Source organism: Aegilops tauschii, chromosome 6 (assembly GCF_002575655.3).
Source record: "Aegilops tauschii subsp. strangulata cultivar AL8/78 chromosome 6, Aet v6.0, whole genome shotgun sequence".
NCBI classification, from domain to species: domain Eukaryota; kingdom Viridiplantae; phylum Streptophyta; class Magnoliopsida; order Poales; family Poaceae; genus Aegilops; species Aegilops tauschii.
In genome coordinates, this window is record NC_053040.3 from 410,491,424 (window position 1) to 410,635,602 (window position 144,179).

Genomic DNA, 144,179 nt, shown 5'->3' on the forward strand with positions numbered 1-144,179 from the left:
AGGGGTATACATCCTTAAATAACTGGGGGCTTCCTTCAATAGAAGCTTATTATTATTTCGAGCATAAAGTTCACCATATATATGTGTATTGTTTGCTCACATACGTCCTGTCTTCGCCATCATACTATGACTTAAGTTTTTGCCAAGCTAGGTTGCCTGGCTCCTGTGCTTATGCCCTACGTTCCCGCTTGTTCGGCTAGGGCATAAAGGGAGCACCTCTGTGATTGTTACAACTGGATCAGCCGGACATGTACCTCAGACGGGTGAAGCCAAAAGCTAGCATTCTTAAGGGAATAATTGGTCGGCGGACAAATGACGAACTGCCATCGTTGCAATATAAACTATCAAAATACAAAGACTCCTGTGATTCTTTCACATCACGGTTTAGGCACGCATAAATAATGCATTCTAGCCCAGGGAGAGGAACCTTTAACGGAACTATTCTCTCTAGAAGATGTTTCTTACATTTAAAAGGTAATATAACATAGCTCCCCGAATATAGTTTGTCTATTCATGCACTATGGCCGGATTGCCTGGTTACCGAACATACTTGGTGTTTTCCACATGTATAGTATTTAGAAACAGACCAAACCCTTGGGTTTTGGAGGTCGAAGCGGAGGGTCTATTATGATAATCTTTTACAGTTCGGCAGGAGATAAGTTTGATGATAAAGTGTATTGTTACATAAAATCACACGCCTACTCTTTATCTATGCCATCTATCAGGCTGTCTAGTTTACAGTCCTGTTGTGAGAACTTCGCGGCTATCTTTACTTGATCGTACACCAAGCTAACCAGAATTTCTTGTATGTCCGGTCCCCGGGGTCCGACCCGGGCCATATGATTCGGATCAAGTCCGGTATATCGCGTTTTCACCATAGCCCAGGCCTCTCGTGCACCCTCTCAACATGCTGATGCCTTCCACAGCTCAAAACAAAGACGAGCTCCTTTGAATAGCTCCACGAGCTCCCCCATCAGTCCTGGAGGAGATTTGGATGGCCATAAAGCCTTAGCCATGTTCCACATTGCTTTCCGAGCTCGCTCGTGCACTTTGGACAACTCTTGCAACAAGTTGCCTGGAAATCCGTACACTTCTCCTTCAGGCCACCCAGTTAACAATGCTACAGGAACAAATCTCGTAAAAATTCTCCATCAAGGGATCTTATGAAAGTTAGGTTCAGGGACATACTAAATATGCCGCCTTTCAGCTTTCGGTTCTCCTTCAAGGCGTCCGACAGTTGGGTTCTTACGTCCTTTAGCTCCTCGGCTTGCTTGATGTTGGTATCCTGCAGTTTGTTCTTCTCATGAATGGTCCGTGTTAATACACGTTGACTAGAAGCTTCTTGCCCTTTGGCATGTTGCTTGTCCGCCTGAGCGACCTTTAGCTTCTCCTCCAACTGATCTGCCGATCCTGCTGCCGTAAACAAAACAATGAGTATTCAAAAATCATTGTCAGCATAGAATCGTATTTTCTGGACACTGTTGTGCTTACCATCCGGAGCCTTCCTGGACTTCTTCAAATTTTCCAGTTCGGCGGTGGCAACAGTTACCTTGGTCCGACATTCTACAAGCTCCTGGGACAACGTGTTATTTTTCGCCGTGAGTACCTGATAACATTAAACGACCCTTAAATCAGTTGGGTCAACTGCTTCAAGTCTCGGGGGCTACTCGCATATGATTATTTAATCCACACTAAGTTCTTACCCGCATATCTTTTGAAAGTTGATGGGTGGCTCCGGCAAGTCCATCCCGGGCAGCTCGAATATATGCATCCGATGAGCTGAGGGCATTGAACGCCTCTTCGGTGAAACTTGGGTCGCGCATGGCCTCTTTCCGCTGCCGATGATTCATCACGCTCTCCCCTTCGGAATTGGTGACGGATACATTATCCGAATCCTCTTGGAGATGACAATCCGGCATTTTACCCGTAACAACCCTGGTCCTTATTATGGCAGGGTCCGGGGCCGGATTGGTCGATGCACGGCCGACGAGGTCCCCGGATATAGTCTGGCGTATGCTTTTCCTACAGAATGTCCCAACGGAAAATGTCACAATGCGGTCGGCCCACCGGGTGTGTGTTAAGAACTATACCTCTTTGGTGAAGGCGGGGGCTCGGTAGTATCACCGTTGGCCTTTCTTTTCAAAGACTCGCCCTGCGCAGGTGTCGCCTTCTTAGAAGACACCTTTGATAAAGCTCGGTGAGACGAGCGCCGCCCCTTCGGAGCATGAGACAATGCGGTGGGTGAGGCGCAATGGGAAAACTCTTTTGGAGGAGACGTCTCCTGGGTACTTACATGGGAGGAGGGGAGAAGGCCGGGGTAGTCAGCTATAATGGCCACTTCCGTGCCGTCGTAGCTCGCCTGATAAAAAACTCCCTCCTTAAGCTCTATAAATATGTCCGGATCTTCTTCATATCCGGTATCCAGGTCCCGAATATGGTCCTCTAGCTGCGGAGCGGGGCTGTAGATCCCCTCGATGATCTTTCTCCATTCCTATTAAAAAGCAGCCAGATTAAATTCGACTAGCATAAACTCGAGAAAAAGGTTTAGTCAGGCCAATAACCGAAAAACTCACTGAGGGTATGGGGTTGTACATGGAAAAGCCTTCCCGACATGTCAAACGAGCGAAGTCTTCCTTCTCCCCTTTGAAAAGATTAGCTAAGATGGTGGCCAGGGCGGCAAAATTGTCCGGTCCCTTGCGTAAACAACGGGATGCATCGTCCTCCCCGTTGTAATGCCACATGGGAAAACCCTAGATTGGAGCGGCTGAACACATCAGGTTATTGAAATTGCCATTACCTTCATTATAGATAGCCCAGAGTTGGCAAGTACTCTAATCTTGCTTCCCAGTCTCGAAACCTCCGCACTATCTTCTTCTTCGAGGCTACGGGGATGCCAGATGGCGCGCTTCTTTAAAGGAGTGCTGGAGAATTCGGGAAGACCATGCCGGATTTGGTCTAGAAGAATGACGTCTTCAATGTAAAACCACTCTGAGGGCCACTCTTCGAATGCCTTCTTCGGAGTGCCGAACGGGTAACCAGTCCCGGCTATGCGCCATACTTCGGCGCCGCCCACCTCGAATATAGATCCCTTTTGGGAGCGGGGGACGAGGCAGAAAAATTTCCGCCATAGCTCAAAATGAGCCTCGCAGCCTAGAAACAGCTCGCAAAGAGCAAAGAAGCCCACGATATGCAGGATGGAGCCCGACGTCAGATTGTGTAGTTGAAGGCCGTAATACTCCGGTAGACCTCTGACGAAAGGATGAATAGGAAATCATATTCCTCTCAATAGGAAGGAAACGAAGCACACCCGCTCCTCTTTAGATGGATTGGGGAAATTCTCCCCCAGGGCTTCGCCGTCGATGGAAGTTAATCCAGCCCGAATGGAGATTAGATCCGCGGGAGGAAGGTATCCCTACGTCTGAAGTTTGCTCAGATGGGCGTGGGATACCGAACAACTTTCCCAGTCGCCTTTTTGAGGGCCGTTGGGGCGTGAGGAAGAGCTTGGAGCACTAGCCATGATTGAGCGATTTCCTATGGCGAGTTCTAAGGATTTCCGCGGGGTGTGGAATGGTCTCTGAGATATAATCTCTTTAAATAGGCGCCTTTCCCGCACGGTCAAGGGGTTATTTGTAAAAAAACACCTAGACTGCTCACATTCATCTGACACGTGGAAGCCGAGGCGACGGCAGCGAAGAATCGATAGAAAATGGTGTTTAATGTGCAACCGAACTATCGTCAATCCGTAGTACCATGGAGAACCCACCTTGCAAAGCCGAAGACATAAAGCCGGATAGTACATCGTCATTGAAGGCAAGTTAGGGGGCTACCGCGGGAGTCCTAGATTAAGGGGTCCTTAGATAGTCGGGCTATGTGACATGGGCCGGACTAATGGGCTGTGAAGATACAAGGTAGAAGGCCTTCCCGCGTGTCCGGATGGGACTCTCCTTTGCGTGGATGGCAAGCTTGGCGTTCGGATGTGAAGATTCCTTTCTCTGTAAACCGGCTCTGTACAGCCCTAGGCCCCTCCGTGTCTATATAAACTGGAGGTTTTAGTTCGTAGAGGCAATCACAATCAAATAGGCTAGATATCTAGGGTTTAGCCATTACGATCTCGATGTAGATCAACTCTTGTAACCCTTATACTCATCAAAGTCAATCAAGCTGGAAGTAGGGTATTACCTCCATTAAGGGGGCCCGAACCTGGGTAAACATCGTGTCCCCCGCCTCCTATTACCTTCGATCCACAGACGCACATTTCGGGACCCCCTACCCAAGATCGGCCGGTTTTGACACCGACAGTCGCTTTATTGTGTGAAATGCAAACGCCATATAATTGCTTTACTTTATCACTATGCATTAGCGATAGTTGTAGAAGCAATAGTTGGCGACACGACCACGACGCTACGATGGAGATCAAGGTGTCAAGCCAGTGATGATGGAGATCATGACGGTGCTTTGGAGATGGAGATCAAAGGCACAAGATGATGATGGCAATATCATGTCACATATTTTGATTGCATGTCATGTTTATCTTTTATGCATCTTATTTTGCTTAGTACGGCGGTAGCATTATAAGATGACCCTTACTAAAAATTTCAAGGTATAAGTGTTCTCCCTGAGTATGCACCGTTGCGACAGTTCATCGTGCTGAGACACCACGTGATGATCGGGTGTGATAGGCTCTACGTTCACATACAACGGGTGCAAGACATTTTTGCACATGCGGAATACTTGGGTTAACCTTGACGAGCCTAGCATGTACAGACATGGCCTCGGAACACTAGAGACCGAAAGGTCGAACGTGAATCGTATAGTAGATATGATCAACATAGAGATGTTCACCATTGATGACTACTCCATCTCACGTGATGATCGGCCATGGTTTAGTTGATTTGGATCACGTATCATTTAGATGACTTGAGGGATGTCAATCTAAGTGGGAGTTCTTAAGTAATATGATTAATTGAACTTAATTTATCATGAACTCAGTCCTGATAGTTTTTGCATATCTATGTTGTAGATCAATGGCCCGTGCTACCGTTCCCTTGAATTTTAATGCGTTCGTAGAGAAAGCTAAGTTGAAAGATGCTGGTAGAACCTACACAGACTGGGTTCGTAACTTGAGGATCATCCTCATTGCTGCACAGAAGAATTATGTCCTTGATGCACCGCTAGGTGAAAGGCCTGCTGCAGGAGCAGATGCTGATGTTATGAATGTCTGACAAGCTCGATCTAATGACTACTCGGTAGTTCAGTGTGCCATGCTATACGGCTTAGAATCGGGACTTCAAAGACGTTTTGAACGTCATGGACCATATGAGATGTTCCAGGAATTGAAGTTAATATTTGATAAGTATATTTCACATATATAATTTTGGTACTCAAATATAGCATCTATCGTGATATATTCGTCCATTCTTGCCATGATTGATTGAATATTGCTTGATAGTCATAAAAAAGGATCATTTACTAGTCTTTGGTCTATCTTGCAGAAATGTGCGCAAAGGCACCAATAATCGTCAAAATTCTGTCTAGGTGGTTATCGAGAAGAGTGAAGAAAAGAAGAGAAGGAAGAAGAGCCTTGTGTGAGATGAAAAGAAGTAACCAGGGGGCTAGCTAAAGAAGTGGGAAGACCTTCTTGTGAAGAAAGAAGAGAAGGAGGAGGGCTAATGTGTATAGTTTGCAGATCAGGGAGGGGATCAAAATCCCTAGATCTCCTCCATTCCCCATCGGGCCTGGCTACGGGGCTGTTTGGTTGACACCCTGACACAAGTTGCCTGGCCTAAGCACCTGCCTGAGGTCTGTTTGGTTGCCTACCTGAGATATTTGACCTGACGAACCTGCCTGTCGACCCGTGGCTGACTCAAGCCTAGAAAATCGGAGGCCTGAGAATCGCTGCAATCCCACGCACCACGCCTGAGTAAAATTACCCCTTCTCTCTCACTTCTCCACTCTCCGTCTCACTTTTACCCTTTCCTTAGGGTTCCTATGGAGGAGAGAAATCGAAAAAATCAATACATCAAGGTGGGGACTACCTGCGGGAAACTAGTCCCACGTGTAGATCCGGTGGAGAGCTGCTCCAAGATGTTCTGGATCTGACAATGTTGCCCTTCTGTGATATTTTAATCATTTCAGCATGTTTGTTCTTTCATACTTCTATATTATTGATGTATTGAAGCAAAATATATAATTTTGTCTGTCATTATTTTCTGCATCATAATACCTTTTACAGAGGACACAATGGATATTGGAGAAAGCAAAAAGAATGGCAAGGGAAGCACTAGAGCTGGGACATCAGGACCTAGGGCACCAAAGATACATTGGCCTCAAGCTTTATCAGAGTTCGTACTTGATTGGTACATTGAGAAGAAGATGGAGCTGCCACCAAAGGTGGTGTTTAAGAAGCTGCATCACAATGCATGTACAAAAGTAGTAAATGAGAAGTATGGCAGTACCTACACTGTTGAACAAGTTCATCGTCACTTTAGACGTCATAAAGAGACTTGGGCACTTGTAGCTCGCCATATGAATGCTAGTGGTAATGGCTGGGATGATCTGACCAAAATGGTTACTCTCTCCAAAACTTCTTTGGATGAACGGTCGGTAATGACCTTTATCACTTGAAAAATATTTTTTGTGTATGATTTATTGGATTCTTATGAACTTCTACTTGTTGGTAAATGACCGTGGAATTCTTACAAAGCCAATCCAGTTTTTTGACAAGTTACAGGAAATGTTTAGTGGTTCCTCTGCTGATGGAGCATTTATGCATGATGCTTCCGCCGCTGCTGATTCTGATAATGAAGATGGTGAACAACAAAATATGTATGATATGTCTGGCTACGATGATACAAAGGATCCTCAAGGCGAAGACTCTGATAAACTCGAGTCGGATAGTGATGGTTGTTAGGTTGTGGCAGCAGTCGCCACAGCTTCAAGATCTAATGTTAGTGGTCTGAAGCCTAACAAGAAGATACTCAAGAAGGCTGGGAATAAAAAGACAGTGCCTCCATCACAGTCAAACAAGTCAAAGACTAAAAAGTCAGCGGCCACGGCGCGTGATGACAATGATATTGATGCCGTAATGACTAGTACTCTAGTGGGAATCAAGGAAAGCCTTACACAGCCAATACAAATTGTAGCCCCACCAGATCCAAATGTTCCTCTTTGGAACATGCTAAATAATATTGCATTAACACCTCAAGATAGGATGGCAGTAGGGATCACTACAAAAAAATACACTTCCGTGATGATATGTGTTTGTCACAGTAGGTCACGTTTTTTGTCATGCATGTACATCCATGACAATTTTATGGCAGAATCAAGATAGTCATACCTTTGCTGTCGTAGAAGTGTTCCATGACATTACCAAAATTGTCATCACGGAAGTGTCCACTTCCATGACGATAAATCGCGTGTCACAGAAGTGCTTTCGTCAAGGGTGACCGACACGTGGCATCCACCGTAATGGAACGCCATTAAGCTATTGGGTCCGGTTTTGGATCTGATAACCCATTAACAGCCCCGGCCAATGGGGATTTTCCACGTGTAAAATCATCATTGACAGGAGGAAACACGTGTTGGCTCACCGTTGGGACAGATGTCATCCACTCATTGGACCCAAAGCGCCTATGATACGTCGACACGTGGCACGACCCAACAGAGGCCCATTCCTGTGAAAAGACCGGCCCGTTTGACTTGGTCAAAAGGTGGCGGGCCGGCCCACGGCAAGCCTGTTAACGGCATGTTCGCATATAGCCCATTTACAGCCCGCTATCCCAGGGCCCGTTTACGGCCTATCCCAATTAGGCCCAGTAGCATCATCTGGGCCGTCCAATATAATTCCAGCCCGTTTTAACTTCCGGCCCATGTATGGCCCATGACGTCTTTCAGCCCATATGAGGCCCTTAGTAACCCTCGGCCCCTTAACGGTTCGTGGTAAAACTGGCCCGTAATGAACAGTGTATCACTTTATACCCATTAACGGCCCATTATTCCGTTGGGCCGTTTCCAACCCATGTTATCTTTCGGCCTTCTCAGGGCCCATTTATTCTTGGGCTCATTTCCAGCATTCGGTTACTTACGACCCATTACTGTCATTTTCTGGTTGTGGGCCAAATTCAGTCTGTGGTTACAGTCGGCCCGTTTGCAGGCAAAGACCGCTTTTGTTAGGATAAGCTGTACTAGCTGTTCCCTTTCAAATTGGCCGTTGTTGGCTCCCTTCCCGCTCAATATTTGGGGAGAGGACCAGGGCCTATATAAGTAGAACTAGCCACCACAGTAGAGGGCAAGCAAACCTGATCTAGAGCCTGCCCTTAGCCACACACCAAGCACAAGAACACCACAACCTCAGGAGGTTGTTCTTCCACTTGTACTGTTCTTCATCAGCCCAAGAGGCAATCCACCACCACCACACTGGAGTAGGGTATTACACCACGACGGTGGCTCGAACCAGTATAAATCTTGTGTCTTTGTGTTGCAAGTTCGTCGAGTTCGTCCGCGAGATCTTAGAGAGCTAGGGCGTGGATCGGTAGGGAGGAAATCTTCGCGCGTACCCCAGTGTTCGAACCCTAAGGGTTTTGCCGGAACCCGTGATCCGACATTTGGCGTGCAAGGTAGGGGTGCGCCGAAACTTCCTTCCGTCGCTCCGCGCCCCGTTGCTCCGTCGTCTCCATGGCGGACGCTTGCCGTGCTCGTGCTGAGCGCCGGGCTGCCCTCGCCGCCCGCGTCGCTTAGACGGCTCCCGTCGGCGGGCCATCACGTCGTTCCCCGCCGCCTGCCGCCACCGGCCCGGCGGGGAACGAGCAGCAAGCATCCTCGCTGCACCCCTCGGTACGGTGGGACGGCTGCATCGCCACTCCATCGCTGACCCCGGCCGGTTCTTCGTCCCATGCACGTCGCACTCCCATGCACGCGCGGGCCGCGCTCCTCATGGCGCACGAGCTTCTGCGATACTTCCCGGTCGACGACCTCTACGAGGACTGGCTCGCCTGCATGGCCGAGCTTGTCCGCGCTGCAGGGGGCTCCCCTGCGCCGTCCCTCTCTCCGCCTCGCCCTCCGCCGGCTACGGGCGACGTAGCTCACGGAGCGCCTCCACCACCTCTACCCCAAGAAGGCGCCCTGGCGCCAAGGCGCGCGGCTCCACGATGCGACCCACCGCGTCCGGCGCCTGCGCGAGAAGAAAGAAGCTGCCAAGAAGTCCCTCCGCCGCAAGAAAATGCTCTGCCGCTCCTCGCACCACCGCGCCAGGACCGGCTGCTGCGGCAAGACCGCGCGCCACCTATAGCAGCAGGGCGCGGACCCCATCAAGACCAAGCTCCACCTCTAAGGCGGGCCTCGGTGATCACATCCGGCTGCTGCGCTTTCACCTCCGAGCTGCGTAGCGTCGCCTGGCCGGGCAAGTTCAAGCCAGGTCTGCCACCTCGCTACGACGGCACCCCCGACCCCGCAGAGTTCTTGCAGCTCTACGAGCTGAGCATTGAGGCAGCCAACGGCGACGAGAAAGTCATGGAGAATTGGTTTCCCATGGCTCTCAAGGACGGAGCCCGGTCCTGGCTCCTGAACCTGCCACCGGGCTCGATCTCCACCTGGGACGAGATGCGCAACTGCTTCGTCGCCAACTTCCAGGGCACTCGCGACCGCCCGCCGGCCACGGGTGACCTGTGCCGCGTCAGGCAGCAACCGGGCGAGACCCTCCAGAAGTACATCCAGAGCTTCAACAACGTCCGCCTCAAGATCCCCAAGGTGACGGACGAGGCCATCATCTCTGCGTTCTCTGATGGCGTCCGCGACGTCAAGATGAAGGATGAGCTTGCTATCCACGAGGAGCTATGCACGTCCCTGGAGTTGTTCAACCTGGCGACCAAGTGCGTAAGAGCTGAGGAAGGGCGCCTCTCCCTCCTCGAGCTCCCAACCGCAGACCTGGAGGAGAAGAAAGCCAAGGCCAAGGACGTGAAGCGCAATGGAGCAGCCATGCTCGCAGCGGAACCAGACACCAAGCGTGGCAGAGACCAACCAGAGTCATCCAAGAGCACCCGACCGTTCTGCGCCTTCCATAACCTGAATACCCACAACACCAGCGACTGCCAAGAGCTCAGAGCCATTCATGAAGGACGCTTCGGTCGACGCCCCGAGCGTGGCGACCGGGGCTACGACCGAGGAGGAGGACGTGGTGGCGGACGCTGGGACGACCGTGGCCCGCGCCAGGAGTGGCGCGACCGGCCTCGTGAGGATCGCTGGCAGGATCAGCCTCGCGAGGGCACCTGGAGGGATCAGCCTCGCGAGGATCGTCCTCAAGGCAACGCTGGGCTCCCTCCGCCACCGCCACCGCCAAGAAGGAACGAAGACCACCACCAAGACGAGGGGGCTGGGGGCTTCCAGGAGCCGCGTACTATCGCCTGCATCTTGGGCGGAGCTCAGGCCCCAGCCTCGCAGCGCATCTTCAAACAGTTTGCTCGTGAAGTGAATGCAGTCCTCCCCAAGCTCGAGGCCACATGCCCGCTCAGATGGTCCCAGTGCCCCATCACGTTCAACTCGGTAGATCAGCTCAAGTGCGTAGCTACCGCTGGCGCCCTCCCGATGCTTTGCTCCCCAGTCATCAACAACGTGCAAGTTACCAAGACCCTCATCGATGGCGGCGCGGGGCTCAACGTCCTGTCCGTCGACACATTCGACAACCTCCAAGTGCCATATGACCAACTTCAGCCTACCACGCCTTTCTCAGGAGTGACCGACGGGTCTACCACGCCGATAGGGTAGGTCCGCCTCTCTGTCACCTTTGGAGAACGCAAGAACTACCACACCGAGCTCATCGACTTCGACATCGCGCACATCCGTCTGCCGTACAATGTCATCCTCGGGTATCCAGCCCTGGTCAAGTTCATGGCGGTGACCCATCACGGCTACAATGTCCTCAAGATGCCGGGAAGCGGGGGAATCATCACAGTCCCGTGCGAAGAAAGAGATGTGGTGTGCTCCCTCGAGCGCGCCTTCCAAGCTGCAGCAATCGACGACACCGACATTAAGGGCGAGGGCCCTCCTGAGGTCATCCCCAAGAAGAAGCAGTTGTGCCGTGCAGGACCTCAGGAGGGTGGCGTCACCGCTGGAACCTCGTCAGGATCAGCGCCCGCTCCAGGGGGGCCTACCTCCATCGCATAGGAAGGCGCGCCCGGCGCCCTCCTCGGCCAGGGCTCGGGGGCTCTCTTCTGGAGGGCCCCATTTTGCATCATGCTTTTATATCGATATTTATTGCATTATGGGCTGTTATTACACATTATGTCACAATACTTATGCCAATTCTCTCTTATTTTACAAGGTTTACATAAGGAGGGAGAATGCCGGCAGCTGGAATTCTGGGCTGGAAAAGGAGCAAATATTAGAGACCTATTCTGCACAACTCCAAAAGTCCTGAAACTCCACGGAAGTTATTTTTGGAAATAATAAAAAATACTGGGCGAAGAAAATACTAGAGGGGACCCACACCCTGGGCACGAGGGTGGCGCCCTACCCCCTGGGCACGCCCCCTGCCTCATGGGCCCCCTGGTGGCCCTCAGGTGGCCATCTTCTGCTGTATGAAGTCTTTCGTCCGAAGAAAAATCATAAGCAAGCTTTCGAGATGAGACTCCGCCGCCACGTGGCGGAACCTTGGCGGAACCAATCTAGGGCTCCGGCGGAGCTGTTCTGCCGAGGAAACTTCCCTCCAGGAGGGGGAAATCATCGCCATCGTCATGACCAACGCTCCTCCCATCGGGAGAGGGCTAATCTCCATCAACATCATTACCAGCACCATCTCATCTAAAACCCTAGTTCATCTCTTGTATCCAATTCTTGTCTCCAAGTCTGGGATTGGTACTTGTAGGTTGCTAGTAGTGTTGATTACTCCTTGTAGTTGATGCTAGTTGGTTTATTTGGTGGAAGATCATATGTTTAGATCCTTTATGCATATTAATAGCCCTCGGATTATGAACATGAATATGCTTTGTGAGTAGTTACGTTAGTTCCTGAGGACATAGGAGAAGTCTCGCTATTAGTAGTCATATGAATTTGGTATTCGTTCGATATTTCGATGAGATGTATGTTGTCTCTCCTCTAGTGGTGTTATGTGAACGTCGACTACATGACACTTCACCATTATTTGGGCCTAGAGGAAGGCATTGGGAAGTAATAAGTAGATGATGGGATTGCTACAGTGACAGAAGCTTAAACCCTAGTTTATGCGTTGCTTCGTAAGGGGCTGATTTGGATCCATATGTTTCATGCTATGGTTAGGTTTGCCTTAATACTTCTTTTGTAGTCGTGGATGCTTGCAACAGGGGTTAATCATAAGTGGGATGATTGTCCAAGTAAGGACAACACCCAAGCACCGGTCCACCCACATATCAAATTATCAAAGTACCGAACGCGAATCATATGAACGTGATGAAAACTAGCTTGACTATAATTCCCATGTGTCCTCGGGAGCGCTTTCCTCCATATAAGAAATTGTCCAGGCTTGTCCTTTGCTATGAAAAGGATTGGGCCACCTTGCTGCAATTTATTTACTTTTGTTACTTGTTGCTCGTTACAAATTATCTTACCACATAACTATCTGTTACCTATAATTTCAGTGCTTGCAGAGAATACCTTGCTGAAAACCGCTTATCATTTCCTTCTGCTCCTCGTTGGGTTCAACACTCTTACTTATCGAAAGGACTATGATAGATCCCCTATACTTGTGGGTCATCAAGACTCTTTTCAAGCACCATTTCCGGGGAGTGAAGCGCCTTTGGTAGGTGGAATTTGGTAAGGAAAAATTTATATAGTGTGCTGAAATTTACTGTCACTTGTTGAAGTAATCCTCTGAGGGGCTTGTTCGGGGTATCTTCACCCCGACTAGTAAAGCAAAGAGTTGCTCCTCAACCAACTGAACCTACTGAAAATGAAAATGTCTACATTGAAATTCCTTCAGGTATGGTAGAAAAACTCCTAGCTAATCCTTTTGCAGGAGACGGAACATTACATCCTGATGAGCACCTAATCTATGTGGATGAAGTTTGTGGATTATTTAAGCTTGCAGGTATGCCCGATGATGTTATCAAGAAGAAAGTCTTCCCTTTATCTTTGAAGGGAGATGCATTGGCATGGTATAGGCTATGTGATGATATGAGATCATGGAACTACAAACGATTGAAATTGGAATTTCATCAGAACTTTTATCATATGCATCTTGTTCATCGTGATCGTAATTATATATATAATTTTTGGCCTGACGAAGGAGAAAGCATCGCTCATGCTTGGGGGAGGCTTAAGTCAATGTTATATTCATGCCCCAATCATGAGCTCTCATGAGAAATGATTATTCAAAAAATTTATGCTCGGCTTTCTGACAACAATCGCACCATGCTCGATACTTCTTGTACTGGTTATTTTATGATGAAGACTATTGAATTGAAATGGAATTTATTGGAAAGAATTAAACGCAACTCTGAAGATTCGGACCTCGATGAAGGTAAGGAGTCAGGTATAACACCTAAGTTTGATTGTGTTAAATCTTTTATGGATACTGATGTTTTCCGTAAATTTAGCACTAAATATGGACTTGACTCTGAGATAGTAGCTTCTTTCTGTGAATCTTTTGCTGCTCACGTTGGTCTCCCTAAGGAGAAGTGGTTTAAATATCATCCTCCCATAGAAATAAAAGTAGTTGCACCTATTGAAGTTGAAGAAAAGACCATCACTTATAATGATCCTATTGTTCCTACTGCTTATCTTGAGAAACCACCTTTCCCTGTTAGAATAAAGGATCATGCTAAAGCTTCAACTGTGGTTCGTAAAAGCAATATTAGAACTTATACACCTCCTGAGCAAGTTAAAGTTGAACCTAATATTGCTATTGTTAAAGATCTATTGGCTGATAATATTGATGGGCATGTTATTTATTTCTGTGATGAGACTGCTAGAATTGCTAAACCTTGTGCTAAAGATAAACATAGACCTGTGGTAGGCATGCCTGTTATTTATGTTAAAATAGGAGATCAATGTTATCATGGCTTATGTGACATGGGTGCTAGTGCTAGTGCAATACCTATTGACTTATACAAAGAAATTATGCATGATATTGCACCCGCTGAGTTAGAGGAAATTGATGTTACAATTAAGCTTGCCAATAGAGATACTATTTCACCAATGGGAATTGTTAGAGATGTTGAAGTCTTGTGTGGGAAAACTAAATATCCTGTTGATTTTCTTGTTCTTGTTTCCCCACAAGATAGCTTTTGTCCCATTATATTTGGTAGACCCTTCTTAAACACTGTTAATGCTAAGATAGACTACGAAAAGGATGTTGTTACCATTGGTCTAGGTGATATGTCTCATGGGTTTCACTTTTCTAAATTTTGTAGACAACACCGTGAAGGGGAATTGCCTAGTGAAGATGAAATTATTGGTCTTGCTTCTATTGCCGTACCTCCTAGTGATCCTTTAGAACAATATTTGCTAGACCATGAAAATAATATGTTTATGAATGAAAGAAGGGGAATAGATGAAGTGTTCTTCAAACAAGGACCTATTCTGAAACACAACTTGCCTGTTGAAATCTTAGGGGATCCTCCTCCACCCAAGGGTGATCCCGTGTTTGAGCTTAAACCATTGCCTGATACTCTTAAATATGCTTATCTTGATGAAAAGAAGATATATCCTGTTATTAACAGTGCTAACCTTTCAGAGAAGGAGGAAGAAAAATTATTGAAAACTCTGAAGAAGCACCGTGCTGCTATTGCATATACTCTTGATGATCTTAAGGGCATAAGTCCCACTCTATGTCACCATAAAATAAATTTGAAGAAAGATGCCAAACCAGTTATTGATCATCAACGACGGCTGAATCCTAAGATGAAAGAAGTAGTAAGAAAAGAAATACTAAAGCTCCTTGAGGCAGCTATAATTTATCCCGTTGCTGATAGTCAGTGGGTAAGTCCTGTCCATTGTGTCCCTAAGAAGGGAGGTATTACTATCATTCCTAATGATAAAGATGAATTGATTCCGCAAAGAATTATTACAGGTTATAGGATGGTAATTGATTTCCGCAAATTAAATAAAGCAACTTAAAAAGATCATTACCCATTACCTTTTATTGATCAAATGCTAGAAAGATTATATAACATACACATTTTTTGCTTTCTAGATGGTTATTCCGGATTCTCTCAAATACCTGTGTCAGCTGATGATCAAGCTAAGACCACTTTTACTTGCCCTTTCGGTACTTTTGCTTATAGACGTATGCCTTTTGGTTTATGTAATGCACCTGCTACCTTTCGAAGATGCATGATTGCTATATTATCTGACTTTTGTGAAAAGATTTGTGAGGTTTTCATGGGTGATTTCTCCGTTTATGGATCCTCTTTTGATGATTGCTTAAGCAACCTTGATCGAGTTTTGCAAAGATGTGAAGAAACTAATCTTGTCTTGAATTGGGAAAAGTGCCACTTTATGGTTAATGAAGGTATTGTCTTGGGGCATAAAATTTATGAAAGAGGTATTGAAGTTGATAATGCTAAAGTTGATGCTATTGGAAAGATGCCATGTCCCAAGGACATTAAAGGTATAAGAAGTTTCCTTGGTCATGCCGGTTTTTATAGGAGGTTCATTTAGAACTTTTCAAAAATTTCTCGGCCTCTCACTAATCTATTACAAAAAGATATACCATTTGTCTTTGATGATGATTGTGTAGAAGCATTTGAAATACTTAAGAAAGCATTGATTTCTGCACCTATTGTTCAGCCACCTGATTGGAATTTACCCTTTGAAATTATGTGTGATGCTAGTGATTATGATGTACGTGCTGTTCTAGGGCAAAGAGTTGACAAGAAATTAAATGTTATTCAATATGCTAGTAAAACTCTAGACAATGCCCAGAGAAATTATGCCACTACTAAAAAAGAATTTTTAGCAGTTGTTTTTGCTTGTGATAAGTTCAGACCTTATATTGTTGAGTCTAAAGTTACTATTCACATGGATCATGCTGCTATTAAATATCTTATGGAAAAGAAAGAGGCTAAACCTAGACTTATTAGATGGGTTCTCTTGCTACAAGAATTTGATTTGCATATTATTAATAGAAAGGGAGGTGAGAACCCCGTTGCAGACAACTTGTGTAGGTTAGAAAATGTTCTTGATGACCCACTACCTATTGATGATAGCTTTCCCGATGAACAATTAAGTGTCATAAATGCTTCTCATACTGCTCCATGGTATGCTGATTATGCTAATTACATTGTTGCTAAATTTATACCACCTAGTTTCACATACCAGCAAAAGAAAAAAAATTCTATGATTTGAGACATTACTTTTGGGATGACCCACATCTTTATAAAGAAGGAGTAGATCGTGTTATTAGACGTTGTGTACCTGAGCATGAACAGGAACAGATCCTACGCAAGTGTCACTCTGAGGCTTATGGAGGACACCACGCTGGGGATAGAACTGCACATAAGGTATTGCAATCCGGTTTTTATTGGCCTACTCTTTTCAAGGATGCCCGTAAGTTCTCTTATTTTGTGATGAATGTCAAAGAATTGGTAATATTAGTAGACGTCAAGAAATGCCTATGAATTATTCACTTGTTATTGAACCATTTGATGTTTGGGGCTTTGATTATATGGGACCGTTTCCTGCCGCTAATGGATATACACATATTCTAGTTGCTGTTGATTACGTTACTAAGTGGGTAGAAGCTATTCCAACTAGTAGTGCTGATCATAACACCTCTATTAAGATGCTTAAAGACGTCATTTTTCCGAGGTTTGGAGTCCCTAGATATTTAATGACTGATGGTGGTTCACATTTTATTCATGGTGGCTTTCGTAAAATGCTTGCTAAGTATGATGTTAATCATAGAATTGCATCTCCATATCACCCACAGTCTAGTGGTCAAGTAGAATTGAGTAACAGAGAACTCAAATTAATTTTGCAAAAGACTGTTAATAGATCTAGAAAGAATTGGTCTAAGAAACTTGATGATGCATTATGGGCTTATAGAACTACATTTAAAAATCCTATGGTAATGTCTCCGTATAAAATGGTTTATGGAAAAGCATGTCACTTGCCTCTCGAACTAGAACATAAGGCTTATTGGGCTATTAAAGAGCTCAATTATGATTTAAAACTTGCCGGTGAGAAGAGGTTATTTGACATTAGCTCACTTGATGAATGGAGAAACCAAGCCTATGAAAATGCCAAGTTGTTTAAAGAAAAAGTTAAAAGATAGCATGACCAAAGGATACAAAAGCGTGAGTTTAATGTAGGTGATTATGTATTGCTATACAACTCTCATTTAAGATTTTTTGCAGGAAAACTTCTCTCTAAATGGGAAGGTCCTTACGTTATCGAGGAGGTCTATCTTTCTGGTGCCATAAAGATCAACAACTTCAAAGGCACAAATCCGAAGGTGGTGATCGGTCAAAGAATCAAACATTATATCTCAGGTAATCCTATAAATGTTGAAACTAATGTTATTGAAACCGTAACCTCGGAGGAATACATAAGGGACACTTTCCAGAATGTTTCAGACTCTGAAAAGGAATAGGTATGTGGTACGGTAAGCAAACCGACTCCAAAACAGTTCTAATGGCATTTTTTCTCCGTTTTGGATTATTTCGAAAAATAGAAAAATAATAAGCAGTTCGGGAAGGACACGAGGTCTCCACGAGGGTGGAGGGCGCGCCCTACCCCCCGGGCATGCCCCCTGCCTCGTGGGCACCTCGTGCGGTCTCCGAACTCCGTTTTCTTGCACGTTACGTATTTTGGTCGGTAAAAATTCATTATATAATCTCCCGAAGGTTTTGACTCCTGTATCACGCAAATATCCTCTGTTTTTGTTTCGACCTGTTTCTGACCTCAGGACTCCGACGGAGAGAGCTATGTCTCACACCTCATTGCTGACCCAAACACCTATGGGGATCTATCTCTGTGTGGTCGAACTACAGATGAGGAGGAGGATGCTCATTGGATGAGGATCAATGATTCAAGTTCGGAGGAGGATGATGTCCCTCTACCTCAACCTCGGGATATGCACGTGAAGTTCAAGAAATCTAGTCTCCCTAAGAGGGCTAAACTATCTAACAACCCATCTATTCCTTCTCGTTTTCGGCAGAAAAGCAAAGGAGATTTATGTGACAAGATCTTGAAGCTGGAATCGGAGGTCGATGATTTAAACGAGGAAATTGCTCTTCTCAATTACAGTATGAAGAAGCTAAAGACACAACTGTCATCATCAACAACTCCATCATCACCTCCTCCTAAAAAGGAAAACTAAGTACCTGGTATGGGCACTCCCCTTGGCAACTGCCAAGCTTGGGGGAGGTGCCCCGGTATCGTATCACCATCACATCTCTATCTTTACCGTTTTTCTTAGTTCGATCCTTTTAGTAATATCTTGATCTAGTAGAATAAAGTTTTTAGTATGATCTAGTTTTGAGTTTTGCTTTGTGATCCCTCTATGTAATCAAGTCCGTGAGCTATATAATAAAGATTAGTGTTGAGTCAAGGGCTTGATTATTTTGCAATGATCTTGAGGGAATGAAAGAAAAAGAAAGAATAAAAAGAAACAAAGATATTATATTGATCTTATGGAGAGTAATGACTTCACATAGAAAGAGTATGATGATTAAAAATTGTTGAGAGTTGACAAACATAGCTTTGGTCATCATTGCAATTAATAGGAAGTAATAAAGAAAGAGAGGTTTCACGTATAAATATACTATCTTGGACATCTTTTATGATTTTTGCACTCATTAAAATATGACATGCTAAAGAGTTGATGTTGGACAAGGAAGACAACGTAATGGGTTATGTTTTCTTATATCTGAAATAAAGTATATTGTCATGGATCATCCAACATGTTGAGCTTGCCTTTCAACCTCATGCTAGCCAAATTCATTGCACCAAGTAGATACTACTTGTGCTTCAAAATATCCTTAAACCCAGTTTTGCCATGAGAGTCCACCATATCTACCTATGGATTGAGTAAGATCCTTCAAGTAAGTTGTCATCGGTGCAAGCAATAAAAATTGCTCTCTAAATATGTATGATTGATTAGTGTGGAGGAAATAAGCTCTATACGATCTTGTGATGTGGAAGAAATAAAAGCGACGGACTGCATAATAAAGGTTCGTATCACAAGTGGCAATATAAAGTGACGTTCTTTCGCATTGAGATTTTGTGCATCCAACCATAAAAGCGCATGACAACCTCTGCTTCCCTCTGCGAAGGGCCTATCTTTTACTTTTATCTCTTACCCTTATGCAAGAGTCGTGGTGATTTTCACCTTTCCTTTTTAAAATTTATCCTTTGGCAAGCACAGTGTGTTGGAAAGATCCTGATATATATATATATATCTAATTGGATGTAATTTAGCATGAACTATTATTGTTGACATTACCCTTGAGGTAAAAGGTTGGGAGGCGAAACTATAAGCCCCTATCTTTCTCTGTGTCCGATTAAAACTCCGTAACCACAAGTATTGCGTGAGTGTTAGCAATTGTGAAAGACTAAATGATAGTTGAGTATGTGGACTTGCTGAAAAGCTCTGACATAGACTCTTTCCGATGTTATGATAAATTGCAATTGCTTCAATGACTGATATTATAGTTTGTTAGTTCTCAATAAAGTTTCTGATTCATACTTGACATTGTGAATAGATAATTACTTGAGCATAAGAAATCATATGACAATATCCATATATGTTGCTGTTATAAGAATGATCATGATGCCCTCATGTCCGTATTTTATTTTATCGACACCTCTACCTCTAAACATGTGGACATATTGATCGTTATCGGCTTCCGCTCGAGGACAAGCAAGGTCTAAGCTTGGGGGAGTTGATACGTCCATTTTGCATCATGCTTTTATATCGATATTTATTGCATTATGGGCTGTTATTACACATTATGTCACAATACTTATGCCTATTCTCTCTTATTTTACAAGGTTTACATAAGGAGGGAGAATGCCGGCAGCTGGAATTCTGGGCTGGAAAAGGAGCAAATATTAGAGACCTATTCTGCACAACTACAAAAGTCCTGAAACTCCACGGAAGTTATTTTTGGAAATAATAAAAAATACTGAGTGAAGAAAATACCAGAGGGGACCCACAGCCTGGGCACGAGGGTGGGTGGCGCGCCCTACCCCCCTGGGCCCGCCCCCTGCCTCGTGGGCCCCCTGGTGGCCCTCCAGTGGCCATCTTCTGCTATATGAAGTCTTTCGTCCGAAGAAAAATCATAAGCAAGATTTCGGGACGAGACTCCGCCGCCACGAGGCTGAACCTTGGCGGAACCAATCTAGGGCTCCGGCGGAGCTGTTCTGCCGAGGAAACTTCCCTCCAGGAGGGGGAAATCATCGCCATCGTCATCACTAAGGCTCCTCTCATCGGGAGGGGGCCAATCGCCATCAACATCTTCACTAGCACCATCTCATCTAAAACCCTAGTTCATCTCTTGTATCCAATTCTTGTCTCCAAGTCTGGGATTGGTACCTGTAGTTTGTTAGTAGTGTTGACTACTCCTTGTAGTTGATGCTTGTTGGTTTATTTGGTGGAAGATCATATGTTCAGATCCTTTATGCGTATTAGTACCCCTCTAATTATGAACATGAATATGCTTAGTGAGTAGTTACGTTTGTTCCCGAGGACATGGGAGAAGTCTCGCTATTAGTAGTCATGTGAATTTGGTATTCGTTCGATATTTTGATGAGACGTATGTTGTCTCTCCTCTAGTGGTGTTATGTGAATGTCGACTACATGACACTTCACCATTATTTGGGCCTAGAGGAAGGCATTGGGAAGTAATAAGTAGATGATGGGTTGCTAGAGTGACAGAAGCTTAAACCCTAGTTTATGCGTTGCTCCGTAAGGGGCTGATTTGGATCCATATGTTTCATGCTATGGTTAGGTTTACCTTAATACTTCTTTTGTAGTTGCGGATGCTTGCAATAGGGGTTAATCATAAGTGGGATGCTTGTCCAAGTAAGGACAGCACCCAAGCACCGGTCCACCCACATATCAAATTATCAAAGTACCGAACGCGAATCATATGAACGTGATGAAAACTAGCTTGACGATAATTCCCATATGTCCTCGGGAGCGCTTTCCTCCATATAAGAAATTGTCCAGGCTTGTCCTTTGCTATGAAAAGGATTGGGCCACCTTGCTGCACTTTATTTAATTTTGTTACTTGTTGCTCATTACAAATTATCTTATCACTATCTGTTACCTATAATTCAGTGCTTGCAGAGAATACCTTGCTGAAAATCGCTTATCATTTCCTTCTGCTCCTCGTTGGGTTCAACACTCTTACTTATCGAAAGAACTACGATAGATCCCCTATACTTGTGGGTCATAACGCGTCTGCATCGACGTCCCAGGGCTCAACAGGGCCGCTTCTCAGGAGCTTTTCTGGCCTTCGCGCGTCGGACGCTGCGAGGGCCCACCGCACAGCTACGTTTGCATGCCCTATGGCCTGCCGAGCGTGTCGTCCGCCTACCAGCGCAACTCGCGGTGCCTCCTAGCGGCTCAGGAGGCCAGACACCACGCCGTCCTGACGGAGATGGAGACGGTCCTCAAGGAACCACCTGAGCCCCTAGAGCCTCCTAAGGCTCAGGGCCCCGGTGGCTCGTGAGGAGCCATCCTTTCGCCGCGCACCTTCAGCTGCCCCAACTCTCCTTCGTCGATAGAACCAGGTGACATTTTACAAGTTCATTTAGCTGGGAGAACCCCTCGGGCTGCATCATTACCAGGCCGCGTGGGTCCGTCCCTGCGTCATGTATCCCTTTTATGTCTTTAGCTTACCTTATTGGGAGCGCCCCACGGGCTGCATCATCCCCAAGCCGCTTGGGCCTGACCTAGTGGCATGCATCTTCCTTGCACTTAATTAAGCCTGCTGCTTTCCATGCTTAACCTACCTATGATTACTACCTGCTCGATCGCCACCCACCACGGGGGCTCTCCTTACGCCGGCACGGCGCTGGTGCACGGGTCCGTCCCTGCCACGTCGATAAACCTGAGCGGTCGAGCTCTGGCTCGCGGCACGCCCCGCGCACGTCACGTCGCCAGGCCCTCAGTGCCTTCACTCCCTCGCGGAGCAACCAATGGCAGGCTGGCAATCTTAACGGCAGACCGTGTTCTTCCTTGTGCTGGCTCGCAGGAATCTCACGAGGATAACACCAGGCGGCACCGCAAGCTCCCACCTCTTTCAAGTAATCCACTTGCACGTGAAAAGGGGGGCTCTTAAGTATCGCGACTCAGGAGCTCTTACTGGCTCTCTAGCCCTCACCCCCTGGCCTTGACCATGGCATGCGACCTGGCATACCAGCGGCGGCTGAGCTCGCTCGAGGGCCGGGACCTGAGGATGTAGAGCGCAAAGGAGAGCATGGGAAGGGCGAAGACTCGCATGGGCCCGATCTAGCTACGCTGCGGATGTTTGCGCACAGGCCCGACACATCACAAGGAATCGACCCCGGACCGCCAAGATAAGTCTCGCGCTCAGATCAATTAACCATTGGAACCTAGGGGTCACTCTCTCCGCAGCCCTGTTGCGGCAACGGCACCACCCTTTCTTATCTTACCACGACTGCTTGAGCGCTAAAGGGGACCCCCGGAGCATCGCGCCTCAGGAGCTCTTACTGGACCTCGGGCCGCTCACCTTCTGGCCTTGACCACGGCACGTGACCTGGCATACCAGCGATGGCTGAAGCCTGCCTGAGGACCGGGACCTGTCAGCGTAGAGCAACAAGCTGTCGCGAGGTTGGAAAGGGGAGACCGAGCCTCAACAGGACATGCGCTCACAGGTTTCCACAACCAAGATAATATGAACAAAAGACATTACAGACTCTTTACACACCCCCGCGGGGCACTTCTTGATTCCTCGCAGGGAACAAAAGACGAGAACTTAGTAGAATCCTATCTACACACCCCCGCCGCCGACGCCATCATCAACAGTGGGCCACGGGAGGCCGTCGCCAACCCCATCCAGATCAGCGACGGCAGCGGCCGGACTTCGCGGCCCTGCTCCAGGCGCGGCGAGAGCTCAGGGGCACGTAGCTATCATCGCTCATCTCCGGAGTCTCGTAGAACTCAGGAGAGCTGCTGGACTCCCAAGAGTCGCTACTGCTGGAGTAGCCGCGAGCGGGGCGCGCCTCATCCTGGCGCTCTCCTCCGGGGCAACACTCCAAGCGGCATCCCTCCGCGTCGAAGACCTTGAAGAACAGCGTGGAGGCGCCATCATACTCGAAGTGGATCGCGAGGGCACCCTCCTCACGGCAAACCCGCGCGACCTCGCCCCAGCCGTGTGTCATGAAGATCTAACCGGTGGAGACTGCTTCAACCTCCGCCCCGGTCGCCGGAGTGTCGCAGTCGGCATGCTGCAACCAGAGCTCGAGAGGCCCCCTCGGCAGCATCACGTCGGAGAAGAAGCGCGGGAACTGGATCCAGGAGCTTGGGGGCATTGCCGCCCACAGCACAAGCTCGCGTGAGGATTCGATGGCGTGGTCTCCAGGGGCGATAGCGCTCACTGCCGCGCCGCGTCGAGCATGGCCGCGGTGCGCGCACCGACTCCGTCCTCACGAGCCCCCGGCTTGGGCGTACAAGGGCAATGGATACCCAGGAGGAGGCCGCTCACACCAAGGCCTCGTCACCACCCGCATCGCTGCAGCGTCGCGGCGGCGGGCCGGCCTCTACTTCGGCGGAAGCAGCGCCAGTGTGTCAAGGGGAACCTTTCCCTTCTCGTCAGCCGAGAACCTTTGGATCAGCACCATTGAAGTTGCTGCTAGAAGTGGAACAGAGGAGGAAGAAGCAGGCAGAACGGGAAGAAGTGGGGGACGGGGGCTCCGCCCCCTCCCTCATTTATTGCAGGAGAAGGCCAATCAGCGCCCCCCACGATCACAGGTAATGATGGTTTTCCTTGCATGTCGCAGGGACTTGTCAAGTCGAGCAGTTGCCGAGGCAGCGTGGGGAAGCGGAGACACCCACGTCCAATCAACCGCCACGCGTCAACCGAGGCCGCAGGCTTTTGGGGCCCGCGGTGCTCCGCGCTTGACCATTGGCTTTGCCTCGAAGCCAAGCCCGAGCGCACCTTGGGCCCGGGGGCTACTGTCGGCGTTCTGGGAACGAGGGTCCCCAGACTTGCCTGCCTGCGGCCCTCGTCGTGGCTATGCTAGCAGGCCTGTACGGCCCATCTTCATCAGCAAGGCATCCAAGACCCTCGCGGGGGGCCAAGCCTCGCGAGGCGGACGACGCGAGACCTCCTCAGGAGTGGCCGCGCCAGGCAGGCTCACGAGGGGCGGAGAGATCAAGGCAAGGCAAACCTCACGAGGCTATCGTGACGTGAGCCATGACGATCGAGACCAGGCGGGCGCCAGCGCGTGCAGCGTCCTTGTTTCCTCTTTGGTGCTAAGGGGGCAAGCGCAGGCATGGAGTACCGAGGCATCAAGCAAAGGTTCCCACATCGGTGCAATGAGACCAAGACCCGAAGGACGGCGAGACGAAGGTCACCATGGAGCCCAAGGCGGCGTCACCACCAGAGCCTTTTGCAGGCGAAGACCGCTTTTGTCAGGATAAGCTGTACTAGCTGTCCCCTTTCAAATTGGCCGTTGTTGGCTCCCTTCCCGCTCAATATATGGGGAGAGGACCAGGGCCTATATAAGTAGAACTAGCCACCACAGTAGTGGGAAAGCGAACCTGATCTAGAGCCTGCCCTTAGCCACACACCAAGCACAAGAACACCTCAACCTCAGGAGGCTGTTCTTCCACTTGTACTGTTCTTCATCAGCCCAAGAGGCAATCCACCACCACCACACTGGAGTAGGGTATTACACCACGACGGTGGCCCGAACCAGTATAAATCTTGTGTCTTTGTGTTGCGAGTTCGTCGAGTTCGTCCGTGAGATCTTAGAGAGGTAGGACGTGGATCGGTAGGGAGGAAATCTTCGCGCGCACCCCAGTGTTCGAACCTTAAGGGTTTTGCCGGAACCTGTGATCTGACAACTACGACTAGCTGGTTGTGCTTCCTCCACAGGAATAGGTGTACTAACCGGTGGAGTTGGGGTTCGCCATGGTAGTACTGGCCCTTTGGGCACTGGAGCTGCCTTACTAACTGCTCTTGTTTGGGAGCTCTGTGGTGGAGATGGTGTTGTGTCAACAGGAACTGGGTTACTATCTGCTGGGGTTGGGGTTAGATTGGGTGAAGCTGGTTCTCTGTCCATCGCAGTAGGGGTACAATCTGCGAGAGTTTGGGTTGTGTGTGGTAGGGCTGGTTCTCGTGCATGTACAACCGGGGTGCTATCTCCACCAAGAGGTAGCACCGTTTTATTTGAAGATCGTGTTTTTAGTCCGCTAGATGCTGGCATCACCCGCTCCAATTCAAATGGCTGATAACACTAGTAGAAAACGGGTCAAATGTGAAGCACATTAGTGCCGATTTGATTTTGAGCCGGCACTAATGTGTCCATTAGTGCTGGTTCCAACGGCTAGGCGGGCGGAGATCATTAGTACCGGTTCGTGAGCAACCTTTAGTACCGGTTCGTGTCACGAACCAGTACTAATGAGGTTGCGTCAGGCTATGGTCAGGCTGGGGCCCCACGGGCACCTTTAGTACCGGTTCGTGCCATGAACCGGTACTATAGTTTCTTAGTAAGCTGTTTTTAGTCCCACCTCGCGAAGAGAGAGGCACTAGGAACGGTTTATAAGCCCTGAGTGCAGAGACGATGAAGGAGAGGCGCAATGCTCATCTGGACGTTGCTTAGCTTTAAGCCTTGAGGAATAGTGTAAACTACACGGAGCTATGTGCAGTGCAGTTTGCACTATTCCGAAAGGCTTGAAGCTAATTAACAAGCATTGTGCCTCTTTTTTATCTTTAATAACTTATTACAACACTGGACTTCTTGTGTTACGGCAAAAACTGGACGCACTTCGTGTACAAACTGGACAATCTCTTTCGAAGTATCAGGGTTTCTGACGAGAACTCATCTGTTACATGGGCACTTCATTTTTTAAAACTTATTACAACTCCAGACTTTTTTGCGTTCCGTACACACCATTCAAAGCGACGTCATCAATTTTCAAAACTTTCTGACATCATTTGCTATTTTTTAGTCATATACCGATTTGTTTAGAGAGCTAAATGACCGTGAAATCGAAAATCACTACAAAATGAACTCTGAAAATGTCGAAACTTGGCATGGTATCATCATTTCACCCACATAGTATGTGCAAAAGAGTAGAGAGGGTTACGGCAAAAACTGGACGCACTTCATGTACAAACTGGACAATCTCTTTCGGAGTATCAGGGTTTCGGACGAGAACTCATAGGTTACACTGGCACTTCATTTTTTAAACTTCTTACAACTCCAGACTTTTTTGCGTTCCGTACGCACCATTCAAAGCGACGTCATCAATTTTCAACACTTTCTGACATCATTTGCTATTTTTCAGTCATTTATCGATTAGTCTAGAGAGCTAAATGACCGTGAAATTGAAAATTACTACAAAATGAACTCTGAAAATGACGGAACTTGGCATGGTATCATCATTTCACCCACGTAGCATGTGCAAAAGAGTAGAGAGGGTTACGGCAAAAACTAGACGCACTTCGTGTACAAACTGGACAATCTCTTTCGGAGTATCAGGGGTTCGGACGAGAACTCATCTGTTACACTGGCACTTCATTTTTTTAAACGTATTACAACTCCAGACTTTTTTTGCGTTCCGTACGAACCATTCAAAGCGACGTCATCAATTTTCAAAACTTTCTGCCATCATTTGCTATTTTTCAGTCATTTACCGATGTTTTTAGAGCGCTAAATGACCGTGAAATTGAAAATCACTACAAAATGAACTCTGAAAATGTCGAAACTTCGCATGGTATCATCATTTCACCCACATAGCATGTGCAAAAGAGTAGAAAGGGTTACGGCAAAAACTGGACGCACTTCGTGTACAAACTGGACAATCTCTTTCGGAGTATCAGGGTTTCGGACGAGAACTCATCTGTTACACTGGCACTTCATTTTTTAAACTTATTACAACTCCAGACTTTTTTTGCATTCCGTACACACCATTCAAAGCGACGTCATCAATTTTCAACACTTTCTGACATCATTTGGTATTTTTTAGTCATTTACCGATTTGTTTAGAGAGCTAAATGACCGTTAAATTGAAAATAACTACAAAATGAACTGAAAATGTCGAAACTTGGCATAGTATCATCATTTCACCCACATAGCATGTGCAAAAGAGTAGAGAGGGTTACGGCAAAAACTGGACGCACTTCGTGTACAAACTGGACAATCTCTTTCGAAGTATCAGGGTTTCTGACGAGAACTCATCTGTTACATGGGCACTTCATTTTTTTAAACTTATTACAACTCCAGACTTTTTTGCGTCCCGTACACACCATTGCAAGCGAAGTCATCAATTTTCAAACCTTTCTGACATCATTTGCTATATTTTAGTCATTTACCGATTTGTTTAGAGAGCTAAATGACCGTGAAATTGAAAATCACTACAAAATGAACTCCGAAAATGTCGAAACTTGGCATGGTATCATCATTTCACCAACATAGAATGTGCAAAAGAGTAGAGAGGGTTACGGCAAAAACTGGACGCACTTCGTGTACAAACTGGACAATCTCTTTAGGAGTATTAGGGGTTCGGACGAGAACTCATCTGTAACACTGGCACTTCATTTTTTAAACTTATTACAACTCCAGACTTTTTTTGCGTTCCATACGGACCATTCAAAGCGACGTCATCAATTTTCAACACTTTCTGACATCATTTGCTATTTTTCAGTCATTTACCGATTTGTTTAGAGAGCTAAATGACAGTGAAATTGAAAATAACTACAAAATGAACTGAAAATGTCGAAACTTGGCATGGTATCATCATTTCACCCACATAGCATGTGCAAAAGAGTAGAGAGGGTTACGGCAAAAACTGGACGCTCTTCGTGTACAAACTGGACAATCTCTTTCGAAGTATCAGGGTTTATGACGAGAACTCATCTGTTACATGGGCACTTCATTTTTTTAAACTTATTACAACTCCAGACTTTTTAGCGTCCCGTACACACCATTCCAAGCGACGTCATCAATTTTCAAACCTTTCTGACATCATTTGCTATATTTTAGTCATTTACCGATTTGTTTAGAGAGCTAAATGACCGTGAAATTTTAAATCACTACAAAATGAACTCTGAAAATGTTGAAACTTGGCATGGTATCATCATTTCACCCACGTAGCATGTGCAAAAGAGTAGAGAGGGTTACGGCAAAAACTGGACGCACTTCGTGTACAAACTGGACAATCTCTTTCGGAGTATCAAGGGTTCGGACGAGAACTCATCTGTTACACTGGCACTTCATTTTTTTAAACGTATTACAACTGCAGACTTTTTTGCGTTCCGTACGAACCATTCAAAGCGACGTCATCAATTTTCAAAACTTTCTGCCATCATTTGCTATTTTTCAGTCATTTACCGATTTTTTTAGAGCGCTAAATGACCGTGAAATTGAAAATCACTACAAAATGAACTCTGAAAATGTCGAAACTTCGCATGGTATCATCATTTCACCCACATAGCATGTGCAAAAGAGTAGAAAGGGTTACGGCAAAAACTGGACGCACTTCGTGTACAAACTGGACAATCTCTTTCGGAGTATCAGGGGTTCGGACGAGAACTCATCTGTTACACTGGCACTTCATTTTTTTAAACGTATTACAACTCCAGACTTTTTTTGCGTTCCGTACGAACCATTCAAAGCGACGTCATCAATTTTCAAAACTTTCTGCCATCATTTGCTATTTTTCAGTCATTTACCGATGTTTTTAGAGCGCTAAATGACCGTGAAATTGAAAATCACTACAAAATGAACTCTGAAAATGTCGAAACTTCGCATGGTATCATCATTTCACCCACATAGCATGTGCAAAAGAGTAGAAAGGGTTACGGCAAAAACTGGACGCACTTCGTGTACAAACTGGACAATCTCTTTCGGAGTATCAGGGTTTCGGACGAGAACTCATCTGTTACACTGGCACTTCATTTTTTAAACTTATTACAACTCCAGACTTTTTTTGCATTCCGTACACACCATTCAAAGCGACGTCATCAATTTTCAACACTTTCTGACATCATTTGGTATTTTTTAGTCATTTACCGATTTGTTTAGAGAGCTAAATGACCGTTAAATTGAAAATAACTACAAAATGAACTGAAAATGTCGAAACTTGGCATAGTATCATCATTTCACCCACATAGCATGTGCAAAAGAGTAGAGAGGGTTACGGCAAAAACTGGACGCACTTCGTGTACAAACTGGACAATCTCTTTCGAAGTATCAGGGTTTCTGACGAGAACTCATCTGTTACATGGGCACTTCATTTTTTTAAACTTATTACAACTCCAGACTTTTTTGCGTCCCGTACACACCATTCCAAGCGAAGTCATCAATTTTCAAACCTTTCTGACATCATTTGCTATATTTTAGTCATTTACCGATTTGTTTAGAGAGCTAAATGACCGTGAAATTGAAAATCACTACAAAATGAACTCCGAAAATGTCGAAACTTGGCATGGTATCATCATTTCACCAACATAGAATGTGCAAAAGAGTAGAGAGGGTTACGGCAAAAACTGGACGCACTTCGTGTACAAACTGGACAATCTCTTTAGGAGTATTAGGGGTTCGGACGAGAACTCATCTGTTACACTGGCACTTCATTTTTTAAACTTATTACAACTCCAGACTTTTTTTGCATTCCATACGCACCATTCAAAGCGACGTCATCAATTTTCAACACTTTCTGACATCATTTGCTATTTTTCAGTCATTTACCGATTTGTTTAGAGAGCTAAATGACAGTGAAATTGAAAATAACTACAAAATGAACTGAAAATGTCGAAACTTGGCATGGTATCATCATTTCACCCACATAGCATGTGCAAAAGAGTAGAGAGGGTTACGGCAAAAACTGGACGCTCTTCGTGTACAAACTGGACAATCTCTTTCGAAGTATCAGGGTTTTTGACGAGAACTCATCTGTTACATGGGCACTTCATTTTTTTAAACTTATTACAACTCCAGACTTTTTAGCGTCCCGTACACACCATTCCAAGCGACGTCATCAATTTTCAAACCTTTCTGACATCATTTGCTATATTTTAGTCATTTACCGATTTGTTTAGAGAGCTAAATGACCGTGAAATTTTAAATCACTACAAAATGAACTCTGAAAATGTTGAAACTTGGCATGGTATCATCATTTCACCCACGTAGCATGTGCAAAAGAGTAGAGAGGGTTACGGCAAAAACTGGACGCACTTCGTGTACAAACTGGACAATCTCTTTCGGAGTATCAAGGGTTCGGACGAGAACTCATCTGTTACACTGGCACTTCATTTTTTTAAACGTATTACAACTGCAGACTTTTTTGCGTTCCGTACGAACCATTCAAAGCGACGTCATCAATTTTCAAAACTTTCTGCCATCATTTGCTATTTTTCAGTCATTTACCGATTTTTTTAGAGCGCTAAATGACCGTGAAATTGAAAATCACTACAAAATGAACTCTGAAAATGTCGAAACTTCGCATGGTATCATCATTTCACCCACATAGCATGTGCAAAAGAGTAGAAAGGGTTACGGCAAAAACTGGACGCACTTCGTGTACAAACTGGACAATCTCTTTCGGAGTATCAGGGTTTCGGACGAGAACTCATCTGTTACACTGGCACTTCATTTTTTAAACTTATTACAACTCCAGACTTTTTATGCCTTCCGTACGCACCATTCAAAGCGACGTCATCAATTTTCAACACTTTCTGACATCATTTGGTATTTTTCAGTCATTTACCGATTTGTTTAGAGAGCTAAATGACCGTGAAATTGAAAATCACTACAAAATGAACTCCGAAAATGTCGAAACTTGGCATGGCATCATCATTTCACCCACATAGAATGTGCAGAAGAGTAGAGAGGGTTACGGCAAAAACTGGACGCACTTCGTGTACAAACTGGACAATCTCTTTCGGAGTATGAGGGGTTCGGACGAGAACTCATCTATTACACTGGCACTTCATTTTTTAAACTTATTACAACTCCAGACTTTTTTTGCGTTCCATACGCACCATTCAAAGCGACGTCATCAATTTTCAACACTTTCTGACATCATTTGCTATTTTTCAGTCATTTACCGATTTGTTTAGAGAGCTAAATGACCGTGAAATTGAAAATAACTACAAAATGAACTGAAAATGTCGAAACTTGGCATGGTATCATCATTTCACCCACATAGCATGTGCAAAAGAGTAGAGAGGGTTACGGCAAAAACTGGACAATCTCTTTCGAAGTATCAGGGTTTCTGACGAGAACTCATCTGTTACATGGGCACTTCATTTTTTTAAACTTATTACAACTCCAGACTTTTTAGCGTCCCGTACACACCATTCCAAGCGACGTCATCAATTTTCAAACCTTTCTGACATCATTTGCTATATTTTAGTCATTTACCGATTTGTTTAGAGAGCTAAATGACCGTGAAATTTAAAATCACTACAAAATGAACTCTGAAAATGTCGAAACTTGGCATGGTATCATCATTTCACCCACGTAGCATGTGCAAAAGAGTAGAGAGGGTTACGGCAAAAACTAGACGCACTTCGTGTACAAACTGGACAATCTCTTTCGGAGTATCAGGGGTTCGGACGAGAACTCATCTGTTACACTGGCACTTCATTTTTTTAAACGTATTACAACTCCAGACTTTTTTTGCGTTCCGTACGAACCATTCAAAGCGACGTCATCAATTTTCAAAACTTTCTGCCATCATTTGCTATTTTTCAGTCATTTACCGATGTTTTTAGAGCGCTAAATGACCGTGAAATTGAAAATCACTACAAAATGAACTCTGAAAATGTCGAAACTTCGCATGGCATCATCATTTCACCCACATAGCATGTGCAAAAGAGTAGAAAGGGTTACGGCAAAAACTGGACGCACTTCGTGTACAAACTTGACAATCTCTTTCGGAGTATCAGGGTTTCGGACGAGAACTCATTTGTTACACTGGCACTTCATTTTTTAAACTTATTACAACTCGAGACTTTTTTTGCCTTCCGTACGCACCATTCAAAGCGACGTCATCAATTTTCAACACTTTCTGACATCATTTGGTATTTTTCAGTCATTTACCGATTTGTTTAGAGAGCTAAATGACCGTGAAATTGAAAATAACTACAAAATGAACTGAAAATGTCGAAACTTGGCATGGTATCATCATTTCACCCACATAGCATGTGCAAAAGAGTAGAGAGGGTTACGGCAAAAACTGGACGCACTTCGTGTACAAACTGGACAATCTCTTTCGAAGTATCAGGGTTTCTGACGAGAACTCATCTGTTACATGGGCACTCCATTTTTTTAAACTTATTATAACTCCAGACTTTTTAGCGTCCCGTACACACCATTCCAAGCGACGTCATCAATTTTCAAACCTTTCTGACATCATTTGCTATATTTTAGTCATTTACCGATTTGTTTAGAGAGCTAAATGACTGTGAAATTGAAAATCACTACAAAATGAACTCTGAAAATGTCGAAACTTCGCATGGTATCATCATTTCACCCACATAGCATGTGCAAAAGAGTAGAGAGGGTTACGGCAAAAAACTGGACGCACTTCGTGTACAAACTGGACAATCTCTTTCGGAGTATCAGGGTTTCGGACGAGAACTCATCTGTTACACTGGCACTTCATTTTTTAAACTTATTACAACTCCAGACTTTTTTTTGCATTCCGTACACACCATTCAAAGCGACGTCATCAATTTTCAAAACTTTCTGCCATCATTTGCTATTTTTCAGTCATTTACCGATTTTTTTAGAGCGCTAAATGACCGTGAAATTGAAAATCACTACAAAATGAACTCTGAAAATGTCGAAACTTCGCATGGTATCATCATTTCACCCACATAGCATGTGCAAAAGAGTAGAGAGGGTTACGGCAAAAAACTGGACGCACTTCGTGTACAAACTGGACAATCTCTTTCGGAGTATCAGGGTTTCGGACGAGAACTCATCTGTTACACTGGCACTTCATTTTTTAAACTTATTACAACTCCAGACTTTTTTTTGCATTCCGTACACACCATTCAAAGCGACGTCATCAATTTTCAAAACTTTCTGCCATCATTTGCTATTTTTCAGTCATTTACCGATTTTTTTAGAGCGCTAAATGACCGTGAAATTGAAAATCACTACAAAATGAACTCTGAAAATGTCGAAACTTCGCATGGTATCATCATTTCACCCACATAGCATGTGCAAAAGAGTAGAGAGGGTTACGGCAAAAACTGGACGCACTTCGTGTACAAACTGGACAATCTCTTTCGAAGTATCAGGGTTTCTGACGAGAACTCATCTGTTACATGGGCACTTCATTTTTTTAAACTTATTACAACTCCAGACTTTTTAGCGTCCCGTACACACCATTCCAAGCGACGTCATCAATTTTCAAACCTTTCTGACATCATTTGCTATATTTTAGTCATTTACCGATTTGTTTAGAGAGCTAAATGACCGTGAAATTTTAAATCACTACAAAATGAACTCTGAAAATGTTGAAACTTGGCATGGTATCATCATTTCACCCACGTAGCATGTGCAAAAGAGTGGAGAGGGTTACGGCAAAAACTGGACGAACTTCGTGTACAAACTGGACAATCTCTTTCGGAGTATCAGGGGTTCGGACGAGAACTCATCTGTTACACTGGCACTTCATTTTTTTAAACGTATTACAACTCCAGACTTTTTTGCGTTCTGTACGAACCATTCAAAGCGACGTCATCAATTTTCAAAACCTTTCTGCCATCATTTGCTATTTTTCAGTCATTTACCGATTTTTTTAGAGCGCTAAATGACCGTGAAATTGAAAATCACTACAAAATGAACTCTGAAAATGTCGAAACTTCGCATGGTATCATCATTTCACCCACATAGCATGTGCAAAAGAGTAGAAAGGGTTACGGCAAAAACTGGACGCACTTCGTGTACAAACTGGATAATCTCTTTCGGAGTATCAGGGTTTCGGATGAGAACTCATCTGTTACACTGGCACTTCATTTTTTAAACTTATTACAACTCCAGACTTTTTTTGCCTTCCGTACGCACCATTCAAAGCGACGTCATCAATTTTCAACACTTTCTGACATCATTTGGTATTTTTCAGTCATTTACCGATTTGTTTAGAGAGCTAAATGACCGTGAAATTGAAAATCACTACAAAATGAACTCCGAAAATGTCGAAACTTGGCATGGCATCATCATTTCACCCACATAGAATGTGCAGAAGAGTAGACAGGGTTACGGCAAAAACTGGACGCACTTCGTGTACAAACTGGACAATCTCTTTCGCAGTATGAGGGGTTCGGACGAGAACTCATCTATTACACTGGCACTTCATTTTTTAAACTTATTACAACTCCAGACTTTTTTTGCGTTCCATACGCACCATTCAAAGCGACGTCATCAATTTTCAACACTTCCTGACATCATTTGCTATTTTACAGTCATTTACCGATTTGTTTAGAGAGCTAAATGACCGTGAAATTGAAAATAACTACAAAATGAACTGAAAATGTCGAAACTTGGCATGGTATCATCATTTCACCCACATAGCATGTGCAAAAGAGTAGAGAGGGTTACGGCAAAAACTGGACAATCTCTTTCGAAGTATCAGGGTTTCTGACGAGAACTCATCTGTTACATGGGCACTTCATTTTTTTAAACTTATTACAACTCCAGACTTTTTAGCGTCCCGTACACACCATTCCAAGCGACGTCATCAATTTTCAAACCTTTCTGACATCATTTGCTATATTTTAGTCATTTACCGATTTGTTTAGAGAGCTAAATGACCGTGAAATTTAAAATCACTACAAAATGAACTCTGAAAATGTCGAAACTTGGCATGGTATCATCATTTCACCCACGTAGCATGTGCAAAAGAGTAGAGAGGGTTACGGCAAAAACTAGACGCACTTCGTGTACAAACTGGACAATCTCTTTCGGAGTATCAGGGGTCCGGACGAGAACTCATCTGTTACACTGGCACTTCATTTTTTTAAACGTATTACAACTCCAGACTTTTTTTGCGTTCCGTACGAACCATTCAAAGCGACGTCATCAATTTTCAAAACTTTCTGCCATCATTTGCTATTTTTCAGTCATTTACCGATGTTTTTAGAGCGCTAAATGACCGTGAAATTGAAAATCACTACAAAATGAACTCTGAAAATGTCGAAACTTCGCATGGTATCATCATTTCACCCACATAGCATGTGCAAAAGAGTAGAAAGGGTTACGGCAAAAACTGGACGCACTTCGTGTACAAACTGGACAATCTCTTTCGGAGTATCAGGGTTTCGGACGAGAACTCATCTGTTACACTGGCACTTCATTTTTTAAACTTATTACAACTCCAGACTTTTTTTGCATTCCGTACACACCATTCAAAGCGACGTCATCAATTTTCAACACTTTCTGACATCATTTGGTATTTTTCAGTCATTTACCGATTTGTTTAGAGAGCTAAATGACCGTTAAATTGAAAATAACTACAAAATGAACTGAAAATGTCGAAACTTGGCATAGTATCATCATTTCACCCACATAGCATGTGCAAAAGAGTAGAGAGGGTTACGGCAAAAACTGGACGCACTTCGTGTACAAACTGGACAATCTCTTTCGAAGTATCAGGGTTTCTGACGAGAACTCATCTGTTACATGGGCACTTCATTTTTTTAAACTTATTACAACTCCAGACTTTTTTGCGTCCCGTACACACCATTCCAAGCGAAGTCATCAATTTTCAAACCTTTCTGACATCATTTGCTATATTTTAGTCATTTACCGATTTGTTTAGAGAGCTAAATGACCGTGAAATTGAAAATCACTACAAAATGAACTCCGAAAATGTCGAAACTTGGCATGGTATCATCATTTCACCAACATAGAATGTGCAAAAGAGTAGAGAGGGTTACGTCAAAAACTGGACGCACTTCGTGTACAAACTGGACAATCTCTTTAGGAGTATTAGGGGTTCGGACGAGAACTCATCTGTTACACTGGCACTTCATTTTTTAAACTTATTACAACTCCAGACTTTTTTTGCGTTCCATACGCACCATTCAAAGCGACGTCATCAATTTTCAACACTTTCTGACATCATTTGCTATTTTTCAGTCATTTACCGATTTGTTTAGAGAGCTAAATGACAGTGAAATTGAAAATAACTACAAAATGAACTGAAAATGTCGAAACTTGGCATGGTATCATCATTTCACCCACATAGCATGTGCAAAAGAGTAGAGAGGGTTACGGCAAAAACTGGACGCTCTTCGTGTACAAACTGGACAATCTCTTTCGAAGTATCAGGGTTTATGACGAGAACTCATCTGTTACATGGGCACTTCATTTTTTTAAACTTATTACAACTCCAGACTTTTTAGCGTCCCGTACACACCATTCCAAGCGACGTCATCAATTTTCAAACCTTTCTGACATCATTTGCTATATTTTAGTCATTTACCGATTTGTTTAGAGAGCTAAATGACCGTGAAATTTTAAATCACTACAAAATGAACTCTGAAAATGTTGAAACTTGGCATGGTATCATCATTTCACCCACGTAGCATGTGCAAAAGAGTAGAGAGGGTTACGGCAAAAACTGGACGCACTTCGTGTACAAACTGGACAATCTCTTTCGGAGTATCAGGGGTTCGGACGAGAACTCATCTGTTACACTGGCACTTCATTTTTTTAAACGTATTACAACTGCAGACTTTTTTGCGTTCCGTACGAACCATTCAAAGCGACGTCATCAATTTTCAAAACTTTCTGCCATCATTTGCTATTTTTCAGTCATTTACCGATTTTTTTAGAGCGCTAAATGACCGTGAAATTGAAAATCACTACAAAATGAACTCTGAAAATGTCGAAACTTCGCATGGTATCATCATTTCACCCACATAGCATGTGCAAAAGAGTAGAAAGGGTTACGGCAAAAACTGGACGCACTTCGTGTACAAACTGGACAATCTCTTTCGGAGTATCAGGGTTTCGGACGAGAACTCATCTGTTACACTGGCACTTCATTTTTTAAACTTATTACAACTCCAGACTTTTTTTGCCTTCCGTACGCACCATTCAAAGCGACGTCATCAATTTTCAACACTTTCTGACATCATTTGGTATTTTTCAGTCATTTACCGATTTGTTTAGAGAGCTAAATGACCGTGAAATTGAAAATCACTACAAAATAAACTCCGAAAATGTCGAAACTTGGCATGGCATCATCATTTCACCCACATAGAATGTGCAGAAGAGTAGAGAGGGTTACGGCAAAAACTGGACGCACTTCGTGTACAAACTGGACAATCTCTTTCGGAGTATGAGGGGTTCGGACGAGAACTCATCTATTACACTGGCACTTCATTTTTTAAACTTATTACAACTCCAGACTTTTTTTGCGTTCCATACGCACCATTCAAAGCGACGTCATCAATTTTCAACACTTCCTGACATCATTTGCTATTTTACAGTCATTTACCGATTTGTTTAGAGAGCTAAATGACCGTGAAATTGAAAATAACTACAAAATGAACTGAAAATGTCGAAACTTGGCATGGTATCATCATTTCACCCACATAGCATGTGCAAAAGAGTAGAGAGGGTTACGGCAAAAACTGGACAATCTCTTTCGAAGTATCAGGGTTTCTGACGAGAACTCATCTGTTACATGGGCACTTCATTTTTTTAAACTTATTACAACTCCAGACTTTTTAGCGTCCCGTACACACCATTCCAAGCGACGTCATCAATTTTCAAACCTTTCTGACATCATTTGCTATATTTTAGTCATTTACCGATTTGTTTAGAGAGCTAAATGACCGTGAAATTTAAAATCACTACAAAATGAACTCTGAAAATGTCGAAACTTGGCATGGTATCATCATTTCACCCACGTAGCATGTGCAAAAGAGTAGAGAGGGTTACGGCAAAAACTAGACGCACTTCGTGTACAAACTGGACAATCTCTTTCGGAGTATCAGGGGTCCGGACGAGAACTCATCTGTTACACTGGCACTTCATTTTTTTAAACGTATTACAACTCCAGACTTTTTTTGCGTTCCGTACGAACCATTCAAAGCGACGTCATCAATTTTCAAAACTTTCTGCCATCATTTGCTATTTTTCAGTCATTTACCGATGTTTTTAGAGCGCTAAATGACCGTGAAATTGAAAATCACTACAAAATGAACTCTGAAAATGTCGAAACTTCGCATGGTATCATCATTTCACCCACATAGCATGTGCAAAAGAGTAGAAAGGGTTACGGCAAAAACTGGACGCACTTCGTGTACAAACTGGACAATCTCTTTCGGAGTATCAGGGTTTCGGACGAGAACTCATCTGTTACACTGGCACTTCATTTTTTAAACTTATTACAACTCCAGACTTTTTTTGCATTCCGTACACACCATTCAAAGCGACGTCATCAATTTTCAACACTTTCTGACATCATTTGGTATTTTTCAGTCATTTACCGATTTGTTTAGAGAGCTAAATGACCGTTAAATTGAAAATAACTACAAAATGAACTGAAAATGTCGAAACTTGGCATAGTATCATCATTTCACCCACATAGCATGTGCAAAAGAGTAGAGAGGGTTACGGCAAAAACTGGACGCACTTCGTGTACAAACTGGACAATCTCTTTCGAAGTATCAGGGTTTCTGACGAGAACTCATCTGTTACATGGGCACTTCATTTTTTTAAACTTATTACAACTCCAGACTTTTTTGCGTCCCGTACACACCATTCCAAGCGAAGTCATCAATTTTCAAACCTTTCTGACATCATTTGCTATATTTTAGTCATTTACCGATTTGTTTAGAGAGCTAAATGACCGTGAAATTGAAAATCACTACAAAATGAACTCCGAAAATGTCGAAACTTGGCATGGTATCATCATTTCACCAACATAGAATGTGCAAAAGAGTAGAGAGGGTTACGGCAAAAACTGGACGCACTTCGTGTACAAACTGGACAATCTCTTTAGGAGTATTAGGGGTTCGGACGAGAACTCATCTGTTACACTGGCACTTCATTTTTTAAACTTATTACAACTCCAGACTTTTTTTGCGTTCCATACGCACCATTCAAAGCGACGTCATCAATTTTCAACACTTTCTGACATCATTTGCTATTTTTCAGTCATTTACCGATTTGTTTAGAGAGCTAAATGACAGTGAAATTGAAAATAACTACAAAATGAACTGAAAATGTCGAAACTTGGCATGGTATCATCATTTCACCCACATAGCATGTGCAAAAGAGTAGAGAGGGTTACGGCAAAAACTGGACGCTCTTCGTGTACAAACTGGACAATCTCTTTCGAAGTATCAGGGTTTATGACGAGAACTCATCTGTTACATGGGCACTTCATTTTTTTAAACTTATTACAACTCCAGACTTTTTAGCGTCCCGTACACACCATTCCAAGCGACGTCATCAATTTTCAAACCTTTCTGACATCATTTGCTATATTTTAGTCATTTACCGATTTGTTTAGAGAGCTAAATGACCGTGAAATTTTAAATCACTACAAAATGAACTCTGAAAATGTTGAAACTTGGCATGGTATCATCATTTCACCCACGTAGCATGTGCAAAAGAGTAGAGAGGGTTACGGCAAAAACTGGACGCACTTCGTGTACAAACTGGACAATCTCTTTCGGAGTATCAGGGGTTCGGACGAGAACTCATCTGTTACACTGGCACTTCATTTTTTTAAACGTATTACAACTGCAGACTTTTTTGCGTTCCGTACGAACCATTCAAAGCGACGTCATCAATTTTCAAAACTTTCTGCCATCATTTGCTATTTTTCAGTCATTTACCGATTTTTTTAGAGCGCTAAATGACCGTGAAATTGAAAATCACTACAAAATGAACTCTGAAAATGTCGAAACTTCGCATGGTATCATCATTTCACCCACATAGCATGTGCAAAAGAGTAGAAAGGGTTACGGCAAAAACTGGACGCACTTCGTGTACAAACTGGACAATCTCTTTCGGAGTATCAGGGTTTCGGACGAGAACTCATCTGTTACACTGGCACTTCATTTTTTAAACTTATTACAACTCCAGACTTTTTTTGCCTTCCGTACGCACCATTCAAAGCGACGTCATCAATTTTCAACACTTTCTGACATCATTTGGTATTTTTCAGTCATTTACCGATTTGTTTAGAGAGCTAAATGACCGTGAAATTGAAAATCACTACAAAATAAACTCCGAAAATGTCGAAACTTGGCATGGCATCATCATTTCACCCACATAGAATGTGCAGAAGAGTAGAGAGGGTTACGGCAAAAACTGGACGCACTTCGTGTACAAACTGGACAATCTCTTTCGGAGTATGAGGGGTTCGGACGAGAACTCATCTATTACACTGGCACTTCATTTTTTAAACTTATTACAACTCCAGACTTTTTTTGCGTTCCATACGCACCATTCAAAGCGACGTCATCAATTTTCAACACTTTCTGACATCATTTGGTATTTTTCAGTCATTTACCGATTTGTTTAGAGAGCTAAATGACCGTGAAATTGAAAATAACTACAAAATGAACTGAAAATGTCGAAACTTGGCATGGTATCATCATTTCACCCACATAGCATGTGCAAAAGAGTAGAGAGGGTTACGGCAAAAACTGGACAATCTCTTTCGAAGTATCAGGGTTTCTGACGAGAACTCATCTGTTAGATGGGCACTTCATTTTTTTAAACTTATTACAACTCCAGACTTTTTAGCGTCCCGTACACACCATTCCAAGCGACGTCATCAATTTTCAAACCTTTCTGACATCATTTCCTATATTTTAGTCATTTACCGATTTGTTTAGAGAGCTAAATGACCGTGAAATTTAAAATCACTACAAAATGAACTCTGAAAATGTCGAAACTTGGCATGGTATCATCATTTCACCCACGTAGCATGTGCAAAAGAGTAGAGAGGGTTACGGAAAAAACTAGACGCACTTCGTGTACAAACTGGACAATCTCTTTCGGAGTATCAGGGGTTCGGACGAGAACTTATCTGTTACACTGGCACTTCATTTTTTTAAACGTATTACAACTCCAGACTTTTTTTGCGTTCCGTACGAACCATTCAAAGCGACGTCATCAATTTTCAAAACTTTCTGCCATCATTTGCTATTTTTCAGTCATTTACCGATGTTTTTAGAGCGCTAAATGACCGTGAAATTGAAAATCACTACAAAATGAACTCTGAAAATGTCGAAACTTCGCATGGCATCATCATTTCACCCACATAGCATGTGCAAAAGAGTAGAAAGGGTTACGGCAAAAACTGGACGCACTTCATGTACAAACTGGACAATCTCTTTCGGAGTATCAGGGTTTCGGACGAGAACTCATTTGTTACACTGGCACTTCATTTTTTAAACTTATTACAACTCGAGACTTTTTTTGCCTTCCGTACGCACCATTCAAAGCGACGTCATCAATTTTCAACACTTTCTGACATCATTTGGTATTTTTCAGTCATTTACCGATTTGTTTAGAGAGCTAAATGACCGTGAAATTGAAAATAACTACAAAATGAACTGAAAATGTCGAAACTTGGCATGGTATCATCATTTCACCCACATAGCATGTGCAAAAGAGTAGAGAGGGTTACGGCAAAAACTGGACGCACTTCGTGTACAAACTGGACAATCTCTTTCGAAGTATCAGGGTTTCTGACGAGAACTCATCTGTTACATGGGCACTCCATTTTTTTAAACTTATTATAACTCCAGACTTTTTAGCGTCCCGTACACACCATTCCAAGCGACGTCATCAATTTTCAAACCTTTCTGACATCATTTGCTATATTTTAGTCATTTACCGATTTGTTTAGAGAGCTAAATGACTGTGAAATTGAAAATCACTACAAAATGAACTCTGAAAATGTCGAAACTTCGCATGGTATCATCATTTCACCCACATAGCATGTGCAAAAGAGTAGAGAGGGTTACGGCAAAAAACTGGACGCACTTCGTGTACAAACTGGACAATCTCTTTCGGAGTATCAGGGTTTCGGACGAGAACTCATCTGTTACACTGGCACTTCATTTTTTAAACTTATTACAACTCCAGACTTTTTTTTGCATTCCGTACACACCATTCAAAGCGACGTCATCAATTTTCAAAACTTTCTGCCATCATTTGCTATTTTTCAGTCATTTACCGATTTTTTTAGAGCGCTAAATGACCGTGAAATTGAAAATCACTACAAAATGAACTCTGAAAATGTCGAAACTTCGCATGGTATCATCATTTCACCCACATAGCATGTGCAAAAGAGTAGAAAGGGTTACGGCAAAAACTGGACGCACTTCGTGTACAAACTGGACAATCTCTTTCGGAGTATCAGGGTTTCGGACGAGAACTCATCTGTTACACTGGCACTTCATTTTTTAAACTTATTACAACTCCAGACTTTTTTTGCCTTCCGTACGCACCATTCAAAGCGACGTCATCAATTTTCAACACTTTCTGACATCATTTGGTATTTTTCAGTCATTTACCGATTTGTTTAGAGAGCTAAATGACCGTGAAATTGAAAATCACTACAAAATGAACTCCGAAAATGTCGAAACTTGGCATGGCATCATCATTTCACCCACATAGAATGTGCAGAAGAGTAGACAGGGTTACGGCAAAAACTGGACGCACTTCGTGTACAAACTGGACAATCTCTTTCGCAGTATGAGGGGTTCGGACGAGAACTCATCTATTACACTGGCACTTCATTTTTTAAACTTATTACAACTCCAGACTTTTTTTGCGTTCCATACGCACCATTCAAAGCGACGTCATCAATTTTCAACACTTTCTGACATCATTTGCTATTTTTCAGTCATTTACCGATTTGTTTAGAGAGCTAAATGACCGTGAAATTGAAAATAACTACAAAATGAACTGAAAATGTCGAAACTTGGCATGGTATCATCATTTCACCCACATAGCATGTGCAAAAGAGTAGAGAGGCTTACGGCAAAAACTGGACAATCTCTTTCGAAGTATCAGGGTTTCTGACGAGAACTCATCTGTTACATGGGCACTTCATTTTTTTAAACTTATTACAACTCCAGACTTTTTAGCGTCCCGTACACACCATTCCAAGCGACGTCATCAATTTTCAAACCTTTCTGACATCATTTGCTATATTTTAGTCATTTACCGATTTGTTTAGAGAGCTAAATGACCGTGAAATTTAAAATCACTACAAAATGAACTCTGAAAATGTCGAAACTTGGCATGGTATCATCATTTCACCCACGTAGCATGTGCAAAAGAGTAGAGAGGGTTACGGCAAAAACTAGACGCACTTCGTGTACAAACTGGACAATCTCTTTCGGAGTATCAGGGGTCCGGACGAGAACTCATCTGTTACACTGGCACTTCATTTTTTTAAACGTATTACAACTCCAGACTTTTTTTGCGTTCCGTACGAACCATTCAAAGCGACGTCATCAATTTTCAAAACTTTCTGCCATCATTTGCTATTTTTCAGTCATTTACCGATGTTTTTAGAGCGCTAAATGACCGTGAAATTGAAAATCACTACAAAATGAACTCTGAAAATGTCGAAACTTCGCATGGTATCATCATTTCACCCACATAGCATGTGCAAAAGAGTAGAAAGGGTTACGGCAAAAACTGGACGCACTTCGTGTACAAACTGGACAATCTCTTTCGGAGTATCAGGGTTTCGGACGAGAACTCATCTGTTACACTGGCACTTCATTTTTTAAACTTATTACAACTCCAGACTTTTTTTGCATTCCGTACACACCATTCAAAGCGACGTCATCAATTTTCAACACTTTCTGACATCATTTGGTATTTTTCAGTCATTTACCGATTTGTTTAGAGAGCTAAATGACCGTTAAATTGAAAATAACTACAAAATGAACTGAAAATGTCGAAACTTGGCATAGTATCATCATTTCACCCACATAGCATGTGCAAAAGAGTAGAGAGGGTTACGGCAAAAACTGGACGCACTTCGTGTACAAACTGGACAATCTCTTTCGAAGTATCAGGGTTTCTGACGAGAACTCATCTGTTACATGGGCACTTCATTTTTTTAAACTTATTACAACTCCAGACTTTTTTGCGTCCCGTACACACCATTCCAAGCGAAGTCATCAATTTTCAAACCTTTCTGACATCATTTGCTATATTTTAGTCATTTACCGATTTGTTTAGAGAGCTAAATGACCGTGAAATTGAAAATCACTACAAAATGAACTCCGAAAATGTCGAAACTTGGCATGGTATCATCATTTCACCAACATAGAATGTGCAAAAGAGTAGAGAGGGTTACGGCAAAAACTGGACGCACTTCGTGTACAAACTGGACAATCTCTTTAGGAGTATTAGGGGTTCGGACGAGAACTCATCTGTTACACTGGCACTTCATTTTTTAAACTTATTACAACTCCAGACTTTTTTTGCGTTCCATACGCACCATTCAAAGCGACGTCATCAATTTTCAACACTTTCTGACATCATTTGCTATTTTTCAGTCATTTACCGATTTGTTTAGAGAGCTAAATGACAGTGAAATTGAAAATAACTACAAAATGAACTGAAAATGTCGAAACTTGGCATGGTATCATCATTTCACCCACATAGCATGTGCAAAAGAGTAGAGAGGGTTACGGCAAAAACTGGACGCTCTTCGTGTACAAACTGGACAATCTCTTTCGAAGTATCAGGGTTTATGACGAGAACTCATCTGTTACATGGGCACTTCATTTTTTTAAACTTATTACAACTCCAGACTTTTTAGCGTCCCGTACACACCATTCCAAGCGACGTCATCAATTTTCAAACCTTTCTGACATCATTTGCTATATTTTAGTCATTTACCGATTTGTTTAGAGAGCTAAATGACCGTGAAATTTTAAATCACTACAAAATGAACTCTGAAAATGTTGAAACTTGGCATGGTATCATCATTTCACCCACGTAGGATGTGCAAAAGAGTAGAGAGGGTTACGGCAAAAACTGGACGCACTTCGTGTACAAACTGGACAATCTCTTTCGGAGTATCAGGGGTTCGGACGAGAACTCATCTGTTACACTGGCACTTCATTTTTTTAAACGTATTACAACTGCAGACTTTTTTGCGTTCCGTACGAACCATTCAAAGCGACGTCATCAATTTTCAAAACTTTCTGCCATCATTTGCTATTTTTCAGTCATTTACCGATTTTTTTAGAGCGCTAAATGACCGTGAAATTGAAAATCACTACAAAATGAACTCTGAAAATGTCGAAACTTCGCATGGTATCATCATTTCACCCACATAGCATGTGCAAAAGAGTAGAAAGGGTTACGGCAAAAACTGGACGCACTTCGTGTACAAACTGGACAATCTCTTTCGGAGTATCAGGGTTTCGGACGAGAACTCATCTGTTACACTGGCACTTCATTTTTTAAACTTATAACAACTCCAGACTTTTTTTGCCTTCCGTACGCACCATTCAAAGCGACGTCATCAATTTTCAACACTTTCTGACATCATTTGGTATTTTTCAGTCATTTACCGTTTTGTTTAGAGAGCTAAATGACCGTGAAATTGAAAATCACTACAAAATGAACTCCGAAAATGTCGAAACTTGGCATGGCATCATCATTTCACCCACATAGAATGTGCAGAAGAGTAGAGAGGGTTACGGCAAAAACTGGACGCACTTCGTGTACAAACTGGACAATCTCTTTCGGAGTATGAGGGGTTCGGACGAGAACTCATCTATTACACTGGCACTTCATTTTTTAAACTTATTACAACTCCAGACTTTTTTTGCGTTCCATACGCACCATTCAAAGCGACGTCATCAATTTTCAACACTTTCTGACATCATTTGCTATTTTTCAGTCATTTACCGATTTGTTTAGAGAGCTAAATGACCGTGAAATTGAAAATAACTACAAAATGAACTGAAAATGTCGAAACTTGGCATGGTATCATCATTTCACCCACATAGCATGTGCAAAAGAGTAGAGAGGGTTACGGCAAAAATTGGACAATCTCTTTCGAAGTATCAGGGTTTCTGACGAGAACTCATCTGTTACATGGGCACTTCATTTTTTTAAACTTATTACAACTCCAGACTTTTTAGCATCCCGTACACACCATTCCAAGCGACGTCATCAATTTTCAAACCTTTCTGACATCATTTGCTATATTTTAGTCATTTACCGATTTGTTTAGAGAGCTAAATGACCGTGAAATTTAAAATCACTACAAAATGAACTCTGAAAATGTCGAAACTTGGCATGGTATCATCATTTCACCCACGTAGCATGTGCAAAAGAGTAGAGAGGGTTACGGCAAAAACTAGACGCACTTCGTGTACAAACTGGACAATCTCTTTCGGAGTATCAGGGGTTCGGACGAGAACTCATCTGTTACACTGGCACTTCATTTTTTCAAACGTATTACAACTCCAGACTTTTTTTGCGTTCCGTACGAACCATTCAAAGCGACGTCATCAATTTTCAAAACTTTCTGCCATCATTTGCTATTTTTCAGTCATTTACCGATGTTTTTAGAGCGCTAAATGACCGTGAAATTGAAAATCACTACAAAATGAACTCTGAAAATGTCGAAACTTCGCATGGCATCATCATTTCACCCACATAGCATGTGCAAAAGAGTAGAAAGGGTTACGGCAAAAACTGGACGCACTTCGTGTACAAACTGGACAATCTCTTTCGGAGTATCAGGGTTTCGGACGAGAACTCATTTGTTACACTGGCACTTCATTTTTTAAACTTATTACAACTCCAGACTTTTTTTGCCTTCCGTACGCACCATTCAAAGCGACGCCATCAATTTTCAACACTTTCTGACATCATTTGGTATTTTTCAGTCATTTACCGATTTGTTTAGAGAGCTAAATGACCGTGAAATTGAAAATAACTACAAAATGAACTGAAAATGTCGAAACTTGGCATGGTATCATCATTTCACCCACATAGCATGTGCAAAAGAGTAGAGAGGGTTACGGCAAAAACTGGACGCACTTCGTGTACAAACTGGACAATCTCTTTCGAAGTATCAGGGTTTCTGACGAGAACTCATCTGTTACATGGGCACTCCATTTTTTTAAACTTATTATAACTCCAGACTTTTTAGCGTCCCGTACACACCTTTCCAAGCGACGTCATCAATTTTCAAACCTTTCTGACATCATTTGCTATATTTTAGTCATTTACCGATTTGTTTAGAGAGCTAAATGACTGTGAAATTGAAAATCACTACAAAATGAACTCTGAAAATGTCGAAACTTCGCATGGTATCATCATTTCACCCACATAGCATGTGCAAAAGAGTAGAGAGGGTTACGGCAAAAAACTGGACGCACTTCGTGTACAAACTGGACAATCTCTTTCGGAGTATCAGGGTTTCGGACGAGAACTCATCTGTTACACTGGCACTTCATTTTTTAAACTTATTACAACTCCAGACTTTTTTTTGCATTCCGTACACACCATTCAAAGCGACGTCATCAATTTTCCAAACTTTCTGCCATCATTTGCTATTTTTCAGTCATTTACCGATTTTTTTAGAGCGCTAAATGACCGTGAAATTGAAAATCACTACAAAATGAACTCTGAAAATGTCGAAACTTCGCATGGTATCATCATTTCACCCACATAGCATGTGCAAAAGAGTAGAGAGGGTTACGGCAAAAACTGGACGCACTTCGTGTACAAACTGGACAATCTCTTTCGAAGTATCAGGGTTTCTGACGAGAACTCATCTGTTACATGGGCACTTCATTTTTTTAAACTTATTACAACTCCAGACTTTTTAGCGTCCCGTACACACCATTCCAAGCGACGTCATCAATTTTCAAACCTTTCTGACATCATTTGCTATATTTTAGTCATTTACCGATTTGTTTAGAGAGCTAAATGACCGTGAAATTTTAAATCACTACAAAATGAACTCTGAAAATGTTGAAACTTGGCATGGTATCATCATTTCACCCACGTAGCATGTGCAAAAGAGTGGAGAGGGTTATGGCAAAAACTGGACGAACTTCGTGTACAAACTGGACAATCTCTTTCGGAGTATCAGGGGTTCGGACGAGAACTCATCTGTTACACTGGCACTTCATTTTTTTAAACGTATTACAACTCCAGACTTTTTTGCGTTCCGTACGAACCATTCAAAGCGACGTCATCAATTTTCAAAACTTTCTGCCATCATTTGCTATTTTTCAGTCATTTACCGATTTTTTTAGAGCGCTAAATGACCGTGAAATTGAAAATCACTACAAAATGAACTCTGAAAATGTCGAAACTTCGCATGGTATCATCATTTCACCCACATAGCATGTGCAAAAGAGTAGAAAGGGTTACGGCAAAAACTGGACGCACTTCGTGTACAAACTGGACAATCTCTTTCGGAGTATCAGGGTTTCGGACGAGAACTCATCTGTTACACTGGCACTTCATTTTTTAAACTTATTACAACTCCAGACTTTTTTTGCCTTCCGTACGCACCATTCAAAGCGACGTCATCAATTTTCAACACTTTCTGACATCATTTGGTATTTTTCAGTCATTTACCGATTTGTTTAGAGAGCTAAATGACCGTGAAATTGAAAATCACTACAAAATGAACTCCGAAAATGTCGAAACTTGGCATGGCATCATCATTTCACCCACATAGAATGTGCAGAAGAGTAGACAGGGTTACGGCAAAAACTGGACGCACTTCGTGTACAAACTCGACAATCTCTTTCGCAGTATGAGGGGTTCGGACGAGAACTCATCTATTACACTGGCACTTCATTTTTTAAACTTATTACAACTCCAGACTTTTTTTGCGTTCCATACGCACCATTCAAAGCGACGTCATCAATTTTCAACACTTTCTGACATCATTTGCTATTTTTCAGTCATTTACCGATTTGTTTAGAGAGCTAAATGACCGTGAAATTGAAAATAACTACAAAATGAACTGAAAATGTCGAAACTTGGCATGGTATCATCATTTCACCCACATAGCATGTGCAAAAGAGTAGAGAGGGTTACGGCAAAAACTGGACAATCTCTTTCGAAGTATCAGGGTTTCTGACGAGAACTCATCTGTTACATGGGCACTTCATTTTTTTAAACTTATTACAACTCCAGACTTTTTAGCGTCCCGTACACACCATTCCAAGCGACGTCATCAATTTTCAAACCTTTCTGACATCATTTGCTATATTTTAGTCATTTACCGATTTGTTTAGAGAGCTAAATGACCGTGAAATTTAAAATCACTACAAAATGAACTCTGAAAATGTCGAAACTTGGCATGGTATCATCATTTCACCCACGTAGCATGTGCAAAAGAGTAGAGAGGGTTACGGCAAAAACTAGACGCACTTCGTGTACAAACTGGACAATCTCTTTCGGAGTATCAGGGGTTCGGACGAGAACTCATCTGTTACACTGGCACTTCATTTTTTTAAACGTATTACAACTCCAGACTTTTTTTGCGTTCCGTACGAACCATTCAAAGCGACGTCATCAATTTTCATAACTTTCTGCCATCATTTGCTATTTTTCAGTCATTTACCGATGTTTTTAGAGCGCTAAATGACCGTGAAATTGAAAATCACTACAAAATGAACTCTGAAAATGTCGAAACTTCGCATGGCATCATCATTTCACCCACATAGCATGTGCAAAAGAGTAGAAAGGGTTACGGCAAAAACTGGACGCACTTCGTGTACAAACTGGACAATCTCTTTCGGAGTATCAGGGTTTCGGACGAGAACTCATCTGTTACACTGGCACTTCATTTTTTAAACTTATTACAACTCCAGACTTTTTAGCGTCCCGTACACACCATTCCAAGCGACGTCATCAATTTTCAAACCTTTCTGACATCATTTGCTATATTTTAGTCATTACCGATTTGTTTAGAGAGCTAAATGACCGTGAAATTTTAAATCACTACAAAATGAACTCTGAAAATGTTGAAACTTGGCATGGTATCATCATTTCACCCACGTAGCATGTGCAAAAGAGTGGAGAGGGTTATGGCAAAAACTGGACGAACTTCGTGTACAAACTGGACAATCTCTTTCGGAGTATCAGGGGTTCGGACGAGAACTCATCTGTTACACTGGCACTTCATTTTTTTAAACGTATTACAACTCCAGACTTTTTTGCGTTCCGTACGAACCATTCAAAGCGACGTCATCAATTTTCAAAACTTTCTGCCATCATTTGCTATTTTTCAGTCATTTACCGATTTTTTTAGAGCGCTAAATGACCGTGAAATTGAAAATCACTACAAAATGAACTCTGAAAATGTCGAAACTTCGCATGGTATCATCATTTCACCCACATAGCATGTGCAAAAGAGTAGAAAGGGTTACGGCAAAAACTGGACGCACTTCGTGTACAAACTGGACAATCTCTTTCGGAGTATCAGGGTTTCGGACGAGAACTCATCTGTTACACTGGCACTTCATTTTTTAAACTTATTACAACTCCAGACTTTTTTTGCCTTCCGTACGCACCATTCAAAGCGACGTCATCAATTTTCAACACTTTCTGACATCATTTGGTATTTTTCAGTCATTTACCGATTTGTTTAGAGAGCTAAATGACCGTGAAATTGAAAATCACTACAAAATGAACTCCGAAAATGTCGAAACTTGGCATGGCATCATCATTTCACCCACATAGAATGTGCAGAAGAGTAGACAGGGTTACGGCAAAAACTGGACGCACTTCGTGTACAAACTCGACAATCTCTTTCGCAGTATGAGGGGTTCGGACGAGAACTCATCTATTACACTGGCACTTCATTTTTTAAACTTATTACAACTCCAGACTTTTTTTGCGTTCCATACGCACCATTCAAAGCGACGTCATCAATTTTCAACACTTTCTGACATCATTTGCTATTTTTCAGTCATTTACCGATTTGTTTAGAGAGCTAAATGACCGTGAAATTGAAAATAACTACAAAATGAACTGAAAATGTCGAAACTTGGCATGGTATCATCATTTCACCCACATAGCATGTGCAAAAGAGTAGAGAGGGTTACGGCAAAAACTGGACAATCTCTTTCGAAGTATCAGGGTTTCTGACGAGAACTCATCTGTTACATGGGCACTTCATTTTTTTAAACTTATTACAACTCCAGACTTTTTAGCGTCCCGTACACACCATTCCAAGCGACGTCATCAATTTTCAAACCTTTCTGACATCATTTGCTATATTTTAGTCATTTACCGATTTGTTTAGAGAGCTAAATGACCGTGAAATTTAAAATCACTACAAAATGAACTCTGAAAATGTCGAAACTTGGCATGGTATCATCATTTCACCCACGTAGCATGTGCAAAAGAGTAGAGAGGGTTACGGCAAAAACTAGACGCACTTCGTGTACAAACTGGACAATCTCTTTCGGAGTATCAGGGGTTCGGACGAGAACTCATCTGTTACACTGGCACTTCATTTTTTTAAACGTATTACAACTCCAGACTTTTTTTGCGTTCCGTACGAACCATTCAAAGCGACGTCATCAATTTTCAAAACTTTCTGCCATCATTTGCTATTTTTCAGTCATTTACCGATGTTTTTAGAGCGCTAAATGACCGTGAAATTGAAAATCACTACAAAATGAACTCTGAAAATGTCGAAACTTCGCATGGTATCATCATTTCACCCACATAGCATGTGCAAAAGAGTAGAAAGGGTTACGGCAAAAACTGGACGCACTTCGTGTACAAACTGGACAATCTCTTTCGGAGTATCAGGGTTTCGGACGAGAACTCATCTGTTACACTGGCCCTTCATTTTTTAATCTTATTACAACTCGAGACTTTTTTTGCCTTCCGTACGCACCATTCAAAGCGACGTCATCAATTTTCAACACTTTCTGACATCATTTGGTATTTTTCAGTCATTTACCGATTTGTTTAGAGAGCTAAATGACCGTGAAATTGAAAATAACTACAAAATGAACTGAAAATGTCGAAACTTGGCATGGTATCATCATTTCACCCACATAGCATGTGCAAAAGAGTAGAGAGGGTTACGGCAAAAACTGGACGCACTTCGTGTACAAACTGGACAATCTCTTTCGGAGTATCAAGGGTTTCTGACGAGAACTCATCTGTTACACTGGCACTTCATTTTTTTAAACGCATTACAACTCCAGATTTTTTTGCGTTCCGTACGAACCATTCAAAGCGACGTCATCAATTTTCAAAACTTTCTGCCATCATTTGCTATTTTTCAGTCATTTACCGATTTGTTTAGAGAGCTAAATGACTGTGAAATTGAAAATCACTACAAAATGAACTCTGAAAATGTCGAAACTTCGCATGGTATCATCATTTCACCCACATAGCATGTGCAAAAGAGTAGAGAGGGTTACGGCAAAAGACTGGACGCACTTCGTGTACAAACTGGACAATCTCTTTCGGAGTATCAGGGTTTCGGACGAGAACTCATCTGTTACACTGGCACTTCATTTTTTAAACTTATTACAACTCCAGACTTTTTTTTGCATTCCGTACACACCATTCAAAGCGACGTCATCAATTTTCAAAACTTTCTGCCATCATTTGCTATTTTTCAGTCATTTACCGATTTTTTTAGAGCGCTAAATGACCGTGAAATTGAAAATCACTACAAAATGAACTCTGAAAATGTCGAAACTTCGCATGGTATCATCATTTCACCCACATAGCATGTGCAAAAGAGTAGAGAGGGTTACGGCAAAAACTGGACGCACTTCGTGTACAAACTGGACAATCTCTTTCGAAGTATCAGGGTTTCTGACGAGAACTCATCTGTTACATGGGCACTTCATTTTTTTAAACTTATTACAACTCCAGACTTTTTTGCGTCCCGTACACACCATTCCAAGCGAAGTCATCAATTTTCAAACCTTTCTGACATCATTTGCTATATTTTAGTCATTTACCGATTTGTTTAGAGAGCTAAATGACCGTGAAATTTAAAATCACTACAAAATGAACTCTGAAAATGTTGAAACTTGGCATGGCATCATCATTTCACCCACGTAGCATGTGCAAAAGAGTAGAGAGGGTTACGGCAAAAACTGGACGCACTTCGTGTACAAACTGGACAATCTCTTTCGAAGTATCAGGGTTTCTGACGAGAACTCATCTGTTACACTGGCACTTCATTTTTTAAACTTATTACAACTCCAGACTTTTTTTGCGTTCCATACGCACCATTCAAAGCGACGTCATCAATTTTCAACACTTTCTGACATCATTTGCTATTTTTCAGTCATTTACCGATTTGTTTAGAGAGCTAAATGACCGTGAAATTGAAAATAACTACAAAATGAACTGAAAATGTCGAAACTTGGCATGGTATCATCATTTCACCCACATAGCATGTGCAAAAGAGTAGAGAGGGTTACGGCAAAAACTGGACAATCTCTTTCGAAGTATCAGGGTTTCTGACGAGAACTCATCTGTTACATGGGCACTTCATTTTTTTAAACTTATTACAACTCCAGACTTTTTTTTGCATTCCGTACACACCATTCAAAGCGACGTCATCAATTTTCAAAACTTTCTGCCATCATTTGCTATTTTTCAGTCATTTACCGATTTTTTTAGAGCGCTAAATGACCGTGAAATTGAAAATCACTACAAAATGAACTCTGAAAATGTCGAAACTTCGCATGGTATCATCATTTCACCCACATAGCATGTGCAAAAGAGTAGAGAGGGTTACGGCAAAAACTGGACGCACTTCGTGTACAAACTGGACAATCTCTTTCGAAGTATCAGGGTTTCTGACGAGAACTCATCTGTTACATGGGCACTTCATTTTTTTAAACTTATTACAACTCCAGACTTTTTTGCGTCCCGTACACACCATTCCAAGCGAAGTCATCAATTTTCAAACCTTTCTGACATCATTTGCTATATTTTAGTCATTTACCGATTTGTTTAGAGAGCTAAATGACCGTGAAATTTAAAATCACTACAAAATGAACTCTGAAAATGTTGAAACTTGGCATGGCATCATCATTTCACCCACGTAGCATGTGCAAAAGAGTAGAGAGGGTTACGGCAAAAACTGGACGCACTTCGTGTACAAACTGGACAATCTCTTTCGAAGTATCAGGGTTTCTGACGAGAACTCATCTGTTACACTGGCACTTCATTTTTTAAACTTATTACAACTCCAGACTTTTTTTGCGTTCCATACGCACCATTCAAAGCGACGTCATCAATTTTCAACACTTTCTGACATCATTTGCTATTTTTCAGTCATTTACCGATTTGTTTAGAGAGCTAAATGACCGTGAAATTGAAAATAACTACAAAATGAACTGAAAATGTCGAAACTTGGCATGGTATCATCATTTCACCCACATAGCATGTGCAAAAGAGTAGAGAGGGTTACGGCAAAAACTGGACAATCTCTTTCGAAGTATCAGGGTTTCTGACGAGAACTCATCTGTTACATGGGCACTTCATTTTTTTAAACTTATTACAACTCCAGACTTTTTAGCGTCCCGTACACACCATTCCAAGCGACGTCATCAATTTTCAAACCTTTCTGACATCATTTGCTATATTTTAGTCATTTACCGATTTGTTTAGAGAGCTAAATGACCGTGAAATTTAAAATCACTACAAAATGAACTCTGAAAATGTCGAAACTTGGCATGGTATCATCATTTCACCCACGTAGCATGTGCAAAAGAGTAGAGAGGGTTACGGCAAAAACTAGACGCACTTCGTGTACAAACTGGACAATCTCTTTCGGAGTATCAGGGGTTCGGACGAGAACTCATCTGTTACACTGGCACTTCATTTTTTTAAACGTATTACAACTCCAGACTTTTTTTGCGTTCCGTACGAACCATTCAAAGCGACGTCATCAATTTTCAAAACTTTCTGCCATCATTTGCTATTTTTCAGTCATTTACCGATGTTTTTAGAGCGCTAAATGACCGTGAAATTGAAAATCACTACAAAATGAACTCTGAAAATGTCGAAACTTCGCATGGTATCATCATTTCACCCACATAGCATGTGCAAAAGAGTAGAAAGGGTTACGGCAAAAACTGGACGCACTTCGTGTACAAACTGGACAATCTCTTTCGGAGTATCAGGGTTTCGGACGAGAACTCATCTGTTACACTGGCCCTTCATTTTTTAATCTTATTACAACTCGAGACTTTTTTTGCCTTCCGTACGCACCATTCAAAGCGACGTCATCAATTTTCAACACTTTCTGACATCATTTGGTATTTTTCAGTCATTTACCGATTTGTTTAGAGAGCTAAATGACCGTGAAATTGAAAATAACTACAAAATGAACTGAAAATGTCGAAACTTGGCATGGTATCATCATTTCACCCACATAGCATGTGCAAAAGAGTAGAGAGGGTTACGGCAAAAACTGGACGCACTTCGTGTACAAACTGGACAATCTCTTTCGAAGTATCAGGGTTTCTGACGAGAACTCATCTGTTACATGGGCACTTCATTTTTTTAAACTTATTACAACTCCAGACTTTTTAGCGTCCCGTACACACCATTCCAAGCGACGTCATCAATTTTCAAACCTTTCTGACATCATTTGCTATATTTTAGTCATTTACCGATTTGTTTAGAGAGCTAAATGACCGTGAAATTGAAAATCACTACAAAATGAACTCTGAAAATGTCGAAACTTCGCATGGTATCATCATTTCACCCACATAGCATGTGCAAAAGAGTAGAGAGGGTTACGGCAAAAGACTGGACGCACTTCGTGTACAAACTGGACAATCTCTTTCGGAGTATCAGGGTTTCGGACGAGAACTCATCTGTTACACTGGCACTTCATTTTTTAAACTTATTACAACTCCAGACTTTTTTTTGCATTCCGTACACACCATTCAAAGCGACGTCATCAATTTTCAAAACTTTCTGCCATCATTTGCTATTTTTCAGTCATTTACCGATTTTTTTAGAGCGCTAAATGACCGTGAAATTGAAAATCACTACAAAATGAACTCTGAAAATGTCGAAACTTCGCATGGTATCATCATTTCACCCACATAGCATGTGCAAAAGAGTAGAGAGGGTTACGGCAAAAACTGGACGCACTTCGTGTACAAACTGGACAATCTCTTTCGAAGTATCAGGGTTTCTGACGAGAACTCATCTGTTACATGGGCACTTCATTTTTTTAAACTTATTACAACTCCAGACTTTTTTGCGTCCCGTACACACCATTCCAAGCGAAGTCATCAATTTTCAAACCTTTCTGACATCATTTGCTATATTTTAGTCATTTACCGATTTGTTTAGAGAGCTAAATGACCGTGAAATTTAAAATCACTACAAAATGAACTCTGAAAATGTTGAAACTTGGCATGGTATCATCATTTCACCCACGTAGCATGTGCAAAAGAGTAGAGAGGGTTACGGCAAAAACTGGACGCACTTCGTGTACAAACTGGACAATCTCTTTCGAAGTATCAGGGTTTCTGACGAGAACTCATCTGTTACATGGGCACTTCATTTTTTTAAACTTATTACAACTCCAGACTTTTTAGCGTCCCGTACACACCATTCCAAGCGATGTCATCAATTTTCAAACCTTTCTGACATCATTTGTTATATTTTAGTCATTTACCGATTTGTTTAGAGAGCTAAATGACCGTGAAATTGAAAATCACTACAAAATGAACTCTGAAAATGTCGAAACTTCGCATGGTATCATCATTTCACCCACATAGCATGTGCAAAAGAGTAGAGAGGGTTACGGCAAAAACTGGACGGACTTCGTGTACAAACTGGACAATCTCTTTCGAAGTATCAGGGTTTCTGACGAGAACTCATCTGTTACATGGGCACTTCATTTTTTTAAACTTATTACAACTCCAGACTTTTTTGCGTCCCGTACACACCATTCCAAGCGAAGTCATCAATTTTCAAACCTTTCTGACATCATTTGCTATATTTTAGTCATTTACCGATTTGTTTAGAGAGCTAAATGACCGTGAAATTGAAAATCACTACAAAATGAACTCCGAAAATGTCGAAACTTGGCATGGTATCATCATTTCACCCACATAGAATGTGCAAAAGAGTAGAGAGGGTTACGGCAAAAACTGGACGCACTTCGTGTACAAACTGGACAATCTCTTTTGGAGTATTAGGGGTTCGGACGAGAACTCATCTGTTACACTGGCACTTCATTTTTTAAACTTATTACAACTCCAGACTTTTTTTGCGTTCCATACGCACCATTCAAAGCGACGTCATCAATTTTCAACACTTTCTGACATCATTTGCTATTTTTCAGTCATTTACCGATTTGTTTAGAGAGCTAAATGACCGTGAAATTGAAAATAACTACAAAATGAACTGAAAATGTCGAAACTTGGCATGGTATCATCATTTCACCCACATAGCATGTGCAAAAGAGTAGAGAGGGTTACGGCAAAAACTGGACGCACTTCGTGTACAAACTGGACAATCTCTTTCGAAGTATCAGGGTTTCTGACGAGAACTCATCTGTTACATGGGCACTTCATTTTTTTAAACTTATTACAACTCCAGACTTTTTAGCGTCCCGTACACACCATTCCAAGCGACGTCATCAATTTTCAAACCTTTCTGACATCATTTGCTATATTTTAGTCATTTACCGATTTGTTTAGAGAGCTAAATGACCGTGAAATTTAAAATCACTACAAAATGAACTCTGAAAATGTCGAAACTTGGCATGGTATCATCATTTCACCCACGTAGCATGTGCAAAAGAGTAGAGAGGGTTACGGCAAAAACTGGACGCACTTCGTGTACAAACTGGACAATCTCTTTCGGAGTATTAGGGGTTCGGACGAGAACTCATATGTTACACTGGCACTTCATTTTTTTAAACGTATTACAACTCCAGACTTTTTTTGCGTTCCGTACGAACCATTCAAAGCGACGTCATCAATTTTCAAAACTTTCTGCCATCATTTGCTATTTTTCAGTCATTTACCGATTTTTTTAGAGCGCTAAATGACCGTGAAATTGAAAATCACTACAAAATGAACTCTGAAAATGTCGAAACTTCGCATGGTATCATCATTTCACCCACATAGCATGTGCAAAAGAGTAGAAAGTGTTACGGCAAAAACTGGACGCACTTCGTGTACAAACTGGACAATCTCTTTCGGAGTATCAGGGTTTCGGACGAGAACTCATCTATTACACTGGCACTTCATTTTTTAAACTTATTACAACTCGAGACTTTTTTTGCCTTCCGTACGCACCATTCAAAGCGACGTCATCAATTTTCAACACTTTCTGACATCATTTGGTATTTTTCAGTCATTTACCGATTTGTTTAGAGAGCTAAATGACCGTGAAATTGAAAATAACTACAAAATGAACTGAAAATGTCGAAACTTGGCATGGTATCATCATTTCACCCACATAGCATGTGCAAAAGAGTAGAGAGGGTTACGGCAAAAACTGGACGCACTTCGTGTACAAACTGGACAATCTCTTTCGAAGTGTCAGGGTTTCTGACGAGAACTCATCTGTTACACAAGCACTTCATTTTTTTAAACTTATTACAACTCCAGACTTTTTTGCGTCCCGTACACACCATTCCAAGCGACGTCATCAATTTTCAAACCTTTCTGACATCATTTGCTATATTTTAGTCATTTACCGATTTGTTTAGAGAGCTAAATGACCGTGAAATTGAAAATCACTACAAAATTAACTCCGAAAATGTCGAAACTTGGCATGGTATCATCATTTCACCCACATAGCATGTGCAAAAGAGTAGAGAGGGTTACGGCAAAAACTGGACGCACTTCGTGTACAAACTGGACAATCTCTTTCGGAGTATCAGGGGTTCGGACGAGAACTCATCTGTTACACTGGCACTTCATTTTTTAAACTTATTACAACTCCAGACTTTTTTTGCGTTCCGTACGCACCATTCAAAGCGACGTCATCAATTTTGAACACTTTCTAACATCATTTGCTATGTTTCAGTCATTTACCGATTTGTTCAGAGAGCTAAATCACCGTGAAATTGAAAATAACTACAAAATGAACTGAAAATGTCGAAACTTGGCATGGTATCGTCATTTCACCCACATAGCATGCGCAAAAGAGTAGAGAGGGTTACGGCAAAAACTGGACGCACTTCGTGTACAAACTGGATAATCTCTTTCGAAGTATCAGGGTTTCTGACGAGAACTCATCTGTTACATGGGCACTTCATTTTTTTAAACTTATTACAACTCCAGACTTTTTAGCGTCCCGTACACACCATTCCAAGCGACGTCATTAATTTTGAAACCTTTCTGACATCATTTGCTATATTTTAGTCATTTACCGATTTGTTTACAGAGCTAAATGACCGTGAAATTGAAAATCACTACAAAATGAACTCTGAAAATGTCGAAACTTGGCATGGTATCATCATTTCACCCACGTAGCATGTGCAAAAGAGTAGAGAGGGTTACGGCAAAAACTGGACGCACTTCGTGTACAAACTGGACAATCTCTTTCGGAGTATCAGGGGTTCGGATGAGAACTCATCTGTTACACTGGCACTTCATTTTTTTTAAACGTATTACAACTCCAGACTTTTTTTGCGTTCCGTATGAACCATTCAAAGCGACGTCATCAATTTTCAAACCTTTCTGACATCATTTGCTATATTTTAGTCATTTACCGATTTCTTTAGAGAGCTAAATGACCGTGAAATTGAAAATCACTACAAAATGAACTCCGAAAATGTCGAAACTTGGCATGGTATCATCATTCCACCCACATAGCATGTGCAAAAGAGTAGAGAGGGTTACGGCAAAAACTGGACGCACTTCGTGTACAAACTGGACAATCTCTTTCGGAGTATCAGGGGTTCGGACGAGAACTCATCTGTTACACTGGCACTTCATTTTTTAAACTTATTACAACTCCAGACTTTTTTTGCGTTCCGTACGCACCATTCAAAGCGACGTCATCCATTTTCAACACATTCTGACATCATTTGCTATTTTTCAGTCATTTACCGATTTGTTCAGAGAGCTAAATTACCGTGAAATTGAAAATAACTACAAAATGAACTGAAAATGTCGAAACTTGGCATGGTATCATCATTTCACCCACGTAGCATGTGCAAAAGAGTAGAGAGGGTTACGGCAAAAACTGGACGCACTTCGTGTACAAACTGGACAATCTCTTTCGGAGTATCAGGGGTTCGGACGAGAACTCATCTGTTACACTGGCACTTCATTTTTTTAAACGTATTACAACTCCAGACTTTTTTTGCGTTCCGTACGAACCATTCAAAGCGACGTCATCAATTTTCAAAACTTTCTGACATCATTTGCTATTTTTTCAGTCATTTACCGATTTGTTTAGAGAGCTAAATGACCGTGAAATTGAAAATCACTACAAAATGAACTCTGAAAATGTCGAAACTTGGCATGGTATCATCATTTCACTCACATAGCATGTGCAAAAGAGTAGAGAGGGTTACGGCAAAAACTGGACGCACTTCGTGTACAAACTGGACAATCTCTTTCGGAGTATCAAGGGTTCGGGCGAGAACTCATCTGTTACACTGGCACTTCATTTTTTTAAACGTATTACAACTCCAGATTTTTTTGCGTTCCGTACGAACCATTCAAAGCGACGTCATCAATTTTCAAAACTTTCTGCCATCATTTGCTATTTTTCAGTCATTTACCGATTTTTTAGAGCGCTAAATGACCGTGAAATTGAAAATCACTACAAAATGAACTCTGAAAATGTCGAAACTTCGCATGGTATCATCATTTCACCCACATAGCATGTGCAAAAGAGTAGAAAGGGTTACGGCAAAAACTGGACGCACTTCGTGTACAAACTGGACAATCTCTTTCGGAGTATCAGGGTTTCGGACGAGAACTCATCTGTTACACTGGCACTTCATTTTTTAAACTTATTACAACTCCAGACTTTTTTTGCCTTCCGTACGCACCATTCAAATCGACGTCATCAATTTTCAACACTTTCTGACATCATTTGGTATTTTTCAGTCATTTACCGATTTGTTTAGAGAGCTAAATGACCGTGAAATTGAAAATAACTACAAAATGAACTGAAAATGTCGAAACTTGGCATGGTATCATCATTTCACCCACATAGCATGTGCAAAAGAGTAGAGAGGGTTACGGCAAAAACTGGACGCACTTCGTGTACAAACTGGACAATCTCTTTCGAAGTATCAGGGTTTCTGACGAGAACTCATCTGTTACACAGGCACTTCATTTTTTTAAACTTATTACAACTCCAGACTTTTTTGCGTCCCGTACACACCATTCCAAGCGACGTCATCAATTTTCAAACCTTTCTGACATCATTTGCTATATTTTAGTCATTTACCGATTTGTTTAGAGAGCTAAATGACCGTGAAATTGAAAATCACTACAAAATGAACTCCGAAAATGTCGAAACTTGGCATGGTATCATCATTTCACCCACATAGCATGTGCAAAAGAGTAGAGAGGGTTACGGCAAAAACTGGACGCACTTCCTGTACAAACTGCACAATCTCTTTCGGAGTATCAGGGGTTCGGACGAGAACTCATCTGTTACACTGGCACTTCATTTTTTAAACTTATTACAACTCCAGACTTTTTTTGCGTTCCGTACGCACCATTCAAAGCGACGTCATCCATTTTCAACACTTTCTAACATCATTTGCTATGTTTCAGTCAATTACCGATTTGTTCGGAGAGCTAAATGACCGTGAAATTGAAAATAACTACAAAATGAACTAAAAATGTCGAAACTTGGCACGGTATCGTCATTTCACCCACATAGCATGCGCAAAAGAGTAGAGAGGGTTACGGCAAAAACTGGACGCACTTCGTGTACAAACTGGACAATCTCTTTCGAAGTATCAGGGTTTCTGACGAGAACTCATCTGTTACATGGGCACTTCATTTTTTAAAACTTATTACAACTCCAGACTTTTTAGCGTGCCGTACACACCATTCCAAGCGACGTCATCAATTTTCAAACCTTTCTGACATCATTTGCTATATTTTAGTCATTTACCGATTTGTTTAGAGAGCTAAATGACCGTGAAATTGAAAATCACTACAAAATGAACTCTGAAAATGTCGAAACTTGGCATGGTATCATCATTTCACCCACGTAGCATGTGCAAAAGAGTAGAGAGGGTTACGGCAAAAACTGGACGCACTTCGTGTACAAACTGGACAATCTCTTTCGGAGTATCAGGGGTTCGGACGAGAACTCATCTGTTACACTGGCACTTCATTTTTTTAAACGTATTACAACTCCAGAATTTTTTTGCGTTCTGTACGAACCATTCAAAGCGACGTCATCAATTTTCAAAACTTTCTGACATCATTTGCTATTTTTCAGTCATTTACCGATTTGTTTAGAGAGCTAAATGACCGTGAAATTGAAAATCACTACAAAATGAACTCTGAAAATGTCGAAACTTCACATGGTATCATCATTTCACCCACATAGCATGTGCAAAAGAGTAGAGAGGGTTACGGCAAAAACTGGACGCACTTCATGTACAAACTGGACAATCTCTTTCGGAGTATCAGGGTTTCGGACGAGAACTCATCTGTTACATTGGCACTTCATTTTTTAAACTTATTACAACTCCAGACTTTTTTTGCATTCCGTACGCACCATTCAAAGCGACATCATCAATTTTCAACACTTTCTGACATCATTTGCTATTTTTCAGTCATTTACCGATTTGTTCAGCGAGCTAAATGACCGTGAAATTGAAAATAACTACAAAATGAACTGAAAATGTTGAAACTTGGCATGGTATCATCATTTCACCCATGTAGCATGTGCAAAAGAGTAGAGAGGGTTACGGCAAAAACTGGACGCACTTCGTGTACAAACTGGACAATCTCTTTCGGAGTATCAGGGGTTCGGACGAGAACTCATCTGTTACACTGGCACTTCATTTTTTTAAACGTATTACAACTCCAGACTTTTTTTGCGTTCCGTACGAACCATTCAAAGCGACGTCATCAATTTTCAAAACATTCTGACATCATTTGCTATTTTTCAGTCATTTACCGATTTGTTTAGAGAGCTAAATGACCGTGAAATTGAAAATCACTACAAAATGAACTCTGAAAATGTCGAAACTTGGCATGGTATCATCATTTCACTCACATAGCATGTGCAAAAGAGTAGAGAGGGTTACGGCAAAAACTGGACGCACTTCGTGTACAAACTGGACAATCTCTTTCGGAGTATCAGGGGTTCGGACGAGAACTCATCTGTTACACTGGCACTTCATTTTTTTAAACGTATTACAACTCCAGACTTTTTTTGCGTTCCGTACGAACCATTCAAAGCGACGTCATCAATTTTCAAAACTTTCTGCCATCATTTGCTATTTTTCAGTCATTTACCGATTTTTTTAGAGCGCTAAATGACCGTGAAATTGAAAATCACTACAAAATGAACTCTGAAAATGTCGAAACTTGGCATGGTATCATCATTTCACTCACATAGCATGTGCAAAAGAGTAGAGAGGGTTACGGCAAAAACTGGACGCACTTCGTGTACAAACTGGACAATCTCTTTCGAAGTATCAGGGTTACTGACGAGAACTCATCTGTTACATGGGCACTTCATTTTTTTAAACTTATTACAACTCCAGACTTTTTTGCGTTCCGTACATACCATTCAAAGAGACGTCATCAATTTTCAACACTTTCTGACAGCATTTGCTATTTTTCAGTCATTTACTGATTTGGGGAAAAGAAAAAACTATATAAAAAACTAATAAGAAATAAATAGAAGAAAATAAAGAAAGAAGAAAAGAAAAAACTATATAAAAATTTTGAACACTTTCTGACAGCATTTGCTATTTTTCAGTCATTTACCAATTTGGGGAAAAGAAAAAAATATATAAAAAAACTAATCAGAAATAAATAGAAGAAAATAAAAAAAGCAGAAAAGAAAAAACTATATAAAAAACTACTCAGAAATAAATAGAAGAAAATAAATAAAGAAGAAAAAAAACTATATAAAAAATTATTGGGGCGCTATCCAGTGGGCCTGCTAGACCACGGGCGTGGAAATTCACGCCCACGAGGACCAGCAGGCTCCCAGGGCAGCGTGCCATATTTAGGCCCAGAAGCCTGCTTTACAAGGGAGTTCAAAGTAGCAGTCGCGGCTGGGTTTATAAAGCAGTGCGGCTGCCCTTCGCCCGGCGAGGTGGGACTAAACTTTCTACACCGCGGGTGGCAGCGCACCCCCTTTAGTACCGGTTGGTAGCCCAACCCGGTACAAAAGGTGGGTCTTTAGTACCGGTTGGAGCCACCAACCGGTACTAAAGGCCTGCTCTTCCCGCCTCTTGGCCTGGCCAAAATAGGCCTTTAGTACCGGTTGGTGGATCAAGCCGGTACTAGTGGCCACCTCTATATAAGCACCACTTACGAATATTTTCAGTTTGTTTCAGTTTGTTCTTCGCCCCCGTCGCCGCCCCTGTCGCGCCCCAGCCCGTCCCAATCGCTGTCATCGTCGCCGCCCCCGTCGCCGCCCCAGCCGGCCCCCGTCGTCGCGCGACCCGCCGCGCCGTCGTCGCCGTCTCGCGCCGTCGCCCCCGGCCCGCCGCCCGTCTTCGCCGTCCCCGTCGCCCCCGGCCCGCCGCCCCGTACGTGTCGCCGTCTCGCGCCGCAGCCCCGGCCCGCCGCCCGTCGCGCCGTCCCCGCTGCCCGTACGCCACCGCCCCGCTCGTACACACACATACACACACATACACACACACATACACACACAGAGACACACACGCACACACACATTTTTTTTACTTATTTTCGGTTTTCTGTTGTTTAGATTAATGCATGTCAATTTTTTTGTTGAATTAATATAGCTAGTTTATTTTTAGTAAATGCTTAGTTGAACTAGTTGAATTAATAGAACTAGTTTATTTTTAGTAAGAAAATTTAGGTATATGAGATTTGATGATCTAATTAAAATATTACTATATATAGCTACTTTATATATTTTAGTAAGAAAATTAATATAACTAGTTCATTTTTAGTAAATTCTTAGTTGAATTTGTTGAATGAATAGAACTAGTTTATTTTTAGTAAGAAAAATTAGGTATTTGAGATTTGATGATCTAATTAAAATATTACTATATATATAGAACTAGCTACTTTATTTTAGTAAGAAAATTAATAGAACTAGTTTATTTTTAGTAAATGCTTAGTTGAATTAGTTGAATTAATAGAACTAGTTGAATTGATAGAACTAGTTGAATTAATAGAAGTAGTTGAATTAATAGAACTAGTAAGTGTTTAATGTTTCACCTATATGAACATAGGAAATGTCGTCTGACGACGAAAAAGATTTCATTAAGTGTGAATACTGTGAAGACCAGCGCGGCCTGTGCGATAGAAATTTCCTTGTTGATGATAGGCGCTTCAGCATCAAGTTGGATGAGACCTTCGAAGTGGATACACTAAGTCACAACGACAAGTCTTTTTTCGTAATTAAGCATGACTTATGCTTCAACTTATAATTTTTAATTTTCACTATTGTACTAGAGCATCCCCTGCCATGCAAGAATTTTTTTCTTGGATAAGATAGGTTTCAGTGCTATGGAAACTATGGAGGTAAAGAGAGTTTACCTGAAGACCGAGCATGGTTATACTTTCAACGTCAAATTATACAATGCAGACACAAACACCTATTTTGAATGCAAAACTTGGCAAGCACTATGCAAGACTTATGCATTTGAGCCTGATATGGTTATCACCTTTGATATTCGTCCGGAAGATGATATTGAAGGTAATAGAGACATCTGGGTCGATGTGCAGACGCCTCCAGTTCTACCATTATGTGAGTTTCTCAACCATATTTATGTCTTCGATATTGTTTATTCAAAAATAGTTGACAAATAATTTCTATTGAGAGCTTATTTTGATTCAAGCAAACATGTTCGGCGCTTAGTAGACAGGACCATCCACTGTCCCCGGGCTGAACTAAACTGCGAGGAGATAAGTCATTATGTTTCATGGCTTGAGGATCTTGATGCTGTCAAGAGAAATCATTTTCCTGAATTTGAAAATCTTAGTACTCAAAATGTGCGACCAATAGTGATCGTATTGAACTACGGTCACATGTATTTAGGAAAGATGGTAAGATTTTTACTATTAGTCCTCAGTGCATCTTTTGCATACATTATTTTTCAAGCTAAAGTTTCATTGCTAAGTATATTAATTACAATACGATGTTCTTCAACAGGGACTCCCGATGACAGTTGTGCCTCAGTGGATCGAGACTAAAGGTCGCATGTCAATTGTTAGCTTACGGCCAAGATATCCTACAGTGCACATGAGTGCATTCAGGATTTCTGAAAGCGATGAATGCTTAATAGTGAAAGATTGGAGCAAAATTGTTAACGATCGCAGAGAAGTACTAGGGGGCAGCAATCAGAAGCGCATCCCACGATTAGGAGACAGGTTCATCTGCATGCTCCAATATGATGAATCAGGAGAGCTATACATGTTCTATGCTATTTTACCTAAGAGGGAGCAGCAGGAGTGATTTAGCTAGTTATCATGCTCTTAGTACTTGTTGTCCTCTCATGCGTGTCCGTGTTCTTCGTCCTGAACTTAATCTCAAAGAGTGATTTGCTTTTGTGGTGTTATGAACGCTTATAATATCATGACCATGTTGAACTCGATGATATCTTTGCTAGCTAGTATATACTGTTGTTGGTGATGATATGATGCAAGAGTTTTTATATTAATATGATGATGATGATGAGTTATTATATCATTTATGAATGAAACCGCATATTAGTTTCAACTGGATGGATCCTAGCTAGGATCCACATGCATCCAGTCGAAACTAATCTGCGGTACTTTCACCTAATGATTTAACAACTCATTATAATGTAAAAAAATCACTAAATTAAATTGAAAACACAAAACTAAAGGAAAAATAAAAATTAAAACCAAAACACACCCAAACATTTAGTACCGGTTGGTGTTACCAACCGGTACTAATGTCCTACACGCACCCGGGCCTGGCTCATGCCACGTTGTGGCACGTTAGCGCCGATTCGTGCCGAACCGGTACTAAAGGGGGGGACCTTTAGTCCCCACTCTTTAGTGCCGGTTTGCAGAAGCGGCACTAAAGGCCCTTACGAACCGGTGATAAAACTCCGTTTTCTACTAGTGTAAACAGGAAACATAGTTGAATGTACAGACATTGTATGAGAGACAGATGCAATAGATAGTGTGGAAAAAAGAGGGCATGAAATAGTTGACATGTATATTGTTTAACTAAAATGGATAGCATGATATAATTTCACATATATGATGTCTATCTAAACTGGATAGCATAACATAATTCAAAGATAAGATGAATAACTAAACATGATCGCATGACATAATTCACCTACATGTTATCTAAGTAATCAGGATCACATCATTTAATTCACATATGTGATTTATATGCTAAACAGAGGGTATTAGATATGATGTCTGAACTAAGAACATGGTGTTGAATATTGTGTATATGATGTCTAAACTATGCAATGCAAGACACCATTTGCATGATATGAGCAGTATAACCGTGCCAAGTTAGAGCATACACCTCGGTGGGGGAATAGGACTGGTCATCTGTCTCTGAATCCATCTCTAAGGAGCTATCGGGACCCAACAAGAGATCTGCTTCGATAGGTAGCACTGTCTGCTCTGAAGGCCTTGTTTTCACTCCAGATTTTTCAATCTCCCACCCAAATGGCCGATTCACACGAAGAGTAGTTTAATGTACAAACATTGTCGACAAATGGAAATGTAATGAAGAAAAGGATGGGCAAGATATCATTCAAATATATGATGCCTGGTTAAACGGGATGGCATTGCACATTTCACGTATATTATGGTTGGCTAAAAGACATGAGATTTCATAATTCCCATATATGATATAGAAACTAAATAGGTAGCATTACAGAACATGTCTAAACTAAGCAGATGACATATATGCTGTCAAAAGTAGGCACTTCAAGGCAACATATGCATGATATGACTAACATCATCATGCCAAGGTAGAGTAAACACCTTGGGGGGTAAATAGGAGTGGTCAGCGGCGTCTGAATCCGCCTCAGAACAGATATCTTCCTCTGGATTACAATCTGGATAGGGGTGGGGAGGGTTTGCCATTGAACCCACCATGGAGTGATGTCTGCATGACATTGTATTGCCGCGCAAAACTCTTCTCTTTTTCTCTACATGTTCAGCATGACTGTGTACAATATCTGACATGCATACGAAAAAATATGGTCAGATTATGTAAGAGAGCATGCAGAAATTTAGAGTGATGGTAACAACCAGTGGATGGATCAAAAAATAATGATAGTAGGCTGATGATTGCTTTAATTTAATAAAAAGACAGATCATGATTGCTTTACTATTTGTTTCCCACCCAAGATGAACAACATAGGCATACCCTAGGTGAACCAATATTAGACAGAGATACTATTCATTGCTTCCTCGATATGTGCCCCACAACTAATTTAGAACTCAAGTTTGAACATTAATTTGGACCTGACTTAGAGTCCAAGAGGTGAACAGGACGATAAAGTAGCAGGTAATTTTAAGCAATGCATAACATAAGCAGAAACAAAAGAGTGCAACCTCTCTTGTGGGCCCGTATACTCCTCAGGTTCATCTGCTGAGTCGATGATGGTGATACCGTTGCGGTGGGTGCCGGCGGCAGGGAAGGAGATCTGAGGCGGCGAAAGACGGTCAGGAGTCGTGATGTCTGGTTTGGTGGATGTTTCTGTCGATGGAGCAGCTCAGTTGAGGTGGACGACGTCGCGGCAGGAGCAGGACAAACCACACAAAGTTCCCTTCGACACCTACCTGTAACTGAAGTAATTCTGTAAGGGCTCATTTGGCTTGCATGATTCTAAAAACGCAGGGATAGGAAAAACACCGGAATTGGATCGGAATGCACATGGTAAACAGAGCATTTGTAAACACAGGATTTCTGTCAACTTGAGTGTTTGGTTTACAGGAATTGGAAGAGTAGAGGAATGCAAAGAAACATGGCCAAAATAAAGTGAAACCATATGAAAGTGTGTACAGCTAGAATGTTATTCTGCCACTAATGCACTTGGTCTTGTTTTCATGCATAGGATTTTGAAAAGTAGGTCCAGGTGGATGTTTTGCTTCATTCCTTTCAACAAAATGCATGAATAGTTGAATAGTAGAGTGCCATTGGAAAATTCCCTATTGCTATGTTTTTCCGTCGAACCAAAATAGCCCTAATGGATCGACATGAATGTATAGTAATAAGTGATGCAACAAGTGTACAACCTCTTTGTCGTAGCCATGTCGACCTCAGCATCATTGGGTTGGTCGCTGAAGCAGTTGAGGCAGAGGTGGTTGTCGGAGGTGTGGAGGAAGATCTGAGGAATCTGTAGACGGCGTCCAGGGCACTGCTCTGTTGTGATGGATTGTTTTGTCGTTGGAGCATCCCCGATGAGCCGTAAGACGTCAAGGCTGAAGCAGCACAAGACAGACATCGTCAATCTTAAGTGGGACTCTAATAGCATCTCCAATAGATGATGTAAAATAGATGTAAAATTTACATCACCAAAAACCACCTGACTACAACAGATGAGGTAAAAACTGTTGCCTCTGAACTTAACTATCGAAACTGAAATTTACTGTGGAATATGAATGTTCATGTCGAAACTGAACGCAGTGGCAGCAGAGAGGCACTTGACATGTAGTTTAGGGAGGGCCTGCTGTTCTTCTTCAACCTGCACCCCCTAAGCCGCCAGCCACCACCGGCCGAACCGCCGGCCCCAGCGCCGCCTCGCCGCCCCGAAACAACTCCCCACCGCCGGTCCGCCGCCGCCCCGGCCAGCCCTATAGGCCCCCCGCCCCTACCCTGAACCCTAAGATAGATAGTGGGGTACCTCTCCGCTGAGCCCCCGTCCCCGCTGCGGGTGGTTCTTCCTTAACTCCGGCGAGCCCCCCCACCCCCCGAAAATCGATTGACCCAAAAGTCGATTCAGTCGACTGAAGTGTAGCTAAATCGGAGCAGAGCAGCAGCACGAGCGAGGGGGGAGCAGCAGCAACAACGCGAGCGAGTGATCGAGCGAGAGCCGGAGCAGCAGCAGCAGATCTGGCTGGTATGGACGCCGCCGCCGAAGGGGCCTCGCACTGGGGGAGAGCCGCCGTGGAGATGTCGCCCGCAGCGCCGGCTTCAAGGTAGCCGCTCCATGGGGGTGCGGGATGGAGCACCGTCGGCGCTGGTAGGTCGAGCTAAGGAGAAGGTGCGATGCGATGAGGGTACAACCTCTTTGGTGGCGCCGAGTAGGCCTCGGCTTCGTCCGACGAGTCGGTGAGGATGCTGCGGTTCCAGTGGAGCAGGTTAAGGCAGCGCTGTGGGGATGGAGCAGCCACGATAGGCGAGGCGATAGTCGGAGCAGCTCCTTGGAGGTGGAGTACGGGGCGGCTGAACCGGCGGGACGACGAGCTGGATGACGGATCCTCATCCGGGGAGGTGGATGAGGGACGTCGAGCTGTTGCGGTGGACGACGTCGTCGGGGAAGAGGCTCTTGCTGGGCAGCGGTGAGGTGGCGGCCAGAGGAGGGTGGGGTTTCGCGGCTGGAGCGGAGAGGTTATAGCGGCCTGGGATTTTGAATGGCAAAAAGGAGGCGATGGGAGGGGGTGAACCATGACTTAGGGACGCCCTTGTCCAAAATGTAGGGTGTGTTACAAAAGTACCCCCCACCAATTTGAACTTGCGGCCCTTTCGACTCAGGGTTAGAAGGGGGATTTCGCGTGTCGGGATTTGGCACCCAGAGGGAGTTTCGCGCGTTGTAATTTTGGGATAGCATGGCGCGGGTTGTGAAGGCACCAGTTTTGGGAGCACGATATCTGAATTTTTGGAATATAACAAGGCGCGGGTTGAATTTTAGGGACAAGCCTAACGTGTAATATTGTACTTGTACGTAACAAATCAATTCGCACTTCCCTCAACCAAAAAGAAAACGAAAAAAATAAAAATATTCACACCACACAAAGAGAGAGTCTTGCCCCGTTTTACTATAAAAATGCTATTCAAAGCTACTCCCTCCTTCCATCTATATAGGGCCTAATGCGCTTTTCGATGCTAACTTTCACCAAATATTAGAGCAATAATATATGACATGCAACTTACACAAAGCACACCGTTAAATTCGTGTGTGAAAGGTTCTTTCAATGATATAATTTTCACATTGTGCTTGTCATGTACTATTAATCTTGTCAATAGTCAAAGGCGGTCTTAAAAAACGCATTACGCCCTATATAGATGGAAGGAGGGAATATGAATCCATGTTATGTCCAATTAAATTTTTTCGCTTGCTGTATAATGCATGTAACCTACGCATACCAACATTTTAGTGCATTCCAAATGTCTATACTACCGCTGCAATTCGAACTGAATTTGAATTCGTTTCTCTATTTCAATAAGAATCTACAATCACGATTGTTGCCAACTTCAACCATCATTCGTGTATTACCTTAATAACTCACCACATGATTACTATAGAGATAGATATGAACTATGTGTACTACATGAACTCGAATTCTATTTTTTGAATACACTTGATGTTGATTCCAAATAATCGTACATTTGATGTACTAACTATATATTCATAATCTAAACCATGCTCCATACATGTACACCGTGCTTATCACACATAGTATAGTGCCCCGCGCCTACATTATGACAAGTATTTAGACCTGAGCTGCAAAAGCCACACATTAGCCCAAATTGTGATCAATGTTCTATATATTATACGTAGTACTAGCAAGATGCCCATGCGTTCCACAGAACATCAACATGATCAAGGGGAGGCCTAATTTGCAAATATGGAGAGGGGTGTGGGTATCTTTTTTCAAAATTGCCATAGTTTCCTTCCTATCCGTCAGATATAAATCGGACGGCCTATATTGTAGGATGGCAGGCACACCATCATCAACAACTCCGTTTTTATAAGAGTAGAGATAAAATATATTATATGTAGTATAACATGTTCATAACCACACCATGTGTATCACCGTTATATATATTCACACATGCGTCGGTTTAAAACACTATGATAAATTCTTCAAATATCTAAATTTGCTTTTTATAATGAAGTATGATCTCTATTCGTCTTTTACACCCACACAATCCTCTTATCTTTGTAGCTAGCTAGCGCTAACTTTCTCTCGTGCATGCACACGCCTGCATCCCTCTCACCCTCCCTCAGCATTCTCTAGCTCCATCGCGCAAATTCATCTTTTCACTTTAGGTCGTTCACCCATGATGTGTGTAGGCCCCCCAGCTCCTTCTTTATGGCACACATCGATCGATATGCCTCTCTAGCCAGGTGTGCCTAGCACAAACACAAGCTTCCCCTCTTCTCTTATCACCGTCCATGCCTCACTCCCACCACTCTTTTCATCGATCTCGTACTCGCACACTCCTTCCCCCTCGATATAGTATGACTCTCGCACCACCTCCTAGATGCATCCCTCTCTCTCTATCCTTCTCCCCGTGCCTCATTTGCTTCTAACACACACATGCATATATACCGATCGATCTCCCAACATATACCTAGGTCGACTTTAACTATTCCCCCCCATCGACCGATGTACCTCACAAGTTATGTCTCTCCTTTCTCTGACAAAGGACGATTGATCTTCCTATGTAGTTCTGTCGGCTTACCCCAACCATATCGTCCCCCCTCATCATTCGTGCATGCCTCCTGACCTGTCTCTCACACGCACGTGCACAGGCAGGCAGCCATCCCCTCTCTTATTGATATTGCAGGCGTGCCCTCTGGTTGTCTAGAAAGCCTATCCCACCATTTGTTAGAAGCAACTCCACTACCACCCCCTCCAACACTCTAGCTCTGTCTCTCTCCCAACCTTATTCCTCTCCTACACATATGCATGGATGCGATCGATCTCCCTTAATACATGAGGTAGATCGATCTCCCTTAATACATGAGGTAGGCCTCTCTCCTCCTCCACACATAAACTAGCCATTGTACCTCTATAGTTAATTAGGCCTCCCTCCCCCCCCCCCCCACCACACACCGATAGTCGAGCACTGTAGGTAGGTATCCATGCCACAGAGACAAACTGCACCTGTCCCCTCTCACGTTCCAGTAGGCCAGCCACTCTATATCTTTGACGTGGGCACACACAAATTCGATGCAACTCTTTATCGACCGCGCGCGCGCACACACACACATCATCCCTCTCTGCGATTCTATGGACACGACAAGCCGATGATACCTCCATTCTCTTCTCGTGGATCGCCCCCTCTATATATATGATATACCCAGGACTCTATTTCACACACATTGCATATGTTACATTTTTTGATTGACCCCTGTCGGTGTCAAAACCGGCGGATCTCGGGTAGGGGGTCCCGAACTGTGCGCCTAGGATCGATGGTTGCAGGAGACGGGGGACACGATGTTTACCCAGGTTCGGACCCTCTCTATGGAGGTAATACCCTACTTCCTGCTTGATTGATCTTGATGAATATGAGTATTACAAGAGTTGATCTACCACGAGATCGTAATGGCTAAACCCTAGAAGTCTATCCTGTATGACTATGGTAATGAGTATCCCCTATCCGGACTACGCCCTCCGGTTTATATAGACACCAGAGGGATCTAGGGTTACATAGAGTCGGTTACATAAGAAGGAATCTTCATAGTTGGTCGCCAAGCTTGCCCTCCACGCCAAGGAGAGTCCAATCCGGACACGGGTACAGTCTTTGGCCTTCATGTCTTCACAGCCCACCAGTCCGGCCCATGGATAATAGGCCGGACGCCCAAGGACCCCTTAGTCCAGGACTCCCTCAGTAGCCCTGAACCTGGCTTCAATGACGAGGAGTCCGGCGTGCATATTGTCTTCGGCATTGCAAGGCGGGTTCCCTTCTTTCTGAACTCCAAGATAGTCTTCGGACGCAATGATAGTATCCGGACCTGTTGCACAAACCATACACAACCGTAGAGAGAATATAATTTTACACGAGTTCCATCCGCTGACTACTTTTTGTAGAATGACATTACGTCTGACTGGTCATAATTCCAAACCATTTTTGTGTTTGACACCCCACGTCCCGAGACGTGGTTGCCATTGACACGTCTTGTCAAAGCAGAGATCGTGTCCCCTTATCGCGGGATTCTCATCAATGTGGGCATGGGTAACCCAACCGTGCCATTTATACAACCCTTGGGAATAGGCGAATTCTAAGGCGAGTGGGGAGGCGTTCGATATTCACTGCCTTTATAAAGGGATAAGGATTCCCTCTTTCACACGCCTTCTCTTTGTCTCCGCCCTTCCATTCTCGAGCTCCAGCGCCCAAGTTCTCATCTCCCTTCTACTCAAGCTAGCACTTAACCATGTCCGGATCCGGAGCTTAGGGCAAGTGGACGGTCTCCTCCAGCAGGGAGGAGGACATTACTAAGCTTCGGGAGGCCGGATACCTGGCGAAGGATATCGCCCAGCGTCTGCCGGCCAAGGGACAAATCGTCCCCACGCCGAAGCCCAACGAGAGGGTGGTATTCATCCCTCATTTCTTCTGCGGGCTAGGGTTCTCACTCCACCCTTTCGTCCGCTGGCTGATGTATTATTACGGGGTAGATTTCCACGATCTATCCCCGAACTCCTTCCTCAACATCTTGGCGTTTATTGTCGTGTGTGAGGCCTTCCTCCGTATCCCACTGCACTTTGGGTTGTGGCTCAAAGTCTTCAACGTGAAGCCGAAGGTGGTGGATGGCCAGCACGCAGAGTGCGGAGGAGCCATGGTGAGTAAGATGTCCAACGTTTCCTGTCCCAAAGGCACTTTTGTGGATACATTAAAGGAGTGGCAAAAACAGTGGTTCTATATCAAAGAGCCCCGCGGCACCACCTGGGCCGCAGGCACTGAATTTCGCTCCGGCGCTCCCATGCGACTCACCTCCTGGGTCGAGAAGAGTCCGAACTGGTGTTCGTCCGATGAGATGATAGTGTTGTAGACGCGTGATATGACTCTGCCGTATCTATAATTTTTTATTTTTCCATGCCAATATTCTACAACCTTGACATACTTTGGCAACTTTTTATACTATTTTTTGGGACTAACATATTGATCCAGTGCCCAGTGCCAGTTCTTATTTGTTGCATGTTTTTTGTTTCGCAGAAAATCCATATCAAACAAAGTCCAAATGGGATAAAAACCAACGGAGAATTTTTTGGAATATATGTGATTTTTGGGAAGAATAATCAACGCGATACGATGCCCGAGGGGGCCACGAGGCAGGGGGCGCGCCCCAGGGGGTCAGGCGCGCCCTGGGCCCTCGTGGCCACCCGGTAAGGCGGTTGGTGCCCTTCTTTCGCCGCAAGAAAGCTAATATCCGGATAGAGATTGTGTCAAAATTCAGCCCAATCGGAGTTACAGATCTCTGGGAATTTAAGAAACGGTGAAAGGGCAGAATCAGGGAGCGCAGAAACAGAGAGAGACAGAGAGACAGATCCAATCTCGGAGGGGCTCTCGCCCCTCCCACCCCATGGAGACCGTGGACCAGAGGGGAAACCCTTCTCCCATATAGGGAGAAGGTCAAGGAAGAATAAGAAGGAGGGGGGCTCTCTCCCCCTCGCTTCCGGTGGCACCGGAGTGCCGCCGGGGCCATCATCGCCACCGCAATCTACACCAACAACTTCACCGCCATCATCACTAACTCTTCCCCCCCTCTATGCAGCGGTGTAACCCCTATTTTACCTGTTGTAATCTCTACTTAAACATGGTGCTCAACGCTATATATTATTTCCCAATGATGTATGGCTATCCTATAATGTTTGAGTAGATCCGTTTTGTCCGATGGGTTAATTGATGATCGTGATTGGTTTGAGTTGCATGTTTTATTATTGGTGCTGTCCTATGGTGCTCTCCGTGTCGCGCAAGCATGAGGGATCCCCGCTGTAGGGTTTGCAATATGTTCATGATTTGCTTATGGTGGGTGGCGTGAGTGACAGAAGCACAGACCCGAGTAAGTAGGTTGTTTGCGTATGGGAGTAAAGAGGACTTGATGCCTTATAATGCTATGGTTGGGTTTTAACTTAATGATCTTTAGTAGTTGCGGATGCTTGCTAGAGTTCCAATCATAAGTGCATATGATCAAAGAAGAGAAAGTATGTTAGCTTATGCCTCTCCCTCAAATAAAATTGCAATAATGATTACCGGTACTTGTTATCGATTGCCTAGGGACAAATAACTTTCTCATGAAAAAAACTCTTTACTAAAACTAATTTAGTTGTGTCTTTATCTAAACAGCCCCTACTGTTTATTTATGTGCTCTTTATTATCTTGCAAACCTATCCAAAAAAACCTACAAAGTACTTCTAGTTTCATACTTGTTCTAGGTAAAGCGAACGTTAAGCGTGCGTAGAGTTGTATCGGTGGTCGATAGAACTTGAGGGAATATTTGTTCTACCATTAGCTCCTCATTGGGTTCCACACTCTTACAAATCGAAAGAGGCTACAATTGATCCCCTATACTTGTGGGTTATCAAGACCTATTTCTGGCGCCGTTGCCGGGGAGCCATAGTGTGGGGTGAATATTCTCGTGTGTGCTTATTTGCTTTATCACTAAGTAATTTGTATTTGTTGTTCTTGTTCTTTATCTTTAGTTATGTATATGGAACACGAAATACCAAAAACAATTAGGTGTACTTGCTACTCATGGAGATGGGGAACCTCCTAAAACCCTCGATGATCATTATGTGAAAAATATTTTGTACCACTTTGATAATCCTGAGAAAACCTCATTCAATTATGTAATGGGAGACACGTTGGACCAACGTGAATACTTTAGGGATTATCGCTTGACTCAGAAAGGGAAACTATTATGGTATCAAATTTATATGTTGAAGTGGTATGCTCAGCAACTATGCTCGAGATATGATTATACTTGTTGCTCTAGGATGAAGGCTCCACACCTTCCCTTTTCATGCAAATTTAATGATGATAAAACCTTAGCTTCTTATGCTAATGGTATATATAATTACTATGATGTGGAAAAAATAGAAGAATTCGTTGCTTTTATTGGTGCTTATGAAATTGAATCTTTGTTTAAAGAGTGAAAATTTTGATGATTCAGTTTATAGACATGAAAATTTAGCTATCCTTAAATATTGCTATGAAAATTATGAATTCAATTCCGATATTGATGATTTTATTGAGTCTCCGCTGTCCAAGAGGAGACTAATATTTTGCAGGAGTCTATGGAAGAAGAAATTGATGACACTGTGAGCTCATTGGATGAAAAAGATGATGAGGATAGCGAAGAACAAAAGGAGGAAGAGCAGCTACCCGTGCCCACCTTCTAATGAGAGTAACTCTTCAACTCATACATTGTTTAATTTCCCTTCGTGCTTACCGAAGGATGAATGCTATGATGATTGTTATGATCCCGTTGATTCTTTTGAAATATCCCTTTTTGATGATGCTTGCTATGCTTGTGGCCAAGATGCCAATATGAATTATGCTCATGGGAATGAACTTGCTATAGTTCCTTATGTTAAACATGAAATTGTTGCTATTTCACCCACACATGATAGTCCTATTATCTTTTTGAATTCTCCCGACTACTCTATATCGGAGAAGTTTGCACTTATTAAGGATTATATTGATGGGTTGCCTTTTACCGTTGCACATGATGATTTTGATGAATATAATATGCATGTGCTTGCTGCTCCTACTTGCAATTATTATGAGAGAGCAACTATATCTCCACTCTCTATGTTTCCAACACGATAAAATCGCAAGAAACTGTTTATACTATGCATTGGCCTTTACTATGTGTGCATGAATTGTTCTTTTATGACATGCCGATGCATAGGAAGAGAGTTAGACTTCGTTGTTGCATGATATATGTTACTTTGTGCTCAATACTAAATCACAAATCATTGTGAATTAAAATTGGCTTTGATATACCTTCGGATCCGGGTGGATCCATTACTTGAGCACTATATGCCTAGCTTAAAGGCTTTAAAGAAAGCGCTGCCAGGGAGACAACCCGGAAGTTTTAGGGAGTCATTTATTTCTGTTGTTTTCTTTTATAAAGTTCAAAAACAAAAAAAAGAAACAGGGGAACCTAAAACTTTTTTCAAAAAGAAAAGCGAAAGTGAGAAAGACGAGCATTGTTAAAGTGGGAGCTAGCCTTGAACTTTGTTCATCCTCACGGAAACTTTGTGAATCTTGATTACAGCAACTTTTCAACAAAAATAATTATCCCCTTGTACAATTCCAATGTATAATAAAAATAATGTGCCAAGGTTTTCCTTTAGGATGTTTACAATGCTTGTTGGTTTTTGTGGTGCAGGACAGAAACTTTGGCTGTAGTGCGCGATTTTACATTTTTTACCGGAATGTCAAATGGTTCTGAAACTTTTTGCAATGTCTTTCTATACAAATTGTTTATGTTTCCTAATTTTGGAAGAATTTTTGGAGTAACAGAGAGATGGTGAATGTTCAGATTACTACAGACTGTCCTGTTTAAGACAGATTCTGTTTGATGCATAGTTTGCTTGTTTTGATGAAACTATCAATTTCTATCAGTGGATTAAGCCATGGAAAAGTTATATTACAGTATCTACAATGCAAAAACAAAATATGAATTGGTTTGCAACAGTACTTAGAGTAGTGATTTGCTTTATTATACTAACGGATCTTACCGAGTTTCTGTTGAGTTTTGTGTGAATGAACTGTTCGAAGATCGAGCTCAAGCTTGGGGATGCCCATGGCACCCCAAGTAAATATTCAAGGAGACTCAAGCGTCTAAGCTTGGGGATGCCCCGGAAGGCATCCCATCTTTCTTCAACAAGTATCGGTATGTTTTCGGATTCGTTTCGTTCATGCGATATGTGCAAATCTTGGAGCGTCTTTTGCAATTAGTTTTCACTTTTATTTTATGCACCATGTTGGTATGAGATAGACCTTGGTTGATTTATAGAATGCTCTTTGCACTTCACTTATATCTTTTGAGTGTGGCTTTATAGAATGCTTCATGTGCTTCACTTATATCATTTGAAGTTTGGATTGCCTGTTTCTCTTCACATAGAAAACCGCCATTTGTAGAATGCTCTTTTGCTTCACTAATATTTGTTAGAGCGTGGGCATATCTTTTGTAAAAAATAATTGAACTCTCTTGCTTCACTTATATCTATTTAGAGAGATGACAGGAACTGGTCATTCACATGGTTAGTCATAAAATCCTACATAAAACTTGTAGATCACCGAATATGATATGTTTGATTCCTTGCAATAGTTTTGCGATATAAATGATATTAGAGTCATGCTAGTGGATAGTTGTGGATTGTAGAAATACTTGTGTTGAAGTTTGTGACTCACGTAGCATGCACGTATGGTGAACCGTTATGTAACGAAGTTGGAGCCTGAGGTATTTATTGATTGTCTTCCTTATGAGTGGCGGTCGGGGATGAGCGATGGTCTTTTCCTACCAATCTATCCCCCTAGGAGCATGCGCGTAGTACTTTCTTTCGATGACTAATATATTTTTGCAATAAGTATGTGAGTTCTTTATGACTAATGTTGAGTCCATGGATTATACGCACTCTCACCCTTCCATCATTGCTACCCTCTTCGGTATCGTGCATTGCCCTTTCTCACCTCGAGAGTTGGTGCAAACTTCGCCGGTGCATCCAAACCCCATGATACGATACGCTCTATCACACATAAGCCTCCTTATATCTTCCTCAAAACAGCCACCATACCTACCTATCATGGCATTTCCATAGCCATTCCGAGATATATTGCCATGCAACTTCCATCATCATCATATACATGACTTGAGAATTTATTGTCATATTGCTTTGCATGATCGTAAGATAGCTAGCATGATGTTTTCATGGCTTGTCCGTTTTTTATGTCATTGCTACGCTAGATCATTGCACATCCCGGTACACCGCCGGAGGCATTCAAATAGAGTCATATCTTTGTTCTAGATATCGAGTTGTAATATTGAGTTGTAAGTAAATAAAAGTGTGATGATCATCATTATTAGAACATTGTCCCATGTGAGGTTGTCAAAATAAAAGTGGGCAAAGAAGCCCCCAAAAAAATAGAGAGGCCAAAGAAGCCTAAAAAGAAAAAAAGAAAAAAATGAGAGAAAAAGAGAGAAGGGACAATGTTACTATCCTTTCACCACACTTGTGCTTCAGAGTAGCACCATGTTCTTCATATAGTGAGTCTCTTGAGTTATCACTTTCATATACTAGTGGGAATTTTCATTATAGAACTTGGCTTGTATATTCCAACGATGGGCTTCCTCAAATGCCCGAGGTCTTCATGAGCATGCAAGTTGGATGCACACCCACTTAGTTTCCAGTTTGAGCTTTCATACACTTATGCTCTTAGTGTATCCGTTGCATGGCAATCCCTACTCCTCACATTGAGATCAATTGATGGGCATCTCCATAGCCCGTTGATTAGCCACGTCAATGTGAGACTTTCTCCTTTTTTGTCTTCTCCATACAACCTCCATCATCATTTTCTATTCCACCTATAGTGCTATATCCATGGCTCACGCTCATGTATTGCGTGAAAGTTGAAAAGGTTTGAGAACATCAAAAGTATGAAACAATTGCTTGGCTTGTCATCGGGGTTGTGCATGATGTGAATATTTCATGTGGTGAAGATGGAGCATAGCCAGACTATATGATTTTGTAGGGATAACTTTCTTTGGCCATGTTATTTTGCAAAGACATGATTGCTTTATTATTATGCTTGAAGTATTATTGTCTTAATGACAAATGATAGACTATTTCTTTGAATCACTCGTGTCTTAACATTCATGCCATGATTAGATACGTGATCAAGATTATGCTAGGTAGCATTCCACATCAAAAATTATCTTTTTTATCATTTACCTACTCGAGGACGAGCAGGAATTAAGCTAGGGGATGCTGATACGTCTCTGTCGTATCTATAATTTTTGATTGTTCCATGCCAATATTCTACAACCTTTACATACTTTGGCAACTTTTTATACTATTTTTTGGGACTAACATATTGATCCAGTGCCCAGTGCCAATTCTTGTTTGTTGCATGTTTTTTGTTTCGCAGAAAATCCATATCAAATGGAGTCCAAATGGGATAAAAACCAACGGAGAATTGTTTTGGAATATATGTGATTTTTGGGAAGAAGAATCAACGTGATACGATGCCCAAGTGGGCCACCAGGCAGGGGGGCGCACCCCAGGGGGTCAGGCGCGCCCTGGGCCATCGTGGCCACCCGGTAAGGCGGTTGGTGCCCTTCTTTCGCCGCAAGAAAGAAAATATCCGGATAGATATCGTGTCCAAAATTCAGCCCAATCGGAGTTACTGATCTCCGGGAATTTAAGAAACGGTGAAAGGGCAGAATCTGGGAGCGCAGAAACAGAGAGAGACAGAGAGACAGATCCAATCTCGGAGGGGCTCTCACCCCTCCTACGCCATGGAGACCATGGACCAGAGGGGAAACCCTTCTCCAATCTAGGGAGAAGGTCAAGGACGAATAAGAAGGAGGGGGGCTCTCTCCCCCTCGCTTCCGGTGGCACCGGAGTGCCGGCGGGGCCATCATCGTCACCGCAATCTACACCAACAACTTCACCGCCGTCATCACCAACTCTTCCCCCCCTCTATGCAGCGGTGTAACTCCTCTTTTACCCATTGTAATCTCTACTTAAACATGGTGCTCAACTCTATATATTATTTCCCAATGATGTATGGCTATCCTATGATGTTTGAGTAGATCCGTTTTGTCCTATGGGTTAATTGATGATCGTGATTGGTTTGAGTTGCATGTTTTATTATTGGTGCTGTCCTATGGTGCTCTCCGTGTCACGCAAGCGTGAGGGATCCCCTCTGTAGGGTTTGCAATATGTTCATGACTTGCTTATGGTGGGTGGCGTGAGTGATAGAAGCACAGACCGGAGTAAGTAGGTTGTTTGCGTATGGGAGTAAAGAGGACTTGATGCCTTATAATGCTATGGTTGGGTTTTACCTTAATGATCTTTAGTATTTGCGGATGCTTGCTAGAGTTCCAATCATAAGTGCATATGATGAAAGAAGAGAAAGTATGTTAGCTTATGCCTCTCCCTCAAATAAAATTGCAGTAATGATTACTGGTACTTGTTATCGATTGCCTAGGGACAAATAACTTTCTCGTGACAAAAAGCTCTTTACTAAAACTAATTTAGTTGTGTCTTTATCTAAACAGCCCCTACTTTTTATTTATGCGCTCTTTATTATCTTGCAAAGCTATACAAACAAACCTACAAAGTACTTCTAGTTTCATACTTGTTCTAGGTAAAGTGAACGTTAAGCGTGCGTAGAGTTGTATCGGTGGTCGATAGAACTTGAGGGAATATTTGTTCTACCTTTAGCTCCTCGTTGGGTTCGACACTCTTACTTATCGAAAGCGGCTACAATTGATCCCCTATACTTGTGTTATCAACGCGCGTCCAAAGCATGATAGCCAAGGACGTCAAGCTTGTCGATGTAATCCAGGTGATGCTAGTTCGCCGGATTCTTCCATGCCAGCGCAGAAGTCGCCTTCTGTGGGATTTTAATCCGAAGAAGCATCAAACCCTGGTGAGGCTTTTCGAAACCACCCACGAAGATGCCTGGAGGTTGCTCTTTAAGGGCAATGAGAAACCGCCGGTCACAGATTCAGACCGTGGGCACGACGCTAAACACCCCGCTAGCGAGGTATGTCATTCTTAACGTACTCACCATCTGTTTGTTTTGAGGATTATGTCTGAGCTTTTATCATTGCTCTTTCAGGACTGAATGGAGAGGGCAAAGCGGATCCAGTGTCCAGCTCCGCTGCGTGAAGAACCAGTCATCCCGCGTCTGGCGAAGATGCTGGTGCCGGCGCCATACAAGGCGCCGGAAAAGAAGGCCAAGGGGGCCAAAAGTGGCCCCCGTCGCAAGGGCACTTCGGACGTGATGTCCGAAGAAGAGGAAGCCCATTCCTCCGTTCCTGAGGACGACGACGAGAAAGAGGAGGAGGAGGTGGAGAAGAACCCTCCTCCTAAGGAGAAGAAGAGGGGGGCCTCCACAAATCTGGAGGCGGGAACGCCCAAGAAGGGGAAGGGCGCCCCTGCGGTTAACACCGCTTGGGACATCGACAGCACTACGGAGCGACGCCTCCGCACTAAGCCTCAGGCCGCATCGTAAGTCCTATGACTCTCGTGCATAAGTGTACCCGGCCTCTCCTTTGTATTGTTTTGACGTGGCTAATTGTGCCATTGCAGTCCGGCCCATGGCAGCATCCAGCGATCCTCATCTGGAGGTTCGTTGGATCCGGCGGAAATGGCCAGTATGTCGCCGCCGCCTGCTTATTCCCCTCACGCCAAGGACGACACCGAAGTGTTGTCCCGGAGGACTGCTCCGGGCCGGGGAGGGGCCCAGGACACTGTCCAGGAGGCGCCGCAAGGCGAGACCTCCGCTACCGGACACATGTGGGAGCAGATCCCCATGGAGACTGGCGAAGAGGGACGTATTCAGTTCGGCCCTTCGCCGAATATGATTCCGGGGACCGATACGGCTCCGGAATCCGGTGCACGCCTTCCTTCAAAGGAGGGGGGTGTGCCAATTCCGCCGATGGCCCCTGTCCAACCAGGGACGCCGGATAACCTGATGGAGGCACTACGAGGTGCCTCCATTGTAGACGAGCACCGTATCCTTATGGGTATGGTGATCGAGAAGGTTCAGTCCGCCAAGAGCGGGCTAAACGAGGCCTGCAACAACCTGTTGACAGGTTTCGAGGTAAGTTACGTAGAAAGAGAACACCCTGTGCTAACAGTAGCTCCTGAGACACTGTCCGGTATTCGGGAAGAAGGACCGGACAGAGGATCAACCCTTTTGTAGGAGATTAATTTGATATTTATAAATAAGCAGGCGTCGCTGTTGGCCACGACCTCGCATGCTGCCGAAGTCTCTGAACTGAAGCAGTGGTTGGAGCGGGCCGAGAACGAGCTCGGCGAGGTGAAGATTCAGCTCCAGGAGAAGCAAAGGTGAGTGACGACTTGCTATGTATTCGGAAAGAATAAGCGGTAAGTATTGACCGGAGTGTCATAATATATGTAGGGGCGGCGACCGAGGTCAAGGCCCTAAAGAATCCCCTTGCCAAAGCCGAGGGGAAGGCTGTCCAGCAGCAAGCCGCCCGTAAGAAGCTCAAGGCCTGGGTCGGCGAGGTCCAGCAGGAGCTCCAAGACGCGGTGAAGAAGTGCGAAGCCTTGGAGCGCAAGGCGTCGGTTCGAGAGACCGAACTTACCAAGGCTCATCAGAGCGCGGAGACTGCACGGAAGGAGGCCCAGGATACTATCCAAGAGATGCAGGAGGCCAAGAAGGTTGCAGCGGGTAAGGCTTTTAACATGCAAAGCAAGTATACGGAGAGGAAGTACCTTTTACTAACCCGGATTCGGAGTTGCCCAGGGGCTTTTGCGGATCTACCACGCAGCGTGTCCGATGCTGCGGAGTTCTTCCGAGCCAAAGAAGGGGATTCCACGGAGAAGCTGTTCTGGTCGCAGTATGCTGTGCCAGAACATCCGTTGCCCTTTGCCGGTCAACTGAAACAGTTGGTCGAACTGCACAGGGTGGCCGAACTTGCCATGAAGGATTTAATAATCCGGAAGTGGCCAGCTGAAGCTATACCTGGTAGCTATTTTGGCCTCGTGAAGCAGGTGATGGAGGCTTGTCCGCGGCTTGACGCCGTCAAACGATCAGTCTGCATCGAAGGTGCCCGCATGGCCTTCGCTCGCTGCAAGATGTGGTGGGCGAAGATGGACGCCGTCGAGGTGGCCAAGGGGCCGCCGGAGGGCAAGGAGCACCGCACATCCGAGCGATATTTTGCGGATGTCCTGGAGGGATCTCGACTTGTAGCAGCGCAGTGCGGGCAAGACATTGTTTTCGAATGAATGTATTCGTTTTTTGTCTTTGCCTTGTATGATGAAAACAAATCCGGTTTGTAATATAATGTTTGTTATGTTTTGATTGTTTCCTCCTGTGCGGCCGTGTTGTATGAAATCTGAGGGTTGGCCAGTCGTCGGCTTCTGCCCTCACGTAGGTAGTACGGAGTTGTTCGGGATGGAATCTAAACAATCTTGACCCAATTATACGGTCCTTGAAGGAGTTGTTTAGCGCAACGAACCAGGCAATCAGACTATGCGGCTTAAACGCCCTCACTTAGCCATAGGAGTTTTATAATAAAACATAGGCGCAGCCCCTGCTATACAAACCAGAGTGCTATCAGTGTCTGATCGGGGAAGTATCGATCCTTCGCAGAATGCGGAAAAAATCTCCAACGCTTTGAGACCTCCGAACAGTTGATCGGCTCTCGCCGCATCATAACAGTCAGTTTTTGGCTTTCTCTACTGAGGTGCTCATCTGGTCTAGGCTAGGGCACAATCGCAGTAGTTCTCCCTTTACTACCCTAGCCGATGTAGCGGAACGTAGGGTAGCAAGCACAAGAGCCGGGCAACCAAACTATTGACCAAAGACATGATTCGGAGCCAATGCATATAATGCTAAATGCGGGGTGCCGAACTTATCTTTAAGGAGTGTTCACACTTTGTTGCCATATTATGGGGCAATGAGAAGCCCCTGGCGAATATGAAACGTACCAAAATGCACTGGTACGAGGATATAAGTAGTTAATAGCAACGGGAAACAGAAAAAGAGCAGAGGTAGTATCTGGGGCCCCTTGACTTGGGCCGTAAACTGTTTCCATTATAGTTGGGTTAATGCGTCAAAGCGCATTTATAAAAATAATGCGATAAGCGACCGGCTATTTAACATGCCAGAACCAAAGGAGAGCTGGATTTGGGTACTGAAAACAGGTAGAGTAGTCGTTGGATTGTCCTCTAGGGCTTCCCCTGTATTCCTGTGCTCTGCGCCAATCTGGTGTACTTGTCCTTTGACAGTACCGGTAATCAGGCCATCGGAGGAGGCATGTATAAAAGATACCTAAAAAAGGAAAAAGGAGAAAAAGGAAATAGTAAAGATACCAGTGAATCCGGGATCGGTGTAGCCGAACTATAAGCTAGCTGTGCCTCCGTCGATGCCCATGGGATTTTGAGTGCGTAATTATGTACGTGTGGTGCGGATGCGGTTACCTCATCAGGACCGGGACGGAGGCCGAATTGCTAGTCGAGCTCTTGATGAGCCGAACCGTCTTGTTGCAGTGTGGTCCGGACTCTCTTAGTGATGTCCAGGGGTTCGGCAGCCGGATTACGGTTCTGCTTGAGAAGTCCGCTCTGTACCTCTGCTGCTAGGGCGGCTGTGTGCTCCTCTGTTCGGAGGGAGCGTTCAGTGTTGCCATTGACTGTTATGACGCCGCGTGGACCGGGCATCTTGAGCTTGAGATAAGCATAGTGTGGTACTGCGTTGAATCTGGCAAACGCGGTTCATCCGAGCAGTGCGTGGTAGCCGCTGCGGAAAGGGACGATATCGAAGATTAACTCTTCGCTTCGGAAGTTATCCGGAGAACCGAAGACCACCTCCAGCGTGATTGAGCCCGTGCACCGGGCCTCTACGCCTGGTATGACTCCTTTAAAGGTAGTCTTTGTGGGTTTGATTCGTGAGGGATTAATGCCCATCTTCGGCACTATATCCTGATAGAGCAGGTTGAGGCTGCTACCACCGTCCATTAGGACTCGTGTTAGGTGAAATCCGTCGATGATTGGGTCGAGGACCAGTGCGCCGAACCGCCATGGTGGATACTAGTTGGGTGATCTCAACGATCGAAGGTGATCGGGAATGACGACCATGGATTGAATTTTGCGGCGACTGGCTCTACTGCGTAGACGTCCCTGAGTGCTTGCTTGCGCTCCCTTTTGGGGATGTGTGTAGCGTATATCATGTTCACCGTTTTGACTTGAGGGGGAAATTTCTTCTGCCCCCCAGTGTTCGGCTGCCGGGGCTCTTTGTCCTCGTCCTCACTTTGTGATCCCTTTTCTTTGTTCTCAGCATTTAACTTGCCAGCCTGTTTGAAAACCCAACAATCTCAGTTGGTATGATTGGCTTGTTTGTCTGGGGTGCCATGTATCTGGCACGGACGATCTAGTATGCGGTACAGGCTCGATGGTCCTTCACTATTTCTTTTGTAGGGCTTCTTCCTTTGGCCGGACATGGAGCCGCTGAATCCGGCATTAACTGTGGTGTCATCGGTGTTATCGCCATTGCTTCGGCGTTTGTGCCTATTGCGCCGGAGCTTGCTGGTGCTGTTCTTGGCCTCAGAGGGGCCTGCCTCGTTGGCGGTGTTTTTGCTACGAGCCAGCCAGCTGTCCTGACCCGCGCAAAAGCGGGTCATGAGTGCTGTGAGGGTTTCCATGGATTTCGGCTTTTCTTGGCCGAGGTGGCGGGCGAGCCATTCGTCACGGATGCTGTGTTTGAAGGCTACTAGGGCTTCGGCATCCGGACAGTCAACGATCTGGTTCTTTTTGGTTAGGAACCTAGTCCAGAATTTTCTGGCAGATTCTCTGAGTTGTTGGACTATATGACTTAAGTCATCGACCTCTGATGGCCGGACATAAGTACCTTGGAAGTTGTCAAGAAAAGCTTCTTCCAAGTCCTCCCAGCTGCCAATAGAATTTTTAGGCAGGCTATTTAGCGAGTGTGTAGCTGGCCCTTTTAATTTTAGTGGGAGGTATTTGATGGCGTGGAGATCGTCTCCTCGGGCCATATGGATGTGGAGAATAAAATCTTCGATCCACACTGCGGGATCGGTTGTTCCGTCGTATGATTCAATATTGACGGGCCTGAACCCCTCGGGGAATTCGTGATCCAGTACCTCATCTGTGAAGAAGAGAGGGTGTGCGGCGCCTCTATATCGGGCCGCGTCACGGCGCACCTCCAATGAAGTCCGTCTGCGGTTATCGGCCCGGTCGTGACTAGGTTTGTCACGTCCGAATAGGTAGCCGTCCTCCCGAATCGGGAAGTGTCCTCGCGATCCATAAATTGATCTGGTGTGTCCTACTCTACTGTCCAGATCCTGCCGAAGGTCGTATATATGGTCCCGAGCTGTCTTGTCTCTATTTTTACGAGGGGGTGGGGCGGGTTGTTGTTCGGCCTGAGCTGCCGTTTTATACCGACCGCGGGGTGGTCGATCCGCCGCACTATCTCGACCACGTGGTGGTCGTTCTGCATTGCGCGAGGGAGGTATGGGATCTGGTGCCTCCTCATCGAATAGAGGTAGCAGTCTGCGCTTCGGGTAACACTTGGATGGGCGCTTGAGGCCGTATTCTTTGGCTGCCAGGACATCAGTCCATCTGTCAATGAGTAGGTCCTGGTCGGCTTGGAGCTGCTGCTGTTTTTTCTTCAGGGTTCTTGCAGTAGCTATTAGCTGGCGCTTGAAGCGCTCCTGCTCGAGGGGTGCCTCGGGCACGATGAAATCCTCGCTGCTGAGGCTCTCCTCATCTTCGAAGACAGGACGATAACTATCGTCATCCGGGTCGTTGGGCATGGCCTGTTTATCAGGGTTAACTTGCCTGTTGTCTTGTTCCTCCTGTTCGGATGCTGCTCCAACAGGGTCTTCATTGTTTTCGGCGTCGCCCGGAGTACTATTTTCTCCGGTTCCAGTGTGGCCATCTTTTGAGCGACGAGGCTTAGAACGGCGTTTAGGGCACCGGCGCTTGGACTGTGTCTCAGAAGGTTTATTCGCAACTGCATCTTCTTTGTCATCGTCGCTAGCCTTTTTAGGTGTGTCAACCATGTACACATCGTATGAAGAGGTGGCCGTCCAACATCCGGTGAATGGCAGGTGTTGGCCTTGCTCATTGTCGGCATCATCGTCCATACCGTCGATGTCTTCGGAGCCATAATCAAGCACGTCGGTTAAGTCATCGACGGGGCTATGAAGTGGGTGGCGGGTGGGAAGCAAAATTCCCCATCATCAGCCTCTAGCTTGAACCAAGCATAGTTTGGCTGTGAGTCCTCCTCCAAGGACAAATTCTTTAAAGAGTTTAGCACGTCACCCAAAGGTGAGTGCTGGAAGATGTCTGCGGTGCTGAATTCGAAAATCGATAACCGATCCAACTCTGTGTCCGCAGGCGTGCATGGTCCGGAACTTATAGCCGGAGACGAATCCGGAGTTCTGTTGACGCAAATATTGCAAGGTGTCGAGTCTGTGTGCGGCTCCAATGCCGCGGACCCTGTGGCCTCAGATGGCATGATCTGCTCTGGTTCTAAGGCCGTTGCAGCAATAGGAACCATCTCCTGCATGGGATCCGATGACAGATTTAAGTCATGTTCATCGGGGCGAGGGGGAGCGATCATCGCAGTCTCCAATCCATTGAAGATCAAGTCTCCACGGATATCCGCAACGTAGCTCAGGCTTCCAAATCTGACCTGGTGGCCAGGGGCATAGCTCTCGATCTGCTCCAGATGGCCAAGCGAGTTGGCCCGCAGTATGAAGCCGCCGAATACGAAAATCTATCCGGGGAGGAAGGTTTCTCCTTGGACAGCGTCACTATAGACGATTGAAGGGGCCATCGAACCTTTCGTCGACGGCACATTGGAACTCTCAATGAAAGCACCAATGTCGTTGTCAAAACCGGCGGATCTCGGGTAGGGGGTCCCGAACTGTGCGCCGAGGATCGATGGTTGCAGGAGACGGGGGACACGATGTTTACCCAGGTTCGGGCCCTCTCTATGGAGGTAATACCCTACTTCCTGCTAAACCCTAGAAGTCTAGCCTATATGACTATGGTAATGAGTATCTCCTATCCGGACTACGCCCTCCGGTTTATATAGACACCGGAGGGATCTAGGGTTACATAGAGTCGGTTACATAAGAAGGAATCTTCATAGTTGGTCGCCAAGCTTGCCGTCCATGCCAAGGAGAGTCCAATCCGGACACGGGTATAGTCTTCGGCCTTCATGTCTTCACAGCCCACCAGTTTGGCCCATGGATAATAGGCCGAACGCCCAAGGACCCCTTAGTCCAGGACTCCCTCAACCCCACCCCACCCCCAAAAGAAATCTCACGAACCCACACACTATACTATCTCTCTACGTTTGTATCTCTCGCACACAACCCCACTTAGGTGGTGTATGTATACAAGAAGAGAATAGGTGCACCATGCACGTACTCACGCTTCGTGCCCAGCCACACCTGCGCGGGTACATGGTGGAGCTCATTTCTGTACGAAATGGCAGCCCACGTGCTAATTTGAACGCGTGTAGCGGTTGTTTACCTACGGAGGTCGTGTACCACGCGTGCACGAAACAAAGTTTGACTTGATGCGTTGGTGCGTTATTTTTAAATAAAGTTATATCGCTCAATGGCACGTACACAGAATATAAAACGATTTTTATGGAGAAAAAGGTAGTCTGCTCCACTATATACAATGGAGCCTCCCTGCCTGGTTTGTCTCTCTTCAGAGTATCTCACACAAGGCTGCGGTGGCCTCTCTCTCTCACCGTTGGTCACTGATCCGGCCGCATCTCGTCCGCCGGCGGAAAGGCAGGACGTGCATCGTTTCTCCGTTCGACGGCGCTGAGGCAGCACGTCCTGATCTGCGGTACACGCCGTTCTCTCTGACCAAGCTCCGGCGTGGTAGGGCCTACGCCACCTGCTCGCTGCCGCAGTATGGGCAGATTCCACCCACCGCCGCTCACCTAGTTACATCCCGACGACCTCCAGGTATCCCCTCCGGCCTTACTCCACTCCCCGTCTTCCCACGTCGCTGTATGTGGATCTTCCATAGTTCTTTGCCCAAAACGTAGCTCGTCCGGCGTACTTTCCATATTGCAATCTCGTCCTCACACCGTTTTAGACAAACACAACTGTGTTGTTATCTTCCCTTAGGACAAGGAATATGCTTCTTTCTTTTCACCGCATGTGTCATCAACTGTTATTGGCCAGTAATTGTTTCCTTTCTACCTCTTTTTTGCAAACAGGGCTATCCATTTCCCCTCGTTGCTATTGCAACCTTTTGGTGAACTGCACAAATCACTTTTTTCTGAAGAGTGTTTTGTGCAGTTCTACCAAAATGTCACACGTGCAACGTCTCTACATTTCAGTGTGACTGCACAAAGGGAGATTGGTTTTTCTCTATCCTCCTCGTCCAACTCCGAGCCTAATCTTCTCCAACTAGTTAGTCTTAAGAGAGACTGCAAAGGTGACCGGCTTCTATTTGTGTGTTTATTGTTTCATCAGCAGTCCTCTATTATCGTAATCACACTTAATATCTTTGGAACAGGGACGCTCAGCTCTATTTTAGTGGAACTGCACAAAATGATCGGAATGTTGCATGCTCCAGACAGCTACTTTTTTTCCCAACATGCCTTGTTGATTTAGACAGAGCTGGGGGGACGTTGCTACCAATGAAAGCATGGATCAATTTTCATTTAACACCTTCTCACAACTTTGTCTTCTGTTGTGATGCAAATATTAGCTCTGATTAGCAAGGAAGTTAGTTTTTTATTGTTTCCGAAAGAGCACCGATGGCAAGACACACGAAACAAAAGCTGAAAGCTCAGACCATTGTACAATTTCATATCGCTGGAAAATTATTTGTATAGTACGTCAATTATGTAAACAAATGCTGGAAGCTTGATAGCATTGCCAGAAGCCTCTTCGGCATCCGGGTCCATGTGCCATGCACAAAATTATACTCCTTCGTGCCTAAATATTTGTCTTTTTACAAATATCAAATGGGCATATTTTAGAGTGTAGATTCACTCATTTTGCTTCGTATGTGTACTCCCTCCGTTCCTAAATATTTCTCTTTCTAGAGATTTCAACAAGTGACTACATACGGAGCAAAATGAGTGAATCTACACTCTAAAATATGTCTATATACATCCGTATGTAGTAGTCCATTTGAATCTCTAAAAAGACAAATATTTGAGTAGTCACTCGTTGAAATCTCTAGAAAGACAAGTACTCCGGAGTATATTTAAGAACTGAGGGGGTAGTGCACAGCCACATGGGAGACTCAGAACGGTCGTTGCGCCGCATTAATAGTGAGTAATGAGCAGCCAAATCATAAGCCCCACCTTTCCCACTGTAAGTTGCTCGGAAGAAGCAACCATCAATACGCTCTTGTTTGAATCCGCTCATACTACTCCATCCGTCACTGTTTAAAGAGCGCGCTTCAGAAAAAGAGAAAATCTCTGGGACCAAGGCGACTAGCGATCGGCCTGAAAAATAACATTGGTAGTTATAGCACGGCGTCTATTACTAGAGCAAATAATGCGTACACACATGCATGCAGTGCTTCCACCCCGGGTACACACATGCATGCACTTTTACTCCACTCCATAGTACGACATCAAGAGAAAATTGCGGTTACCATGCCCTAATTAATTGAGCATTAAACCAAATGCGTCTAAAGTCTCTCTAGTGGTGGAAATGCATTGAGAGAAATGCATCATAATGAAGCGCGCCCTGTAAACTGTGACGGAGGGAGGAGTAGTATGAAGGTGCAAAACCAAGTACGCATATGGCCAGTCGGTCAACGCACCTCCTCTTGGCATATCACTGACATGTGGGACCGGAGTGTGAGCAAACCGATCTCAATTGACGGCAAAATGGCCAACCAGCCGTTCCTTGAGAGAAACGAGGAGCGAGAACACACAGACGGGCTCGCATGGAGGCCAAGATATATTCGAGCATGGTTGATCGATATCTTCATTACATGTTGGGCTGCCGTTTTCCGCCCTTCTCCCGAATAAATGTGTACTTTATCAGAGATTAAAAAAAATAAGAGTACAAAGGCTCCACCATGCGGTTCTAGTAGTAGTACTACTCGTACTACTAAACCTTGCGCTTGGCTCTTCGCCTCTTCGTGAAGTCGAACAATGATGGTACTCCGCATGTTCGGTACTACAGTGTATGCCTCTGGCAATCTGACACCGAATGAACTGATGCATGTCCACCACCTGGGCGAGGGTATGTTGCATTAGTCAAAAGGCGTAAGCGAGCTTCACCTTGTCCTGCAAGCTTCTCCTCGTTCTGCGAGTTGACGGGACACACCAACAAGTAGTGCTAGTCCATACTCCCTCCTTTCCGGTTAATATGGCTTAATTTTTTTGCGGGTAAATGAGAGAGCTTTATTCATATATAAGCATTCTTAGGACGATCAGCCAAGACACTGGTCACTAGGAAGCGAGGTACCCCGCAAAAAAAGAAGTAGGAAGCGAGGTGTTTCATCAAGCCAGCTCTCGGCCACATTCAAAGTGCAGCAAGCACGATTCGCACAAAGATGCGCCACAAGGTTTGCTGACCTGTTTACATGCTGAATAACAAAAAAAGAGGAAATATTACCGAGCGCTCCTATTTGTAACAGGATATGAGTCAGAATTAAGCGAGAATTGTGGCGAGTGTTCCATGCAATCAACTTCCATTATCACATGTGAGAACCCTCGAAGAGAACCAAATGTGTTGAAGATTGCTTTATCAAATTTTAAAAATATAATAAGAGTGCAGACGCTCCTCCATCTGGTTCCTAGTACTAGTATAGTACATACCTCTATAGAGTATAGTAGTAGTACTAGTACTAGTAAACTTTGCGCTTGGCTGTTCGCCTCTTCCACTACTAGGAAAAGGGCTATAGTTGGAATGGCCACTAATGGCGCACCAGACATGTGGTGCGCCACTACTATATAGCAGTGGCGCACCATCTGCTGGTGCGCCATTAGTGTGAAAGACACTAATGGCGCACCAGACACACGGTGCGCCACTAGTAACAATTTTTTTTATTTTTCCAAACATACTAATGGCGCACCAGCCACATAGTGCGCCACTACTATATTTTTTTAATTTTTAATTTTTTTTGCAAAACTACTAATGGCGCACGAGGGAACAGTGCGCCATTAATAGTTTAAACTAGTAATGGCGCACTGTTCCCTGGTGCGCCATTAGTGTTTTTTTTGCAAAACTACTAATGGCGCACCACCAGCAGGTGCGCCATTAGTAACCAGGGTTACTAATGGCGCATTTGTTGGTGGTGCGCCATTAGTAACCTGGGACGAGCTAGATATTTTGGACAGCCACACCTACCCACTCACTTTCCCCACTTCATTTTCTCCACCTCCTCCTCCAAGCTTGTCTCGGCTGCCTCCTCCTCCTCACCTCATTTGCACCATAAATTCATCCAAATTAAGTGGTTAAATTACCTTTTTTGATAGGTAAGTAAGGGGGAAGCTATCTTTATGTTGTTCTCCCTCCAACAACGTGCACATGCACTTTTTATGGCCTAGCTAGATCTATGTATGTTTGTGGTGTTGCATATGTTTGTGGTGTTGCATATATGTTTGTGTTTGTAGGTACCGGTATTTGAAATGCGATAGTTGCCAATATTTTGCCGAAATGTTGACTCATTTCCGTTTCGGCGAGAATTTTGGCACTATGCATTATTTTTTGTCCTATTTTTAGGGAAAGTCATGCCAAAAAATTTCTTTGTTCTAAATATCGTTTTGCTCTACCCCGCAGGCGACCATGGTCCGCACGATGACCGAAGGCATCGTGAATAGGTTTTTGAGCTCCGCGAAGGCCGAGATGCTTGAAAAGAACGAGACGGAGATAAGATGTCCGTGTCGAAGATGCAAGCTAAAGAGCCTTATTGCGAACCCGGATTCCGGGCAAGTGCGGTACCACCTGCTCTTGCGTGGTTTCATGGATGGCTATCGGTGGCAAGGTGATGAAGATGACTATGAAGTCGTCCATGGGGGCCAGGCAAGAAATGAGGAAGGGCAGCAAGACAACCACCGCGTCTCGGGCGGGCGAGAAGATGAAGAATCTCCAGGACATGATCACGACGGTGATGCTGTACACAGTCATCATGTAGAAGATGCAAGACATGATGATGAGGAAGATGCGGGAGCAGACGAAGGGCATGATCATGAAGATGAAGATGCGGGCGGAGCAGACGACGATGGACCATCGACGGGCTGGGTGCAGGACCCTCATATTCAAGAGCTGCTTCTCAAGCAGACGGATAACGCAAGAGCTGCTGCCCGAGAGAAAGCCAAGCTGGATCAACTGGAGATAGACGTGGTTACTCCATTGTATGAAGGATGCAGGCCCGAGGATAACCGCCTGAAAGTAACGCTCATGGCTCTGGAGATGAAGGTAAAACACAAAATGACCGACGCATGCTTCGACGAGAACATGTCATTCTGGCACGAACGTCTTCCCAAGGGGAACAAGTGCCCGACCAGTTTCGAGGTGGCGAAGAAAATCGTGTGTCCTCTGGATTTACCGCACGTGAAATACCATGTGTGCATGAACAATTGCATCATTTATCGGGACGAGCACGCGGAGTCTACCATATGTCCGGTGTGCGGCGTCACTCGATAAAAGAAGAGGAAGAAAGCTCCTCGAAAAGTGGTGTGGTACTTTCCGATCACTCCTCGTCTGCAGCGGTATTTCGCGGACCCTAAGGTAGCAAAGCTTCTGCGTTGGCACGCGGATAGGGAGGAGAAGAAGCGAGAAGATGACGCAAATGATCCGGAGATAAATAAAAAAGACAAGATGCTGAGTCACCCTAAGGATGGGAGCCAGTGGCAAGCGTTGAACTTCGAACACCGAGAATTTGGGAAGGATCCAAGGAACATCGTGCTGGGCGTGAGCACCGATGGATTCAACCCGTTTGGTAGCCAGAGAAGCACACATAGCACCTGGCCTGTGTTTGTGTGGATGTACAACCTTCCCCCCTGGTTGTGCATGAAGAGGAAGTACATTCACATGAGTATGCAGTTGAAGAGCCGAAACAACCAGGGAATGACATCAATCTGTATCTGGGGCTGCTGAAAGAGGAGCTAGACACACTGTGGAAAACGCCAGCCAATACGTGGGACGCCGCAGAGAAAGAATATTTCCCTATGAGAGCCGCACTGCTCACGACGGTGCACAACTATCTCGGTTACAGATATCTCGCGGGGCAGGTGGTCCACGGATTTTCTGGATGCGCCAGGTGCATGGATGACACAACGTATCGCCAGCTAGATAGAGATCCCGGGTCTTCGAAAACCGTGTTCATGGGACATCGAAGGTGGCTTCGCGACGATGACTCGTGGAGGAAACGCAAGGATCTGTTCAATGGTGAAACCGAACCCCGAAGACGCCCGCGTACGAGGAGCGGCGAGGAAATAGACGAGCTGTTGAAAAATTGGAAAGATTGCCCACTGCCGGGAAAGAAGCAAAAGGCGCCAGAGCAGGGAAAGAAGCGAAAGGCGCCAGAGCCGCTGCTGAAGGTATGGAAAACGAGGTCTGTTTTCTGGGACTTGCCGTACTGGAAGATCCACCGTGTGCCTCACAGCCTTGATGTCATGCATATCACAAAGAACGTGTGCGAGAGTCTGCTTGGTACCCTGCTCAACATGCCATAGAGGACCAAAGATGTCCGAAAGCAAGGGCAGACTTGAAATCAATGGGCATCAGGGAGGAGCTTCACGCTAATGATGATGATGATGATGACGAGGCGAAGCAGGACACGGAAAGTCGTCGCAAAGGCAAAAAGGCCAAGAAGACCGGAAATGACTTCCCTCCCGCGTGCTTCACTCTAAGTCAGGAGGAGATCGATCAATTTTTCACCTGCCTCGTAGGAGTAAAACTTCCTTAGGGTTACGCGGGGAAGATAAGCAGATACCTAGACTCAGCGAAGCAGAGGTTCAGCGGGATGAAGTCTCACGACTGTCACGCGCTGATGACGCAGATACTTCCAGTTGCAATCCGTGGGATCATGGACACGCACGTCCGTGAAACGCTATTTGGCCTATGCAACTTTTTTGACATCATCTCTCGGAAGTCGGTTGGCGTGAGGCAACTCAGAAGGCTACAGGAAGGGATCATGGTGATATTATGCGAGCTTGAGATGTACTTCCCGCCCGCATTCTTTGACGTTATGGTGCATCTGGTGGTCCATATTGTGGAGGATATCATCCAACTCGGGCCGACGTTCCTGCACAGGATGATGCCGTTCGAAAGGATGAATGGTGTCATCAAAGGATACGTTCGCAACATGTCACGTCCAGAGGGAAGCATAGCCAGGGGCTTTCTGACCGAAGAGTGCATCTCCTACTGCACAAATTATCTAGGCATCGAGAACCTCGTTGGTCTGCCCGTCAACAGGCACCTCGGTAGGCTCGCTGGATGGGGTCACCGTGAGGGTCGCCGCGAAATGCATGTCGACTTCGATGGTCGACTCGCCGACTTTGAAAGAGCAAACCTAGTCGCGCTACAACACATAGATGTGGTCGATCCTTGGGTGGTAGAGCACAAAACCTTTATTGAGAAGACGTACAATGACCGAGGCCAACGGAGGACGGACGGAGATATAAACAAAGAGCACAACTCATGTTTCACGCGTTGGTTCAAGCAGAAGCTTCTGTCGTACCCTTTACATGAGGATTCTTCCGCGGAAGAACAACTCATATTCGCCTTGTCACAGGGCGCCGAGCACAACCTGATGACGTATGAGGCGTACGATATCAATGGCTACACATTCTACACCGAGGACAAGGACATGAAGAGTGATGGTTATCAGAACTCCGGGGTAACGATGGAATCCTACACTGGTAACGACAAGGACAGATACTACGGAAGGATCGAGGAGATCTGGGAGCTGAGCTACGCTGGAGAGAAGGTCCCGATGTTCCGTGTCAGATGGGCCAAGAGCGTCATAAAAGAAGACCGGTATTTCACCACCATGGTTATACCCGAAGCCAAATCCAAGACCGCAGGCGCGAACGTCACCGCAAAAAATGAGCCATGGGTACTGGCTTCCCAAGTGGACCAATGCTTCTTCATTACCGACCCGTCAAAGCCCAGTCGTGTTGTCGTGAGGAGAGGCAAAAGGAAGATCATCGGAATGGATGGAGTCGCCAATGAGCAAGACTTCGACAAGTACGGTGACCCGAAGATGGAACATGACGACGACGATGAAGTATCAGCATACACCACAAGAAGAAGCAGGACCACCCTACCTAAAGGACGTCCGTTCAAGAGAAGAACTCCATTTACGAAAAATAAGGGCAAGAAGATTGTGAACAGATAGCTAGCTAAGATCGATTGTATTTAAATTGTAGCCTTCATTTCTTGATTGTATTTCATGGGCACGTTTTGAACTCATGAATATTTTTAAATTTCATGGACACTCGATCTCGATCCCCCTCCATCTCGATCGCTATCCCACCTCGCCAGATCCGGTCCCCCTCGCCGCTGAGCACCCCCCGCACCCTCTACCCCGCTCCACCGGCCGCCGTCGCCGACCCCCCGCACCCTCCCCCGCTCCACCGCCGCCGACGACCCACCACATCCTCCCCTGCTCCACCGCCGCCGACGACCCACCGCACCCTCCCCAGCCCGCTCCACCGCCGCTGCCGACCCCCCGCACCCTCTCCTGCACCCTCCCCGGCCCGCTCCACCGTCACAAATGAATGCAACTAAAATTGCAAAAAAAACAAATTTGATTATATTTTCAAATAATAAATTTGATGATTTTTTTTCATATTCATAAATATTTTCAAATAACAAATTTGATTATATTTTAAAAAAAATTATTACTGTTTCATATTCATATTCATTTTCTAAAAAATTATTAGATGCAACAAAAAAAAGATTACTAATGGCGCACCTCTGGCTGGTGCGCCATTGCTATATAAAAAAAAGTTTACTAATGGCGCACCGATCGTGGGTGCGCCATTGCTATATAAAAAAACATTCTAATGGCGCACCGCTTCGGGGTGTGCGATTAGTAAGTTTCCCCCTATAGCTAATTCCTCCCTCTCCCTCGCCAATTCCCCTTCGTCCCTCTCCCTCGCGCCAGTTCCTCTCCGTCCGCTCCCAATCCGCGCCCCCGCCGCCTCCCTCTCCCCATCCTCCCCTTCCTCCCCTCCGACCCCACCCCACTCTCGCCGGAGCAGCGCCGCAGGGCCGACACCAACCTCGCCCTCGCCCGCGCGCGCCGCAACCTCCGCCTCGCCGAGTCCGGAGCTGCTCGTCGAGGAGACGTGGCTAGAGGCGCTCTCCGGAGAGGTGCCCGTCTACCCGCCGCCCTCGAGCGCCAGTTCGTCGCCCTCGAGCGCCTGCACACCAAGGTGCCCGTCTACCCGCCGCCCCACCTCGTCTTCCACACACTCCACTAGGCTGTTAGGGTTAAGATTTTTTTAGTCCCCGCCCCCGTCTCTGCTGCTGAAATTACCGTTGAAATTACCGTAAAATCACTGTTGAACTGGGTGTAAAATCACTACTGTTGAAATTCAAATTTAAACATGAAAATGAAAATTGAATTGGAGAATTAAATCACTGTTTTTTAGTCCCCATTTCTGAACCTATGCTAACCTTGCAAGCAGCATAACAGGCAATGTACTCCAAAATACTATAAGAACTGGAGTAAAAGATGACTGCATCTCACAGAATATAAGAAATGGGGACTCTTGGCTAAGTATGGCAATGCCACAGAGTATAAGAAGTACTCCTGCATCTTACACAATGATAGGTCTAATTTAGAATGAAAGAAGAAGAAAAATGCACTGGACATACACTGAAGAAAAATGCACTGTATCATCCGGTAATTGTCCATGGTTTATACCTGAAAATAAGTTTATCTCACGGCATGAATGTAAGTATCTGTTCCGCATTCATGGGCTATCTACCCAAGGTAAACCTAGAAAATGAGTTATATCCAGGACAAGCCACTGTCAATTAACACTCTATACACTGCCAACTGTATTTAGTTAACATTACACTGCCACTGCTATTCAGCACAAACGTTTGATCATCTCACTCTACTTACTGTCAATTGACACTGTATAACTGTCAGCTCCATTCACTAGCAGCAGCCATCACTTCTGAATCTAATCTTTCTTGGGCAAGCTCGGCTACTTGTTGTTAGTCATTCACTAAAAGATCCTCAACAGACTGCATGCATCTAGTATTAAATTTCTTGGACGGATCATCTCTTTTAGCAAAGGACTGTAATAATTAACTAACTTAAAATTTGACATTCTGGACTATGCTTGGCTCTGGTTTTGTCAAATCTCATCTCTTTTCTACTGCCATGACTAGTCATGAATTTTATTTTACTTTCCCCACTTTATAACATTCAGAAATTGTTTACTAGCTCAAGCTTCTCCTTTGCAGTTTATCACTTCAATCTGCTGCTACCTCAAGCTTCACGTTTACCCTTGTGCCAAGTAACATTTTTTCCTTGTATAATTATATGGTGGTTGACTGAGCTGCTACTTTTTCCTTGTAGAAGATCGCAGGTCGAGTGGGAGGGATCCAGTTGCGACGACACCGAATCACCAGCAAGGCAGCTGCCTAGAATAATAGGTTGACTCACCTATATATACTACTATCTTGCATCTCTCTCTTGTTTCTTCTTCTACTACAATACAAAGAGAGTCATTTCAGTTACTTGTCTTAGTGTGTGGTGTGGCTGTTTATTGTTCAACACCAGCAGCTAGCTCTATTTAGGTCCAGTAGAAACGACATCGCTCTCCAATTTTTAAGTAATCTTGCATATGTTAGAAACTACATATATGGTCTCCGGTTTTCTTACCTCTGCTCTGAAACACCAACGCATCAACAAAAGAAGATGGTATTTTTGTTACGCTTTCAGTTCGTGTCAGCAGGGAGATATAATGTTTTAAAATCTTTCTAGTTATATTGGAGTTAGGTTTTTTGAATATGAGCAGCAGTGACTTGGATATACCTTATGGAGTTGTAACAGTTCCTCTTGGTGCTTAGGTGCATTTTCTTTGTGTAACTTGGTTTAAAAATGTGATTTGGTCTTTTGTGGCATTTGGATGCCTAAATCCCTTTTTTATCATATTGCTTGGAAACTTTTGGTTATCTCCTCCCAGTGATGAAATAATTTATATGTACTGCACTTTTTTCATAATTAGGTAATAACATTGGTTACAGTTTTGGTAGTTCAAACGGGATGTATCTCATTTTGTAGTCAGATTATTTTCCGGAATATCATATATTCAAATTTGTAATGAATCATGGCTTCTACCTGAATTAGTAGACTCTGTGGTGTTAGTTTGTTCTAAATACAGTAAGATAATTTTAACAACTGTAGAACATGTTGAGACTAGCAACTTTTTTTTGACATCAACCAACAGTCCTGTCACTGGGTTATCCTATTTTATATTTTTAATTACTAACTTAAGTTTGAGTAAACAGTGGCAGTGAAGTCCTCATAATAATCAGGCGGATGTTAACTTTCTGATGTCCCCAGAAGTTAACTAAGATTGTGGTGCTAGTAGAGGCACATTGTGGCCTTTTCATCCATATGAAAGTAGAGGCACATTGTGGTGCTAGTTTGCTGGGTTTTGTCTCCGACCATCATGTCGTGATGATTTTGCAGGTACCCCGAGAGGCCCTTGAGTTTGCCGGAATGTCGATTAACTTCCGTTCCGGCAAATTCGGGTACTCCATATGTCCTATTTTCAGCAAAGGTCATGCTGAAATTTTCCATGAATTTTAGCATGACTTTGCTAAAAATAGGACATATGGGGTACTTGCGACTAATGCATGGGCCGGGGTATCTTAGTACTTAATTAAGTAGGATCAATTACCCCTTTATTCTTGCTGCATTAAACCATAGGTGGCAATAGAGCCAAGTGATTAGGCCCAAATGATGAAAGCTTAGGCTTTTAGGGTGCCTTGGCGTCGACAAACCCTAAATCATAAAAGCTTAGCTTTTAGGATGCCTCTCGGTGTCGACAAACCCTAAATGATGGGACCACGATCTTGTTCCTTGACAATAACCAACTTTTTGACCAAATTTTTTTCCTATTTAGAGCGAAACATGGCCCACAATGATGAGGCCGGCGGTTCGGGCGGCAAGCAATTCTGGGAGCTGTCCCAGGAGCTGGAGGAAGAACCTCACCGCTATGAGGACGCCGCGGAAGACATCAATCCTGACTACACAACCCCTAGTGGCATCGGGGATGACACCACTGATGGTGCCACCGAGGATGCCACCACTGATGATGGCAGTGCACGCACAGATGGCAGCCAACCGAAGAGGCAACGGAAGGACCGGCGCCCGAGCGTGCTCGGCACCGTCAAGGAAGAATTTACTGAAGTGAACTCCGACGGGCATCCAACGGTGCCCAAACAAGTAGTCAAGGGGTACTCGGTTCAGCTCGGGTGCATTCTCCGGAGCACCGTCTCGATCAACACCGAGAACCTAAGGCATAAGGACCGAGGGAATTTGCGCAGCCTCCTCTTCACGAAGCTGCACGAACGATACAAGTTCCCCGCTGAGTTTGCAAACACACGCCTCTCAGGGAATAAAGTGAACAGTGCCGCCCTCACGAGGATGAGCACGGCCCTGTCTACATGGAGAAGCACGGTGAAGGCAATGATTGAAAAACGTGATAGTTATGAGAAGATCAAGGCGAAATATCCTTTGATGAGTGAAGATGACTACAAGGAGTTCAAGATCAAGTGCGAGAGCAGCGCAACCTCCGAATCAAGTCAGTGGGGGAAAGAAATGCGGGAGTTGAACTTAGGGGTCCACCAACTCGGTCCCGGCGGTTACAGAGTGGCGGAGCCTATATGGTACAAGGAGGATGCGGAGCATGCCGAGCAAGGCCTACCGCCCCGCTTCGAGAAATTACGTGACAAGCAGACCAGGAACTTTGTCAGGGCCCGGTACAAGGAGGACCCGGTAACAAAGGAACTTACCACGCATCTGAAGACCAGGGCGCTTGAGCTTGTTTTGGTAAGGAATACACCCCCGCGTAATTAGCTCCATATGGTTGCATTCTAATTAATGAAGCCAAATTTCTAAATGGTTCACATTCCTTCCGCGGGAGGCTGAAAGCAGTAGCGCGGGGTCGTCTCAGAGCTCCCCTTTTGACACCCCTTTAAATAGGGCGTTGAACGTAATGAAAAACAAGGATAAGCTCAGTAAGCCGTCGTCAGCTGGTCGTGTGGCCGGCAAAGGCTTGTCCACAAAATGGTCATCATACTATACCGCTGGTGGGCGAAAGGAGAAAAAGACCAGATCGGAAAGCCAGTCGCGCGAGGTTCGAGAACTCAAGGCACAAGTGGCGCGGATTCCAGAGATTGTCCAAGAGCAAGTGCAACAACAACTGGGAACGACGCTCACCGCCATAGTGGCTACCTTGATTCAAGGGCTGACGACGTGGATTGCGGGCGGCCAACAGGGGCCTCCCCCGGTTCCCAGCTTCACGGCCAGCAACTCGCACAACGCGCAGGCGGCGCCATTGGTGTCTCCGGCGGAGGCGGTATTCGTGTCTCTGGCACCGGCACGGGCATTGGAGCTTAATGCACCCGGGTGTACGCCGGCCGGCACCTCGCCAGCAAGCGGCCCCTCCGTCAGTTGCACGTCCGTCGTTGGCGGTGCCTCGACATTAGCCGAGCTCGACGGCATCACGGTAACTAATCCTCTCGGCCGATGACTTCATCTCCTTGCCTTTGACTGGGCATCCCTAACGCCCTACATGTTTTCGCAGGGCGCCGCCGACGTTCCTTGCACTTTCCTGCACTTCATGGGCGGCGAGTTGGTCGATGTCGCCAAGGGCAGAATCGTTCAACCAGGCAACCACGTGTTCCACGGTAATCCGATGCCACCCAGCTTGTATAGGGTTGAACTGGTTCGGGTGCTGCCAGGCTGCGACGAGTTGTTACCTCCGATTCACCCGCTGGGGCCGACGAAGATGATGTGATGACCCTCGGCGCTTGCGTAAGCTGGCCCCTGCTTTGGCCGAAGAGCCGGATTCGTTTGGGGGCGGGGGACATCACCCCACAGACAAGACCGCCAGTCGTGCCAGCGCCAAGCCATGGCAAGAACGCCGCAACGCTACCGGACATGTCGGACATCCCTATGGCACAGGATCTGGACATGCATATGGCACAGGATCCGGACGACGACGACAACGACGGCGGTACATTTTCCAACGTTGATAAGTACTTTGCCGAACATGGGTATGGTGATGATTCTACGGGCCTCCTTCTCAAGAACCCAACCCTGAAAAAGACGACCGCGATCTAGCTGGTACGGCGGAGAAACCCAATTGCAACAGGCGTCATCTGGCGTTCAGTTCTCAAGAGACGCCTCCAGCTGCCGCCTTCACCGAGCCTCAGATAGTTGAGGTGCGAAATATTATCAGCCCCAACACGCTCAAGAAGGCGGTCTGTGAGCAGAACTCGATCCCATTACAGCAGATCAGGAAGAAGGGACGGAAACGAAAGACTAACAAGGGCGCCAGTGCGAGCCAGCCGGCACCGAGTACGATCCGTGCTCAGGACGGGCCACCTTCACCTAAGGATATCTCGAGGAGGGTGCATGTGACGGGTAGGGCGATGCTACCGACAAATATGCTAAATGATGCAACCAGTGCTATGCGGAGTCTGCATGACAGTGTTCTTTCTTTGGAGAAGCGGCGTCTCAGAGAGAATGATGTGGCATACCCGGTTTTCGTGGCCAAGGTGCCAGAGGGCAAGGGCTTTGTGGATAGCGCCGTCGGGGTACGATCGTCCTGCGGTTTGATGACATCTTTGCTATGTTTAACCTTCATCCGCTGCACTACACGTTCGTTCGGCTGTTTTCGCTGAGTATGGAGATGCGGATCATTAGAGACAAGACCCCGGACATTGTGATAGTCGACCCCTTCTACATGCGTGCCAAGATCTTGGGCAGCGCTGGGGACCGGCAAGTCGCGAGTTCACACCTCGAAGGCGTCATTCTGGCAAACCCATATAAGGATAACTTCCTCGTGCCTTACTTTCCCGAGTAAGTCATCTCCTAACCGCCCCGTAACATATGATTTCTTAGATTTTGATCATTCTTTTTTTTCTAACATTCCGTGTTCTGTGCAGTGACACACATTGCACACTCATCCTCTTAAGCCCGAAATATTCCATGGCCACGTATTTCGACCCGGACCGTGACTCCAAGATAGACTACACAAATATCAAGAAAGTTCTTGATGATGCTCTCCCCGGCTACGCCGCATCTGGAGGCACCATTAAGAGGCCAGCTCGTAGGTACGGCAGGCACGTGTTCACCCACAATACGACGTTCCCCTGCGTCAAGCAGCCACCTGGCGGTCAGAAGGATGCCTACTACGCCCTCCATCACATGCGGGCGATCATACGGGACCATAATCACCTTCTGCTACCAAATAATCTCAAAGATTGGGCCGCAAGCTTGGCGGCAATCCATGACGCGGACATCCGACAAGAATTCTTTCGCATCCAGTCGGAGTTTGCAGAAATCATCCATCAAGATGTCCTTCGTACCTCGGGGCAGTTCTACCTCAAATTTCAACCGTCCAACAGTGAGATAGACACAACGCTACAAATGCAGGCTGACAACGCCCGCGACTTCATGACCATCACGACAGACGGCGGCTTCATCCATGCTCCGGTCCCATGAGTCGAGTCGAAAGTAGTGATGCTATGTGTAGTTCTGAAACATTGATTAGCTCATGTTGTAATTAAACTTTAATGAACTTGTATGTCTCTATGGTTTGGACAGTCGTTTAACTTAGATGTAATCGATGCTATTTATTAGTAGGACCATGAATCGTGCAATTAATGTCTTGCTTTTCTCTTCCGATCCTTTTGTTGCATACTTATATATTGCTTATGTATTGTCTGTTGTTTGGCTAGTGCATAGAGATGCCGTCGTATGTCGTGTACAAGGGTAAGGTTCCCGGAGTCTACGATGACTGGGAGGAGTGTCGGAGACAGGTTCACCGTTTCAGCGGTACAGTTACAAAGGGTACACCAGTAGGGCGGAGGCGGAATTTAGATACGCGCGCTATCTAGCGGGAGAGAGGAGGGAGCGTTGGAGGAACCGGATGAAGACCAGTTTCATCGCGATGATGCTCATTGTGATGACCGCAGCTCTCTTCTATGTGATGGTAGTTTAGATGATCGATATCGACTTGTAATGTGAAGACAAACTTGCTACTCGCGGTCTTGAGACTTGTAATGTTCTATCTTTGTTCGGTCTTTTGAATTTGGAGACTAATATGATGAATTGTATTTGGAGACTAATCTTCTATTGTATTCGATGAATCTGCTGTTGTTGTGTGGTGCTGTTTATATTCTGTCCAATAATATATTTTGTAATCTGTGCAAATATCAGAAAAGAAAAAAAATCCCTATATCCATACTAATGGCGCATCATCCCAACGTGCGCCATTAGTATGCCAAAGGATACTAATGGCGCATCACCCCAACGTGCGCCATTAGTATGCCAAAGGATACTAATGGCGCATCACCCCGCAGTGCGCCATTAGTATGGCAAAGCACATGGGTAAATATGGCCCCCTGGGAGGCATACTAATGGCGCACCATGGCCTATACTAATGGCGCACTGCCTGGTGCGCCATTAGTATACCAGATACTAATGGCGCACCAGTGGTGCGCCATTAGTAAAAAATACTAGTGGCGTGGTACTAGTGGCGCACCAGTAGTGCGCCATTAGTAGGCAAAACTGGTGCGCCACTAGTAGGCCTTTTCCTAGTAGTGTTCGGGAAGTGCAACAATAATAGTACTAGTACAGTGTATGCTTCTGGCAATCTGACATCGAAATTAACCGTTGCACGTCCACCGCCTGAGCGAAGGAGAGCTTGCATTAGTCAAAAGTTTCTCCTTGTCCTGCGAGCCACCGCACGCAAGCTTCTCCCGTCCTGCAAGCTTCTCCTCGTTCGGCAAGTTGACAGGACACAACAAAGTAATGCTAGTCCATACTGCCTCCTCTCCGGTTAATATGGCTTAATTTCAAACGAGATAAATACACTATCTGTCACTGTATATTTGTAAAAATACGGTCAATGGACTTCATAATACGCTCATTGCGCTCAATATATACATTTTCCGATGTTTATATGGTCACTAGCTCACCCTGGCTAAGTATGTGTGTGCATGCATGTGTAGGTTAAGCACTTGAGCGTGACCGTGTGTGTTCCGTCATGTGCTCGGACATGCATGCATTAGGGCGTCGCGCGTGTTTTTGCGTCCATGTGTGCGTGTGACTGTTGCATACACGTAGGGGGAGTACGTGTAGGGGCCACTAAAGAGCAGTCAAATCACACAGTAAGTTAGTCGGAAGAAGAAACCATCATTTCACTCTTCAATGACACGTACGCAATATAAAATGGTTGATATGGAGAGAAAAAGAAAACCACTATATATACACTAGCAGGAGCCTAAGCTACAAGCCTGCTTGCTTGGGTTGCTCTCTTCACAAGCATAGAATGACGGTGGCCACACCGCTGGTCACATATCCGGCCTGATCCCGCAACTGGGGGAAGGGAACAATGTTCTACGTAGACGTGGTCGACATCGGCGAGGGAGAAAATCCACAGTCGGTGCGTCCCAATCGGGGGTCACCGCGGTATGGGCCGATGCCGCGTCCCAACCGCCCTTCTAGCTACAGCCCAACGTCCCAGGTAGTCCATCTTCCTTTTGGAGCCGGCATGCTCCACTGCCGCAGCTCCCCACGTAGCTCCATCTCCATGTCGATCTTTCTCTACTTCTACCGGCTTCTACTTGTGATGAGTTTATGTCTCATGAACTAGTGCCAGTACTATTATTCTAATCACACTTCTTCAATATCTTTGCCATCAGGGATGCTCAGCTAGATTTTAGTGGAACTGCACAAAAGCATCGTATGATTCGAGGGTGCCAGCCGTCTTCGACAGGTTCTACCTGGCCAAGAAATTAAATCCTGTTTAGGGTTTAGGGTTTAAGTCGTAGTGACCCCATCAGTAGTTTTTCTTTCGTACATGCTCTCACAACTTTTGTCTTTAGTTGTGAAGTAAATATTGGCTATGATCTGTGAATCATTGAGATGCATCAGCATGCGTGTTAGTTTTACTTTGTATTTGATGGAATGTTGTAACGGGGCAACCTTGGAGTAGGAATGAAAATGGAGTGGAAAGTTTCCGTTTTCCGAAGAAAAAATGGAAACAGAGACAAACCAACGTTTCGTTTCGTTGGATCGCACCATCGAGCAAAACCAACGTTTAAATCACGTCTGTCGCGTTCGTGTCTCACCCTCCTCCACGGCTCGACCCCACACGGTCGCTCGGCATGCCACTCACCGCAAACTGAGTATACGATAACTTTCTCGCCTGCTTGTCGATGGATCGTTCCATGGAGTACTAGTACTACTGGAAGAGATTGACGAGTTGGGGGAGGACAGCTAGTTGTAGCACGGACTCCCAAGAACTTTTTACATGCATGTTGTGGCCGGCTATTGCGACGTTTGAACGCGGAGCAGTCGCGTGCATCAGGAAGCGGCACGGGTGATGCTCTATCGGCCGGCACGCCGATTCAATGCCGGCGCCAGTGAGAGGTCGCGTCCGCTTTGGCCGAGCATGAATGCGGCACTGACCGTTTTGGGCGGGAAGCACGCGCGGGTGATGAAGAGGGTTCGGGTTGGTCAGGAGCAGCCGTGGCAGCGGTTCGGACGCCCGCATACAAGAGATGTTGTACGTTAATATTGCCGCGTATATAATTAACAACGTAAATAATGTGCCAGTTGGACAAATATGATTGGAGATGGAGATGGAAATGGAATTTTACGTAAACACGGATATGCATGTCTATGTCTATGTGTGTGTGCGCAACGACTCTCGCGACCTGGAAGCGGGGCGTGTTTTTGATCGAGTTTTCTTTCTTGGTACGTTAAAAAATTGTCCGCTAGTTTTTGATACATTTTTCCGGGAATGCGCGTATTCTATTTAAAACCACTTCTGTGGAGAGATTGTTTTACTCCATTATCGCCTCTAGTTTGATAGAGTTAATCGCGTCTCGCTCTCTCACCCTCTCCATATCAAAACAAGATGACAGTGTCGACACTATCTCTCTCCTCGCCGGTGGACACAGATCCAGCTGAATCCCGTCCGCTGCGAGAGGTGAGGAGGTGCAGCGTTGACGTTGTCGCCGTCGGCGATGGAGGAAGCCGATGCTCACCGTCCTCTCGGAGCCGGCGCTGGCGCGGACGAAGGTCCTCCGCGCCCTTGTTCGCTACCGTCGTGTAGGCAGATACCGCCAGCCCACCTAAGTGACATCTCGCCCACGTGAGGTATAACTTCTTGTACTGGTCCAGCTCCCCAGGCCGCTGCATGCGGGTTTTCTTCTATGTGACTACTCCCCAGCTCCCCATGTATAGTAGCTAGGGTTCGTCGGCTGGTCCAATGTCGCCTACTATTATAGAGGAAATGCCACTCGAAAAGTTGTCCTGATTTATGCCTCGGTGGATGTATACATGTTTTTTCGACAAAAAGTACATGGTGGTTGTGTGGTCATTGTCCATATGCTCCTATTGCTGCTGCTATTCTAATACTATCACTGGTTAAATGAAGAAATGCTTTTTTTCTCGGGTATCCTGGTTTAGTTCCCATCAAGATAATCATGATGCTTCTGTTTGTTGGTGTACTTTTCATAATTCTTATTGACAATTGAGATGTCGTTGTTAATCTTGTAAAACAAAGTAACAACACTATATCCCTTTTTTATATTTTTGGAAACAGCGATGCGTATCTCCATACCCGGGCATGTCTTCCTCAATTTTAGTGGAACTGCACAAAATTGGATGGCCATTGTTGTTCCGCCTCACTGTCCTCTACCACGTGGTTCTTCCTTCCTCGAGCTTGACTACTGAGAAGAAACAGACCACAATGAGGATTTGTTCAACTTCATAGGCGCCTCACCCAAACTTGATGCCAAATGGATGATGCGTCACCACGATGACGTATCGATGCTCATGGTTGCGCCTCATGGTTGCGTCGGCTGGTGAAGCTGATCGATGTTCATTGAAAAACAAGTTGTCTTCTATCAGTGCTCTTTGCTTGTTACCCACAAAGATGATATCCTTCGTCAGTTCACCTTGGTTGCGTTGGAGACGCAGTCGTCTTTCACGTTGGTGCAATTTTATCACACAATTGGCTATGAACCAAATGTTTCCTCGAAGAAGGATCGACGTTGGTACTAAGAGCATAAGTTTTGTATTGATTTCTAAGCCTTCTCACAACTTTGTCTCCAGCTCCCCTATAATTTTATTTGTCCAGCTATTAACTTTGATTAAAAAATGGTGGGGACTAAAAACCCGGATGGACGTAGTAGCCCTCCATTTTTATTTACTCCGCATATTGGATTTGTCTGAAGTCAAACTTTGTAAAGTTTGACCAAGTTTAGGCCGAACACAACAAACCATAATTATTAGAGAGGGCAAACTGTACATACTCTCAAACCTTTCCGATAATTGAAATTAAAATTCTTTATTTGTACACACTCTCACACGTTTCCGATAATTTGGCGCATGTGTGGTTGTTCACTTAAGGGAGGGTAGTGTACCACACGTGAAGGACAGAAAGTGCGACCAGGACGCGTGGATCATGAGTTCATCGGAAGTACTCCCTCTGTTCCTAAATATTTGTCTTTCAAGTGGTTTGCAATGGACTCCCACATACGGATGTATATAGACATTTTTTACAGTGTAGGTTCACTCATTTTGCTCTGTATGTAGTCATTTGTTGAAATCTCTAGAAAGACAAATATTTAGGAATAGAGGGAGTAGTAGTTTTCTTCACTGGTACGTTAAATAAAGAGTTTCGTTTCGTACTTACACAGTTTAAAATGATTTTTATGGAGAGAATAAGAAAACCACTCCACTATATATTAGTCGTATACACGAGTACTATATGGACGCAGCTTCATTGACTTTAGTGCTCCTGCCTTTGGGTTTATGACAGGTGGGCCCAAAATGTGGCTGGCCCACCTGTCATACAGCCAAAAGCAGGTGCAGTTAAGGCACCGGAGCTCAGTCCGTATTACACTATATATATAAGCTGGAGCCTCAGTGCTTGTTCGCTAGGGTTTGCACTCCACACTCTCGCCGCACTACATATATATACACGCTGGAGGCTCATCGTTCCTTTGCTAGGGTTTGCTATATTCACTGTCTCTCACCCTCTTCAGCAGATCTAAACAAGACTGCGTTGTGGCCTCTGTCTCTCTCACCCCCTCATAGCTGGCGAAGGAGGCGTCCGGATCCCGTCACACCAGGAAGGGGAGGAGGTGCAGCGTTCACTCTATCGCCTTCGGCGAGGGAGGCAATCCACTGCCGGCTGCGCTTTTCTCTTTCACCCAGCGCCTGTGCGGGAGGGCCACTGACCCCTTCTTCCTCGCCACTGTACGTAGTGTGGGCAGATCCGACCTCCCGCCGCACGCCTTGCCACATCCCGATGACCCTAAGGTATAAGTTTCTTTGAAACCGTCATTGGTCTAGCTGCATGCTGATCTTTTTTGATTCTGTAGTCGAATCTAGGTCTTGGTTCAAAGAGGAAAGAAGGATGCGGTGGGGTGGAGCATGAATCCAGGACGTGGTTCAATGAGGAAAGGAGGGAGGGAAAGTAGTATAGACTAGCTATCCAGCCGCTTTGTTGGTCGAAAAGGGAAAAGGGGGTAACCCAGTACACACATCTGTAAGGAACCGAACTCTTTGTTGAAAAGGGAAAGAAACTGGGGGGGTCCAGTAGTTTGTGCAGGACTAGATTTGCTGCCCTCACATCGGAATAAGTTTCAAAGAGAACGAATATGGGACCAACGCATATATGCTGCTTGGCTACATACTCTGCATCACCCATTTATACGTGTGGACGCACATGGTGCTGGCATGTCCCATGTCCCATCCACATGATCGTGCAGTGTGTTTTGAGATGTCGTGCTACTTGTATTGGTACTGTTTTAAATAAATGTTGAATTGAAGCTATTGTATTTTAAGCAATGCCACTCTTAGAATTAACTACTGAACTATTTTAAGAGAATTTCTTTGTTAATATGAATCAATGCAACCGTTTTAGAAATGCTACTGTCCTATACTTTGTTTTCTATCAAGATAATGTAGATGCTTCTTTTTGTGGCCGCATGTTTCATCCTCCTTTATTGGCAGTAATTGTTTCCTTTTTTGCCTCTGTTAAATCAGGGATATCTATTCAACTTGTTGCTATAGCAAACTTAAATGTCACACCGGCGACTTTACTTGATTTCAGAGTAACTGCACAAAACGAGATTGGATTTCCTATTCGTGTTGGCAGATTCGTACGTGATCTTGTGTGCGTCATGACAGGTTGGTACTTGCCTTCATCCACATGATCGTGCAGTGTGTTTTGAGATGTTGTGCTACTTGTATTGGTACTGTTTTAAATAAATGTTGAATTGAAGCTATTGTATTGCTGTCTTTTTCCATTAAGTAGTGAACAAAAATGGGACCAACCCAGACATTATGCTTGTTGCTTTGTTAAAACAAACTCTGCATCACCCCCTTTATAAGTAGATGGAAGCACATGTTGTTGTTGCGCCCACTCTCCCCTGGAACTATTTATGCTTTTTGTTAATCTAATGCCGCTGGTAAAATTAAGCAATGCCACTCTCAGGATTAACTACTGAATCTCTTTTCAAAACTGCAACACTTGTTAGGGATTGGCGGGATTACCATTTTTGTGGCCGCATGTTTCATCCTCCTTTATTGGCCAGTAATTGATTCCTTTTTTGCCTCTATTAAAATAGGGATATCTATTCAACTTGTTGCTATTGCGACATTTTGCTTCGCTTAATTTTGGTGGAACTGTACAAAATGAGACCGGATTTCCATATAAGTGTTGAGATCTCTCTCAGGTCTTCCTCACGAGTTGTTTCAAATCTTGGTCTTGAAAGGTTAGTACCGACTTTCCTCAAAATTAACTACTGAATCTTAGTTCAAAACTGCAACACTTGTTAGGGATCGGCGGGAGTACCATTTCTGTTAGAGATCGGCCGGAGTACATGTTTAAGAAATGTATTGTTCAGATAATGTCTCTATTATTATATATCAGTTACCGTGTTTTACAAATGGTACTATCCTGCTTTGTAGTTCTTTCTAAATGTTTAACTAAGGTATTGTTAAGATAATGTCTCTGTTAAAATGAATCAGTCACATTGTTTTAGGAATGATACTTTTCTGCTTTGTCATTCTTTATACATGTTGAAACAACGCATTGTTAAGATAATGTCTCAGTTAATATGAATGAATCACACTGATTGAGAATTGCTACTCTCCTGCTTTGTTTCCCATTAAGATAAGGTAAATCAATAGATGTTTTTCTTCTGGGAGTACAAGTCATCAACCGTTATTTCTCAGTAATTGTTTCCCTTATACCTTTTGTTGCTTACAGGGATATCAAAATTAAAGCTCGTTTTTATTCCGAGTTTGATTTTAGTTGAACTCCACAAAAGGAGCCAACCTGTCTAAGGCAAACTACTGCATTAGTGGGTCCAGTTGGTCTTACCACTTTGCAGAAAGAAGCAGTCACTGTTTGCGCTACATTACACAAGGAATGATCGAGAAGCTTTACAGAGTAATAGTAGACGCTGGTGACATGACTAGTCTACAGAGAGCATAGGAAACTCTACAACACATGGAGTGCACTGGGCAAAAAGTGCCCAAACAAGTACAGGAAGCCAGGACAGGACTCCAAATCTGTCAATGTCATTCTAAGCAACAATGATGGGGCATCTGGGTATGGTAATCTGTTTACAGTACTTTCAGTTTGTTAGTCCACCGATTGGTGGGTTGACACTGGGGCCAATATTCATGTGTGTGCTGCTGTGTCTTTGTTTTCTTGCAGCACATAAATACGATGTCCACAGGGATGCTCAGCTTGATTTTAGTGGAACTGCACAAAATGTCCAGATGGTTTGTGTCCTCCATAATACTTCATCATGCACAATACATCGAATGGTTCTCTAATCATTCGTCGTCACCTTGAGCCACCAGACTATATGTTTGAATGGTGCTGCCAGCGTCAGCCATTAAGAAGGGTAAGAAGAAAGACAAAAAGAGAGATGGCTGCTTTACTTGTGGTTCAGAGGAACACTGGGCAAACAAGTGCCCAAACAAGTACCAAGAAGCCAGGACAGGACTCCAAGTCTGTCAATGTCACTCTAAGCAACAATGATGGGGCATCTGGGTATGGTAATCTGTTTACCGTACTTTCAGTTTGTTAGTCCACCGTTCGGTGGGTTGACACTGGGGCCAATATTCATGTGTGTGCTGATGTGTCTTTGTTTTCTGGCAGCATATAAATACGAAATCCACAGGGACGCTCAGCTTGATTTTAGTGGAACTGCACAAAATGTTCAGATGGTTCGTCTCCTCCATAATACTTCACATCATGCACAATACATCGAATGGTTCTCTAATCATTCGTCGTCACCTTGAGCCACCGGACTATCAGATGACAAACCCTGCCCGTTCCACAATCATAGGCATTACATATTTTGAATGGGAAAAGCTTGTCAAAGTTGACATTAGTTTAATATATTGGAATTGGAAAACCTTGTCAATTTTTGCTCATTGATGTTAGCCAGAAGACATGCATTTGATATTTTTGAGTGGGATGCCCTTTGCTGTGAGCAACGTCGATCGTTTTTTCCTATTCCTGTCTTCAGTTCAGAAGTAAATATTTACTCCGCTGAGATGCATAGACACATGAATGTTGACTTATGTAAGATATTTCAAGAGTTTGTTCTGAATATTGTCTATGTAATGTCAGGCCTTGTGTTTGATTGCAAAGTTGAGCTTGGAGTGTTGTGGCATGCGGCATCACGAGCTGTTCACCGTGCCTCCTGAGAATAATGCTTTGTATTGTTTTGCATGTCAATCTAATGCCAGTGATTTACTTGTTAGGAAGATCATCCTCTTCTGTTGTTTCCGTGCTTAAGAAGTTCATCGTCTTATGTTTCATTCATAGCCTATACGACAAGTCGGGTAGGTTTGACGTGAAACCATATGATCTTCCGACCAACTCATCATCTTAGGCCATGATTGGATCGCCGTTTTCCAACCAAAACCGCTTGTAAAACTGACACTTGTAAATAAAAGCAGATGGTCTCGGGCGAAGCGCTTGGTTGGTCGATTTCAACTAGTAAAATATACACCGGTCTCTCAAATTACACGCGTAACCCGCCGGTTTTACTTACAGACCTCGGGCCCTTGGTTTCATTACGCCTGTATTTTACGCGTTGTTTCCGATGACGGGTAAATTACACTTGTATCTTAATATAGGTGTGAAATAAACTAGAGCTGCCAAGCGCGGCCTTACTGTTTCATGCCGTCTCAGTCTCTCGAAGGTCCTCATAGGTGTCCGATGATCCTGGCTTCCTGAATGAGCAGCTGGCGCTGTATCAGACCATCCGTAGGGCCCGCGAGGCCCTCTCCGTCATCCTTCGAGTTGTTGCGCTCGCCGTGGCGCCGAGCATTGTTAACATGGTCAATGAACATGAGGATTCAGGAGATGACTTTATTTTGGTTGGATGACAGTAGGGACCCACTAGGGCCATAGCCGTACGTACGCAAGTGCCTCGTTATTATGTATAACTATATTTTTTTGCTTCCTCCTGGTTTCCTGACATCACGGTCCCACACCATTGTCAACCTATGTACTCAATATAAATGAGAGAATTGCACAAGGTGCGGCCGACTGCTGGGACCAAGCAGCTCAAGCAGTTTTTGTGTTTTTGAGGTGTGAGCACTGCAGAGTTTTTCTTGGTGATGTTTTCGTTGTTGTTCAGAGGAGAGCAGGGTATTAACTGGGCGGGCTGTGGCCCGTCTAGCCCAGGACAGATATCCAACCCAGATATTATTTTTTTCAAGATGAAAATGGCTAGCCCATCTATACGTTTTTTTGAGGAATACCCAGGCAAGGTCAACTTGTTATTCTCCGCCCCGCTAAGCTGCAAATCTTTCCTAGGAGGGATGCATTAGGCTTAACAGGAAAATGGGCTTTAAAAAATAATAAATGGGATGTAATTATAAAAACTGGGCAGTAACTATAAAAAATGCACCAAGCACGAAATTAGTTTATAAAATATTATTTATGGATTTTGAAAATCTTAATTTTTAATTGTTGCGCGCGCAATGTTTTGTTAGATTTTTACGTAATACAAATTTATATTTAATCTGACTAAAATTTCAGGAAAAAATATTTCAGATCCCATCAAAATGTGGGAAATTTTATTGAATTCTGTCTTGAACGGTTGGTTGAAATTATTAATCATTGTCCTAGCTAGAAAATGGGTTGTACTTTTAACAAACTGTAAATGGGCTGTAGTAAATTCCATTAGAATTCAAAAATGGGCTGTAGATTCTTACAAATCGCAAATGGGCTATAAGTTCTCTGCCACACACTTGTGGGCCTACTAAGTTGATGCATCCCCTAAAAAAAGAAGTTGATGCGTATGCAAGTCTTTGTCAACTTATTATAGTCAACACACGGTTCTAGCAGCAGTGGCCGTTGAATGTCCATCCAACGGATGCCGTGCTTCTACTTCAATCTCGGATATTCTAGCTTCACCCGCCCAAAAAATGATTCCTCCCCCTGACATCCGGGGCACACCGTTTCGGAAGCTGACCTGTGGGCCTACTAAGTTGACGTGTACCAAGGGCTTTGTCAACTTAGTCAATATGAATGATTCTAGCTGCAGTGACCGTACGATGTTCATCCAACGGCCGTAGTGCTTCTTCAACCTCTGGTCTTCTTGCTCCAGCCGCCCAAAGCAGCGCCGGTCGTGCCGCCTGCTCCTGCCTCCCGTGGCCGGCTGTGCTGCCGCGGAGGCCTCACCGCCCCCTACTACTCCCACCGCTGGCCAGGCCATCCCTCCACTCACCCACACCCCCTATTATTCTGCAGCGACGGTAGCCTCACACCGCAGCCGAACTAGTGAACCCTCGTACTCCTCTCAGCGTGGGCTTCCACTCCCGCGTCTTCCCCGACTCCGCGTCGTCCCCTTCCTAGGCCTCACCGCTCGCCGTCGTCCACCGCCCTGGTGCTCTCGGCGCGGCGTGGTCAACGTGGTCAAGGAACGACTTTCATCGGAAGAGTACTGTACGTGGAGAGGCTGACAGCTGAGTCCACGGCAGCCGCAAGGAAGTGCCTCCTTATTCCACAAAAAATAATTATTCCTCCACCTGACAACAGGGACCCACCGGACGGGCCACCGTATTTGGTGAAAAAACGTTTCCCCCCTGACTGCTGGGACCCAACGGACGGGCCACCGTATTTCGCGAAAAAAAGTCCCCCCCGCTGTCAGCTCGGACCCATCGGAAGTTCCTCCTTATTACGGACAAACAAATGAATACTCCCCCAGCTAGTTGGGACCCACCTTGGTGGGAGGCTGACTTGTGGGCCTACTAAGTTGGCGGGGATGGAGTGCTTTGTCAACTTAGTCAATATGAACGGTTCTAGCTCCAGTGACCATACGATGTCCATCCAACGGCCGTAGTGCTTCTTCAGCCTCTGGTCTTCTTGCTCCAGCCGCCCAAAGCAGCGCCGGTCGTGCCGCATGCTCCTGCCTCCCATGGCCGGCTGTGCTGCCGCGGAGGCCTCACCGCCCCCTACTATTCCCACCGCTGGCCAGGCCCTGCGGCGATGGCAGCCTCACACCGCAGCCGAACCAGTGAACCCTCGTACTCCTCTCCGTGCGGGCTTCCACTGCCGCGTCTTCCCCGGCTCCGTGTCGTCCCCTTCCTAGGCCTCGCCGTCGTCCACCGCCCTGGTGCTCTCGGCGCGGCATGGTCAACATGGTCAAGGAATGACTTCCATCGGAAGAGTACTGTACGTGGAGAGGCTAACAGCTGGGTCCACGGCGGCCGCAAGGAAGTGCCTCCTTATTACGCGCAAAATAATTATTCTTCCACCTGACAGCAAGGACCCACCGGATGGGCCACCGTATTTTGTGAAAAAAACGTTTTCCCCTGACTGCTGGGACCCACTAGCTACATCTTCGCACGCAAGGAAGTGCGTCCAGGCAAAAAAAAAATGATTCGCCCCCCTGACTGCTGGGACCCACCAGCTACATCTTCGCACGCAAGGAAGTGCCTCACAGTCGGAACCCACCTGGTCGAAGCGTATGTAGCGTTGTCATTCTGGTCGCGAACGTGTACGTACATACTGGTCGTTGTAGAGGCGCGCACGTGTCGTAGTAGAGGCGCGCACGTAGCATGTACACATACGTACAGCGGCCAGTGTGCAAGAAAGAAAATACGGCCACGTACGTACATACAGGCAGTGTCTCGAACGCCTACTCGCGCATACGTACGGCCAGGGCTCGTGTACATGGCTGGGTCGGAACGGAGAAACAGCATCGTCGTCGTTTTCATGGGGAGCCAACCGGCTGGGTCGGAACGGAATGCGTCGTCGTGTTCATCGGGAGGGCTTGGACGGAAGAGCTGATGGAAACGAGGCCTGGCGCACCACAGTATGGAGGAAACGGCATTGTGTTCGACTGGCCACAGTCGAAACGGGATCCTGTTCATCGGGAGGGTCTGGCGTATCGCAAAACGGAGGAAACAGACCTCCTACGGTCGAAACGGGGGTCCTGTTGATCGGGAGGGGTGTGGCGTACCGCAAAACGGAGGAAACGGACTTGTGTTGGAGCGCTACGGTCGAAACGGGGGTCCTGTTCATCGGGAGGGGTGTGGCGCACCACAAAACGGGACTCCACGGGATACTATTCATCTCCACCGTCGACCCCCTCCAGCCTCCACGGGCTACTGTTCATCCACCGTCGACCTACTCCAGCCTCCACCTACGACTGTTCATCCACGGGCTCCTGTTCATCCAGCCTCCCCAGCGCGCTACTCCACCAGCTACTGTTCAACCAGCCCTTTCCACGGGCTCCTGTTCAACCACCCCTCCATGGGCTACTGTTCATCCAGCCCTCCACCGTATACTGTTCATCCAGCCCTCCATGGGGTGGTCCTGTTCATCCTGCCCTCCACGGGGTCCTGTTCATCTAGCCCCAACTGGCTCGTTCGATCGGGGTCCTGTTCATCCAGAGGCAACACCACGGGGTCCTGTTCATCCACCCCCACCGGGAACTCTTCATCCAAACCCCCCCAGCAACGCTCACTGTTCATCCAGAGGCAGCATCAATCGGCTTCAGTTAGCAGCAGTAGCGAAGGAATCGCTCGATCGGGTTCAGTTAACAGCCATCGATCGATCGCTCGGGTTCAATAAAACGCGTAGCCTGCAGTGCAATCGCTCGGGTTCAGTTAGAGCCCAACGCCTCGCTCGGGTTTAGTTAGAGCCCAACGCATCACACCCATGCGCATGTGTGTACGAGAGAAACGCGCATCGCTCGGCCCCGACCACCCCCCGTAACCGGAAACACCCCGATATTTTCCTCGCCCTCGCTTCTACCATGGTTTTTTCCGTCATGGACGGCCCAAAGAATGTCATGCAGCTGTGTCTCCGGCCCGCCCAGGATGAAAAGCCCATTTTCTGTCATGATTTTTTGTCATAGAAGTAGGAGCCCACCACATCTATGATGATATCGGGTTTTGTCACAATTATCGTCATAGAAGTGTCATAAGTATGACAGAAAAAAAATTCGTTTGTCCCAAAATGTCACGGATATGTCTTTTTTTCGTAGTGGATGCATCTTTGCAAGCCAGAATTTCAAGTTCATCGTAGCTTCCTTATGAGCATGGGTGAGGAATATCTCTCACGTTGGGTTTTCAATTATTTATTTGGTGATGATCCTGCTGATGGCCGTACTGATGATCCTATTGATGGTCGTACTGATGATCCTGCTCATGGCCGTACTGATGATCCTGGTAATCACTAAGTGATTATTAATTGCAGAATATTACGTACATGGTTGATGGAGTTTCTTTTTGGTGGACTTTCTGGTCATGTGATTGATGCACTATTGTGTTGAAACAATCTAATTACTGATCTGGTAGGGAACATGACTTTTGGACATGTTAGCACTAGACGAGTGGTAGTAGACTTTTGTGTTCTCCAAATTACTATGTAAACTGAAACCTTAAGTGTAATGACCATTTGATCTGGTTATGCCTGATTTTATCTGATCATTAATTTATCCCTTCAATACTAGACCAACAAGTGGCAGAGTGTAAACCAGGCAAAATGTAGCCAAACACTGCCTGGAGCATCTGCCCACACAGGCGTACTTTCAGGATACCAACCAAACACCGCCTGAGATTTTCCGTCTGCCTGGTTAGGCAATTTGTGAAACACACTCAGGTTACTCTCAGGCAAGGAATATTCTCAGGCACATAGCTCAGGGTGGCAACCAAACAGCCCCTACATCTCCCACTCCCCCAAAATCCTTCTCCACCTCCGCCCGCCGCCACGGCCAGGCCGGCGTGGTGGCGCGCCAACAGCTCCACCTGCGCCATCCCTCCACTTCCTCACCACCATCCAGTCATCACCGTCGCCACCAGCGCCGCATCTCCACCATATCGGTTGCTTGCTGCTTCTCCTTCGATCTTCCTGCTGCTGCTCTTCACCTTCCCTTGCCCCAACCTGCTGCTGCTCTTCCTCTCCAGCGCCTCCTGCTGCTGCTCTCTCTCCAACACCCCTGCTGCTTCTCCCTTCTCTCTGAACCTCCCTTCGCTGCTCCTCTGTTCCTTGCTGCCGCCCCTCCTCAATTCCTCCTGCTACCTCAGTTTCTTCTCTGAACCTGAACCCTTGCTGCTGCTGCTCTCTCTCTCTCTCTCTCTCTCTCTCTCTCTCTCTCTCTCTAAGTTGAGATGTGTAAAACTTTGTAATGTTCAGATTCTAAGATTGCTTGCAACCTGCTATATATTTAGTTGGTACTTGTCATCTTCTGTTAATTAATATTCTGCTAGTGCATGTGTGTGATCTCTTTTGTGGTTGTTCTTGACTTGTGCTTGTCCAGTACGAATCATTTTGTTGATTTTTGAGTACTTCTTGTAACCCCCGTTCGTATACGTGTTTTCACTCGTGTAACCTGAACCGTGGTTATCTATGTGCATATGAAATATATATATGTTTGTGGTGTGATATATTTTTGTCCCAAAATCATATCTTGTTTACCCTTTTTTATTGTTGATCCCCTGTGTTAGCATTTTAGTTTCGCAAGTAATATGAAAACACCAAAAAGGTAGTGATTGCAATCTTAATCTCCCTTTGTTGTTTGTCTTTTTTTTTGTCATCAATCTTCGTTAGTTTAGGTTATATTTTCTGCTTTCATCACCCGATATCATGTTACCTAGCTTTAGCCGAGCATAGCTATTGTTCGCCTAGTCCCTGTGGAGAACACGACACGTGTAGTTTTGGGCGTAAAACCCCCCACTACACTTACAAAAGATTATTTTGGCGCCGTTGTCGGGGACTAGCGTCTAGCGATTTTGTTTGGCTATAGACTAGGTTTTACTTGTTTTCTTTTTGTGCTATATATATGTGGTATATCTCTAACCCGTAACCCTTGTTCAAGTTATCTTCTCTTTCTTTGCTTGGTCATTCTGCAGGTTACACTAGTAGAAAACAGGGCTTTCGTTCGGGCATGGCAAGCCCATTAGTCCCGGTTCAGTCACGAACCGGGACCCATGGGGGCATTCGTCCCGGTTCGTGAGCCCACGGGGCCGGCCGGGGCCTCGTGGGCATTGGTCCCGGTTCGTATGGAACCATTTATCCCGGTTCGAGCCACGAACCGGGACTAATGGTCCTCGCTCCTGGCCCACAACCATTGGTCCCGGTTCTTGGCATGAACCGGGACAGAAGGCCCGGATTTAGTACCGGTTCATGCCACGAACCGGGACCAATGAGGTGCCTATATATACCCCTCGCCCGCGAGCAGAGCACTCCAGTGCTCTGTTTTTCTCTGGCCAGCGAGGGGAGGGCTTTGTGGTGCTCTAGCTCACCTCCTATGCACATGAGGTGTTCGATGAAATGCCCGAGCCACACTAGTTAAGCTTTGTCCTCTCGAAGCTCGACCTCAAAGCTCCATTTTCCTCGAGATTTGTCTAGGTTTAGCGGCCCGTCACGTCCCATTCCCGTCTTCACCGCCGTCGACCGCCCGCGCCGATCTCGTCGCCGGCACCACCGTGGTGAGCCTCTTGTTCTTATCTTCTTTTTGAAAGAAAAAAATTCTTACTTTAGATAGATACTTGTCTAATTTTCTTACTATTTTATTCCTTCTTATTACATAGTGCGATGGTTTTGGTATCCGCCCCCGTCGACCCTCGTCCTGTCTATGATTCGGATGTGGTATATATTATCTTTTTATAACTATTTGATTCATTTATTGTTTATGACAAATATACCGACCAGCGTGACATAGATTTTATTTATCTAGGAGGTGGTTGAACCGGAAATTCTAACCGACCCTATTGTCGAGAGGTTAAATTTAGTTGAAGAAGAAAACAATTACTTGAAGGAAAAAATAAAAAAAATTGAGGAGGAGAAGATGATATTGGAGTTGCATGTTGCGGATGTCGTCGATGATCACAAGATCAAGATGGATGCAATGCGCTTGAAGATTAGAAAGATTAGAAAATATGCCATTCATACCGAGGCTTGGTATCATTATGCCGTTGGATCAATTGTTACCTTGGTTGCGGTTATGATCGCATTTGTTTTCGCATTGAAATGTTTTACATAGTTTCAATGTATGGTTTAATTAATTAGATTCTCTGGAGAGCTATATATATGTTGTTAGATGAGAACTATGTATGTACTTTGGTTCTAATGTGATGATGAACTTCTATTAATTTGGTCACTTAATTATCTATTCATGATGATCTGTATTGGTTTTTGACACACTTAATTATATATAATGCACGCAGATGAACCGGCAATGGATGTACGGTGACAGACACACCTCCGAGTACATTAAGGGCGTGCATGATTTTCTCGAAGTGGCTGAGGCAAACAAGCAGAATGGTTTTATGTGTTGTCCATGCCCTATATGTGGGAATACGAAATCTTACTCTGACCGGAAAATCCTTCACGCCCACCTGCTTTACAAGGGTTTCATGCCACACTATAATGTTTGGACGAGGCACGGAGAAATGGGGGTTATGATGGAAGACGGCGAAGAAGAAGAGGACGATGACAACTATGTGCCCCCTGAATACGGTGATGCTGCAACGGGGGAAGCTGCTGAAGAACAAGAGGAACCACACGATGTGCCCAATGATGCTGCAAGGGGGGAAGCTGCTGAAGATCAAGAGGAACTAGTGCCCGATGATGATGATCTCCGCCGGGTCATAGTCGATGCAAGGACGCAATGCGAAAGTCAAAATGAGAAGCTGAAGTTCGATCGCATGTTAGAGGATCACAAAAAAGGGTTGTACCCCAATTGCGAAGATGGCAACACAAAGCTCGGTACCGTACTGGAATTGCTGCAGTGGAAGGCAGAGAATGCTGTGCCTGACAAAGGATTTGAGAAGCTATTGAAAATATTGAAGAAGAAGCTTCCAAAGGATAACGAATTGCCCGACAGTACATACGCAGCAAAGAAGGTCATATGCCCTCTAGGATTGGAGGTGCAGAAGATACATGCATGCCCTAATGACTGCATCCTCTACCGCGGTGCGTACAAGGATCTGAACGCATGCCCGGTATGCGGTGCATTGCGGTATAAGATCAGACGAGATGACCCTGGTGATATTGACGGCGAGCCCCCCAGGAAGAGGGTTCCTGCGAAGGTGATGTGGTATGCTCCTATAATACCACGGTTGAAACGTCTGTTCAGAAACGAAGAGCATGCCAAGTTGATGCGATGGCACAGTGAGGACCGTAAGAAAGACAGGAAGTTGAGAGCACCCGCTGACGGGTCGCAGTGGAGAAAAATCGAGAGAAAGTACTGGGCTGAGTTTGCAGCTGACCCAAGGAACGTATGGTTTGGTTTAAGCACGGATGGCATTAATCCTTTCGGGGAGCAGAGCAGCAATCACAGCACCTGGCCCGTGACTCTATGTATGTATATCCTTCCTCCTTGGATGTGCATGAAGCGGAAGTTCATTATGATGCCAGTTCTCATCCAAGGCCCTAAGCAACCCGGCAACGACATTGATGTGTACCTAAGGCCATTAGTTGAAGAACTTTTACAGCTGTGGAATGGAAACGGTGTACGTACGTGGGATGAGCACAAACAGGAGGAATTTAACCTGCACGCGTTGCTGTTTGTAACCATCAACGATTGGCCCGCTCTTAGTAACCATTCAGGACAGACAAACAAGGGATACCACGCATGCACGCACTGTTTAGATGACACTGAAAGTATATACCTGGACAAAAGCAGGAAGAATGTGTACCTGGGCCATCGTCGATTTCTTCCGACCAACCATCAATGTCGAAAGAAAGGCAAGCATTTCAAAGGCGAGGCAGATCACCGGAAGAAGCCCGCCATGCGTACCGGTGATCACGTACTTGCTATGGTCAATGATTTACACGTAATCTTTGGAAAGGGTCCCGGCGGACTAGCTGTTCCGAATGACGCTGAGGGACACGCACCCATGTGGAAGAAGAAATCTATATTTTGGGACCTACCCTACTGGAAAGAGCTAGAGGTCCGCTCTTCAATCGACGTGATGCGCGTGACGAAGAACCTTTGCGTGAACCTGCTAGGCTTCTTGGGCGTGTATGGGAAGACAAAAGATACACCTGAGGCACGGGAGAACCTGCAACGTTTGCACGAAAAAGACGGCATGCCTCCGAAGCAGTATGAAGGTCCTGCCAGCTACGCTCTTACGAAAGAAGAGAAAGAAATCTTCTTTGAATGCCTGCTCAGTATGAAGGTCCCGACTGGCTTCTCGTCGAATATAAAGGGAATAATAAATATGCCAGAGAAAAAGTTCCAGAACCTAAAGTCTCATGACTGCCACGTGATTATGACGCAACTGCTTCCGGTTGCATTGAGGGGGCTTCTACCGGAAAACGTCCGATTAGCCATTGTGAAGCTATGTGCATTCCTCAATGCAATCTCTCAGAAGGTGATCGATCCAGAAATCATACCAAGTCTAAGGAGTGATGTGGTGCAATGTCTTGTCAGTTTCGAGCTGGTGTTCCCACCATCCTTCTTCAATATCATGACGCACGTCCTAGTTCATCTAGTCGACGAGATTGTCATTCTGGGGCCCGTATTTCTACACAATATGTTCCCCTTTGAGAGGTTCATGGGAGTCCTAAAGAAATATGTCCGTAACCGCGCTAGGCCAGCAGGAAGCATCTCCATGGGCCATCAAACAGAGGATGTCATTTGGTTTTGTGTTGACTTCATTCCTGGCCTTAAGAAGATAGGTCTCCCTAAATCGCGGTATGAGGGGAGACTGACTGGAAAAGGCACGCTTGGAGGGGGGACTCAATAATATGTAGGGATGGATATTCTTGGTCTGAAGCACACTACACAGTTCTACAGAACTCTACCTTGGTGACCCCGTATGTCGATGAACACAAGAACAGTCTGCGCTCCAAACACCCGGAGCAGTGTGACGACTGGATTACATGTGAACACATCAGGACTTTCAGCAGTTGGTTGGAAACACGTCTCAGAGGTGACACCACTGTTTGTGATGAGTTATACTCGTTGTCCAGGGGACCATCTTCGACTGTATTGACTTACAAAGGATACGAGATAAATGGGAATACATTTTACACGATCGCCCAAGATCAAAAGAGCACCAACCAAAACAGCGGTGTCCGCTTTGATGCAGCAACCGAGAGGGGAAAGGACACATATTATGGTTACATAATGGACATATGGGAACTTGACTACGGACATGATTTTAAGGTCCCTTTGTTTAAGTGCAAATGGGTCAATCTGTCAGGAGGCGGGGTACAGGTAGACCCACAGTACAGAATGACAACAGTGGATCTGAACAATCTTGGGTACACTGACGAACTGTTCGTCCTAGCCAATGATGTGGCACAGGTTATCTATGTGAAGGACATGTCTACCAGACCGAGGAAAAGAAAAGATAAGGAAGCGAATACATCATACGATGAGCCAAAGCGGCACATAGTTCTTTCAGGAAAAAGGGACATTGTGGGAGTGGAGGGCAAGACAGACATGTCTGAAGATTATGAAAAGTTTCATGAAATTCCTCCCTTCAAAGTCAAGCCTGACCCAAGCATCCTGATAAACGATGAAGATTATCCATGGTTACGGCGCAATAAGCAAATGACACAAGCGAAGAAAAAGTGAAGACTTTCTCCCGCAACTATTATGATGATACCATGCCAACTTTGTAATAGACGAGTATGATACCATTGTCCGTTTTGTACAAGAAGTGCATCTAGTTTTTGCCGTAACCCTCTCAACTTTCTTGCACATGCTATGTGGATGAAATGATGATACCATGCCAACTTTCAACCTTTTCAGAGTTCATTTGAAATGGTTTATAAGCCCTGAGTGCAGAGAGGTTAGGCCCGTAAGCCTGCTTTAGAGAGGAGCTCGACAGCTCAGGCGCACCGTACCTTATAAACAGGTGCGGCTCTCTCTTAGCTAGCGAGGTGGGACTAAAATCACCACCACGCCGCTGTGCAAGGCCATTGGTCCCGGTTGGTGGCACGAACCGGGACCAATTCCACCCTTTGGTCCCTGTTGGTGCCACGAACCGGCACTAATGAGGCTGTGGCCCCACGAGCACCTTTAGTACCTGTTCATGGAACGAACTAGTACTAGAGTTTCTTACTAGCTAAGCAGTTTTTTAGTCCCACCTCGCTAGCTGAGAGACACTAGGAGCGGTTTATAAGCCCTGAGTGCAGAGACAATGAAGAAGAGGTGCAATGCTCACGTTGCTTAGCTTCAAGCCTTGAGGAATAAGGTAGACTGCATCGAGCTATGTGCAGTGCAGTCTACACTATTCCGAAAGGCTTGAAGCAAATCAACGCACATTGCGCCTCTTTTTTATTTTTAATCATTAAAAGCAAAAAGAATTTTCATAAAGAACTTTTTTTGATAGAAACTTTAATAGCAGAAAGAATTATCATAAAGTAAAATAAATAAGTAATTAGAAACAAAATAAAATAAAATAAATAAGTTTTTTGTTGTAAGTAGAAACAAAACAAAATAAATATAGCAAAAAAGAAAACAAAAAAACTAAATACAGCAAAAAGAATTTTCATAAAGAACTAATGGCACTAATAGAAAGTTTATATTTTTTCTAAAACTAATGGCACTAACAGACAATTTATAATTTTGCTGACCTAAAAGCAAGAAGAATTAAAAAATAAAGCAAAAAACAAAAGAAACTAAATAATGCAAAAAACAGAACCAAAAAACTGGAATTTTTTTTAAAAAACTGCCACCAATTGGGTCACCACGGCCTGAATACGATTAGAAACCCAACCTGGGCCAGGATTCAGGCCCGCAGAAGGCCCAATAGGCCAACAGACAGCACAGTGTGACATTAGGCCCGTAAGCCTGCATTTGAGAGGAGCTCGAGAGGGCAGCCGTAGTGGGGCTTATAAACCACTCCCAGCCCCTCTCAACTAGCGAGGTGGGACTAAACTTTTGGCCGCGGGCAGCGCAAGGCCTTTGGTCCCGGTTGGTGCCACCAACCGGGACCAATGCCCCCCCTTTAGTCCCGGTTGGTGCCACTAACCGGGACCAAAGGCCGCCGCTTCCCGCCCTTTGGGCTGCTGAAAAGGGGCCTTTGGTCCCGGTTGGTGGCACCAACCGGGACTAATGCCCACCTTTAGTCCCGGTTGGTGCCACGAACCGGGACTAAAGGCTTTGCTATATAAGTCCACACTTAGGAAATTTTCGAGATACCTCGCCAGTTGCCCCCGACGCCGCCAGGCTGCCCGTGCTCGCCGTCGCCGCCCGCTCCTCGTCGCCGTCGCCCCGCGCCCTTGCCTCGACGGGTCGCAGCCCGGTGCTCGTCGCCGTCGCCCTGCCCCCACGCGCCGCCCCGCCTCGTGCTCCCCTGCTCACGCGCGCCGCCTTGGCACCCCGAGCCCCCCTGCCCGGCCCGCGCGTGCTCGCCGGCGCCCTCGCCGCCCCCGCCCCGTCCCGCCCCCGCGCGCCGGCGCCCTCGCCGCCCCCGCCGTCGCCATCGTCCTAGCCGCCCCCGCTGTGAGAGCCGCCGCCCCGGCTCTGTTTTTTTATTAGTTAATTGTTTTTTGATCATATATATATAATGTATATGTGTATGTATGTGGCTATATGTTTTTGTTCATATGTGGCTATATGTTTTTTTATTTTTATTAGTGTAATTTTTTTGTTCATATGTGATGTATATGTGTATGTGGCTATAATGTATATGTGAACAAAAAAATATTGTATGTATGTAGATGTTCAAAATGTACGAATATATATGTCAAAAATGTTTTTTTGTTCATAGAAAGTTTTTTGTTCATATATAGAAAGTTTTTATATATGACAATGGATATATATTCGATATATATGAGAAATGATGATCCACATGGAAAAGTTTTATATATGCAAAAGTTACAATTTTAGAAAAGTAGGAAGGGAAGAAGAAGAAAAAGAAGGATAGGAAAGAAGAAAATAAGAAGAGGAAAGAAAGAAGAAGAGGAGAGGAAGAAGAGGAGAAATAGATAAGAAGAGGAAAAAAGAAGAAAAAGAAGAGGAGAAGAAGAAAGGAATAGAGGAGAAGAAGAAAAAATAGAAAATATTCTATTTTTTCTTCTTCTCCTCTATTCCTTTCTTCTTCTCCACTTTTTTTTCTTCTTTTTTTTCTTCAATCCTCTCCTCTATTCCTTTCTTCTTCTCTCCTCTTTTTATTTCTTCTTCGTTTTCTTATGTTTTATCGGGTCTGTCGTCGTCGATATATACCCCTCCCGATAACTTCAACACGAGGGGGGGGGGGTCGATATACCCCCTCCCCGATAACATTATTTTCCCATGTATATATGTCGTCGTTGTCGATATAACCCCCTCCTGATAACTTCAACACGTGGGGGGGGGGGTCGATATACCCCCTCCCCGATAACATTATTTTCCCGTGTATGTATGTTGTCCTTGTCGATATTACCCCCTCCCGATAACTTCAACACGAGGGGGGGTAACTTCAACACGAGGGGGGTCGATATACCCCCTCCTCGATAACATTATTTTCCCGTGTATGTATATCGTCGTTGTCGATATAAAACCCCCTCCCGATAACTTCAACACGTGGGGGGGGTCGATATATACCCCCTCCCCGATAACATTATTTTCCCGTGTATGTATGTAGTTGTTGTCGATATATATAACTCCATCCCAGATAACTTCGACATGATGGACGGTCGATATGTATACCCCCTCTCGACCGTGATAACTTATACCACGGGAGCACCCCCCGGCCCTCTCGCTCGACCAAAACTCTCGAGGACACCCAAACCCTAGAAAAAAACGATGTCGGTCTCCTACCCCCTCCCGCCGTGCCCCTACCCTTGAAGCGTTGCCTAGGCCACCCCAAACCCGGAATAAGCTAGGTCTACGTTTGCACTAATATATCCACCTGCTGTCATGTTTGTGTAATAATTGCCATGTTGTAATATTTGCAGAAACAATGGAGCACGGACGAGATGAGCAAGCAGAAGAGGTGTTGGGGGACATAATCTTAGCCGGAGGTGATATCTTGTCGTATCTTAACGACAATGATGGTCTGGAAGAACAGGGTGAAGAAGCAGGCTGCGGTGATCGAAGAGTGGAGGAGGAAAGACATGATTATGATGGCTCCGGTGACCCAATGCTGGTGCAAGAAGGAGCCTGTGGTGACGGCTCCGGTGACCGAACAGAGTCCGGCCAGGTAAATATATTAGTTAAGCCTGTGCTGACTAGCTAATTGATGCATTCATTGTTTTGGTATGTACACATATTAATTAACACTCGTCTTTCTTCTTTTTTCTAGCCCTCCGGATCGAGCACAACTGCGGTAAAGAGACGAGGCCCGAAGAGAAAGTTGCGCTCGGATGAAAGGTTTGAGATCACAGTAATCGCGCGCGGCGGCCAACCGATTGAACCCCTTCGGACAAAGGATGCTTTTGCTGCTCAGTGCGGGGTTCTAGTTAGGGACAAGATCCCGATCAGCATCCACCAATGGTATAAACCTAAGAAGGAAGACCCTGAGGTGTCTTATGTCAATGATATGCAGAAAGATGATCTTTGGACTGAGCTGAAGGCAAATTTCACCCTACTGCCAGAGGAGGATCCGGAGAAGCCAGTTATAGAGCAATTAATCAAGTCTCATGCTCTTAAGAAGATGGCAGACCTATTCAGGAGGTGGAAGAATGAGCTGAAAACGTTTGTCGACAAAGAAGAGACACCAGAATTCATCGGCCGGTATGAGAATATCAGAGATCACTGGCCCACATTTGTGGCCCACAAGACATCGGAAAAGAGTAAGAAGATGTCAGCGACAAACAAGAAGAATGCTGCGAAGAAGAAGCTTCACCATCGCACGGGGTCAGGTGGCTACCTCAAAGCCCGGCCTAAGTGGGCCAAGTCTGAGAGGGATCTGCTTGATAAAGGGATCGAACCAGAGACAATGAACTGGCCAGACCGTTGCCGGACTTGGTTCTTCGGGGCAGGCGGAACCTTTGACCCTGTATCAGGGAGGTGTCGTTGGACGGATGAGCAACTTGCAATACCCGTCAAGAAGCTTAAGCACTATATCGATGCAGCGCCACAAGGGGCGTTCGTTCCAGACAGAGAGAACGACGAGCTCACAATGGCCCTCGGGAATCCTTAGCACCCTGGACAGACACGTGGCATGCCAGGCTCCGTTCCGTGGAAGGCTGGTTTTCCGGACGCGGGCGGTTACAAAACACAGGAGAGGAGGAAAAAAGTGGAGCAGATCCAAATTCAGCGTCTGCACGAAATTGCCCCCGAAGCTACACCGCCATCTCAGCGGAGAAGCAGCGTGGCTTCCACCGAGCTGCCTCAGCTGGAGCATGCGGCTCCTGCTAGCTACCCCGTGGATGCTATCACGGAGTCTCAACATTGCCACCTTATGGCGGAATGGCAGAACTTGAAAGTGAAGGCGGCTGTTGGCTCTGTTTTACCTACTGAACCCGGCGCAACCTACCACTGCCGGCCGATTCCAGAAGGATATGCTAGGGTGATGGTGGATGAAATAACGGAGGGATTTGACGACCTCCAGCTTGACCACCCTACCGGTGAAGGGGAGACTCGGCTGGGTTTAGCTCTGAAGACTCCATGCCTATGGCGGAAGGAGCTCATCAAGCTTCCGAACTGGACGGCTCCGGTGAGTAAGGGCACTCCGCCTCCTCCTCCGGCGAGTGATCAGGGCACTCCGCCTCCTTCTCCGGCGTGTGGCGGCACTCCGCCTCCTTCTCCGCCAGCGCCGGCGTGCCAGAGCAGCCAGCCTCCTCCTTCTTCGCCTCGTCAGCAAGGGCGGAAGAGACCCGCCGCCGCTGCGGCTGCTTCGGCGCGTCGTAGTCCCTCTCCTCTGCCTCGTAAGCAAGGAAAGAAGACAGCCGCAGCCGCTTCGTCTGCTCTGCCGGCGTCTAGCAGTACAGGTGCCAGAGGCGGGAAGCAATACAGATTCGGTCCTTCTCTGAAGACTCTAGAGAAGTTACCATATGAGAGGACCGAGGAGGAGAACCCGAAGATCGTGCGAGCCGAACTGAAGAACTTCTTTGAAGGGGTGAAAGCAAAGAAACATCCACCTCCGGAGGAGAAGGTAGATCCGGTGAAAGCAAAGCGCACTCTGGCTGCCCTGACAAAACCACCAAAGTCTCCGCCGAGAGGCAACTATGAGCGCGTTCTTGCAAAGGCATATGCCGAAGCGGAGCGGTCGGGAAGTACTGTCAGTGATAAAAGGATGAAAGAACGACGAGCTGGGAAAAAAATTGCCCAGCTCGGCGAACAAGCGAACCAATCGTGCCCCCCGCTCAAGGTGTCAAAAGACATCGTCGCTAATGATCCGGGTATGGTGCCCGGTTATAGCAATCTTGGAGATTACCTGCCCGACGATGTACATTATGAAATCATGGAGGTGGACGAACACAAATACCATTACGGGAAGCCTCTCGTCAAAGATATCAGATCTCTAAGCACGATGATGCGAAGACTACATGATTGGTACATGAAAACCTGTAGAGAGTCTGATGGGATGAGTACTTTGACGCTGAGAGTTAAACCGGAGCATGACCTTGTTAGAATTGAACTGCTGAATGTTCCATTTGAGGATTTCTTCCAGTTTTACAATCAAAAGTCCCTCGATAAAACAACGATCACTTGCTACTGTCTGTAAGTAGTACTACTTCTGTCATTAAGTCTCTCTATATAGGTCAGCTCTTTCATTGCATGTATTTATACTTATCCTCACTATATTATGCAGATTGAAGATCGCCGAATTGAAGAAAAGACAAATCGGTGATATTGGGTTCATTAACACAAATCTCATAGATGCATATACGGTTGAAAAAAATCCCAAAGAAGCCGAGGCCAACTTGCTACAATCGTTGGTATTAAATCAAAACAAAGATATAATACTCTTTCCTTACAACTTCAAGTGAGTGTTACTGTCTTGTGCATATTCGGTTTCCCTTATTAGTCCAGGTTATGGTAATGTAATTGATGACTTATGCATGCATGCGCAGCTTCCACTATATTCTCCTAGAGATTAAGCTTGAGCTGGGAGTAGTAACCGTCTTAGACTCGAGACGAAAAGATCCCCAGGATTATGCGAACATGACTCAAATGCTCCAGAAGTAAGTTAAATCGATCATTATCCACCATATCAGCAACTTTGTTCATTTCCTGATATCAAGTAATTGTTTTCTTTGTCTGGCAGGGTTTGGAGAAAATTCACCTCAAAAGCTCTAGGACTCCCGAAGAAGCTGCAATTTAGACACCCGAAAGTAAGTACCATAGTAGCATGTTCCGCGCATCTCCTAGTGATTCAAGCGCTAGTTTCATCAATACCATTTAGCATGCTTGCTTATCAGTTTGATTGACCTCTATTTCTTGTAAAGTGGTTGTGGCAGGAACCCGGGAATAATTACTGTGGATACTACGTTTGCGAGTCCATCCGCCACACGACCTGTGAGTGGGGCTACACTGAAGAACAATATGAAGTGCGTAAGCAATAATATTCACAATTTTATTTTATTACCATCATTTGTGTTGAGTTTCATTTATTCATATATATATATGTATTGACCCCCTTCTTCAAATTAGATCTTTCGGATGCGGGATGAACTCCTAGCAGAACATCGTATGCGAGCAATTCAAGAGGAATTGGCGGCATTCTTCCTTGACCACGTGATCGCTGAAAACGGAGAATACTATGTGGACCCTGTGTTCCTACAATATAATTAGGAGATTGTATTGTAAGAGATAAATATTGTATATATGTAGCCGGTAGTGTCGGATAGATATACGAGAACTTGTTGTTCGACCAATATCTCGGAGAAGGAGAGGTGGTCGATATCACTTCTCTCTGTATGCATATGTTCATGACGATCTTCTGTTTCCTTCATTTGATTACTAGCTAGCGTGTCTACTCCTCTCCATACGTATATAGTACGTAGCGTCGACCAAGCACGGAGATAAGAGAGGACACTTCTCTCTATTAATTAGCTAGCTAACACAATATATGGAACACCTAAATTAACCACCCAAAACCCCTAAACCACCCCCTTTCAAAAAAAACAAAAACCTCAGCTCCTACCAGGTGCTGACGCGTGGATGCCTATTGGTCCCGGTTGGTGATACCAACCGGGACAAAAGGCCCTCCTGCCTGGGCTCCCCGCACCGGCCACGTGGACGGCCTTTAGTCCCGGTTCGTGTAAGAACCGGGACTAAAGGGCTAGGGCATTAGTAACGACCCTTTAGTCCCGGTTCCAGAACCGGGACTAAAGGCCCTTATGAACCGGGGTAAAACCCCTTTTCCTACTAGTGTTATTGCATCTTCTCAGATATGGCTTACTATTCAGATCATCATGCTTATGCAAGCAACACTACAAACAGCACGGAAAGTATACAAGAACTGATAAGTAAGATTTCCCATCAATTAGATGATTTAGCTCGGCAGCGAGGTATTGTTTTTGAGGATAGGCCTAGCTCTTATGATCCTTATTCTAGATGTCATCCTTATGTTCCTCCTACATGCCATATTTGGGGATTTCAGGGCCATTCACCCGCTGAATGTCAGCGTGGTTACTCTCACCCACCGGATTGTTTTGGTATGAGCTTTGCTCAACAGCATAGCTCATGCCAAAACAATTACACACATGGTGGCCTGAAAACCAGAATATGTCATATAGGAACAACAACCCTGAGATCTCATCGTTTGCTTTTAGTAATCATATGCAGGGATTTAGGTATGATGGGGAGAGCAACAACTATGCATCACAACAATGCTATTCACCTCCTACTCATATACCTCAACACTAGGAGATGTTGCCAATGGAGTTAAATGGTCCTCCATTTGGTCAACCAACATCTTCAACACAAGTGCCCACACACGATGACAAGCTCACATTGCTTAGTCTCGAGTTCACTTGGAGAGCCGAAGATGATCCAATTAGGCCGATGATACTAGAGCAAATGAAGAAGATCAAGAGTGGAAAAGAGCTAGTGGAAGAAGTAAGGAAGATAGAGAAGAACATCAACGCTGGCAGCACTATTTCTTCACAGCTAGAGCTGAGTATTTCTGGGATATCCTTTGATACATGTGAGGTCCCAACACCTTCACATTCAGCTAAGCAAGATAGCGAGAGTCTAGAGGAAGAGATACTTCAGATCCAAGAAGAAATTCTCGAAGCCAAGGCACAGGATGATCCAAAGCTCAACTACCCAAGTGATCAAGTCGAAGACCTTGAAGATCCAATGTATATCCTTCCTGAAGAGGTACAAGAAGCTCCTGTAGTTGAACTTGAAGAACCAGAAATTCATTTGCCCATCGTCATACAAGAGCATGATGTAGCAGGTTTATCTAATCCTCTCGAGGACATGCGTCCTTATGATTCCTTTGTTTCTACCTTGCATTGCATGATGCCATCCATTAAAGTAGATTTAAAAAAGTATTTGCTTGGATATGATGACATATACGCTGTTAGTGGCATTACTCTCATTTGTGATGATCATGGTTACTTTCCTTGTGCTAGTCCTATGCATAATGAAACATATCATTCCCATACTAGTCTTGAGCTTAATGATAAATATCATCCTCATGTTAGTGTTGACCTTGCTGATTTCTCTCATCCTAAACATGTGCTTTATAGTTATGCTTATGTAATTGGATACTCGATTGATGACTTGGAGGGTATTATCCCTAGCGCTTGCATTGTCTCTTTTGTGGAGTGTTGTTTCAGGTTTTTGCTTCTGCACCATTCACTTCATGCTGACCAGGTTCGAGGTGACATTCCTTGGGACCCTGGTGGACTTGGAGCATGGTAATGAGGACAAGCAGGGGGCACACGCATATGGAAGAGAGAAGCTCGAGCTTGCACGTGGAAGCAAAAGGAGAAGAGCTGTAGTTTAGAGAGTGATCGAGCGAGTGCTACTTCATTAAGCCCGGTGAGCTGTTTCATGACCCATTCTGAATATCATAAATACATGCTGAATTAAATTGCTAGTTGGGTTGCTTGATGCCAGTTATTACTTGTTGTCAAGCTGAAATTCACCTTTGACATGTTGTGCTGGATGTGAATTTGATTTCTGAATGCCTTGTAAACTAGGGATCTATAGAATGCATGCTTTACTGAAAGTAGTGAAGGCTATTAGTTTTGAGTCCTCAAATCCCTAGTACACTAGAAAACTTCGTCATTTTCTGCATTTACTTTGATACATCTAGATCATAAAGTTTTAGATGCTGAATTTGTGCCAAGTGTGTTCCCATTCAGAGCAATCACTTACCACTATGGATTAGCATGCTATGTTCCCTGGATCGGTAGTATGTGAACCAGACATGGATGAGTGATGATTCTTGTTTTTCTTCATTTGAAAAGTAAAAAAATAATCTTATAATGAATAATAGTCTGGTCTACCTACAGTAGCATGTCATGTTCCCTGGATCGGTGGCATGTGAAATCTGGTAACTTGGACAGTAATAATTAAAAAAATGGTATTGTCAAACCAGGTGTATACCATGTTCTCTGGATTGGTGGTATGTTCCTTTGGGGAGACAAACAAAAAAATAACTAATAATTGGTCGAGCCAGGTGTGTACCATGTTCTTAGGATCGGTGGTATGTTTCTTTGGTAAGACCGATAAATGTTTTACAATCATTTTATGGTTCAACCACAATGTCGTGCTCCTGATAATAAGTGAGGATCGTGCTCTCTTTAGGAACCCTTTGGCATAATCAGCATTTGAACTTGCTAATCTTCTTTTATCATTGTAAAAGTTTAAAATGATAGAGTTAACTAGTATCCTATTGCTTTGTAGCACTCCTAACCATTAACTTTCACTAGCTAAGTCTGAAGCATGCCTTGTTTGGAGATCTATTTTACCAGGACATTCTTTACTCAGCTCACTATTCACATTCTTGCTCTTGTCATATATGCCTTTGCTTGAGGACAAGCAAAGATTTAAGTGTGGGGAAACTTGATAAGTATATTTCACATATATAATTTTGGTACTCAAATATAGCATCTATCATGATATATTCGTCCATTCTTGCCATGATTGATTGAATATTGCTTGATAATCATAAAAAATGATCATTTACTAGTCTTTGGTCTATCTTGTAGAAATGTGCGCAAAGGCACCAATAATCGTCAAAATTCTGTCTAGGTGGTTATCGAGAAGAGTGAAGAAAAGAAGAGAAGGAAGAAGAGACTTGTGTGAGATGAATAGCAGTAACCAGGGGGTTAGCTAAAGAAGTGGGAGGACCTTCTTGTGAAGAAAGAAGAGAAGGAGGAGGGCTAATGTGTAAAGTTTGCAGATCAGGGAGGGGATCAAAATCCCTAGACGTACCGCCTCCATTCCCCATCGGGCCTGGCTACATCTCCCTCTCCCGTAACCTCCTTCTCCACCTCCGGCCGCCGCCACGGCCAGGCCGGCGTGGTGGCGCGCCACCAGCTCCACCAGTGCCATCCCTCCACTTTTTCGTCACCACCATCCAGTCATCACCGCCGCCACCAGCGCCGCATCTCCACCATATCTGCTGCTTGCTGCTTCTCCTTCGATCTTCCTGCTGCTGCTCTTTACCTTCCCTTGCCCCAACCTGCTGCTGCTCTTCCTCTCCAGCGCCTCCTGCTGATGCTCTCTCTCCAACACCCCTGCTGCTTCTCCCTTCTCTCTGAACCTCCCTTCGCTGCTCCTCTGTTCCTTGATGCCGCCCCTCCTCAATGCCTCCTGCTACCTCTGTTTCTTCTCTGAACCTGAACCCTTGCTGCTGCTCTCTCTCTCTCTCTCTGAATTATCTGTAAGTTGACATGTGTAAAACTTTGTAATGTTCAAATTCTAAGATTGCTTGCAACCTGCTATATATTTAGTTGGTACTTGTCATCTTCTGTTAATTAATATTCTGCTAGTGTATGTGTGTGATCTCTTTTGTGGATGTTTCTTGACTTGTGCTTGTCCAGTACGAATCATTTTGGTGATCTTTGAGTACTTCTTGTAACCCCCGTTTTTTTCACGAATACGCAAAAGGCTTGCGTATCATTGCATTGATAGGTAGAAGAAGTAGCAAACAACAAGTACAACATAGCACCTCTGACAAGCATGAACACGCATCGCGGCATGAGTCAGTAGGTGGGGCGTACAATCAGAAAAAGGGGGGTACGCACCCCAGGTCCTAGACAATACGTCTGTGGCAAGATGGTGCAGATTCGTTTGGCGCCTGATCGTGCCCATGCGCGAGCCTCATCCTTGATTGTCATCGTGAGATGCGGGACGGATGCCCTGTCGTTGTCGAAGACACAGGAGTTGCGCTGCTTCCAAATCCACCAGGCAGTGAGCAGGACTAGCGAAGTGAAGCCTTGCCGCAGGCAAAGAGGGGAGTTTGCCGTGGACGCAGCGAGCCAGTCGAGGAATGAGACGTCCGCAGAGGGAATGGAGACTGGAAGCCGACACCATCTCAAGATCTCGTGCCAAACCTGTCGGGAAAAGGGGCACCCCGAGAGCAGGTGAGACATCGTCTCAGGCTCCTGATCGCATAAGGGGCAGGTTGAATCGTGCGGCAGGCCATGCCGGGCAAGACGCTGCGCACTCCAGCAGCGATCCCTAAGAGCGAGCCAGAAGAAGATCTTCACCCGCAGAGGCGCCCATGGCCTCCACGTGAGCTGCCAGTGGGGTGGTTCGATGGATCCATGGAACAGAGCTTGATAGCAGGAACTCGCCGAGTAAATCCCTGTCGAGGTCCATCTCCATCTGATGAGGTCGGGCGTCTCAGAGAGCACAATATGCCCTAGGCGACGCCATAGCTGAACGTACTACAATAGAGCCGCTGGCCCAAGAGAGCCCGAAATTTGCTGCGCCCAAGATCGGTCTAGCAAGGCATCACGAACGGAGGTGAGTTTACGGCAGCGCCTCGGTACCTTCTGGAATATCAACGGTGCAGTCTCCTGAATAGAGTTGCCGTCGAGCCAGTGATCCACCCAAAACTTGCAAGAACGACCATCACCAAGGGTCCAGGATGTGGAGGCCCTGAAAATAGCCTGAACCTCGGGGCTGCTGGGCATACGCAGGTGATGCCATGGACGCAAGGGGTCGGTGGATTGGAGCCACAACCATCTGGACCGCAAGGCGATGCCGGCCCGCTGAAAGTCCGGGATGCCCAGGCCGCCAAGAGAGATCGGACGGCAAACAGTAGCCCAATTTACAAGGCAGTGGCCACCATTGGCCTCTTTCCGCCCACGCCAGAGAAAGGAGCGTACCAGGCGATTGAGCTGCTTCAAGATGGGAGGGGTAATAGCCATCGCCATGAGAATATGAAGTGGCATGGCGCCCAGAACATGCCGGGCCAGGGCAAGTCTCTCGCCCCTCGAAAGCATGGATCCCCACCACGGCGAAAGTTTCCACTCGAGCTTGTCAATGAATGGTTGCAGCGCGGAGGAAGAGACCTTCCTGATGGAGAGGGGAAGTCCAAGATACTTGGTTGGGAAATCCACGATTGGGCACTCCAGGCCACCGACGATTGCGCTGCGATCATCTGCAGAGCAATGAATGGGTGTGGCCGAACACTTGGCAAAATTGGTGTGCAGACCAGAGGCGACACTATAGGCCCGAAGGAGCTCGCGCACCACTGCCAGCTCGCGCACTGTGGGGTGACAGAAAACGACCACGTCGTCAGCATACAGAGAGATGCTAGAGGCCATGTGGCGCGGAGTAAGCCGCATGAGGACGCCGGCAGCGACAGCACGCTGAAGGAGTCGGTCGAGGACGTCAATCACCAGGACAAATAACATGGGAGAAACCGGGTCGCCTTGCCGGAGCCCCTTGCGGTGAGTGACAGGCGGCCCAGGACAGCCATTGAGCAGCACCCGCGTACTTGCCGTGCCAAGTAGGATGGAGACCCACTCCCTCCAGCATGGTCCGAACCCGAGGTGGCGCAATATTTCCAGGAGGAAGGGCCAGGAAACTGAGTCGAAGGCGCGCACGATGTTGAGCTTGAGCATCACGCGAGCAAGCTTGAGGTTATGGAGGCGCCGGGCCATTTGCTGGACGAGCAAAAAATTGTCGTTTTTGCATCGCCCAGCAATGAATGCACTCTGGTTTGCCGAAACCATCTCGCAAAGCCGTGGTGCTAGGCGCAGAGATAAGACCTTCGCCACCAGCTTGGCAATGAGGTGAATGAGGCTGATGGGACGGTAGTCGGCAATGGACGCCGCATCGGGCCGCTTAGGGAGCAGAGTAATGAAGGCCTCATTGAGCTTTTGGAAGCCACAACCGTTGAGGGAGTAGAGCTTGTGGAAGACTGCACAAATGTCTTGCTTGATGATGTCCCAGCAGGAGCAAAGAAACTCCGAAGAATACCCATCTGGGCCAGGGGCTTTGCCAGACGGCAGAGATTTGATCGCACCCCATATCTCGTCCTCAGAGAACGACATGTCGAGGGCGGAAAGGTCGAATGAGCGCTGATCGAGGGCGTCAAGGTTTATGGAGAAAGCCCTATGGTCAGGGGTACCCAGCGCCCTAGTGAAGAACTCGTGGATGGAATCTGCCATGGCTGCCTGATCCGAAATTTCAGCGCCTTCCACCTGAAGGGAAGTGATTCTGGTGTGCTTCTTTCTTTGCGCCGCCCGAACACGTAGGAAGGAAGTATTGGCTCCTCGACCTGGAGCCAGGAGCAGTGGGCCCGCTGGCGAGCGATGGAACGATCCAGCGAAGCGAGGCCCAGATATGCAACCTTCAGTCGGCGCCGGAACCAGGCCTCGTGCGGCAAAAGAGGGCGGAGATCTTGGGCAGCATCGAGCCTGGCAATAAGCTCGCGGGCAACGGAAAGCTGCAGGGCCACATGCCCGATGCGGCGCGCGCTCCAGCTCTGCAAGCGCTTGGCAGTGAACTTGAGACGGGCAAAGATGTGTCTGAACGGGTCATCGTCCGCAAGGCAGGAGTTCCAAGCGTCGGCCACAGTCTCATGAAAGTCATCAATTTTTGGCCAGAACTTCTCGAAATGAAACCTGCGAGGCCCCGGAGTACGCGGGGTGCAGTCGATTAGGAGCGGGGCGTGATCCGACACCGTGGAGGAGAGGCATCGCATGAAGTAGTTGGGGTGCGCCGTCGCCCAACCGGAGGTACAGAGTGCCCGATCAATGCGCTCCAGAGTGGGTGAGTCTCTCTGCTAGACCAGGTGTATCGCCGACCGTGGAGATAAACATCACGAAGCTCCTCGTCGGAAATGAAACGACGGAATCTGCTCATCATCCCACGATGCAAACGATCATTACTCTTATCCTCGGCCGTTGCAATCATGTTGAAGTCGCCGCCAATCAGCCAGGGACTGGCGCATAAGGAGCGCGCATCATGCAGCTCAGTGAGGAAGGCAAGCTTGTCCTCGTCACGTTGGGGTCCGTAGACGCCAGTCAGCCACCAGTGCCCAGCCACACCCGGCAGAGAGACCAAGGCGGTGACATGATACAGACCAATGTCAGGGTTGGAGAGCGAGATCTCGTCGCACCGCCAGGCCAGGATGATCCCCCCCCCCCCCCCGCGTGCCAGTGGTCGGGAGAGCGAAGAAGTCCTGAAAGGCCGCACCACAGGTGCCGGAGACAATGGCAGGTGAGACCGCAGCGAGTTTGGACTCCTGTAGGCAAACCACACTCAGGGAGACCGAGGAGAGGACAGACCGAATGGCGCTGCGCCTAGCTGGGCAATTAAGGCTGCGCACATTCCAAAAAACAATCTTAAGGTTGCTATTCATGGAAACAAACAATTTTCCATAGAAGGGACCAAGACAGGAATGTCAAGCCATGACAAGGCGCCCCTGAGCCATAGGGGATCCCGGAGGGGTACACCCAATGGCACTAGTGGGAATTTTCCAGCCATAGAAGTCTGCTAGGGCCTGCACAGTCTCGGCCGCCAACGGGCGGTCAAAGAGGCTGGCGTACTGCTGGAGTAAGCTATCTGATAGCGGATGATCCTCCTTGCGAAGCCCCAGGCACTTGAGCAGCACGCGTTTGGCCTTTAGCTCGGAGTCTAGGCCACGGTCATTCATGGCTATCCGCCCACTACGCCGCGGCGTGAAGTTTGGTGGCAGCTCATTGCGCCGACGACGTGCAGGGGGCGCGGGCATGGGAAGAACCGGAGTAGCAGCTTGGAGCAGGGGCAGCAAAAAGTGGTTAACATCGCCAGACGAATCGCTCCCATGCATGGAAAGGACACCCCCATGCAGCTGGCCCGCCTGATCCTCTGCAGCAGCAGATACGTGTTTTCACTCGTGTAACCTGAACCGTGGTTAACTATGTGCATATGAAATATATATGTTGGTGTTGTGATATATTTTTGTCCCAGTATCATATCTTGTTTACCCTTTTTTAGTGTTGATCCGCTGTGTTAGCATTTTAGTTTCGCAAGTAATATGAAAACACCAAAATGATTGCAATTTTAATCTCCCTTTGCTGTTTGTCTTTTTTTGTCATCAATCTTCGTTAGTTTAGGTTTTATTTTCCGCTTTCATCACCCGATATCATGTTACCTAGCTTTAGCCGAGCATAGTTGTTGTTCGCCTAGTCCCTGTGGAGAACATGACACTCGTAGTTTTGGGCGTAAAAACCCCACTACACTTACAAAAGATCGATATTTCAAGCAAATGCCCGAGTTGAGAGATATGTAGTCTCCAACAAGTACTATAGCTGCAAGATGGAGGAGAATATATAGCTCTGTAAGTGAACACTTACTCAAAAAATTTGGGTATCATAATCACTTGACTCAGCTGGAGTTAATCTTCCAAATGATAGTGTTATTGATAGAGTTCTCCAATCACTGCCACCAAGCTACAAACGCTTGGTGATGAACTATAATATGTGAGGGATGGAAAAGAAAATTCCCGAGCTCTTCGCAATGCTCAAAGCTGTGGAGGTAGAAATCAAGAAGGAGCATCAAGTGTTGATGGTTAACAAGACCACTAGTTTCAAGAAAAAGGGTAAAGGAAAGAAGGGGAACTTCAAGAAGAATGGCAAGCAAGTTTCCACTCCCGGGAAGAAGCCCAAGTCTGGACCTAAGACTGAAACTGAGTGCTTCTACTACAAAGGGACTGGTCACTGGAAGCGGAACTGCCCCAAGTATTTGGGGCATAAGAAGGATGGCGAAGTGAACAAAGGTATATTTGATATACATGTTATTGATGTGTACCTTACTAATGCTCGTAGTAGCACCTGGGTATTTGATACTGGTTCGGTTGCTCTAATTGTAACTCGAAACAGGGGCTACGGATTAAACGAAGATTGGCTAAGGACGAGGTGACGATGCGCGTCGAGAATGGTTCCAAGGTCGATGTGATCACCGTCGGCACGCTACCTCCACATCTACCTTCGGGATTAGTTTTAGACATGAATAATTGTTATTTGGTGCTAGTGTTGAGCATGAACATTATATCTGGATCTTGTTTGATGCGAGACGATTATTCATTTAAATCAGAGAATAATGGTTGTTCTATTTATATGAGTAATATCTTTTATGGTCATGGACCCTTGAAGAGTGGTCTATTTTTGTTGAATCTCGATCGTGGTGATAAACATATTCATAATATTGATGCCAAAAGATGCAAAGTTGATAATGCTAGTGCAACATATTTGTGGCACAGCCGTTTAGTTCATATTGGTGTAAAGCGCATGAAGAAACTCCATGCAGATGTGCTTTTGGAATCACTTGATTATGAATCATTTGATGCTTGCGAACCATGCCTCATGGGCAAGATGACTAAGACTCCGATCTCCGGAACAATGGAGCAAGCTACTGACTTATTGAAAATAATACAAACCAATGTATGCGGTCCGATGAGTGTTGAGGCTCGCGGTGGGTATCGTTATTTTCTGACCTTCACAGATGATTTAAGCAGATATGGGTATATCTACTTAATGAAACACAAGTCTGAAACATTTGAAAAGTTCAATGAATTTCAGAGTGAAGTGGAAAATCATCGTAACAAGAAAATAAAGTTTCTACAATCTGATCGCGAAGGCGAATATTTGAGTTACGAGTTTGACCTTCATTTAAAACAATGTGGAATAGTTTCGGAACTCACGCCACCTGGAACACCACAGCGTAATGGTGTGTCCGAACGTCGTAACCGTACTTTATTAGATATGGTGCAATCTATGATGTCTCTTACCGATTTACCACTATCATTTTGGGCTTATGCATTTGAGGCAGCTGCATTCACATTAAATAGGGCACCGTCTAAATCCGTTGGGATGACATCGTATGAACAATGGTTTGGCAAGAAACCTAAGCTGTCGTTTCTTAAAGTTTGAGGTTGTGATGCCTATGTGAAAAAGCTTCATCCTGATAAGCTCGAACCCAAATAGGAGAAGTGCGTCTTCATAGTATACCCAAAAGAAACTGTTGGGTACACCTTCTATCACAGATCCGAAGGCAAGATTTTTGTTGCTAAGAATGGATCCTTTCTAGAGAAGGAGTTTCTCTCGAAAGAAGTGAGTCAGAGGAAAGTAGAACTTGATGAGGTAATTGTACCTTCTCTCGAATTGGAAAGTAGCTCATCACAGAAAACCGTTCCCGTGATGCCTACACCAACTAGAGAGGA

General features: G+C 44.9%; 1 pseudogene; it reads left to right on the forward strand.

Moving 5' to 3' along the window:
* The first annotated feature begins 6,240 nt into the window (after nucleotides 1–6,240).
* On the forward strand, nucleotides 6,241–120,758 carry LOC141026127 (uncharacterized; annotated as a pseudogene).
* The last annotated feature ends 23,421 nt before the right edge of the window (nucleotides 120,759–144,179 follow it).